Raw genomic sequence first — 144,179 nt, 5'->3', positions numbered from 1 at the left:
GTTTAAATAGTGCATTAAATATAAAGTGTTTTGTTGTAACTTGTGTTTTAGAACTGAGTAGGCCAAAAGCCTTGGCCAAAAGTTTTGAGAATGATACGAGTATTGGTTTTTACAAAGTTTGCTGCTTCAGTGTTTTTAGATCTTTTTGTCTGATGTTAGTATGGTATACTGAAGTATAATTACAAGCATTTCATAAGTGTCAAAGTTTTTTTTTTTTTATTGACAATTACATTAAGTTTATGCAAAGAGTCAATATTTGCAGTGTTGGTAGCGCTCACCTTTTCTTTTTCAAGACCTCTGCCATTCGCCCTGGCATGCTGTCAATTAACTTCTGGGCCACATCCTGACTGATGGCAGCCCATTCTTGCATAATCAATGCTTGGAGTTTGTCAGAATTTGTGGGTTTTTGTTTGTCCGACCGCCTCTTGAGGATTGACCACACATTCTCAATGGGATTAAGGTCTGGGGAGTTTCCTGGCCATGGACCCAAAATTTTGATGTTTTGTTCCCCGAGCCACTTAGTTATCACTTTTGCCTTCTGGCGAGGTGCTCCATCAGGCTGGAAAAGGTATCGTTCATCACCAAACTGTTGTTGGATGGTTGGGAGAAGTTGCTCTCGGAGGATGTTTTGGTACCGCTCTTTATTCATGGCTGTGTTCTCAGGCAAAATTGTGGGTGAGCCCACTCCCTTGGCTGAGAAGCAACCCCACACATGAATGGTCTCAGGATGCTTTACTGTTGGCGTGTAGCGCTCACCTTTTCTTCTCCGGACAAGCTTTTTTCCGGATGCCCCAAACAATCGTAAAGGGGATTGATCAGAGAAAATGACTTTACCCCGGTCCTCAGCAGTCCAATCCCTGCACCTTTTGCAGAATATCAGTCTGTCCCTGATGTTTTTCCTGGAGAGAAGTGGCTTCTTTGCTGCCCTTCTTGACACCAGGCCATCCTCCAAAAGTCTCCTCCTCACTGTGCGTGCAGATGCAGTCACACCTGCCTGCTGCCATTCCCGAGCACTGATGGTGCCCCGATCCCGCAGCTCAATCAACTTTAGGAGACGGTCCTGGCGCTTGCTGGACTTTCTTGGGCGCCCTGAAGCCTTCTCCACAACAATTGAACTTCTCTCCATGAAGTTCTTGATGATCCGATAAATGGTTGATTTAGGTGCAATCTTACTAGCAGCGATATCCTTGCCTGTGAAGCCCTTTTTGTGCAAAGCAATGGTGACTGCAGCGTCCTTGCAGCTATCCATGGTTAAAGAACAAAGATTTCAAGCACCACCCTCCTTTTAAAGCTTCCAGTCTGTTATTGTAACTCAATCAGCATGACAGAGTGATCTCCTCGTCAACACTCACCTCTGTTAACGAGAGAATCGCTGACATGATGTCAGCTGGTCCTTTTGTGGCAGGGCTGAAATGCAGTGGAAATGTTTCAATATATCTTCTTGTGCTCACAACTAAATAGCATATGTAGCCTCATGCTGCTCTTTTAGCAGTTGCTAAAGCTCCACTGTTTGCCAGATGGTGTCACTGTTCCCCTTGTCATGAGCTCCACTGTGCTGCAGCTCCGTAAATGAACGGTGCTGTTCCTTCTATGTTTTGAGAAGTGTGTCTGGTTTGGACTTATCTGTCATGTTCTCCCCCTCACTCTCCAGCACAGGATATCCTCGCCGCCAACTCACAGTAATGAATTAATAACACTCATAGTGAAGAGATAATAAACTCCCATTAGACACAGGAAGCAGCTCTTCTAACAACTTCTTCAGCTATTTTTTTCTCTCCTTTCTAATGTCTAATGTGAGCAGTGCCCACACTTAATAATTAAAAGGTAAGGATGTACATTGGAGTGGGGAAGATTGTTACTGGCACAGGTTGATCCAGATGTAGACATAAACATAGACAGAAAAATCTCAGCAGTGCCCGTGTCCTTCTACTGTTACACCTGTGTCGGCACCACACTCTTCTTCGTTACACTGTCAGAAATAAAAAGCGTTTTCAGCAAAGCGGATGCAAGTTGGATTTACTATGTTGAGCCGGTGGTTCTCCACTCCCCTCTCATTCACCTTCAACAGAAAACACCTGGACATATCTTTTATGAGCGTTTTATAACTTTTGGCAGGTTCCAGTTCCAGCTTGAGAAAACATGGCTCCTTATCTTTGTAATATAGAAAATAAATTCCATGGAGCAAAACCAAAATGTAAGATGAACCTGTTAGAGTTTTAGTGTAGTGTATTTTAGGTTGTCAGAAAATGATACACAGAACAGTTCTTTGGGGTCTGTTAAATGACACGGCACAACCACGTCAGTATTGTAGTGGCTACTCACAGATGGCATCGAACATCTCCCACTGTAAATAAAGTCTGACTTGTTTTGTACATGTTTCCATACAAGAGGAGCAGTATGTCACAGTCCGAGACAGTTTACACTGAGTGTATCTTATGAAAGTCGTATGTGTGCTTGGGGAAGCGGGGAAGGAGTGTCATGGCTTTTATGGAGTGCTAACTACTGGAGCGGGAGCATCTGTTTTCCACAGGAACTGATCTGTCAGACTTTATCTTCACCGCGGCCTCATACGCTGTCCTCAGGAGTACCGGTGTCTGTCTGTGTGTGTCAGACTGAGAGGGAAAGTGTGTGTTTGTAGTGAGAGTGTAATTAGAGGGAGAGAGGCGTGTGGATGGAGAAGTAATGTAGAAGGGGTTGATGTGTTTGTGGTTGAGTTGGTATGATGATCCCAGTCCAGACTCCAGTTCCTGTTGTCTGTGGGACCAGTCTGCCTTGACCTCATTGTGTTTATTCTAACAAAGTAAAAGCTATTGACCAGATTGAATCTGTCATGGTTTTATGTTTATACCAGAGGGCTTGTTCAGAAACACACCCCCCTTTTAGTGCCTCCAGTCATTTCCCATTAAAACCAGTTCAGCAAACAGGTACATTGAGATGAAACAAGAAACTAATCATTTATTGTTTGACCACGTTTGTGGGCTGCTATGTTCTGTAATATCTCGGAAACAAACTACTTTTGAGAAGCAGGCAGTTATTGATACAAAACTCAGATCATAGAAATCTTCTTCTGTTATATTAGCTGACAGGATTTCAGATTCAAGTCATGATTTTAAGATAAAGCATGACTTAAAATAAGTCAGCATCTGTACACATTTCCTGCTGAGGTCTATATTTACTTTTCACAAGATAGAATCTGCCTCACAGTACAAAATGAAGGACCTTGACTCAGTTAAAGCTGAATGCTGCCAGTGATCTTCAGCCAGGACCGCAGTTTCTCTCTCCCTTTGTCAGGACCAGGTGTCTCTCTCTTCCTCCCGACGTCATCGAAGGGGAAAGTTAGTGAGCGAGCTGATGGTGGCAGCTGGCAATAGGACAAGCAGGAAATGGCTCTCGTTTCCTTATTGCTCCAAACAGGATGTGGGCGTGTAAACTGTTGACATGGGATGCCCGGAGAGCTGGAGGGCTTGGCAGGAGCCCAGGAGCTTGTGGTGGAGGGGGGAGAAGAAGAGCTGCAGCACAAGGATGAGGAGGGAAACAGGCAGAGATTCACTTGCTTCGGAGAATGTTCATGTTGGTCTTGTTGAGGGAAAACCAGAGAAAGTGTGTGAGGTCTGATGAGCAGAGACACTCATTCATGTGCCTTCATCAGCAAAGCTGATCTGTTCACAGTCATTTCTTTTGTTTAAAAAAACCAAAACACTCTTTAGTATGTCTCCTGCTTCTTCTGTTCCTTTATAAATATGCACTAGCTAACTGCCAACCATTTAGACTTCACATGCACATCGCATTTTTTTTTTTATAACATCCAAAGCAGTAATGCGATGTTAAAGACTATTGGAGGAGGGAAAGTGATTTCCATTGAGCTGTTGAGATTTGCTTGTTTGGCAGGGGGTGCACGAAAGCAAACATGGCAGCCCATTTGCACAGAGGGGCTGGCAAAAACACATCAACACACTCATGAAATCTGCCTCAATTTGCAACTCATCAGCAACAGAAGCTCAAAGTTGCCACCTCTCCTACTTTGTGTCCAGTCATATTCAGAAAGCAGCATAAAACTGAAAACTGCAATTGAGTCAGTTTCTATAACTCCCATTCTTTTGTCCCTGTTTCTACCTGGAAATGTTTCGAAATGTGTTTTTGTTGCCCACTCAAGCTTTGACAGTCCCCCGTTCTTCTGTCTTCTTTCCGGGCTGCAGGGATGGGAGCTGATCCCGGCCGGCCACCATGCAGGAAGGCCAAAGACTTGCGAAAGGAGCGACGTCTTCAAAAGGAGCAGACGAGACAACCTGCTGATGGGGTCTCTTCCACCGTCACTGCTACCCAGTCCCCTCCCACCCAGACCAGCCAACTCAAAACTCTGGAAGAGTTCATCAGCGAGTCACTGCCTGAAAACTCTCCTCATTGCCTTGAGGTGAGTAAAAATCCTGAGTAGGTACCTTTTCCCCCCCTCTTTTTACATGACTTGGAATAAACATTAGCCTATTGTGACGATTCCAGCCTTCGTTAGGAAATAGTGTCTTTGGTTGAGCTTTCAGCCTCCATAATGTTTGGATTGAGTTAGCATGAAAATTTGGTTTCATAGAGCCCTCTTCCCCAGCCCCAGTGACTTCACCATGTGTTTATGTGTGCGGAGAGGATAGCTGGCCAAAGCAGAGTGGAAAAACCACCTCTTCCTAGTTCAAATTCAACCAAATGACAGGCACACCGCACAAACTGGGTCCCATTACCCTGCTGATGACATTAAAACCACAGCACCCAGCTCAGCCAGTGTGAGAGGACATGGAAATGAACTTTTGGCAGCGAGCAGAACGATGTAGAAAGATCCCTGGCTAAAGCCTCGAGCTGGGGTTGGTAGAGTAACGTCATTCTTGGTCTTGACCAAGATTTGAGCCAGATGCAGCGATGAACCAGGCAGTGTCTGTCTCTTGTCTCTGTTCCCCCTGAGAAAAGACTGACAATAAAACATCTCCCTGTCAGTTCCTTTCAATTGGATTAATTTGTTTGCTTGCACTTATCTTTTAATTTCACTAAGTGGGCATGCTCTCAAGGTTATTCTTTGCAAATGAAGGTTAATTATACGTTTTACAAGTCAAATAATTGAGAGTGGCCTCTTGTTGACCCATTTAGCCGTTTATTAAAGAACATATGGCAAGGCTGCATCAGATTTTTGGCTCAATAACTAATTTGGATTATAAGCAGTTTAGTGGATCTATCGGATGCTGTGACTTTGGCTTCTGTTCTGTGGATTTAGCTGCAGGATTAAAAGGGTTTTAACACCAGTACCAGAAGATTATGATGTTTACAATAGAGCAATTAAATGCAGTCTGGCTCAAATTCATCACAAACACATCTGTTAAAGATGTCACGATACTTGATGAGAATACAGGAATACATATAACAATTTAAAAATAAATATAGACAGGAAGTGGAAAGTTTGTAATTAAGCATATCTGTTCTTTGGTGGTGCCATAGATTGACCTTTAATTTCTGTAAAACTTAGTGAACAATTATTTCTTACCACGATATCTGTAAAGTCTAAAATCGGTGACTTTGGAGGAGCTTTTGAGTATTGTATATCTAAGTGATAAGTTACAATGATAGGGCAGACAGGTTTAGATGTATGAATAGGTCGATGGTTACATCTTGTCCTGGCTGTAAATGCAATTGATGTTCCATCTACCACCACCAGGGGTCAGTGCGAGAACATGATACAGATCCCCTCAGGCACCTCAGGAAAGTGTGGAACAGCTCGCCCCCTGTTCCCTCAAGTGTGTTGTCTACTGTCTCCACACTTTTCTCATATTTTCATACCATTTCTTTCCGAAGTCTCCTTCTGCTAACATGCAGTGTTTTGGCAATCAGTTGGCTTCTTTATTATTTTACTCTCTTTGAGCAGTCGGTAAGGTCTTGAAGATCTAAGTTCAGAGCAACATACCTCTTGATTAAAGCTTTCATAAACCACAATGTTTTATTTTTTATAAGTAGTTCAACACTGTCTGTGTTATGTTTCAAGGCTTTTATGAGAATTATACATTTCATTTCCGGGCTGTCCACTATCTGCTGCAGTGTTGGTTCACCAAACAGATTTCAGACTATCAAAAATATATCTCTAGATCAGGAACAAAATTAAAAAGACTGAACTGGAGCGTTGTCCATTTATGCTAGAGGCCCAACGTCTCTGTTTTACTAAAGGATATAGATGCCAAGTGTTCATATGAGAAAGAGCCACTCGGGTCCAAGTCAAACAAACCCCAAGTTCAAATCCTCTGTCCTGCTCTTCCAGGGGATTCATATGGCACGGCCTCTGTGGCCAACAAAAGCTTCCAAACGAAGAAGCGCTTAATTAAATGGGGCCAGAGGATGAGAAAGTTGAATTCCTCAGTTTGTGTGACATGAACAACACTCGGCCAAATTTTCTTTCCACAAGTCTTTCTATCAAAGGCTTTTCCTGATCCTCCCTGTTCAGTTGGATTTGAGCACTGCACTAACAGTATGAAGAAATAGTGTGTTTAAGCTCGTACAAACTTCTTATCTTATAGGCCCATCTGGTAAAAACCTCCTATATATACTAAATGTGTGTATATATATATATATATATATATATGACAGATGCCTTATAAGTTCATTATTCACCGCCATTAATTCTAAGTAAGGATTCATTCGATAAGTTGCATATGTTCTTGGGGTAGATTAGCTGAACATGGACTCTGGTTTTAATGTTCATCATGCTTGCTCGATAATGTGACACACACTGTACACAAACACAAAAGGTGAGTTGAAGAGCAATACAAACTGTATTATTGCTATACAAATGATTAAAGGAAATCTGTTAAATTGTCTGACCACTACTAATGCTGTGAACCAATATTTTGGTTCCCTTTTGTGTCAGCTGGCTGGCAAGCAATTCATTACCTGCCATAGAATTTCAAAATGGAGAAAAACAATTATTGAGCACCTTTAAGTTACACGTATGTGTGAAACTCATGTACACAAAAAAATCCTTTGCACAAGAGTAAAACTAAAGTCTCCGTTGCCATGGTGAAGCAGTAGAAACTGGCTCATACATATACTTCAGCAAATAGGCTAATGATTATTTTTGTTTTTTCAGAACTACTATGAGTATGTCAAAGACACTTTAACAGCAAATGTATTTTATATATGTTTTTGTGTCACAAGGGAGATGGCCATAACACACCCTAATGTTTTATTGTTCTTGTTTTCCCATCAAGCTATGTTTAAAGTGAACACAAGAACTTCATTAAAATGAAATTACAAAAATAAAATCTACAAAGCAAAACCTCCAAACTAACGCTGCATTTTGTTTGTAAAATGCTTCCACAGGGTGTGTTTATGTCAGTCTCTCTGTCCTTTCACAGTTCTTTCACACATTTTCTCTCTTTGATTTGAGATGTGTTTTTCTTTTGGATATTTTTAATCACCACTTTTTAAAAAATTTTTTTTTTATTCTCAAGTACTTTTTTTCACCCCATTTTGATGTTAACCCTTTGTCTGCACGTATTCTTTTTGAAGGTGAGGCTAGTGCGCTCCAATCCCCCTAGCCCGCAGTTCAAAGCCTCTTTCGACGCCTCCTACCAGGTGTACAAACTCTACCAGATGGCCATTCACAAGGACCCTCCTGACAAACCCTCCGAGAGCCAGGTCAGAGGTTGATAGGCATAGGTCAGCCTTCTCTAGGGGTGCCCAGGGAGGGAGGGAGAGGGTCGACAAACCTGGGTACCTAGAAAGGCATCAAAAGACTTTCATCCTACTCTAATTTAATCTTTTTAAACAAAACAAAATATCCTATATTGGAATGCAGTATTAGATCTATTGTAAGTGCTGGATTTTATTTCATTTTTTTTAGAGATGCATCACAGGTAGCAGTTAATGCTTAATGTTGCTTTTTTTTGGTAACAATTATTTAATAACAGAGTTTCAGTTAACTATATAAAGGGTGTTATTACATTTTTATTGAAGATTTCAGTTATTTTTGTTCATAATAAACAAAATATAGACTATCTTAATCTTGAAGTGAGATTGGAATTGATAAATAATTTGTGCTTCAGCTTTGAAACATGAGTCAGGGGGAAAATCCAAAATGTCTCTTTGAATGGAAAAAAAAAAGTGAATTAACGTGCTGGTGTTAAGGAGAGAGTATGTGTATAAATGTGAGAGTCAAAGGAAGAGGAAATGGAGGGGAAAATGTTTCCGTACGCTATGGTTGAGAGCGGTGTTTCTCCATGTGTCTGAGTTGGCCCTTGGTCGGCCAGCCTGGTCATTAGTCTTGAGCTGTTTCAGTTTGGGGGCGGGCAGTTTGTCAGCTGAACCCTCTCGACCTTCACACATTCACCTCGCCTGTGTCCACCATCATCTCACCCTCACGATAACTCTATGTCTGAACTTGAACCTCATTTTTATTTAGGATAAGTAGTGGTAATGAGATTTTGATTTTCGTTGTGCGAGCAGTCTGTTCGACCTTGTTTACCTTTTTGAGGGGAGTCTGTGGTGTTGGACAAGAGTCTGAATGTGTCTAGCTTAGATGAGCCACACAATTATGGATTTGTATTGCTCTGGGTCTTCCACGCGCTGACAGTGTTGAAACTTGAACTACCAATTCTCTCCGAGTGATTTGTGGTTAAAAGCTGGGTAGTGCATTAGCCTCATCTTCAAGTGTCACATTATCTAACCATTTAAAAACCACACTATCAGTCTCCTAGGATCCCATTGTTTGCTTGCATTTATGTGTCCTTTGTCAGTCTGATTAAATCAAGTCTAACACGCAAAACAGACCTGTTGTGGTACCAGCTTGCTTCGAGGACGACGAGACTGAAGTCAACCCCAAAGCACTTGTATAACCTACTGTTGATTCCTGCACTGTCCGTTGCTCCATCCTCCCTTTTCTCATTTTTAGATTTTTCTTCTAACTACTCACTGTCGTCGTATTCATTGTCAACCCTTATGAAACCTCCCTCCACCTCCTCTCCCTCCACACCCTGTGCTTGAAGGTGAGGCTAGTGCCAGTGAACTTTGAGGACCCTCAATTCAAGGCGTCCTATCAGCAGTCGGTGGCGCTGTACGCCCGCTACCAGATGGCCGTACATGGTGATGACCCCAGCGAGTGTAGTGAGAGTGAGGTACTGCATGATTATTATTTCACACCTGGTAAGGAGCTCCTCTACAGCACATGCTTGTCCCAGCTTCTTGCTGCTTCTCTCTATTTTACAGCAATTTAAAGATGTCACCCTTTGGGTATACTGTAAATGGCATTTGTTAATTCATTTTAGTGGACTTTGACGACTAAATTCATTATTAAGTTATCTTTAAATTATTGACAAATTATGTGGTAATGAAAATAATAACTCACCCTAATTTGAAAATAAATAATTTTACGCCACTTTCCATCATGAGCAATGTGCACACTGTTGAGAAAACTGTTGCATTCAGGGGCCTTTATAATGTTTTCTCTGCATGTTATTTTTTGAATGTGAAGTTGTAACTACTATAAAATACAAAAAGGGTTGACTAGTTTATATGCAGTGAATGAGAGGTACTGTTCACTATTGAATGGAAATGTGAAAGTTTATAATAAGTTCTCGAAGTTTAAAAAGAGTGAATTTATAATACACAGTAACTTATATTATAAATTATGTGTGTACACACCTCTGCTTCTCCACGTAATATATAAATATAAGAGAAAATAAAGTCTAGTCAGGATGCAGAACTGCTGGACAACCTGAGAGGGCCTTTTGTCCCGCCGGGCTGGAAAAACAGCCTCCTCCTCCACCCTCCTGCCAGCAGGCCGCAGTAAATTACTAAATTCTCCAGCTTGTAAAAGTAAGGTAATTAATAAATAATAAAAGCTGTCAGATTGGGCAGACTGTGGCAGATTCTTTCCTAGTGCCATAACACTAGCTCTGTTAACAGGGAGTGTGTGTTTGTATGCACAGCTTCGGCTCAGGGTAATAACTGCGGGGAGTGGATAGTTTGGAGAACTAGTGGAATAACATCTCTAAAATATATATATAAAAATGAAAAGTTGTGGAGCTGCGCTACAACCTCTGCTGTCTGTCGGGTTTCCAGAGAGCAAATCCCTCTTTTTATTGATTGACTTTCCATGTTGGAATCCCACTCAATATAGTGTGGTGTAAAAGTACAGGGTGAATCAAGGTGGGGAATAAGCACGTTGATTGTAATTCACTTTGACATTTCTAACATAAGAGTTATAGAGAATTGACTTGGCAACAACACTCTACACTACATTTGTTTGGACTGTAATTAATATAAAAGTATGATCAATTCATAAGCGCAGCCATTTTCTGTGGTTTATGAAGGTGTTGTAGAGGTTGACACTAGTCAATGTTTAAAAGACCTTTTCAGTTGTTTCACTTTCATACCTGCCCTGGTGAAAATAAAGTCCAGTCAGGATGAGGAGTTGCTGGATGAGGTCTCTAACCTGAGAGAATGAGAATGATTCATCCTGCTGAAGTTCATTTATTCAAGACTGGGCCCTAATTGTTCCCACTCGAACAAACTTGACTTTATTATTTTCCCCTTAGTTGGACTTCTGTGACACACACTCTTTAGCCCACAATACCACAATTTTATTTTCTTGCCCGTCAAGCTCCTGGTTAACTCGCCTATTGTCTTCCCAGAAGCTTTGAGCCCCCCATTGACTTGTGGCATTCATAAAGAAAAGGGGAAACACATTGTTGATGTGGTGATGGCACATTTTGGTGCCATGCCATTCGATTCTTACTGCTGCTACTACTGAGGAAGTTGGGTCATTTGGTATTAGCGCAGGTATTTATTAATCCATTAAAGTATTACCTTGGGACCAAACCTGGATTACTGTCGGCCTGGCTCTGAGCCAAGCGATAGGAGAAATGTTGTATGCGTGCAAGTTGAATTATCCCCCTAAATCATACAATCATTAGACAGTATGATGTCCTGGAGGGGAATGGCTTTGTTTGTTTAAGAATGTATGCATTTCCTGTCATACCATGACTGGAAGGGAGCCAGACTTTATCCGTTCCACGTCCAATCATGGTTTCCTGACAGAGTTGACGCATATACTCGCAATTATTTAGACACATGCACACACACACACACACACACACACACACACACACACACACACACACACACACACACACACACACACACACACACACACACACAAAACACGCGCGCATGCGCACACACGCGCACACACGCGCACGCACTCTCTCACTCTCTCACTCATGCTTATTGGTCTTAACTGTTGTGCTGAGCCGTGACTCTCAGTTCCTGCACATGTGGCATTCATTTTGAGGAAAACAAACTCTGTTAAATCTGTATTTACTCTTCTTGATGGCCAGGACCTTAACTGAGACACTTAAAAAAAAAAAAAAAATCTATGGAAAAAGCTGAGAAATGGCAATAAAATGTATCAGTAAAAATGGAAGGAATGAGAGAAGTAACTTTTGCCACAGATTATCTTTAGGCCATTTGCGACATGGTTTCTCATTTTACAGACATATTCAATACAATCATCGGAGTGGCATTATCTTTGTCAACCCAATTCTTATGTCGGATAAACTGAAAAGTATTTTTAAAATTTTGAGCCTTGATTTGTGTCTCGGTTTCTGGAGCTTCTTTACAAAGCCTGAAATAGACAGTGATCAAGTAAGAAGAAGTTCAGCAAAGAACACATGAGGGTTGTTTTTATTGTATAGAGTGTATACAGGCACCTTGTCGCTCCAATAAGTACAGCAATTTTAGTGAGCAAAGAGCACAATGACGAGAGGTCTAAGTAGCAATTAGGCTTAAGCAGATGTGTGTGTTTATATGTACTGTATGTGCGTGTGTGTTTGAGACGGTTGCTTGCACTCCTAATCGTACGCAGATGAGTGTTTACTATAAGAAAGGGAGAGTTGGAGAGGAAGTGATGGACTCCATGTGTTGGTTCCTGAAAGTACTCTGGATCTGGCTCCGTTCGTGTGTGGTTGTATTAGAGACAGAAGGAGACACAAATGTATGATCATATTCACGTGTGACTGTACCTGCATATTCGACTGTACATCCCTGGCAGCGTCTGGCAGCCTCACAGGGCCGTGTTGTCTGCTGTTTGTCAGCAAGGGGTCAACTCTGCTCGGCTCCTGGAGAGCGACCTCATCCAGCCAAACAGGGCTGACGCGCATCAGAGGAGGTCTGGAGCGGTAAACGAGGAGGAGAGAGGCACACGCTTAAAGCTGACACACATCCAAATATGCATGTGCAGTCATTAAAAAAAAGCTCTAATGCATAAATATTCACACACTTATTTGCCTAATCAAATGAGACAGCACTTTCCAACAAGATCAGTTTGAAAATCTCCTTTCTACACACACAGCAGCCAGTGTTGTAGCACGGCCTCTATAAATGATGTCATCTAATAACTGCAGCTGTTGTTCTGTTGGTAAACCATTTAGGTTTTTTTGTGAGTTTTAAACAAAAGTTTCATTTGTGCCCTTCAGCAGTACTGCACGTTGGGAGGCTTTGCTGTTGGTAGTTTGTTGACTGGCAGAGCAGTAGTCACTGCAGAGGGAAGAGTGGAAAATTACCCTGTACTGGCACGGTTGCACAGGTGGGGGACCTGACAAGCATTTTTTTGCATGAGCAAAGATCATGAAGACTGAAGAGATCTAGTCGCCACAGTTCCCACTTTGGTCATGGAAAGTAAAAATAGTGCAACGTATTCTTCTGTTTAGTAGGTGGATCGAGTTTCAGTAAATCTAAATTCATTCCAATGAGTTGTATTCCTACAAACAGTTTAAAGTTTCTTCCAGGACCTGATGGAGGCTCAAGGATTTGCATAATAATGGCTTTGATGAGGAGAAGTTAAAATGATACTTGAACAGACAATGAGGCTCATCAGTCTTATTTGTTCCATGTTTACAACATTTGGTTGATCCCCTCTTCCTCTCTGTTTCTCTTCATCCTTCTGTGAGTGAGTCAAGGGTAAAGGCAGTGTTAAGCATCTTGTTGTAGTATTCAGCACTGCAGGGAGCACAATTTGTTGAGAGTTTATAGCTCTCAACAACACCTCTCAGCAAGAAGTGTGTGCACTGTTACATGAATTGTTTTTTAGTTCTGTTCTTTCCGTGTTCTCTACACATAGTCGTCCGTTGAACTCCTCATATAAGACTTTCTTTTTTTTATGACTGTAACTTAACAAATATTTTATGGATTTAGTCATTTTTCTGATGATAATCCATCCCAAGTGGGCAGGTTTGAAAAGTGGTGAAAACGGTTGTTTCCTTCAAGGAAAGGTATAATAGAAAAGACAGACGACAGTGCATCATCCTGTCGTCCTCTTCTGCCAAAATCATCCCCCGTGTTGGAGAACGGTGCATTTGTGTCACCAACACACACACGAGCTGTGGCAGGCAAAAGGAGAAACATTAAATCGTTTGGATGCGTTTAGGCTGCTGGCAGGATTTTGAGTTGCAGTTAAGCCAGGACTGCCCCACCTAGTGAACTATGCCTTCAGCAGTCATAACTATTACTAGCTGTATTACTGTGCACAATACTCTCATACTCACTCACAAACAGAGGATGTTGACGTGTTTGTGGGAATTTCCAGTAACTCCTAGAGAATCTAGGTTTTAATTAAAAGAAAAGACAGATTTCCCTCTCAGTATATGCAGTCCAGAGCTACTACATTTACAGCGGTCGTCAATCAATCAGGACTCTGTGAACAAGTCTTATTGTAAATGTCGGCAACTGTGACAGAAATGAAATAGAGTGGCAGATTTTTTTTTTTTTTACCAAAAAATGTCATTGGCTTTAATTGACTGTAGGACGTAATACAGAGTTGGATGAGATTGATAAACTGTATAAGTTTGCCAATATACTGGGCAAATACTGACCTTTCAACACTAAGCAGTTACTGTTAAGAAGTATATTACCATCAGTAAGCCCACATATGTCAAACACTAGTTGGAGTCAGGTTTTGAGTGAGAGAAAACAAATGCAAAACAACAAGAGAAGAAAATATTATTAGCAGAGCTATTGGTTGATAAGGAGTGCCATTAGGTAAAGTCCTTATTTTGTGAGACGTGAAACCCCCTCATTGTTTATTTATCTGTAAACCTCTCTGTCCCTGCTGATGACACTTTGGTGCTATTTTAGATCCATATTTTGCAAATGAATGACACTGGTGGATTAAAGCATTTCTTTGTGAAATATGAACTTGAAACTGCGTTGTGTGCTCATGTGGGGTCGGACAAGACCGAGTAAACTAAATACTGTCCACCACTGCTTCGCTGTGGCCGTTCTGCTTCTCATTATACAAGGTTTTTGGAAGCATGCTACGTTTGTCCTCCAGCCCTCCAGGTCAGCTCGACTGTGAACACACCGCTCTCAATTGTGCTGCTGAAAAAAAGAAGGAGACCCGGAAATAGTAGAGAGTATGGAAGAAAGATTTCATTTTTCCACATAGAAAGTCCCTCAGTACTTGATATCCAGTGTGAATTTTAAAGTGTGTTGGGACTAGGATAGACTATTTTGACTTTGGCAGTGTTGCTTATTTTAGCTGTCACTGCGTCCTCCCTGGACTCTGGGCTTCAGTTGATAGGGTAAATTTTTTCATTTGTGTAAATACAGTCTTTCTTTCTATGCCCTTCAATGAACAGAAGGCTACATTTGATGTGACACCTGATTGAGGAGAAAACAGGGAGGGATAAACTATACAGGACAGCAAAGGAGACGTGTATGGTTTTCATTTATGCCTTTTCAAAAGAGTTGGTGACCCAGAGAACTAACTGTTTTTCTCTCTGTTTCCCCTCCTCTGCTTCCCTCCACAGTTCCGGAGATTTCTCTGTGATTCACCACTAGAGGTATGTATTTCCTTTGGCCTGTTGACAGTTTAATAAAAGCCTATTTAAATGTCTCTCTTCATCTATATGTGTTACCTGGAACGATTTGACCCAAACAGCAGAAGGTCATCCCTGTGAAATTACTGTCATGGAGATGATGATAATGATTTGAAAAATGTCCAGGTTTCCAGTATTTAGTGCTTCATCAGATATAAGAAGGGATAAAGATCCTCGAGTTTCCCTGGTCCAGCACATACCTACCCACCCACCTTTGCTCTGAGAGCCCTCCAGCTGGATTGAGCGGGGTTAAGGGATTCAGGGAGGGGGTTTTGTTTCATATTGGAGGGGCTTTAATTTAGCCCCGTCTAAGTGAAAGGGGGTGTTGTGGGGGAGAAACGGTGAAATGTGGTGTCCAGATTTTATTGCAATCGTGTTGAACACAAGGTCTTCAGAGCAGTGCTTCCCTCTGCTTTTGACAGCAAAGTGCTCTTCCCTTTGTGTGGCGTTGTGAAAATTACGAGTTGATGCGGTGGTTTTGTGGGCATCAGTTTGGGACGTAGCAGATGGTTAACAAAAAAAGTAATTTTTCAGGCAACATGGAAAATTTAATGCCAGCTTCTGATGCAATAATCAATACAATATTGCTGATAATCTGGTTACTTACAAAAGTTTTAGATGGTTTCATATATCAAGTATTGCTGGCTTCTAGAGGAGGATTCATACTTGAGCGGTGGGTTTCTTTGTTGTCACCGAGTGAGATGTCGGTGCAGCCAGGCATCACCGAGCACTTGGCAGGCCTGGTAAGCTGCAGCCCTCAGAAACACCAGTGGACCTGTCAGGTCAGGACAATTACACCAGCAATTAGACCCAGGATGGGTACTTATAACAGCCACTTTAATAGGATTGAGGTCCAGGAGCACACACAAACTGACTGACACAAACACAGTCACTCTGTTTTGCCCCATGGGCCTCCTCAGGTCTTCACTAATGAACATCATTAGTGTTTATAGGAAACAAGCTTTTATCACCTCGTGAAGGCTGGCGGCCAGGCACACTGAATTACACAGCTCTGCACACATACACACACATGTGCACACACCAACTGTGGCACACTGCCTCACATATTTTTCTGCCTTCAGCGTCCCCTCCTCTCAGACTGGTTTAGGGGGCCATCTTCTTTCACTTGGCCTCATCTTGCGCAACTTGTTTTTTCTTTCCTGATCTCTGTCTCTGTCGTCTCCTGTCTCTCTTCAAGTGCTCCCCGTTTCACAATTATTATGCATGGTTTTCTGCTCTACCTCTGCATGTTGGCCTCCATCTGTCTCCAATCAGAGTGCTATTAAAATACACGCATACGGACACTCACCACATGAACCTGCAAACTATGTGGTTCATCTGCTCACATTAGCCTGCATTTATATAAATGTATGCAAACGGCATACTTACAAATTCAACTGCAGCTAATTAGGAGCCAGGTTGTTTGTTGTTTGTTGTTGTTGAGAGGATTCACGCTGAAACTCACTGGCAATTGACATCATCTGTAACTGATTCCTCTTTACACACACAAAAACTAAATACAAACATATTTGTGTTGTCTGAGTAACGGTGCCAGATCAGTGCCTGGAAACATCATAAGCAGCATTCATGCAGGTGTCTGTCACTTCACTTGACTTTGCTGAGGTCTAAGTGCCACGTACTGGAGAAACTCTGGGGTTCATAGGCTGCACGGGGTTCAGCTATCCTTTCACTTTCTCTTTTATATTTTTTTTTACAGTTTCCTATTGTGTCTAATGCAAGGGGTAAACACTCATTAATTGTTGGACAATTCATATTTTATAGACCCCAGTCCTTTGCATCTCCTCTGAAAATCTCTCTATCTTTCTCTCTCTGTTCTGCTTATCTTTGTCTTTTACTTCCAAACACACTCTCAGAGAAGGAGAATGAGCATTTTCATTATGTAAAGAAACAGACATACACTTCAGCAGGGAATGCACCAGCTGACATGCCATAGCAGGAACACACTAACCCCACTGTATGCTGTATCTCGAGCTGTAGGCCAAAAAACAGAAAAGTCCTCCAGCTGTATGTATTGTAAAACACAAAACTGCTGTCAATAAATTGAACTCCTTTACAACCTGAAAGGAATTACATGTTTGCATGCTGACAATAGTAGGTTCAGCCTGCTTGCAGGACTTGTTGTTTTACAGTGTTGTGTTAATGCATGTTTGTGAGTGAAGGAAGGAGAGAGCGTTTAAAATGTGTTTGTTAGACATCTGTTGTTGGTCAGTGCCAGAATCATAACAGCATCACTGCTACAGTAGGTTGAACAACTCAGTGCTGCAGATTTGCACAGAGTTGAAGTTAAAAACTAATCTGTCACTGATTGACTTCCACATAAAAGCCATCAATAGATGTAATAATGTAACTCATATCTATCACACCTTATGCCTTTAAGCAGTAGCCTTTTGTCCATTCTGTTATTGGAGTTTCAAACAAACTGCTTTCATCAGATTCTTTTAATTACATTCAGTTTTATTTTGATTATAAAACCACCATGTAACATGGTCCCACAACACTTTACAATCACAAAATAACACAGCGAGGAAACAAATAACAAAAACCACATTAAAAACATCGATGTGCAATAAAAAAAAAGAAAAGAAAAACCACCCAGGCCTAAACCAACATAACAAAGGGATGGTCCAGAGTCTCCTGAACCTTTTTGTATCAATAAGATTTATCACATAGAAATTACAGTTTAATCACACTGATTGAATTTAGGAAATGTTGTCAGCATTAATGCCTGATTCAGGTGCAACTATATGATCATTTTTATTTTTTATTTTATTCAACATAATCTAAGTGTTTAACATAGTGGAATTGTTCTACTTTAACACTTAATAGAGGCATTTTATGTACATTAGCCATCTTTAGCAACATATTTTATTTTATATAGGTATATATGATCTTACTATACTGTTGCTACATGTCTAACCTCACTGTGCAAGTGAAGCCTGTTCATTTGCTCCCCTTTTATAGATCATTAGTAGAGACACATCAAGGCTAAGATTAACAATACAGTAAATGCAAACTACTTTGATGAATAACAGAGAAGTATTTAGCTTCTTGTGCTTGATATGTTCCCATAATCCCATTGTTCTGATTCAGCAGAAGTATACCCAAATGTCTCTCTAAGCCGGTCGAAATAAACATGCAGTACTCCACCTCCTGGCTTTATTAAGCATGCTGCTCACTCAGGCCAACATTCAGGCCATATGAGAGCGATTTGGGGCTGCTGCTGAAGCTCTGGGGTGGTTTGAAGGGAATGTTTAGATTGTTGTCACAGTGGCAAGGACACATTCATTAAGCTGTCGTTCGAGGTGGTGCACAGGTCAGTCAGACAAGATCAGCCTTGAACACAGCTTACAAACAAACATACAAACTCAAACTGACATTACTTGTCTTGCACCAGCATTAATACTCGGAAAACTGTGCTCCAGCATGTCCACTTGAGGTGGGGTAAGAAAAATCACCTCGTGCTCTTTCCTTTTACTTACAACTTCTAAATGACAGACGGGGGCCTCTGACAAAGCCTCTAGTGTTTCTGGGGGAACTGGTGCCAAGAAATAACAGGCTGCCTGCTTACACAGACTGACAGTTCGTCCAGCCATGGACACACACACACACACACTCGCACACACACTCGCGCACACACACACACACACGCACGCACGCACGCACGCACGCACGCACGCACGCACGCACGCACGCACGCACACACACACACACACACACACACACACACACACACACACACACACACACACACACACACAGAGCCTGATCCAGATGTGGTGTCTGTCACCCTTCAACATCCCCAGCTGCCCTGTAAATAAATTTTTCTCCTGGATTTTTTTTTCGGCCCGTCTTCCAGTTGCAGCTAATACTCAATAAACCCTCATCATCTGTATCTCATATCGTATAGCCTCTGATGTAGAGCAGCATTTAGAGAATTTAATCATCCCTGCCTCCCCAACTATCCACACACAAGTACACACAAGAATACATGGACTGTGGTGTACATTGTGTCAAACAGGTATTTAGACCTTGGTGTCCAAAGGCCCGACCTAGAGGGACATGACTTTATTTTTGTTATCAGCTCTACTTAAGAAAACCGTCAGCCATCTGGGGTCACAGAGCTGCAGGGAGTGTGTGTTCATGTGTGTACGTACCTTGTTTCTATTTGGTCAGGTTTAATTTGGTGGGAGTGTGGCCCCAGTGGTGCTCTGGATTAGTGAGCTAGCTCTCTGTGTTGTGATAACTAGCAGCGTCTGCGCTACTTAACTGTGTCCAGATGAATGTTGCTGAAGGACTGGGATCCTGTTACTCGTGCACTGAAGAAACGCACGCACACACACACACACACACACACACACACACACACACACACACACACACACACACACACACACAAACATAAACCAATACCCTCACTTAATATGACTTTTAACCCCAACCCTGAGCCTCTAGTCTTAATCCTCTGTGATAAAAGCAGTCAAGTGACTTGAGTGAAAAACCCAGCATGCGGATCCTTATGAGAAACACAACGTGTGTCAAAACCCGAACCGTTTTATTAATGCGGTAGACTCAAAACACGCGGGTGCTCACCTACACCCACATTCTTTCATGCCACATGGAGAGAGCAGACGCAGACATATGGGAGAAAGCTTGGCAACTCTCCACCACCGCCTGGTGAAATGGATTTTGCTCATGCAGGGTCTTTTATTAAAAAGTCCTCTCCTGGAGTGTTTCTGCGGCCAGTCTCCCCCTCCCCGTCTCCTCCCTCCCCAACCTCGCAGCCCCAACTCCACCCTGCTCCAGCTTTCACTCCACATTTGGGAGCCATTAGCAGGCTGTACGTGAGGCTACTGTACACCCCCTCACATAATGCGTGAGGCCTGGTGGGGAAAAGCAGGGCTTTTTAATACACCATCATACAGGTGTGTCTGTGTGTGTGTATAAGGCAGAGAAAGAGGATCAGGGAAAGAAAGTAAAAACAGTCCTATTAAATACCACCTTCCCATTCCACTGTGATTTATATATTTTACATGCAGACTATATTGCACACAAAAGTCCTACTATTATTTTGACCAGTGACCACCTCTGACTATTTTCTTTCCCCTTTGCTGTCCTCCCAGGCAGAACATTCTCCAGATGGGCCCGATGTGGGCTACGGTTCTTTCCACCAGCAGTATTGGCTGGACGGGCGCATTGTGGCAGTGGGGGTGATTGACATCTTGCCTACCTGTGTGTCCTCCGTCTACCTGTACTACAACCCAGACTTTGCCTCACTGTCTTTGGGCTCCTACTCTGCTCTCAGGTTAGTTTCCCAACAAGTAACATCATCCCTGATCTATTCTTGTGAAAAACCTGCAAGATAATGGTGGAGGTGATTGATAGGCATATTGATATGGCACATCAGGGACAATTCTCATGTTTTTGTTGCTCCCTGACATCATGATGATGCTGCGATCACCCTGTTTTATATAAAACAATCCTGCAGATTTTCTGTCAAATGTTACTTAATGGGACATAATGCAGACTGTGATGTAGAAGGTGCTAAATCCATAGCCATATCCAGATTATTTATCATAATTTTATTGCAGTATGTGTTAAAAATGACCAGCATAATGATTTGTGAAAATGCAACATGCAGCTCATTTTACTGTCTCTCAATGTTGAATATTTGCCTCTTGTTCTTCTTTGCCAAATGTCTTTGTTCTTTCTTCCATTCTTCTCCCTTTGCCCTCCTCCAGACCTGCTCTCTCCCTCTTTCTTGATCTTTTCGGCTCCTTCCAGGTTTGATCTTTAGAACCGTATACTATCCTATAAGCGCCATAATGCTTTGGATCAGGAAAAATACCTCTTCCTTCACACTTGATTGGTTGAGGCAGCGCTCTGTTTGTGGTTCAGCTGACGACAGTTCTTTCTTTAAGTATGAAATAAGAGAACACACACGTACTCTGCAGGCGCACATATCTGGCGTTTCCTGTAAAATGTAACCCAATAATGTGAGAAAGGCTTTTTAAAATATTCCTGCCCAGATGTGAAAGACTTGAGCGATCTGTGCTTCAAAGTTGGTGTGTACAGGTGTTGGAACGTGAGCTGTGAGTGTTTATTCATGTGTGTATGTGTGCATGTGTAATCACGCGCTAAATCAGGCCAGCAGACAGGCTCTGCTCATACAGAAGGAACACCCCGGCCATCCTAAGCACACAGTCCCCCATCACCTATTATTTCAAGTGTCTGACTCCAAGAGTAACACAGAGGGTTCGGTGTGTGGAGGAGGCCTTGGAGGAGAAAGGAGCCAGCAGGACTAAAATCCTCCCACTTGTTTACAGACACCAGAGCCCAGGGCTTTGATCAGGTCTGGACACTCCCCAGTCTGCTTGGCGGCGCTGACTCTGTCCAAAACTTACTGTATGCAGAGAGAATGCATGTCCCCCCCTCCCCAACCTTCCTATGCAAATATTCAATACATTAGATGGCGTTCTTTCTCCACAGAAAGCCCATTTGCATTTGATTCTTTCTTTTTTGAGCCATGTTCAAGTGCACTCCAGCATTTTTAAAAATCACAGAGGAGTTACATGTGAAGTTTGGAGCAGAACTTTGCTTTTTCTTAGTAAGAAAAAGTCATTAAAAAAGTGTTTGCAATTTTGCACAAGTACCTCAGTGGGAGCAATGATTTGTAGGCCATATTTGACCAATCATTATTTTGAAAAACATAGTTTGGATTGTGTTACAGCTCAGATTTATTATGTTTGTTACAAAAACCCAAGTACAGCACTGCGTATAAACTACTGGATATGTGTGATTCAGCAGTGGAAACAGGAGAGGGGGATGTTGAGAAAAATCTTGCAGAAAGTGTAGCTCCTTTTGCCATAGGCCCAGAGGACAGAAGGAGGAGGAGAAGAAAAGAGGCATATAATGAGGTGCCTGAGGCAACTGTGTGTAGGAAACACAGCTGGTGTCCAACCTGGATCACTTTCTTATATGGAGATGTCCTGATTATGTTGTATTGCCCCTGATCCTGAACCAAAATGAATCAGTATTTACTGATGAGGCATCCAATCCAATATTTTTTGTTATACATGTATATACATTTTCGGTACATAATAAAGTGGTAGAATGCAGATGTAGCCTACTGTAAGCATACATTTAAAATGAGAGAAACTATTTAGACCTTGGTAAACTCTAAATATCAGCTTTTAAAATAAATATATTTCAAATATACATGAATTGTTTCTATAATATTTTGTATAATGTGTTTCAACTTTCAGGAAACTGAAACTGAAAAATGTAGAGTTTTGATTTAAAGGAAGAAACAAACAAGGAATTGGAAATAGATTTACATCGTCAGCACTTAGCCATCAAAAAAAGCCTGTCTTGGCCCCATTCTTGGTCCTGCATACTGTTATGGGAAATACCTAGTTTTTTTTTTTTATATACACCACATACTTATACTGCTTCAGTTAAATAAGCTTCTGTGTGCTTTCCATCACTAGTAGCTCACTCTGCATTTTACATCTGGCCAATCAACGCTATTCTTGTACTGTTCGGTAATGAAATGTTTCCACATGCATGCAAAGCTGCAGTAAGCACCTCGTGGTATGCACTATTATGGGCCCTTTGTGTCTGGGTGTGTGTGTATGCACATCAGTATGAGGGAAGCTGTGCAGGAGCAGAGGGCTTGATAATTGGCTTGTGCTGGAGTGTCAGATGGCTGAAGAGGGGATAATGGCGGACTCAAGCTGCTGCCAGGGGGGTGGAGGTGGGGGTGTGAAGGCCTCAAGTGAAGGAGGGGTGGGGGGTGGCATGGCTTTTTTGTGAATGGGCCCCTCGCCTCTTTTGACCCCCCTTACCCCCAATTCAGGCCTGCCGGGCCCTTTTGTGGTGAGGGGATGGGAACCCAGGAACCTGGCAGCAAGCGGGTGACCTTCTAGCACCTCGCTCTCGCTGCCTCTCTTCTCTGTCCCTTTCTCTTTCTTGACCCTCCTCTTTTATATTCTCCCCCTGCACTCTCTCTCTCCCTGTTTCTCCCCCTCCCTCGCTCGGCTCGCTTTGTCCTGTGTCTTATTTTTCAGTGCATCTATTTTATTTTAAGGCCTCTTTCTCTGTCTCTTAAGTATTTTAAGAAAGGGAATTCTCCCCCTTCATTTAAGTGGGTGAAACACAGAGCAGTGGAAGGAAGAGTGAAACAAAAAAAGGGGGGGAAAAGAGGAGCTGGAATTCAGTTAGGGAATAGCGAAGGAAACAGCAGAAGGAAAGGGGGAAAATAGGCTTTCAGTAAAAGGATGCAATTAAAGAAGAAACTATTGGAGAAAAATAAAGCAGGCAGGACATTTACTGTATTTGAAGACGATGTATAAATCCTCCAAGTTCTAAATCTTTATTTTACACGCTCTCTCCCGCCTCCCTTTTTCAACACCTTCTTTTCTGCTCAAGGCTCAATGCCGATAGAAAGGAGGTAGTTGTTTTTGTGTAATGACATGAGACCAAGAAAAGCTGCCTTTTTGAGTGTGGGTGTTTACTTCCTCAGCCTGGGCACTGCTCTTCTCAGAGCTGCTAGTACCAATTTTATTTCTTAATGTCCTCATTTATATGCTGTTGACAAACTAACCTGTGAAAAAAACACATTTTAAGTTAGTTAGTGCACACTTTGATATTAATGTTCTCAATAACTCTCTAATTTGTCTGGCTGGTTGTTTTCACTGATTAAAACCTACAGACCAATCCTGATGTCCTTATTTGGCTGCCCCTTTTGATGGTGCTCATATAGTCTTCACTGCATGTGCATACATTTACAGATAAAAGACAATGCAAACTACTTAACATCAGCTCTCATAAAGCATCATTTTGTTTGGGTAAATTAATTATACAGCACATTATGTAGTTTATTTAACAGATACCGAAATTGCTGGACAAATTGGAAATGTACAACATGTGAAATTTAAAACACAGGGCACTGCAGTGCAGCATCTCCACCCACAAGTGAGTGAAAAACAGAAAGTGGTGCAGGAGTGTGCCATCAGTTTAAGAAACAGTGACACCAAACCTGTCTCTCTGAAAAGGTGTGTTTGTGTGTTTCCTGCCACAGGGAGATCGCTTTCACCAGGCAGATGCACAAACAGTCCCCCAAGCTGTCCTACTACTACCTGGGCTTTTACATTCACTCCTGCCCCAAGATGCGGTATAAGGTATGCTATGTTACTGTATCTCTTATGGACATGTACAACACATTTCTCATCATTATTACCTGTATATCCTCATACGAATAGCTTGAATGACCCTAATGCTATATTGAACCGAGTTGTGAACCTACATGTTTGATACTTTTAATCGAAAATGGTTTTTTTTAAGGTGAAATTCATTTTGACAATCAATTTCAGTTCTCAGGATTGTAATTAACAACTCTGAAGTTAGGACTGTAGCACCAAAGAAAGCTATTGCAGCACTCGGTGCTCTTAGTTTTTGTCAAAAATATATTCCTGTTAGTGTAAATGCAATATTACACACACTGTGCCAACTATTGCTATCTTGGAATCCACATGTAGCCCTTAGCTCTGCTGTCCTGGCTCTTACGTAACTTTATGGCAACACAGCTATATTTTTGTTGCTCTCAGAAATTCAAATTTTTCTGTAAACTATTCAGCAGCCTCAATGATGTTTTTATTTCTATGTTTGTTGATTATATTTTAGTGAAGCTGCAGGATTTTTGCTGTGCTCCCCAAAGGGTACGAGTGATACATCATTTAAATTTGAATACGGGAGCCCATTTCACACAGGATCTCTGTGTACATGCGAGGTCGTCTGTCCTGTATTGCACCGTTACCACGTGTGTGGTAGAGAGATGTAGTTCATCTATTTTGTGGGCACATCATGATGTGTTAGTTTCATGAAATGTATTGATCTCTTTTATTTATATTCTCCCTTTCTTCCTCAATCTACCATCTTCCTGGTGACCAAAGTGGTTTGTTTGTCTTTACATGTATGAAATAATTTGTTATTTTTCCAAAGGACTTTAAATGTTTCAACTTGTTGCTGTAATGTAGATGCAAAGTCCACAACAGGGGTCTACCTATGACTTTAGCTTTCATTTCCATCTGAATTCTAGCACCAGCTTTTATTTATCAGGTACTAGAGTTTGGAATTTGCTATCCATATGTTTTTCCATGTTAGTAACACATATCAGTGATGCTTTTGAGATAACATTAATATAAGTATGCATTATGTACATAGAGTTATTAAACAGCTGATTCACACACGGTATGCAGATTTGATAGAGGGAATTCCAGCACAGACATAGACAGAGTCTGTGAGAGAGGTCCAGGCAGGCAGGAGAGGACGAGGCTGCTGAAGACATTAAAGGTTGAGAGAAAGGTCGCACTGGTGACAGCTGCTGTAACTCAGCAGCGGGAAGAGTGTGGAGCACATTCTCGATATATGCATTTTTACAGTGCAGGTGATGCACCGTAGAAACTTTTACGCATAATGTAGGTGCGCACACGCACATTGCACACATCACACAGAAGCTGCTACTCACAAACATGTTCACATTCACACCAAACACCATCTAAAGATCTATGGCTTCAGGAGGATGGTGAAAGAAAGCATCTTTTCAAAGTCCAGTAGTTTGGCCAAGATTTACCATCCACTCCCTCTTTCTCGCATTCATCTACTAATTCCTCTATTTCTTTGTCATGTCATTCAGATGTTCCCAGAGATTGTTCTTGCCCATGGGAGACTGATGTCTTGTTGAGGATTATGGCAACGTGCCACATCTTTTAAGCCATTTACATCTTGCTTTGGATAGTGCTTTGCCCAATTTATCAGTTTGGAAGTCTGTGTACAGCATGCATGTGAGTGTGTTTGCTCTGTGTGTGTGTGTGTGTGTGTGTGTGTGTGTGTGTGTGTGTGTGTGTGTGTGTGTGTGTGTGTGTGTGTGTGTGTGTGTGTGTGTGTGTGTGTGTGTGTGTGTGTGTGTGTGTGTGTGTGTGTTGAATCCTGATCACAGTGTTTGTCTGAGACCTCTGTTACCACAGCACCTAACCCCTCCTTGCGCTGGTATTTACTACCCCAACCCCCATATCTGCTCTTGTGTGTTTGCCATTGCTGCGTCTTGTTCACAACCTCCCCACTTCTTCCTATTTTGTCCTAGGGGAGAAACACAGAACAAGGGTGAGAAGGTTGCCCAGTTCCCACCTTTGGGCTCTCACAGTCCCACAGAAACACACTCGCGCTCCAACATACTCTCAGGACATGCACAGCGTCTCGCTCTATTGTCAGATTTGCATATGAGCCCGAGTGATTCATTAATGCACGGACATACTGTGGAACCGTTCAAGTCGCTAAGATGGGGAGCCCCTAAACTCCACTGTTATTGTGTTGAAGGTTTACTGGTTTCTGAATCTCAGTCCTGCTTCTTTAAGGACCAAAACACCAGCCCTTGAACCCTGCTGGACACCAATCAAACCCCTTCAACACCACTCCCTCTCTCCATTTTATCCACCTTACCCCCTCCTTTGTCCTCACTACTTCTAAGAACTCTGTACCGACCACTTTCTGATGGGTACATTTAACATTTCTGCTCCTCCATTTGGGTTATTCTGATAAATAGGAAAGTGAATATTAAATTATATTAACCAGCCGAACACTAACAAATACTACCAACATGTTCACTCGGCAAAATCACTGAGTGGCTATTATAGTTCGGTTGGGTTTTAATTTTAACAGTTCTCCAATACGGGTGTTGTCATTGAAGTATTGTTGTGGTCAGTGAAGGTGTGGTGTATCCAGCAGTCCTTTTTAAATTGCTCTATAATTGTCATTAATGCCACTGTCCTTACCATGTGATGACAACAAGGAACCAACAAGAAGTCAGTTAAAAACTGGGGGAAAAGATGACTTTTTGTTGTTTGTTTCATCATTTTAACCTGGATAGGAAAGGTTTATAGGAAGTCGGACAGTTCTAAGCATGTAAACAGTAAACTTGAGAACTGTGATTCCAATTTCTCTGTTACCAATGACATGGCCTGAATGTCAGTGGAAGCTAGAAGGCCTTACTTTAATGCAACATGCTGAGAAGAATGTTAAAACAATATGAAACCAGTTTCTTCTCTGAAATTTCACACAAGTGTTCATGCAGTACTCTCATTCCCCAAGGTGCAATACAGCTGCATTGTTTATGTAACAGACACGAGCAGCATTGTGCAAGGCTTTTTATTGTGGATGTATATAGAGTTCATAGACATATTGCAGTTTTTAAGACTGGTGGTAAGGTAACACTTCCTGAAGCCTCTACCTGAGCTGTTGTTTCGTCTGTCTGTCCCCTCCTGCTGCATGAGTGTTAAAGATGTGGCTGTAAAGCTACAAACTTCTGTGTTTCCATTTTGGAGTATTTTGGAGTTCTCAGATTGGGTGAAGAGTCCTTTCTGCCAGGTCACATCTCTGCTCACCCAGGGGAAACAGCTCCATGTGAGTTTGGTTGAAAACTTCTTAGCACTGCCAAAGGACTGGGCATGGTCCTGTCGAGCAGCCTTAAAGGGTCCTAGAAGACTTGGAGTCCAGCCAGGAACAGGGGGCTGCCTGGCCGGTGTCAGACCCTCTTCTTTGTTCTCAAAGCTGGGACGGAGCGTCCCACAGAGTATGGCTGGTTTGGCTGGCGGGTTCAGGACTTGACGTGACATCCTGCCCCTGGCTCCTGTCCCTGGATCTTTGGCCCTCCCTAGCCCTCTCCGGCCGTCTGATGTTGAGCTGTGGAGAGCAGAAGGTGAAGCTGTTGGAGGCTAAATGAGACCAAAGGTCTTGGCCCTTCTGCTACTCTTCTCTTTTCATTAAGCCTCTCGTGTTAAAGCTAGCTGTCATCTGAATGATCAGACTCCCGTGACTGAAGACAGACTGACTGAAGACTTTGTGATTCAGAGAGCTGAATTCTTTAGCTTGATGATATTAGCCTGATATGATAGTCAACATATTTCTAGCTTGTTTGGGTGGATTATGGTCAAATGTGAACAAATGTTGACAGTGTACATCTAGTGTTGCACAAGTGTACTGCAGCCTTCCACTTGTGCCCGGTGACAGGAGAGTGGTGCACACACAGTTAGTGGGGCTTCATTAACAAAGAAGCCTTTCTCTGCATACTCAGTAAAACTCTTTCTTTTTGCAGTATTATTGTACCTGGATGCTGCCATAACTTATGGACTTTCATAAATACCAGTGGTTAAGTTGAACTCTGCATTAAAGTGTCTGTCTGTTAGCTGTTAAAGTTTTAAGTGCCTTAACCTGCACACCAACTCTCCGGTTTCTCTTACTGTTTTTATATTCCTTTGTCCTCCCATAACTGCACCATCCAGCTTCAGCATCTTGCAAAATGTACTCAGGATTTCATCAGGTTTTATTTTATAAATTTCCACCTTTTAGAGAACAAAGAGTAGATCCATGCCACGTTGTAGTGTTTTTCCATTTATTTGCAGAGGTGTGTGTATGTCTGAGCACTTGTCTGTGTAAGTTACTTTTGAGTAGTGAATAAGCAGACTTTGATGATAACAAATGAGACGTTCACCCACTTGGCTTTACCAATGCAGTACCTGGTCTTAACATTTCGAGCACTGTTCAAGTGTTACACACACACACACACACACACACACACACACACACACACACACACACACACACACACACACACACACACACACACACACACACACACACACACACACACACACACACACACACACACACACACACACACACACACAGAGTACACATTCAGACAGAAGACCTAGTTCTAGCCGCTTGGTGAGAGAGTTACATGAAGGAGCTCTTACTCTTGTTATTATTGTTCACAGTGAAAGAATGTCTTGCTCTGAGCCCAGGAAACCATTACATTTTCCACAGAGAAAAAGAAAGAATGAGTGAGTTAAAATGAGTGAAAAGAGGAGGAAGAGGACAGATGGAGAGGGAAAAAAGGAGTGACAAAATGGGTGCCAAATGAGAAAAGGAGGTGAGATGAAAAGGATTATTCGTTTCCCGGTGGTACTTCACTGACTTTTAAAGAGCCCTTTTCGCGGCAGCTGCACCTCCGTTCCTTTTCAACCCAACTCCTCCTCACTCACAAACAACAAACAGTGTCAGAGAGCCAGTCAGTTCTCTAGCAACAGCCAGCAGTTTTCCAGTTGGCTAAAGCTTTTGAATTCGGCAGGCCTGAAATGAATCCATCCAGGTGTCAGCCACTGTGTGAAAGAGTGTGTTAGGTTAAGACTGATTAAAGAACTTGATGTTGGACTTGGTCTGTTGCTGCCATGCTAATGTTTTCCTTAATCAGTGTGTGTCTGCCTCAGGGGCTTTTCTGTCACCTGCTGCATGATCTCGGTTCTCATGACATCAATTAGACATGACAAAGTTCCTCCCAACCTAGGAATGTATGCCGGACCTCATTTTGTCAAGACACACACATACACACACCTGCACACAGATGTTTGTTTTTTTAAAGGTAAATAGCGATCCATTTCTTCTAGGCTTAATTCTTTTTCTCACTAATTTAATTTCATTTGAAATTAATCCAGAATACCTTGTCCAAAAAGAAAAACAATACTCTGAATCATTGCAGTGTCACTCATAACCAGAAGTGTATATTAATGTAATAAATCTTCCCTCAAACACACTGCCTCCTCTCCAGCAGTGGCAGGTTATGACATGCTGAAAGCCTCCCAGCCATAGCTATCAGGACTCTGCATGCATGTTATTTTCACTCAAAGGGGCCCAATCAGACAGTATGTTATGTGTACGTGTGTGACCTCACACATTCTGCGTGTCACTTGTTGAACATCTGGGCAGATTAAGAGTGACAGTGAGTGAATTTGAGGTATCTAGAGATGGGTGTTTCCCACAGAGGTACGCAGCTGCAGTTTTTTAGGAAGCACTAGATTTGTTCATGAGGGCATTGCTACTTTTTGTTTGTTATTGTTGTGCTCCTTGTGTAAACCTAATAGAGTTTGACGAATCTTGTTGAAAAAGTTTCCAATGAACGGGAGTGTTTATGGGAAACTGTCGTCTTACGCTTCACAGATGCTACAGGTCCAGGCACAGTTCAGCCACCCCTTTCCCCCCCCTTGTTCTCGCCCTCTCTTTTTTTGTTTTCTGTTCTTCTTTCAGCAACTGTTCAAGAAACCAGCCATCCTGCTGGTTGGGATGAAAGATTGAAAGAGAGTAAAGACTGAAGGAACTGTCAACTGATTCCATTCAGAGATTAAAAAAAACAACCATTGGCAACAAATTTTAGTTCATTTACTCAAATTTTATTACCAGGCTAACATGCAGGGGTGATATCTATTTTTGCAGTAGTGGGGATCCCATGTCTCCAACTGACAACTGCTTGCTTAGATGCAGTAAGTCATAATAGCTAAAATAGTGGTGGTTCGAGCTGGGTACCGAACTTCAATGCTTTTGTCACTGACCAAATTGCTTCATTAGTATCAAAACATACCTTAGCATTTGGTATTAAATTTTAACATCTACCATACTTTTTTCTACATTTACACAGGAATAAATCTCACTAGCGTCAGCATTTACCATACATAGCTTCTAATTTGGATGCCCGCCCACATAGATAAATACCTACATTTCTACTTAAGTAAGTGAATGTAACATTAGTACGCCTTATTTCGCTCTTTTGGAAAAAAAATTTGGCCACACACCTGAGTTTGCTTGTAACTGGGGGACTAGAGGCTTCTCTTAGCCGGCTAGCTAATGTCTACTGATAGCATTTGAGGCGTTTAGGTAACATCGGTAAATTGTAGCTTCAAGCAATAGCTTCCCTGTGATGTGATGAGGAAACATCAGTATATTTTAGTGACGAGTGATAACTTGCATGTAGAGCATTTGGGTGGACATCTGTTAATTGTAGCTACAGAAAACTACCTGGGTTACACTCAGCCCCTCTAAACTGCATGAATACTACAGATTTGTACCTCTATCATAATGTGTTGTTATATTCTTTTCCTTAAAATTGATTTAGTAAAATTGGTAATGAAAAAAATATCATTCAGGAACCGGTACTGAAGTCGAAGTATCAGCACCAGTACTCGGATTGAGAGTTTTTGAACGAGACCCAGTCCAAGTGTTGGTATAAAATTACTGCGGTCAGGCCGTGCAACGTAGACTGGTCTTTCTCATGTCTTTACTGGAATAGTTTTATTTCTTTTGCCCTCCTTTTCTTTCCTGTTTTCTTTTCCTTCACTTGGTTCGCAGAAGATATTTCTACCATGCCAGCAGCACAACCTTCCAGCAATCCTCATGTTAAAAAGCTATGCCCATCAAAATAAGATCAAACCCAACTAGGCCCATTTTCACCCCCTCTGTGAAATTTATAAGTTAAAGCATAGCCCCTTTTGCTGCCTTCCAGCCCCCCCCCCCCCCGTTGTAAATTGGAGCCTTTCTGACAGAAACAGCGTTGTTTGATTTAGCTCGACAGGAGACCACCAACAGTGCACCTCTCAGCAGAAACATTTGTTTAAAGTTTTTGATAATTTCTCTTCTGTTTTAGGCCTCTGTCTTGCCATGGTTGTGTTTTTAACAAATCATTAACAGGTTACAGCATGGTCTTGGACCAGCCGCTGCTTGGCACCCCCTAAGAGGAGCGCTGACAGGGTGAGGGTCTGAGGGAGCAGAGTTCAAAGGGTCGGGTCAGGCAACTCGGTCTTACTGCTGGTGGAAGGACAGAGTTGCGGGGGAAGGCGGGCGGCAGGAGGGTACAAGCAAGGGGGAGGTCTGAGGGTCACAAGGGCAAAAATTTGAGTTTGAAGATGGTGTCATGCTGAGTAGATCCAGGGCCCTCCAGCTGCCAGCCTGAGGTGTTTGCCTTGCCATTAACTTCATCACTATTTATTTTCAAACCTGCTGCAGCTGCACTGCTTTGTCTGAAACGCCTGGTTTCTTTTTGGCAAGGGAATGTGTTCAGATCTTTGATAAGCACTACTGGACAGAATGAGCTGCCCTCAGAAATGCAGTTGTAGACTTAAGAAGTGTGGGTGAAGGTGTTGGGTTTGGTCTTGCCGTTGGAAGTCTGAGGTGGGGTTTTAAGACCAAGATTAGGGGCTGTGGCTCTGACTGTGAGGCAGTAAGCTGTGGTCTGTGTCAGACAGGCATAACAGCTCGGCTGCCCATAAAGACCAGAGGAGATAAAGAGATAAAAGTGCCCAGTTTGTGAGCTGATGCCCATAAAAGCGCTGCCATTGGTTCTCAGGGCTTCGTCGAAATGCGATCCTGTAAAAATATTTTCTCCTCATTAACCTGTCATCCGTGGAGCCGTGATGCATCGCCAGGCGAGGGAGTGCTGGGACAGAGTGGGGAGGGTGGAAGAAATTGTGGGGGCTATCTTGGGGCCCAAGGGGGGAAAGAACTTGCCAGCCTGGATACTTTATTTGAAGGTCGTCCTGTGGTAATGTGTTGAGTAGGGTGAAAAGGCCTTGGTGGGCCCCGAGTGTTTAAACAGCAGCAGTTAGCGTAAATCTCCCCAAACGCGGACCCCAGACGGATTCGGGGCCCTCACACGCAGACCTCAACACATACACACACAATTGCATATATACATATTGTCACAGGCTGTGGTGAAAGTATGTCTGTGTGAGCCACTGTTATGAAACGCAGCTTGTTTGGACTTGTCTTTCAGTGTTGCTATTCGTCCAGTCTGCTCGGTTTTTAGTCTTATTTGCGTAGCTGCATGTGTGTTTCTGTGAGCCGTGCTGTTTACGCGTGTCCGTCAGCAGCCGGAGGCCCCCAGGCCGTGCCCCCTTGTCTGGGCAAGAACGTATGTGTGTCAACAGTCTTGGGATGATAGAGGGGGTGTCTTGTGAAAGCTATATGTTTGGGAGAGAGTATGGATGTAGGGATCAGGGCCTGTGTTTATTGTTTTTTGACTTAGATTGGCTGAGTGTGACCCTGGGTCAGAGTGCTGGCCCGGGCCAGCCTACGTTAGGTCTGCCTGGCTCTGGGTCACACTAGGCTTCTTTGTATACCTTCCAAGCTCAGGCTTGTCCTGGGTGACAGCCAGCTGAATAGCACACACCACAAACGCGACATGTTGACCGTATTTGTCCGTTTGGGTCAAATGTTTGTTTCTGTCTCAGAGTTCATGACCTACTGGTCCTCACATAATATCCCCGCCACTATTGTGTTTATGCTTGACCTACGATATTAAATAAAACAGGCTCCTTTTTGTATTGCCTGTTATTTTTGGATAATGTATCTTTTGCCAGAGCGTGGTCTACCATTAGTGACCTCATCTTTTCTGTGACCACCCTTACATCACACTCCTGGAGCCACTCAGTCTCATACTGAGGTAGGTGTTCAGCTGACCACCACATTACTGTAGAACGTAATGCTCTTTCGTGTGCTGGTTTTAGCTGTACCGATAGCGATAACAAGAACAGACTCATTAACATTGCATTTAGAGATTGTGCACAGTGCCTGATTTGTGCACACACAAACATACAGTGATACCTCAGCAGGGGTAGGGTGCGTGAAAACTCAACGGGAGATATGAGCAGGAAATGAGCAGCAGATGTGGGTGTAAAGTCATACAGTTGGAGGCAGGGAAACCCTCTTACTAGGACACTGAGTCCACCCCCTGTCTTTAGGTCTGGCAAGACTGAAAGAGGATCACTTTGAACCATGACAGTGCTGTGCGGCTGCAAAGCACAGAGTGATCTCATCCTCAAAAAGTCTCTTTGATGCCACGAGATAATATCTTAGCATAAGGTTGCTGCATTTTTATAATATTGAGAGTAATATTCCACACAAACCCACTTTACTGTTTCCAGAAGCATTAAACATGCGATGCTTCGGAGCAGTGGCTCTCAACTGTTGTAGCCTCAGGACCCACATTTTTCTTAGTCATTAAATCAGGACCCAAATTTTTGAAACTTTTTAGCCACATAAATTTATTCCACAAAAAGTAGTGCTGTAATGCATAACAACATGAATTAAGCCCCCAAAAAATACAACTAAAGGGCAAAAAAACCTGATAAAATAAAAAGGCAGACTCACCTTAAACTACAGGCATATACAGTGCATCCGGAAAGTATTCACAGCGCTTCACTTTTTCCACATTTTGTTATATTACAACCTTATTCCAAAATGGATTAAATTAATTTTTTCCCTCAAAATTCTACACACAATGCCCCATAATGACAACATGAAATAAAAAAATTTGAAATTTTTGCAAATCTATTAAAAATCAAAAACAAACAACAACAAAAATCACGTACATAAGTATTCACAGCTTTTGCCATGACACTCAAAATTGAGCTCAGGTGCATCCTGTTTCCACTGATCATCCTTGAGATGTTTCTACATCTTGATTGGAGTCCACCTGGTAAATTCAGTTGATTGGACATGATTTGGAAAGACACACACCGTCTATATAAGGTCCCACAGTTGACAGTGCATGTCAGAGCACAAACCAAGCCATGAAGTCCAAAGAAATGTCTGTAGACCTCCGAGACAGGATTGTATCAAGGCACAGATCTGGGGAAGGGTACAGAAAACTTTCTGCAGCATTGAAGGTCCCAATGAGCACAGTGGCCTCCATCATCCGTAAATGGAAGAAGTTTGGAACCACCAGGACTCTTCCTAGAGTCGGCCGCCCGGCCAAACTGAGCGATCGGGGGAGAAGGGCCTTCGTCAGGGAGGTGACCAAGAACCCGATGGTCACTCTGACAGAGCTCCAACGTTGCTCTGTGAAGAGAGGAGAACCTTCCAGAAGGACAACCATCTCTGCAGCACTCCACCAAGCAGGCCTGTATGGTAGAGTGGCCAGACGGAAGACACTCCTCAGTAAAAGACACATGACAGCCCACCTGGAGTTTACCAAAAGGCACCTGAAGGACTCTCAGACCATGAGAAACTAAATTCTCTGGTCTGATGAAACAAAGATTGAACTCTTTGGCCTGAATGCCAAGCGTCATGTTTGGAGGAAACCAGGCACCGCTCATCACCTGGCCAATACCATCCCTACAGTGAAGCATGGTGGTGGCAGCATCATGCTGTGGGGATGTTTTTCAGTGTCAGGAACTGGGAGACTAGTCAGGATGGAGGGAAAGATGAATGCAGCAATGTACAGAGACATCCTTGATGAAAACCTGCTCCAGAGAGCTCTGGACCTCAGACTGGGGCAAAGGTTCATCTTCCAACAGGACAACGACCCGAAGCACACAGCCAAGATAACAAAGGAATGGCTTTGGGACAACTCTGTGAATGTCCTTGAGTGGCCCAGGCAGAGCCCAGACTTGAATCAGATTGAACATCTCTGGAGAGATCTGAAAATGGCTGTGCACCAACGCTCCCCATCCAACCTGATGGAGCTTGAAAGGTCTTGCAAAGAAGAATGGGAGAAACTGCCCAAGAATAGGTGTGCCAAGCTTATAGCATCATAGTCAAAAAGACTTGAGGCTGTAATTTCTGCCAAAGGTGCTTCAACAAAGTATTGAGCAAAGGCTGTGAATAATTATGTACGTGTATATTTTCTTTATTTATTTTTAATAGATTAGCAAAAATTTGAAACAAACTATTTTCACTTTGTCATTATGGGATATTGCGTGTAGAATTTTGAGGAAAAAAATTAATTTAATCCATTTTGGAATAAGGCTGTAACATAACAAAATGGAAAAAGTGAAGCGCTGTGAATACTTTCCAGATGCACTGTATGCTTTTCAAACAAATTTAAACTGGTTATGCTCATTAAGTTTCAAAAATAAAAATGTAACTGTATGAAATGTAAAATTGAAAAAAACAACCTAATATTAGTCTTGTTCGCAATTGGTCAATTAAGAACTACCTATTGATCTAACGACGTGAGTTTTGGTTTTTCCTTACAGCAAACAGCTGCTGCATGCATACTGCATCATGAGAAATGTATGTCCTTCAAAATATAAGTGCAGCAGCAGAAGTTCTGTGGACTTCACAATAAAAGCTTGACCTTTTTCCCCCTCTGTACTTTGTTTAATGCACACACCAGTTGAGAACTGCTGCTCCACTGTTAAATGTTAAAGTTTTATGAGCTAGAATCAGTCAGAGTGTGATTGCTGTGAATTTGTGCTGCTTCTTTTTTTTCTTTCTTTTTTTTAATAAAAATCAATGCTCTACAATTTTTTTGACAACCTGGGGATGAGAGCAAGACTTTTGGTCTTTTGTTAGATAGAAGTCGTCTCCACTCTACACATACCGTTGTAGAGTTAGACCGGGAGGAAGACAAGAAGCAGAAGGCAAAAAGAGGTGTAGATTTTCATGAGGATTCCTTGGCTGCAGCGAAGCACTCCATTTATGGGTCTGATTAATTGCTTTTCATATAAATCACAGGTATGGGCCTGGGGCATTGCTCCCTATCTCGAGGTGTGTGAGAAACTAAGACAGAAATAGGGAGGAGAGGGTGCATAATGTGGAGGAACAAGGGTACAGTTACTGTTTGAGTCAGTTGGTAATAAAGTGGAGTGTGACAGCAGGGCCTCTGCTATCTGTATGTGTGTGTGTGACCTGAGAAGAATGAGTGATGCTGTGTCACCTACAGGCTTGAAGTGATAGATCTGCAAAGTATTGTGTGACTTTTTGTCAAGCACCGTGGAGATGTGTGTTTGTTTAGTTGAGATGATTGAGGCTGTGTAACAGTTTACACTGTGGCAGCTTGTTATTCAAATGAAGTTGAGTAATTTTCCTCTCTGCCTTGTTAAAATTCAGTTCACTGGAAAACCTGCACTGTAGCAGATTGCTTTCCTATAAACAGTGACCCCCGCACATTCATTAACAAACGTGGCAAAAACAACAAATTAAAATGGCTGAGAGTTTCTCACTTGTAAATGTGAGGTTTTCATTTTATTAAGGCTCTCCTCATTTATGTGGCAACTTGAATGCAGCCCCACTCATCTGTTTTTTCTGTTGTCTCAATCTTCCCCCCCATTTCTATCTCTTTCTTCATCCCTGGCTTTCAACATCCCCTCTCCGTGCTGGGCCCCTTCATCCTGGCACTCAGACGGCTCCTATCACTTCCATCAGCTCGACTCAGCCCATGTCTCGATGACGTTAAATAACATCTCTTTGCTCATCTGCACCTAATTTTCTCTCGCTCCTCCGTGTCTCCGTCCTATCTCCTTCTCATTTCTCACACCTCTGATGGCAGCCAAGTCTCTCAGCTGAAGTTTGGACATGTCTTCCTCTTTCCCTGCTAAGTTTTTTTTTATCCTGCATCTCTCTAAATGAGCCTTTTAGAGCTTGTCAGTCATCTGCAGCACCTCCGTATCCGCCTGAACATGCGAGCATGGGAAGGAGCGAAGGATGGTGGGATGGTGATGGATTGGTTTGTGTGGAAGGATTTTAGGCACCTACAAAGGGAGGGACAGAGCTTCAAGAGAGGAGGACCAAACCAAAAAGATTGTATTTGTCTGGAAAAACCTTATTCTGGGCACTCTGTCAAGCAAAAACACAGAACCAAACACACACCGAAACCGAATCATGTTGCTTTCTGGCCATTTACAGAGTTTCACCAGCACTTCCTGTGGCCTCTTTATGCCACTTGCTGAGCTAACAGCCTCTCAGGAACATGGATTTCAAGCAATAGGCCATCTCACTTCCAGCTATTAGATTGGCTGTTACAATGTGCAGTCTTCTAAGTTTCAGGAAACCATAACTTCATTCTCTGCTGGTTTTAGTAACTGTTAGACAAAGAGATGGATATGTTTGGGGCGAACTGATACACAAGCAGACAGCACAGGGCTGAAGACCAGCCAGATAATCTGCAGGGGGAGCTGTGAATTACAGGGCTTTCAAGTCAACCAGGGAAAGTAAAAAAAAAAAAAAAAAAAAATTGATGGGAAGAAAGTCAGTGGTGAGATTCGTCTTTGGTTTCAGTCCAATGCAGAGAAGAAGCTGAGATATAGGTGGTGGCAAACCAAGCTTTTTCTTTTCCCTCTTTATTCTTCGTTTCTCTCTCCTCTTTCCAGACCACTAATAACTGTGTCCTTCATTTTCTCTCCTCTTCAATTGGGGAGAGTTGAGGAATTGTACTCGTGCCATAACCAGACTCTGTGTCTCATTTTGGTTAGATAAGGCTCTCTGTCTGAAAGGTGACAGCAAAGGGATGGATATATCATTTTAAAACTGTGAACACAAAATATAGGTCTGCAGACATGAGGAATCCACTTTATTTCTGTTACAAATACACACCAATGCAAGGCTTTTACTCATTGGATACTAGCTTATTCATCGGTCTGTCATTTCATGTTTTCGTTCTTCTCCCATCTCTCTCACTCTTTAAAGGCTGAACTCCCTTCACACCTCTGTTTCTGCCCTGTTTCTCCCTCCACATACTCCGGTTGAGCTGAGGTTCAGTGTCAGGGTGCAGAAGCCTATAGCAGGAAGTATGTGCATCTCACAGTGTCACCAGGCAGGTGTGTGTTCTTGCATATAGAGGGGTGTGTCTCAGTGCGGTGTTGAAGGAGTCTATAGAGGTGAGGCAGGGTGTGAGAGTGTCAAGCTAATTGTGCTGACAGCGGTAGAAGGCTGCAGGTTGTTGGGACATGGAGAGCATCCGATGAGTTTGTACTACGGATGCACAGCATTCCTCCACCAGCCATCTGTTAGCAGAAGCACTTAAAGCATGTTAGTGTCTTTTGCTTCGTTCTGAATTCCTCTTTTTTTTTTTCTTCTTTACAGCCTGTACGTTGGTATTTGCTTGTACTTTTTTTTTTTTCACAAATAATAGAATTTAGTGGTTTATTTTTGACCTTTTGCTGCACCTCTTTTTATAATTTTGTGGCATAGAAAAAGGATGATGAGGACCCCACCGTTCAACAAATTATTGTTTTTCCTAACCATGAAGCAGCCTAGTTCATTCTCATGGCATCCTCTCCTGCATGTGAAAACAAGCAGCATATTTTCCATATAGGCCCACTGACAGACGGGTCGTGGTCAGCGCGCTTGTATAACAATATTTTCCAGGGATGGTATTTCCTTTGTCTTGCTTATTTTGAGGTCTTTATGACAACTGTGTTTTTCTGCTCTACGTTTAATCATTCGGTGCTTTTTGACCTCAGTTGTGTATAAAGAGTGCGCTCATGAAATGCTGGAGTCTTTGTCCTACAGTTTAATGTCACATAAACTATAAACATTGCTGTGTGTGTGTGTTGAGGCAGTGCAGCGGCCCGGTTCCAGGCGCCTGCTTGTTTACAGAGCTTCCGCAGCAGTTTGTATTTGTTTGGAGCCGTGTGATAGAACCCAGGTTCCCTGACAATGGAGTCTCTTTCTCCTCCTTTTCGGTTCATTCAACCCCTTACTCATTTTTTTTCTCTATGCCTTACAGCTGTTTTTGTTCAGCTTGGTTTACTCTCCATCCAACATGTTAGGTCAAATACAGTCTTGTACTTATTTCACAAGCACACATTACAATATGCTGATGATTTACATTTCCTGCTCAACACTGCAGACAACGTAACACTCCTGATACGGGAAAGCATAGCTCAAACAAAGAGCCTTAACAGAGGGGAGTCTGATGCCGGTCTCAACCCTCACCTTTATCCTGGAGACAGTTTACAACTTGTCAATCCTTAAACTAAAAAATGATCACTAGCATGGTGTGACAATGGTGTTACTTGCATTGCAACAAGTTCTTATCTGTACTTGTTGTTTCTCACAAACAGTAAAGATCCTGGGATGTTTAATTTATGGCCAAATTAAAAGAAGCAGGACATTTTCACATGAAAGAAGCAGTGATAATTGTTAAAATGTTTGTTATTTTTGCCAGATAAAGATGAGTTGTGCAGCATTGTTAACCTTCTGTCTCTGTCTCGTTTTCATTTCCCAGGGGCAGTACCGGCCTTCAGACCTCCTGTGCCCAGAAACCTATGTCTGGGTATCAATAGAGCGATGCCTACCCGAACTGGAGAACTCCCACTACGCTCGTCTCAACCAGGATCCTGATGCAGGTACGTGTCCTTGGTTATCGTTACTTGTTTGAGGCACTTAATGTCTGGAGAAAACTAAAAAAAACGTTCCCAGATAGTTTTATGCATTTCTGACATTACAAAACATACAGATCTGCTGCTCTGAGTTTGGTCTTCTGGGTTTTTTTTTTTTGTACATGCTTTTCTGGGTGAACCCATGAACTCCGTGTTAACATCTGATCCGGTGTCACTGTCATGGTGTATTGAAAAATATGGGCTTTTTTTTCAAAGCAGTCAAAGCAGTACAGGGATAAACAGGAGGCCAGCAACTCTGATCACACAGTCTTCTCTCCCCATGATGTTTTAGCAGAGGGAAAGCAGAGCCAACACAGTCACTTTGGTAGGACCATGTTGTTATTATGAATCGTGATATCAGCAGTGATAAACCACACACAGAATGTGGACTGGCAGGCGGCTGCGGGGTGAAAGATGAGGGTCAGTCAGAGTGTTGAATAAGAGTCGAAAGGAGTTGGAAATTATTGAAAAAAGAATCTGTCTCCTTAATTCCTAAATGTCTGACTGCTGTCTCTCCTGTGATAATTCTACATGTTTATGAACATTTCGTTCATGGATGTGACACTGCTTAGGTTTGAAAAGATAAATGTACCAATCGAAAATAAGGTTTACTGTACTCTGTATCACAAAAATGATCAAAGGAGATGAATAAAGAGTGTTGGTATGTGTGAGCATTATGCATGGGTCTAAACATGCATACATACATACTTATGAACTTGTAGCCCGGCTGGTTGAGTGCACAGAGGCCAGCCATCTCCTGTTTACTGTTCTTCATTATTCTGCATCACCGAACAGGCACCAGACAGGAAAGAGCCACTGATCAACAGTAACAGGAGATGTGAGAGGACAAGAGTTTGATTTTCAAATAGACTGGGGCTGATACAGCGGGGGTAAGAGAGAGGGAGATATAGAGGAAGAGGGAGAGATGGGGGACAAGTGATAAAAATGTTTTTATACCGAGGGGAAGCGTGCTGGCACCGGAAGAGAGAGAAGTACAATCAAATGGAAGATTGATGGGGAGGTGGAGGAGGAAGGAGGGATATGTCACTGTGGAGACACAGAACAAGACTTTGTTGTAGTGAGGTTATACTTGGACGTGGTGCCATGCAGTGAGGTGGAATTCAACACAATTGAGCTCTCTGGCATTCATGCCCTGTTTTTCTGTCCTCTATTTCAGGAGTCAGATTGTGCTCTGAGGTAAACTTTTTGGGCACGAAGTTCACCATCTGTAAACAATCTAAATCACAGGTCTGAAGGAAATAAGGATTCTACTCTCATTTCTGATTACTGGCTTGCTTTAGTTGTTGACTCAAATAAAGAAAGCACCACACCCAGGAGAAATAAAGGCATTTAAAGGACCATTAGTTGGCTGGTCATTTACATTGGTGCCATTAACAATTTAGCCAGTGGTGGGTCTGACCTTTTCCTGTCAATCTTACCACTAATCCTTGAGTAGGCACAAATTACTGAGGACAAAGTACAGGACTCGGAGTTGGCAATTTTCACTGTGGCCGGTGTGTGTTTGTGTGTCTGTGGTTCTTGTGGTGCCTCCATTCCTGCGTGGACTGTTGACCTTGGACGGGGCCGGGCATTATTTCAGGCCTAGCTGTCCAAACGTGGTGTCATTACATTTCAGTGCGAGCTGTCTCGATGGTTCGCTCTCAGGTCTTTTGCCAAGCGGTGCGGTTGATCTGCGGCTAAAGAGGGCCTCTGCCTGTCTGATGGAGATTTCCGTCTTTCCCAGAAATGCACCCAATGGTCAGTCAGTCACCAGGCCAGTCTGACCAGTGTGTTTCACAGTTTAGCAGCATGGTACTCTGATGGGGCTTGTGGACCTGTCCAATATTGAGGTTTGGTAATATGTGGCTTGTTTTTGCCCAAAATAATAATACAAAAAAAAGGCATTAGTCTTGGGAAACTCCTGACCATATGTGATTGTGTGGGAATCTCCAGTGCATCTTTTGTAAAGTTCAAGCATATGTACTATTTGATAGTCATTGGGAAATAGTCGATTATTAGACTCCCCCTGGATTTTGTTTTCCCACCGCAGATAGTTCCTCCTGAATGAATTGTCTTCACATGGAACTGCCTTAAAATCATCTTCAACCCGCTGAATTGTTTCATCAGCAACCAGACACCTCCTCAACAGACCATGCCTTGGTATTGCAGGTTGCCATTAAGCAAGTTGTCCAATGAATAAATACAAATTGCAGCTGCTGCAGTAGCTTGGCTAGTTAACAATAGCAGGTTTGTACAGTGTGACACATGTGGTGCACACAGTGATTGTGACTATTTACTTTAACCCTAACCCTACTAGCAGTGGAACAGGGGCTTTAAAGTGCTTTATGAAGTAAGTGTCAAACTATGCTCGTCCACTTTCTGATGACTTTGCTGTTTTAGGACATATTTAATGTGGAGGTGTATCAGCTGTCTGTCAACAACAACTGATTCAATGGACAACCTATTAGTGTAGCCACTTAGTTCCGTTGACTAACAACAGAATCATAATTTATATGAAATACTAATCAAGTACAGCTCATCAAACTTTAGTCAGTAACCCTATCAACATGTTTGTATAAACAGCTAAAATAGATGGGTTCAAATGCGATATACAGTGCATCCAGAAAGTATTCACAGTGCTTCACTTTTTCCACATTTTATGTTACAGCCTTATTCCAAAATGGATTAAATTAATTTTTTTCCTCAAAAATTCTACACACAATATCCCATAATGACAAAGTGAAAAAAAGTTTGTTTCAAATTTTTTCAAATCTATTAAAAATAAAGAATGAAAATATAATACGTACATAAGTATTTACAGCCTTTGCTCAATACTTTGTTGAAGCACCTTTGGCAGAAATTACAGCCTCAAGTCTTTTTGAGTATGATGCTATAAGCTTGGCAAACCTATGTTTGGGCAGTTTCTCCCATTCTTCTTTGCAAGACCTTTCAAGCTCCATCAGGTTGGATGGGGAGCGTTGGTGCACAGCCATTTTCAGATCTCTCCAGAGATGTTCAATCTGATTCAAGTCTGGGCTCTGCCTGGGCCACTCAAGGACATTCACAGAGTTGTCCCAAAGCCATTCCTTTGTTATCTTGGCTGTGTGCTTCGGGTCGTTGTCCTGTTGGAAGATGAACCTTTGCCCCAGTCTGAGGTCCAGAGCTCTCTGGAGAAGGTTTTCATCAAGGATGTCTCTGTACATCGCTGCATTCATCTTTCCCTCCATCCTGACTAGTCTCCCAGTTCCTGCTGCTGAAAACATCCCCACAGCATGATGCTGCCACCACCATGCTTCACTGTAGGGATGGTATTGGCCAGGTGATGAGCGGTGCCTGGTTTCCTCCAAACATGACACTTGGCATTCAGGCCAAAGAGTTCAATCTTTGTTTCATCAGACCAGAGAATTTAGTTTCTCATGGTCTGAGAGTCCTTCAGGGGCCTTTTAGTAAACTCCAGGTGGGCTGTCATGTGCCTTTTACTGAGGAGTGGCTTCCGTCTGGCCACTCTACCATACAGGCCTGCTTGGTGGAGTGCTGCAGAGATGGTTGTCCTTCTGGAAGGTTCTCCTCTCTTCACAGAGCAACGTTGGAGCTCTGTCAGAGTGACCATCGGGTTCTTGGTCACCTCCCTGACGAAGGCCCTTCTCCCCCGATCGCTCAGTTTGGCCGGGCGGCCGACTCTAGGAAGAGTCCTGGTGGTTCCAAACTTCTTCCATTTACGGATGATGGAGGCCACTGTGCTCATTGGGACCTTCAATGCTGCAGAAAGTTTTCTGTACCCTTCCCCAGATCTGTGCCTTGATACAATCCTGTCTCGGAGGTCTACAGACAATTCTTTGGACTTCATGTCTTGGTTTGTGCTCTGACATGCACTGTCAACTGTGGGACCTTATATAGACGGTGTGTGTCTTTCCAAATCATGTCCAATCAACTGAATTTACCAGGTGGACTCCAATCAAGTTGTAGAAACATCTCAAGGATGATCAGTGGAAACAGGATGCACTTGAACTCAGTTTTGAGTGTCATGGCAAAGGCTGCGAATACTTATGTACATGTGATTTTTTTCATTTTTTATTTTTAATAGATTTGCAAAAAATTCCCCAAAACTTTTTTACGTCATCGTTATGGGTGTGTGTAGAATTTTGAGGGAAAAAAATGAATGTAATCCATTTTGGAATTACAAAATGTGGAAAAAGTGAAGCGCTGTGAATACTTTCCTGATGCACTGTATGCCACAGAGCTTCGTAAACAAGTCAAAATGATACTTTGTTTGTTCATTTAAATAGGAAGGAAATGCTCCTTCAGATGTGCTAGTCGTTGGTTAAATACATGTTACTAGTGATTTTATGTTCAGCACTTTGAAGAGTGGTGAGCTGTCAAAATCAAGTCTTACCAAAATAACATTTACACTCGCAGCACAACTCTCCAGTCATGTCAGAAGTTGACAATATAGCTTTCCTTTCTTGAGAGTGAGAACTTGGACCTGAGAGCAACGGGTCTGAGTGAGTTGGAAAAACATGAAAAGGAAACTTAAATATATCCGTTTTAACTCAAACCCAGACTCAGGATTGTAGTAAGGCCTTGCTTCAAAGCCTCAAACTCTAAGGGTCACCCGGAGATCACTGAGAAGCTGCGTGCTGGGTGTGCATGTAGACCGTGAGGGTGACCAGGTTCCAGCGCTGTCCTAATGAGGTGTGTAAAGACAGCCAATCTAAAGTTTACACAGCTCTCTCCACAGCAGACTCACACTGATTACATGCCTGCTGCTGACACATCGAGAGCTTCGTTGTGGCCTCTCGCAAACGCACATACAGCCCAGATGTAGTATCTCTCACACACTCATAATCAGTGTTTGCTTGGCAGACAGAGAAGTAGGGGCATTGGCCGCTCAGCAGTATAAACATTTGGAAATAATATGCAACCCAAGTGGTCACCCCAAAGACCTTAAGTGGGTCTGGCAGGCGCCAACCCACATTCATAATATTACATATTACATAAACACACATACTTGTCTGTGACAAGTATAATGCCATCTGACATGCCAAAAAGACGTATTCTTTTGGTTTTATAAATCTCTGACACACATTCACTTAACATCAAACTGATTGACTTTACAGTATCTGAGCCAAAACATCAGGTAGGGGACACAACACTAGCATGATAGCACCCAACCATTACTCCCAAGCCTCTTACCTTCTCCACTATCTGTCTAGCTTTTATACACTTTCATATCTTGTCTGACTGTCAGAGCCACTTTGCTCTGCTCTCCACCAGCCTCTCTGCTCCTTAGCCTGACCTCTGCCAATGTTCCCAGCCAGAGTAGAGGGGAGTTAAAAGTGCTCCTTTCTGTTTCGTGCAGGAGAATCCCCGGATATCATGCTCTTTTAATACTTGGAAGGAAAGTTTCCCGCATTTAAATTAGCATAATAATGATCATATCCTTTATATTTGAAGGAAATTCTCTTCTTGCTTCTTTTACTTTCGAGGTCAAAATTCACGGTCAGCTTCGGAGTCTGGCTTTCAGCTACGAACACAAGGGCTTGAACCCAGGTCCCCCCAGTCAGTCACTCACTACAACACCGTTTTGGCCTTTTTCTTTTCAAGCGTAAGCCCTATTTTGGATTTGCAACATTGGGTCATAGGAAGTGGTCATAACCCGGTGGCCCTACCTTTGAGCAGCATCCGGTGTTAAGCAAGTGTTTAGAAAGTCTGAGATGGATGGGAAGAGAAAGAGGAGCGTGGCGAGGTGTCAAGGCCCGTAGCCTCCCCCCTGACCCTCTCACTCCCTGACCGACCCCCCCCCCCCCCCCTGACCCTCTCACTCCCTGACCGACCCTCACCACTCCTCTCCCCCCTGACCCTTGAACTCCAACCCGGAGGAGCAGCGACCTCGGAGCGGCGTGTCCCTGCACGTCCGGTGGGGCCGACAGCAACGAGGTCTGGAGCCGCTCAGAATGAGAAGAGGCATTGATGGAGGCTGAAGTGAGTGAAGAAGAAAAGGAAAGTTGTTTACGTGAGGGGCGGATGTTTGGATTGCCTTGAGTAAGAGAGAAAGATAGGACCTCTGCTCAGTATTACTGCTGCAGTTAATAGACCGTCTTAAAGCTTCATGCTGCTTCACTTCATATTTTTTACAGAGCGACAGTGTTGGACAAGTGTAACTGTTGTGTAAATGAGCTGTCACCATGATACAGAACATAAGGAGACACACAGCGCCTGACCTGAAGGAAGCTCGAGTTAGGAAGCATCAGGCGTTTAAATATTTTCACTTTGGCCCCATCAGGACACATTAATTCTTCATGTGCCAAAATGTTGGTAGTGTGGAAATTATATAACATGTTTACATCTTTTAAAGTCTATTTCCCCGCACGCTGAGACTCGACATACTGCTGATTTACTTCATTTAAAAGTTTGCATCAACCATTCCTCAATGGTGTGACTCAGCAGTTTTTTGAGAAGGGGAGAAAACACAGTGGTTAGGGCCTTACCGAGCAGGGAAATGGAGCTAATAAATAAAACATGAATCTACAGTGTGGTTTAAAAATTGTAGCTGAAGTATGAAAATATCTTTATGGTGGTGGTGGGGGGGGGGGGGGGGGCTATGGAGCCTCGAGGGTTTTATGCTCATACCCAGCGCTCTTCTTTTTTTTTTTTTTTTTTTTTTTCTTTGGCTTGCTTTTCAGGTCGTATCTGTGCAAGTTAGACTCCATAGTGGTAGATGCATAGTTAGGATTACTGGATATCTTCTGAAACTCATGAATATTTGACCACTGCTGGGATTTCAAAATGTACCTTTGGTTCTGCTCTCCTGATTTACTCATCATGTGTTTCAATGATATTTTAGGCCTGTTTTAACTCATTACAGTGTTACTGCATGTCTGCACAGGAAGTGTAGCCTGTGCAGCAGCAGCAGCATCTGTGTGTCTACACATGAAGCGTTCAGGTACAGTATTTAGCGTCGGTCACTCGTGTTTTGGAGGTGCTCAAAGTCCATTACTCAATGACTGCAGTTAGCTAAACAGAGAAAAATGGACGCAAAGCATAAGAATGTGCTTCGGGTCGTGGCTACACACATGGCCTATGTCATGCAAGCTGTTAAATCAGCGGTTTAGAAAGCTATATTGATTAACATAGAAGCCGATTGGTCAATCAGATGCGTGGGAGACTCAAAAACACAGCTGAATTCTTCTCTTAGTAGTTGACATGTATTGCTCTTAACAAGTTGATCGTATCATCCAAAGTCCAGTCGGAGTGACTTTATGGTCTTGCAAACTGAGGGTTATTTTTTAGAGAAAAGACTTTTGTTTTTGGCAGTACATCACAATTTCTCTCAGTTCTCTTGTTTTTCCAGTTTTTTAGATGACCAGGTTGGATTTGTCAGTACTTTGGTAAATATTTTAGAAAATAGGCAGAAATATGTACACTTGCCTCATTACAACCTCCTGAGTGCTCAGCTGTGAGCCACATGGAAGTGTTCAGGGAGTCTGGTAGAGGCGAATGGGCTCGATTAACACCACATCTAACCTGCTCCCGTTTGACGGGCCTAGCTAGTGAGTCAGTTCCACTCCATCACATGGTCTGAAATTTGTCATCCTCTTCATGTCATGTAGGTCAGACTCTGATTGCTTCAAAAAGGACAGGCAGATGGGATGAAATATTGTGTAGAGGCTTATTCTTCTCAGTAGACAAAATATAAGATGCATGTGTTAGGAACTGGTAAAACTGCTCCGATCCGGTCAGTGATAAAACCTAAAGTAGTCTTCATTGTCTGACTAGAGTTAGAAGGTGATGAGTGCTTACTGTGGATTTTTGAGACCGCCTTGCATGCATACCTGTGTGGAGTAAATGTGGGTGAAGTTGGCTCAGTTGATACTCCTTGCTGCCCCTCACATGTCCTCTCGGCGCCAGCGGTGAGGACTTTGGCTCAGCCTCTCTCTCCTGGAGTCAGCAGTTTTCGTGTCAGAGCGCAGGTCAACATGTTTCACCCTTTTTTTCTTGTTTCCATCTGACTCTCCAGAGGACCATTCGTAGCTTCTGAACACACACTTTAGAGATTAGCAGTATTTTTACTGGTCTGACGGAGGCTGGCAGTGTATGACACAGGACCCTAATGAGGTGCTGAGTTTGGCAAACCAGCGGGGAGCAAGACCCCATGAACAAGGCCAGCTAACTAGCCTGCTTACGCAGCACCGTAACTCCAGGTTTAGGGCACGGAGGAATTAGATCTGCCGGTGTGGGGGACGATGCGGTGCTTTCTGCTCCTCCAACAGCTTCTCGGAATAATGGCGCAATCCTGCCAAGTCACTCAGAGGTTAACTCAAATGAGCGGGGTGGAAAATAAGGACAATGTTTACTGTGTGTCTACACCGGTCCTTAATATGTTCTCGCATGTGCCTGCTTTTGTCTAGGAGACGCTCGACTGCTGAAGGACGTGGGTCGAGCTCTGGTGCTATACAGACGGACCGTCATGCCCTACGCAGTCTACTCCCGCAAGCGCAAGGGCTCCAGTGACGAGACGGAGGTGCAGCAGTACGCCGGCCTGGTCGGCCAGGACTGCGCCGAAAGGATCTTGCTCTACCGCACCTAAAATGAGCATCGTCACACCACCGCACTTTTTAAAATATGTACCCACTCCCCAGCAATGTCTGTGTCTGTTTCTGTACGTCTGCGTGTCTCCTCACTGTCTATGAAAAGTGCTCTCTGCTGCCTCTACCTGTAGTCCCACGATGTTTACCTCTGCACATGCTGGAACAATGCAGTAGCCAGTCACTATCTATGTATGTATGTAACCATTCACCCATTGGCCTGATTCACACTTATTTTATGAGTTAAATTGTATTCGTCACTGAATCCTGCAGCATCCATTTTCTTTATATTTTCTTTTTGCTACAGTGACCAGTCCTCTGAATTTCCATCACATGTATCCATCACTGTTTTTTTTTTTTTTTTTGCACCATCTTTAATCGTGTATGCTTCAGACCTGATGTAGAAGAACGTCCAGCTCCATACGGGCGATGGCTCTCCTAATGACTGACACGGGTTTGGATTTGTCTCAGCATCGCCTCTCAACGATCAGTCTTTAGTTGAATGTCCAGTGATTCATACCACACCTCAACATTGTAAAATGTTTATCACTTGAGTTTCTGTGAACTAAGGAAGCCACTGTTTTCAATGTTTTGGTTTGTTATATTTATAGTTTTATTTGCTTTTCTTTTAATAATTCCACTAATATTTTTGGTTCAGCCAAATAAAGGGGTTGTATAGTCTCCCTGCTCGTCTTTTCACTGTGTGCTAATTATGTCACACAAACCTGATTCCACCAGCAGAGGGATTTTGTATAGACATGGAAATATTGTGTCAGGAGTCCCTTTGCTGGTGTACATTTTCACACACACGGTAGTAAACTTATATATCCCGTAACAGCATTCACACACTGAGATAACTGCTCGAGTCAGGCTCGTTGAATTGTGCCAAGCGACAGGTGTTAGAGTAGATACATGATCTGGCAGAACACGAATGGCTTCTTGCCCCTAAACAGAGTGTCAACAGCAGCCTCACTCACAGCCGGGGCCGAGTTCGGGCTGAGCTCCTGTTAGCAGGCGGGCTGCTGGTCTGAAAGCTCATATACTCCACATGCTTTCAACTACACATGCTTTAACAGTGACTCGGGATCTGAATGCTACCTCTCTGTTAAGTAGATGTTGTAAACTTGATATGCTTTGGATGACTTCAAAAAAATTGAAGTCAGACAGAGTATCAGAAGTCTTAATGCTGTCAGACAACTGAAGATCCCAGTATATCAATACAATCTAGGAATTTTTGTTTTTCTCAGTCAGAAGTAGGTGAAATCTGAACACACACACTTTTATTTTTATTTTTTTTGGCGGAGAAATCCACTCCAAATCTTGTCTTAATAATTGATTGAAAGACTGAAATGAAAGTTTCAAATTGAAGGTTCCATGTGCAGTTTTTGTGTAACCAGTTTGAATTTGTTAGACTACAGAAATTGACTTTTGCAAACAATGAATGACAAAGAATGTATTTTTATTATACTTTATAGAGTTGCACTCAATGTTACAAGAACACAGCACAGGGCTCCTTCAAAACATTTTCCTCTGTCAAAAATAATTTAGTTGACTGTTACCTCGACATCTGTGGTTACAGTGCAGATAGGATCTGTAGGAGTCAGTTAACGACATACACTGTCACAGTATGTGTTGTATTTATTTGTGATGACAGTGTACAATGCATGTGAATAGTAAGTCTTTTGTAAACGGGTATCAGGTTGTGGAGTAAGGTCGGCAACAGTGGTGTAAATGCTCCGTAAAAATGCTTCCTGCACATGTACTGTACATGTATTTCTGAGGTGCTTAACCCAGTTGTGTCTGAAACAGCTGTAGTGATCCTGTTTTTCTAAATGCCCACCGAGAGTCACAATCACACAACCAACTGAGCAAAACTTGTAACCACAGACTTATCAGCTTGACCCTGTGCTGGACTTGTATTCTAGCTGTTCAGTTCGGCCTGACCTGCCGCACATTGAGCCAACCTGCCTGTCTGCACCCAAACCTGAGAAAACAGTTTGGAGAGACAGTCTCTCCAGTTTAAACTCAACCTGGGTTTAAGAGCAGCCTGTGTCCTTGGGAATTAAAACGGACTGACAGGCTAATTCTCCAAGAAGGGAACACTGACGCTGGCTGGTCGCCATGTTGGATTCACTGTTTCTCTCCCACATTAGGCATGCTTCCCCTCGGACTTAATGTGCACACAGACACACACACACACACACACACACTCCTGGCACTGTCACGAGTACTTAGTCTTGGTGGACGCCACGCACAAGGACATGTGCCAGTGCTCCGGTGGACCTCTTTCTGTCAAAACAAGTGGCTTGGACCGCTCGGCTGTTTTATAATGAGTCCATAATGCTTCTACGGCAGGGCTTGGATTTTACTCTGATATATACTGTAATTGTGTCGCTGGTCATAATTCTTATTAAATATGAGGTCTGTACTGACCGCGCTCTGCTGCTGAAATACCGTTCAGCTCGAGGTCAGAATTTAAAGAGTAGAGGGGCTGGAGAGAAGGCTTTATCTTCATGTCAGGCCTGAGTCACAGAGAGGGTTTAAATACTCTCACTGGTTTATTTTAGACTGTGTTGGTGCCAAATAAGTCGGGTCCGTCACACTGGAAAATACAGCGGCTTCCAGCGAGCTGGGAATGGAGAGTATGACCTCGTAGTAAGATAACATTTAAACTAGAAAAGGCCACACTGTGAAGAATATTGAAGTGGACTCGGTGGCATTGAAAATTGCACTCTTTTAAAATGTTAATGGTGTGTGGGTGAGATGACGTGAGGCAGTCCAAGAAGTGGAAAGGTTGAGGCAGTAAAAGGAATAAAAGTGTTGCATTTTAAGCTTTACAGTCGAGGTCTCCAACAAAATGAAAATGTCCGAGAGCTACTCACATTTAGTAACATTTCTTCACAAAGCTGAGCTCCACCCAAACCAGCTGGATAAGCTTCTTTTGTTAAAAAAAAAAGTGTACTCCTTGCACACATTTTGTATCGCAACAGCTTGCATTCAATAACAATTCAATGTGCTGCTTTTTTCAGTATGTATTTCTTTACATTTTAAATTGTATCTACAATTATACAAATGTTCTCTAAATGCATACTGCAGTGCATGCAACTCGTGTGGCCAAACTGGTTTGAAAAGTATCAAATAAAGCGTTGTAATATGTAATTTAACAGGAAAATCCAGTGTTTCCTCTTGGGACCCCCGCCGCCCCTCCTGAAAGAAATACGTCTAGTTTAAAACCTAGTATATGGTTGGACCTTGTGTGAAACTGGAGGACTTTTAATTAGAAAAGTCGCCGATCTGCGGTGTAAATTTAATCTATCACTCACTCAGTAACAGAAAGCTGCGTTCCAGACAAAAATATTACATTTATGTTATTTTACCAAATTTATGACCACCGTTTCATTTCAGAAAGTATCTGCTGTGTGTTGCAATCAAGAGTGTGATGTAAGCAGCTGAAGTTCCACTTGATGTGTCAGCCATGAAAGCAACAGGAGAAGAGAGCTTGAAATTTCAGTGGAGCAAGTTCAATTTCTGCTGAAGTCATTGGGTTAGAATTAGTTGAAGGGTGTTCACTGTTAGTAGTTGAAGTCTCACTTGTGTGAGCAGTGAGCGCAGTTTAAAGGTCAGTTTAAGATTAAATAAATCATTATTTATGACAAGTTTTTGGTATGTCCTCTCTATTCCATCACAAACCTTTCCTCCTCCTCCTCCTCCTCCTCCTCCTCCCCCTCCCTTGCTGCTATCTGCTGCTCCACTGATGAACTAGCCAGATTAAACCGCCACAGAGGAAAGAGGACGTGTCCGTGTGAAACAGTACGAAAAGGAATAGCAGGTCTTAAAATGAGGGAAAAGAGACTCCATCCCTGCCTGGAGGTTCTCCCCTTTTTTCTTTTTTTTTCCAAACATCTCATCCAAACTTGCGTGTGGAATCATGTCAGAGAAATACGGAATAATATCCCTCAGCTGTTTATGTAAAAGCCTCTAAATGTTACATGCTGCCTTTGTGAGGATTATTTGCTTTTGTGGTAAATAAGAGGGAAAATGTGTTTGGGGGAAAAAAGGGCAGATTTGTATCTTTTTTTTTTTATTATTCATTTTCCCCTTACAATAGGAACATGAATGCTGCCAGGGGATGGAGTTGAAGCATATCCGTCATCCACCAGCATCCCCTGATCACATCTCCTGCATGTAGGAGTGAACCGGGACTCCATTTAATATGTGAAGGGGCTATGACATGATGCTGTCTTCCTGTTTGTATATCTGAAACTATCTGAAGGCAGCGTGTTTGATCTTTCCCCTTTGTGTCCTTCACTGAGCTAAATTTTCTACACTGCATGCAAGCTTTGTTTCAATGTACCCGTGGGCAGAATGTAAACACGGCCTCTGCCCACAGTATGTAATACGGGCGTGTGTTTTTTTTATGCGTTTGTTTACTCTTGCTGGCCCTCAGATGCGTGGGTTGCTTGTTTGGATTGGCTCCCCATAAGGACAGTGTGAACTTACAGTTTCTCATATTCCCTCATACTTGCTGCTCTGTCCATCACTGCATGTCAGTGTATGTCTGTTGTTTGTTCAATTGTAATGCAGACATGCAGTATATATATAGGCACATGTTTGCACTGGCACCCATGTTAGGCCCCCCAGACTAACGGAAGCTCCCAGGCCAGAGGAAGTGCCGGGCTCCTTTGTGAACGCGTCCCCCTCCCAGATTAAGCGTATCGCACCCTAAATGCCGGCCCTTTCTCCTGGGGATTATCTAAAGGCCGGGGAGAGGGTGCCCACTCCCACTGGGGCCCTGTCACCCAAATTCAACACACTGTCGCTGGACCGCTCCCTGGCCCCCTCGCTAGGATACAGGACATGAGGGGAGACATTGTGCCCCCAGAGACAAAGCTAAAGTGATTAGGCACCATATTAAGGGAGCATAGAAAATGCATTTTGACATGGGGCTTCGAGTTGGTCCAACTCTCTGTTGGACACGGTGAAAATATTCACAAGCATCAGGTTGTTGTGTACATACTGTATGTTTAGGCATCATGTAGCAGAAGCAGGCGTGTAGTCACCAGAAAACTATCTAAGCCTGTTTGATTTATCTGCAAAGTAGTTTAGATTCGTTCCATGTGTAGGAATGCAAGGATGTAAAGGACATACAGAAGAATAAATGAAGCCTACTTAATAGATTTGATATATTAATGGTTGCTTGTTTTGTGAGGATCAGTGACGCCCTTGTTTTCCACTACATGGATGAATACGAGCCTCAAACAGGAAATCAGATGTTTATTTTATTAGATGTTTACTTTATCCCACATGTATTTATCATTGCTTCTATGCTGGAAAGTACTTTACATCAGTAAAATTTTGAGGTACTTGTACCTTATTTGGGTATTTCCATTTCATGCTACTGTATAGTTTAATTCAAAGGTAAATTTATTTGATTTTTTTTAAACATTGAGTACTTTTGAATCATTTTTGATACTTCAAGTACATTTAGCTGAAGGTACTCAAGTAAGGTTTTGAATGCAGGACTTTTACCTGTAGTGGCGTATTGTCTCAGTTTAGTATTGGCACAAATGACCTGACTCCTTCTTCCAGTACTGCAAATTTGTCGGACTTTGTTTCTTCTTCTGTCCTACTCCATTATTCTCATGACTCCATTATTTCTTGTGACCTTTTGGATGGAGCCTGACCCCTAAATTGGGAACCACCAGACTGATTACGGAAACTAAATACACCTCTAACAGCAACAGCAGTTTTCTACAGAATTGAACTTTTTACTTTTAAAACTTCAAGTACATTTTGCTGATGGGATATTTTTATCCTATATTTTTTATTTATAATGTGGTATTTTTGCAGTTTGAGTACAGGATGTGAGCAGATCAGGATAACCTCCAAAATATAATATGGTGTAGAACAAAAAAGTTACCCGCTAATTCATCATTATGAAATCACGAGTGACTTTAAAAGTTGCACTGGCATGAGAAGAGAGGCCCTTTTTTTTTTTTTTTTTTTTCCTAAAGTGCTACTGTGTTGCCATGGAGACGCAGATAATGACTGCAGGGAGATAAATGTTGTCATCATATAAAGCCCCCGTGATGTGTTAGTGTTTCACTCTCCCCTCTCTCTCCCTGCAGCTCTGCTCCACATTAATGTCTCTCTTCTGTTTACCCTCGCTGTCTTGTTTCTCCTCTTCCTCTGGCACAGACCCGTAGCATGTCTTCCTCTGGAAAGCAGTCATACATATTGTCACTGGCATTAGAATACTAATGTGTCAGTGTGAATGGAGTGGAGCTGTCGGGTGGGAGTCGACCCACCTCTCAATATGTGCGCTGTCTCTTCTAGAGAATCTAAATCTTCTTTCTCCTGCTCTCCCTGCTGCTTTTTTTCTTCCTCAGTCTCTGCAGAAATGTCCCTCTCTACAGCTCTCCTCCCCTTCTCTTTTTTAATTGGATGCGGGTTATGTATTTTCCAGAAGTTTACTGCAGGTAGAGGTGAGGGTCACAACCAACACGACGCCCCTTTTTTTTTTAACCTCAATCCTGCGCCCCTTTTCTTGCCCCATGAAAGCCAGCGCAGCAAATATTTGCAGAGCTCCAAATCTTCGCCCGTTGAATGCTGCTGTTGTTGTGGAGGAGGAGGAGGGAGTGCTTGGCATCGTCACAGCAACCTGCTGGGTCTGTGGGGGAGCTGGCCCATGAAGGAGAACAGAAAAATGTCTGTATAATTAAGATTATAAAAACGTAGATATTTATGGCCGACACAGGCAGCACAACTCCAGCGGGGCTGGAGAAGTCGTGGCAGCAAGACTGAATCCTTTTTGACGCTGTTTGTCCTCACTGTGTCGCAGAAGCCAGTAGAGGGTACACGCAACCACGTCAAGTTTCTATGATTACTGTAATAGCAAGAAGCATCTAAACTTCCTTTGTCTGCACCTCATCCCGAGCCTCTCACTTACCTTATTTACTCACTCCTCATTTTATGTTCTAAATGGAGTTGGCACTCCAGTAGGACCAATAAAGAGTACAGTCTTTACCCCTAATAGCCTATAATATCTGAATAAGCTATTTTTTCCACTAATGACAATTGTTTTTATGAGAACAAAGTATTTACAATGTTGGTTCTTAATCGTCAAAATGACTGAAAGAGGTTTTGTTACACCATGTCCCTAGAAATAACACATGATATGGGGTTTTATGTTCTCACAGCATGGTCGACCCATACGCTAATGATTTCATGAACTGATATTGACAAGGACAGCCTACAAACCTATCAAAGCGTATCAATCAGTGGCAGATTATTTGCATGTTCTACACCTAAAGCATTATACATCTGCACAGCATCACCTCGCCCCTTTTTTTTCTCCCCATCACCTCCACTTAGAGAATCCTCCACACATGAGCAGCCATTCTTGATTCGAGAAGCCATTCGAGAAATGTCAGAAATGTTTCACGGGCCTCGTTTCCCCTCGACTGGTGCAGCCCAGCGTCCACACAGGGCTGATAAAGGCGTGCAATCCGGGCCACGGTTTGGTTTGGAGGATGACCCCCTCTACCAGCTTCTGCTCTACCCTCCGCGTATCCGTCCCAATGGAGCAAATTATGTCTTTCTCCGAGAAATCAGACCATCATTAAAGGCCAGACCACCTGAACTCCAGTCGCCCGACAGACCACGAGACTGTTGACGTTTGCAGAAACACTTAACTGAACAAATATTTGTATTTCTGTCAAAAAAAAAAAGGTGGACACAGGTCGTGAAACTGCCTGGCTCGGGACAAGAGTGGGAGAGGGTGCGGCTGCTATGTGTGGATAGATGAGGAAAAGGAGAAGGGAGCACAATGCTTTTCTCAAACGTAGTCTGGGAAAGACTTCATTCGGGTCAAATTTGTACAGAAGAAGCATTTTTCATGGACCGCTTAAACTATTTTCTGACCACCTTTATGGTGTTATTTAGTATAAGGAATGGTGTCTTCATAGCTGTCAAAGGTAGGATTTAAAAAAGGAAAAATGGAACCATCAAAGTAATTTTTTAAATATTTGTAATTACGTTTCTGCAAAATACATGCAATAAATAACTTTGTAAATTCAAGTGCTCCCTCAAAGCCATCAGGAAAATGATGTGAAACTATGAATATTTTTGTAAATGTCCAGTACTGTGAGTTCATTTGACAGCCAATACATCACAACAAACCACAATTGTATTAGATACTTTGGTTGATGTGGTTTGCTTGGACGGCGTGTGCAGAGAGAGCGGATTCATGTCTGGGTTTTGACTTTGCGGTCGTTACATGGCGCCCGTAAATCGAACTAAATAAGGACCGTGGCCAGAAATCATGCTGCCTCCAAAAGCCGGAGCCTCTTAGCCATACAAAGATAGAAGGAGAGATTCACTGATCCCAGAAATCCCCTGTGGCATGCAGCCTGGCCCGGTCTCATACAGCCACAGTGGCCCGCTGGATCGGGGCCCATCAGTGGCTCGGAGAACCGCTCCACACTGCCGGGGTTGTTGAGTGTGCGTGAGTGTGCAGGCTTAAAGTGTTCTCTGCAGGTTTATTGCTGACTTCGCTGATGCATGATTGCAGAATCACAGTCTATTCCTTCATACCAGCCCTCATCCAAGTCAAAATAAAGCATTAAGCAGAAATATTTCACGACCACCAACTTAAGCTTCCATGTTCAAGTCCAGGTCACTGCTAAACAAAGACAGCATGGGCCAAAGTCTCCTCAAGCAGTGTTTCCAAAGATGCTTGCTCAGGTCAGCATATGAGGCCGCGGCGAAGAAAGTTGTTGGCAGAGGGAATTTCTCAGAAAATATCCCCTCGACTGGATAGCAAGCCACAAATCCCTGCTTTGGCCGGAGGACTTAGCTGACTGTGCAAAAAAAAAAAAAAAAGGGGGGGGGTAGCAGATGAGAAAAAGGGGAAGAAAACAGTGGGCTGCAATTCAAATTAAATGCAGATTTGGTACTGTATATATGATTTTTATGTCGCAAATGAAAAAAAGGAAAAAATGAAAAATGGAGAGAAATAAACATCATCGGGCTGGCTGGGCCTCTTGTTTCGTTTGGCGGATTGAGGCTCAGCACCACTACAGCCCAGTCATTATCCAGGAATCCAGAGTTAGGAAAAAGAAAACCAGGCCTTCCTCTTTTTCTCCCTCTCGTCATTTTCATTCAATTTCTCACACCCTCTGCATCCTATCGTTCTCCGTGCTCTCTTTCTGTTTCTCAATTGTCTCCTGTCTCTGTCCTCTTACTTATTTCTCTCTGGTTTGTCTCGTAGATTGTCTGTTTTTTGAGGGTAGTCTCAGAGCCGTCCTAACTTACTTACAATCCACTAAAGCACTTCAACATGCTGCACAGAGGTTTTTTTCAGGGAGCCAGTTATAACTCCAAAGCATGTAATACAACCGTCAGTCCACTTGAAGATACCGTGTCAGTGTCACACCAAGGTCATGTGACACAGTACAAAGTATTGGAGTTGATCATGTGCCAATTATAGACTGTATATAAAAGTGGATGTAGCTTCTGGGTCTGAAAAATGTGGCTGATTTGGAAGTGCCTTAAACTGCAATACCACCAAGGGGCACTAGAGGTTGACTCCCATTTAACTTCTCTCATGAAATTCAAAGTCAATAAAAAAAATTCCACAAGTTATTTCAGTTTTGTTACATAAAGTTACTGCTTCTTATTTGTTTCGTTGCTGTCAATCTGAAAACAATCCCTAAATTGATTAAAAAAATAAGCCTAAAAAAATCTGTATGTTTTGGGGAATGTGTCGATTTGATTGACAGGCCTGTGGTGCAGTCAGGTTACGGCTATCAGTGGGCGGGACGTAGTACCGTTGGGTTTCCAATAAGATGGAGTCAGATTCACTGCTTCAACACAAAAAGTGCCAAAGCCTGTGTAAGGAGGATGTTGGGGTTGTTGGATGGATCAAACACTGTGCTTACACCTGGGAGATAAGTGTTCAAGTCTGTGAGATGGCAAAAACTTATGTGGACCTTAATGGAATAACATATTCAGCCAACATAATATATGATAGGGTAACTTACTTAATATTACTTACATAAAATTACTTATTTTAACCGAAGCCATGATCTTTTCCTAATCCTAACCAAGTTGTTTTTAGGGCCTGACCCTAACCAAATTGTGATCCTCTCATATTTAACCCAAACCAAGATCTTTTCCTAAACCTAGCCTCATTGTTTTTGGTACCGTTCTAACACCCAGGCGAGGTAAAACTTGACACTGACATGGTATCCTCTAGTGGACTGATGGGCACATTACACGCTTTGGCATGACACCACCAGTTCCAGCCTGTTTGGGGTTGAAATAAACTCTCCCGTTGGTATGATACTGGATAGAGTTTAAGTGCACCACTTTGTAAAGCTCTACATAATTTTGGGTTTGTGTTTTCTGTGGCACTCCGGTGGCCAATGCTGTAATATGAGGAATAATATAACAAAAAACGGATCTGCAGTGCTGGAGGAAAGGAAGTGTTTTGGGCTCTGGTCACATTACTACTATTATTCTTCATTAAATGGGTTCCTCTCTGGTGGGAATGAGGAGCCTCTGAGCGAGCCCACGTCGGTCTGCGGCCTTTGGGTTTTACTGTTCGGTAAACAGAGCAGAGACGAAGATGGTCTACGCCACACATGTAGGGAACCAAGAAACTTCAGAGTTTGAATCAAAAACGTCTGTGCAGAGAAGCTGTCAGCGCCTGGTGCCAGCTTCACCACACAGAGTAGAGCAGCGAGAAGTGAGGAGGGAGGAGAGGAGTGTCAGGTTGGGTTTATGGTTGGGCTACAGCTGAAATGTGGATGATGGACTTGGAAAAAAAAAAAAGCCGCAATGCAAATTAGATTAAAGATTTGTATGTTTTCCCTTACAAAACACACTAATGATAATAGTAATTGGTGTCATTGGATCTGGACAGACAGATGGAGTGAAATATGGAGAGACAAAGAGAGAAAAAGACAGAGACAGTCATGCATGACCTACATTATCCCTGGTCACCGCACTGGAACCAGGTTGTCGTTATTGTGGAAATTACCATCACAAACCAGACACTGAAACTCTCCCTCACTCACAGGGGAAGACATATTCATTATCCTTTTAAGATAACACTCCGTGGCTCTTCCAAAATACATTTTTCCTGCCATGTTTCCACTGCATTGACCTGTGAGTTTGTGTGTGTGTGTGTGTGTGTGTGTGTGTGTGTGTGTGTGTGTGTGTGTGTGTGTGTGTGTGTGTGTGTGTGTGTGTGTGTGTGTGTGTGTGTGTGTGTGTGTGTGTCCGAGGCTGCCCTTTCAGATTATCTCATCCTCAGACAGAGAGCGCCCTCCCTCCTTCCCTCCCTCCCTCTCTCCCTCCTACAAGTTTCCTCTTAATTCTCATTCGGTTCTTAACAGCAGCTGGCTTCAGACAGGGTGAGCTTTTCATCACGCTGATTTGTGTCTCAAGACAGAGCTGGCCTCCTCACCCCGTGTCCTCAATCTCAGGGTGAGATACGGGACTGTGGTCGGGTAGTTGGACTGTGTCGGGTGCAGCCCCGGACAGATGGAGAGAGAGAAGATTTCTAATGGCTGTCTCCTTTTAGGAAGAAGTTCAAATGGAAGTGTCACACAGTTGTGACACGGTTGTAAATAAAAAACAGTTGAACCACTCTGGAAATTATAATGAGGTAATCTAACCATAATATTAACAGAAAAAACATCATTTCCAGAAAGATGTTGGCATTGTACGCTGAAACAATAAATCTGTCTTGGAAATGTGAGCCAATCAAATTTCCATTGTAAACTCGACACATCACTGATGAAAACACACACAGACAATAGTAAGGACGATCTTAGTCTTGTCGGTAGTTTTATCTGTAGAAGTATGGAGTACTCATATCCACTGTTAAACTCTTTTTACCTGAAATTTACAAGTATTTGAATTACCTACAATCCTTCCATATCACAAGCTGGTGTTGTTTACAGGACCAAATGATAGGACGTATCAGGTGATTCTCTGAGTACGATTAAGTATGTTTTATTAGGTACAGTATGATTGGCTGTTTCAAAAAAGTCCTCAAAGTAAACAGACAGATAAAAAACAAAAGACAATGTATATTAATCCCTGTTTCTCCAAAGAATTCTTAAATTCTACAAATTTAAAACACCAGTAGCATCATTAAACACTCCTTGCCTGGAAAATGGCCAAAGCTTCTAATAATATCAAGTATGTAAGGGTTGCTGGGAACATATAGATGGTTTAATATGACTGGAAAAAAATGGTAAATGGTTCAGAAGTGGCTTTGAGATAGTGATGGCTCTGTTTAAAAATCTAGACAGGTAGAGAAAAAAGACAAATCTGGGTTTGCTAAAATACTGCACTCGCTGATTATCAAGTCACCAAATCTCCTCCAGGAACGTGTGGTAAACAATACAGTCTATGGCGGGATTGGACAACTTTCCTCTATCCCTGTGCTGAGTACTGAAAAATAAGAACAGCTTTTCATCCAACTAACTAACTAATTGCACAAACAAATCAGAGCCTAATAGTCGGAAGCCAAATTGCCACCAAATCCTCAAAATCCTGTGATGTTGTGGGACATGTTGCAGGCTCCAAGCCTCCTGCCAGGAGCATCTGTGTCATTGTGCCGAGGGAGGGTGGCATCAGTGTCAGCCTTTTCACACCACCCACCATCCAGTGTGGGCAGATTTAGCATGGTGCATTCTTGCTTTTCAAAGTGTCTGGAGGGCCCGAGGAAAAGACAGAGAGAGACCCTGTTCATGATTGGATGAGGTGGAGTCACAGGGCACTGTGCCCACGCTCTCTCCTCGCCTCGTCCCCCCCTGGTAAACTGACAATGAGCTGAGGCTTTTGTCAGTCATATTAATGAGTGGCAGGCCAGACCAAATGATCTTTAATGTGCGCGTTATCTTGGGAGGAGGGGGGTGGATGTAGTTGGAGTGGGCTGGAGCGTCAAGCGGTAGGGTGACAGGGCTTGTCAGTCAGAGGGCCTGACAGACAGGCGGGCTGTGGGAACGGGTGACAGAGGCCTTCATGGGCTAACATGGGGGCCTTTTATGGGTTTATCAAACTGCTGACCCCCCATCACCCCGTGCACAGGAAACGCTCTGGCACATGAATGGAGAGATCATGTCAATGAGAAGGATGGGGCACGGGACAAGAGGCAGGGTGGGGGGGTGAGTCATGTGGGCGGAGGGAAGAGGGGGCGGTGGGGGGAGGGGGGTTGTGAGTGAACTTGGTAGTTTTAGATGTACACTCAGATAAAGGGGACAAATCTCACCTCTGTCATTTCTACTTCAAAACGTAGAAACTCAAACACTAAAACATCTGAACAGCTTCAACCAACACTATTTGCTTTCTTTCCAAGAGTTGGATGAGTGGGTCAGAACCACTCACATGTCTGTACGATAAATATGAAGCTACAGCCAGCAGACTCGAAGTTTCCAAGACTGGAAACTGTGGCGTTTGCAGTTATTTGATAAGCCTTTAATGAGACAGAAACATCATATATCATGTTTTTGGTCGCCAGTAAGAGGAGCTGCACTGCTGAAATGACTGGTTTGGTCAGTAACACTGTTTCAGTCATTGACTGTATATACAAATGGTTGTCGTCTCCCAGTGCAGAAAAAGTGCAGAGTAAAGTGCAATACCACTGATGGCCACTAGGGGGGCTGGCTCTAAAAACAACTCTGGCTCCAATAGACTCTCATCCAAAAAGCACAAATTCTCTCATGAAATACTCAGTGCATAATATTTTTCCACTTGTCCTTTTTGTGTATTAGCTAAATTACCCCATTTTGATCAGTGATTCCTTAATGAATTAGATATTAGCCATCAAAGAGAAGTATGTTTCGGGCTGTAACTGATTTGTTTGACATACTGGAGGTGCAGTCAGGTTGCTGGTATACATTAGGTGGGTGGTGGGTAGTGTCTCCGTGTTCTCGGTCAGATCTGCCCCTCGTTCCTCCCCAATTCATCTAAATATGGTCACTTCTGGCTCCAAAAAACTAAGATGGCGAAGGACAAAAATCACTTTGATTGTTCCCTGTTTCCAGTCTTTGTGCCAACACTGAAGCTCCGTTAGTTAATCTTTAGCTACTGTATAAAAAGGGTTTTGTAGAGTTAATATGCAAGTCTATATCTTGGCCACATTGTAACTCACTGAAGCCCTGATGTCACCATGAGGTTGCCAGGCAACCAGGCAAGACTCCAAGAAATGACTATACTTTAATACTAAGATAGACTATATGCTGCACTATTAGTAATAGTCTAATTTAGTAATCGTGCATAACCTCCTTAAAACACATTGTTGTTACACGTTGGTTAAAACAGGAGAGACATAACTTGCTTATTAGTGTGGCTAATGAAAATAACTTTTCAGATTAAAATTATTTTTATCAATACAGATCAAAAATTCATTGTCACTTTCCATTAAAGTATCATGGCTCAGCTGACGACGGTGCTTTCTGTCACTGGTGAGAGGAGCTGCTCTGCTAAAAGCTACAGCCGTGGTAATTCAGTGTACAGTGAGAATATTCGATGTTGGAGATTTGATTGTACTGAACTCCTCCATTTTGTTACATTTGAAAAGAGCCTGGTTCCCTGTTTCTAGTCTTTGTGCCAAGCGAAGCTAACGAGCTGCTTATTATTTAGGCTGCTGTACAGACATAAGGCAACAACCCACTGACTTGAATTACCCTCCTGTATTTCCCAAATATCAAACTTACCCTTCAAACTACGCCTGCAAATTATACGAAACAAATAAATACACTGCAGTGCTCAAGTATTCCTTCTCCTGAGAGTCCCCTTTGTGTTGCACTCAGACACTGCGCTTCAAGTTCATTGTGTGAGTCGATTCCAATTCCTTTAAACCAGCCTTTAGTTATTTTTCTCCCTCTACCCGGCAGCTAAATACAGTGTTGGTAAACAGATCATGTACCATTGCAGCAGTGAAGCGAGCAATCGCAGGGAGATCAGTGAGATGATAGAGAAGGATGGCAAAAGTTAGCAAGGAGGAGTTTTGACAAGAGAAGAGGAGAGAAAAGGAGTTTTTTTCTTTTAAGTTTCAGAAAAGTATGTGACACTTATTGTATGATTTAAGAGAGATAATAATGTTACACTTAATGCAGGGTATCATGTGTGGAGCTTATGCTTGACAGATGAAAATATCTGCAGTATGGGGCAGAGATCTTAATCTGCATTTATGGTTTCATTCCTTCAAAGGTTTATACACTGTAAATCCACTATTTACACAAAACTCCCTTTTATCAGCCTTTCATGTGGGAGTTACACAAAGCATATCTCACCCTTAGACATATATGTGAAAGAATGCTGAACATCAATCTCCCTTTCGAAGCATGTGGAGCTGAACACATTTATATGAAGTTGACCTGTGACCTCGAGACTAAGTTTAAGGGCAGTGAAAGTAAGCCGCCCCGGTTCTCTCTCTCTGCATGTGTGTGTGTGTGTGTGTGTGTGTGTGTGTGTGTGTGTGTGTGTGTGTGTGTGTGTGTGTGTGTGTGTGTGTGTGTGTGTGTGTGTGTCTGTGTGTGTGTTGTTGGTTTGGTCCAAAGTGGTCTGTCTGCGTGGATTCAAGGCCAGGTCCGCCGTACGCTGGGTCCGCTTGTCTGGGTTCGGGCGTCCTCCTCTATCCAGGCCGACTTATTTATGACCTGAGACGGGCGCGTTCCAACAGCACAGAGACAAAGCCGAGTGGACGGACAGAGCGCTGCACAGCCCCCGGTGCATTCCTCCGCACAGAAGACCTGACTGACACACATCGTATAAAACAACACAGACACGCTACGGATAAGAAGATGGAAAGATCTCCCATGATCTCATATCAGAAACTACGAGTGCCGGGCTGCTGAGTGAGCCACTTTCCCCCCCTAGTACTTCTTCTCACACATTTTTACAGCCCAGTGGAAAAGAAGGAGTGTTGTAGGGTCACACAGTATCTCCAAAATCACCAATCTTCAGCTTTAACTGCATGCATTTTACATTGACTGTAGATGAAGGGTTAAATAGCTCAATTAGGAATATTTCAGCAGGTCTGGCTGCAGAATGAATCCTGTGCCGTCTGGTTGGAGTGAAACTTCATTAACAGTTTGAACAGCATGACGTCCAATTGCTGTCATTTTCTGCCCAGTTTCAGTTGACCTTCAATATATTCAGATGGAGCCTTCGTGCCCTATGTTATGGGAGCAGAGAGACATTTATATATATTTTTTAATTTGTTCTGAAGTTTCAAGCTTAAATGTTTACGATAGTACGTATAGGGGACTCATTTTAGTAAGTGTGATATGTGTGATATGTATGAGAAGACGGTTCAAAAACTGTAGATCCACATGGAGAGCCTTGCTGCTCCAGTGCATTCTTGATTTCTTCCCTTCCTGCTGTCTTTTCACATTAAAGGCGCAGCACTGTCTTGCATCAGTGCTCCGTCGTCTCAGTGAACAAAGAGGTTGTATATGGTCAGGCAGAGTCAGGGCCACCAAAACATCTCAGCAGCAAAAGACGAGCCTGTCGCTGCTGACTTTCTGTGGTGGACATGTAAAAGAGAGGGGATGGGTAAGGGAGTCCTTTACTGCGCCTCTCTCGCTTTCTTTTTTGTTTTCAAATTTGCTCTTCCTTTTTTTGTGGTTAAATGCCGTGGAAAATTGGACAGCCTGGCAAAGCAGAGGTGGATGTTTTCTCCAAAGCGGAGTGCGGATGGAGCACATTCCAGGGGAAAGCTGTGTAAATCCCTCCATTGATTTGGTGCGAAACCCTCCTGACCTCTGGAATACATTAGCAGATTAGCCATGGAGGCCGTTTGCACACAGCTCTCTTAGCTCAACCGTCAGCCTATTCAGACTGCACACCAGCAGCGGTCTACCCGCGGCCCCCCAAACACAGAGCCCGGACACCAGGGGCAGATGGGTCCACAGCCGCTCTAATACTCTCAAAGCCCAATTACAACAATATGTGTACGTACTTAATGTTTTCACTCCATGCTATGTGCATGTGATTTGCTTCATATATGTCTTGGAGTGGAGGTTTTTAACTTTCTTTAGCAACTTTAAATACTCCTTAACCTTCACTTTTCATTGATTTGCAAATTGATTGTTGCTGAATGACATCATGCAGTCTGACAAAAAGAAAAAAAAAACAGACATGGAGTAAGTTATTAAAAGCCGGGCTAGTGCTCCCTCGACTGTGTACAACTGGTTTCTTATTAAAAACCAATACAAACAGAAAACACAGTGAGATTTTCTTTTAAAGTGTAACTGCATCAAATCTAGCTGCATCCAGTCTTAACTGCTGCAGCATGCATTGTGTACATGTGTCTGGGAAGGTGCTGTCTTCCAGTGAATATGGGTTTCTGTGTCTGAAGTTTGGACCGACATAATGCAGGTGGGGAGCATCATGTTTTAACAAAGATTCACAGGAAAACTGACAACCTTCAACTAAGGCTATAAATTAAGAGAGGGAGCCCTGATGAGCGGAGGGGGCGCTGCTAATTTATCCCTGTTTCGTGGACCAACAGAATATTGGCATCACTAACTGATACCAGACCCTCAGTGTGAATCTGGACGCCAGCTTTTCCATTGTACTGCAACCTTTGGACATGTGCTTTTCATAACATTGTAAGCTCGTATAAAAGCTAACAGAGTGTTAATGGATTGAGCAAGTGGCCATTGACCTGGTATTGTGCATATAGTGTGTTTGGATGCGTGCGTCTTGTTTGGGGTGAGGGGTGGCACTCTAGGTCAGGGGAAAAGGCATCTTGGTCACAGGCTACAAGTCCCACCAGGACCCCTGGACCCCCCTCAGGGGGGACACATGGCCACCATCCCCAACCCCCTCCCACCCTCCCAAGACAGACAGACAGTTCACCCACCAGCTGAGCAGCCTGACACCCAGATGGCGGCTGCTCGCTCACTGTCCATCTTCCAGCATGAGGCAGACGAAATTAAATCAACTCATCTGTCATCTTCTGTTCGTCTTCAGTGATGACACGACCCCCCCCTCCACCTCACCTTTCTCTACGGCCTAACCCACAGATGTGATTTGAAAAATCTTGGTCTTAAAAGAAAATTGTTAGTACATGTTCCACATAGTGAGTAGCTGATAGCCACTAAAACCAGAGAAAGTATTTTCAGATAGGAGATTTTGCTTTTATGCACCTCAGTGCTGTTGCAGTCAAGTAAACAAGTTTGCTTTCTAGACTGGCCGGGGGCTCTGATGGTCAAATACAGAAGACGTCCAATGAGATACACATGTCACCACCACATAGACAACTGGGAGGAAGGAAGTTTACCGATTAAAGAGTTCACGCCACTGAAAATATATGTTCTGCACAGCCACATATTTGACGAAACACATTTCTTTGATACTAATTTATCAAACTAAATTAAATTTCACTTTTCAGAGATCTTGTGAAAGCATGTTTGAATTGAAGTAAAACAATCTAACTGGAATAATAATAAAATAACACTTTTGATTCAGTTAGACGTTTTGAAGTTTAAAAATATCACATAACAATGCTTTATTTGTTTAAACAAAATAGTTTTTAAATGTTGTCATTTTTGCAAAGTGAACATGTTATTGTCAAATGACATGGTCAAAAAAAGAGACATAATAAATACAAAGAGACGCAATAAATATTTAGTCAGTTCCTCATATTCTGGGCACTCCTTTTAAACTAATCTAAAAGTTAAAGACACCTTTCCCCGCTCACTGTTTGCACTGTTTGACTTTGGTGGAGAAGGTACCCTGTTTGTCCTGTTTCGTGTGTGAGTGAATTCCTTCATTTTCCCTGAAAGAGGTTTCCCGCCCTTCAACCTGCGGTTAATGTTTACACTGTGATTGATTTGGCTCCTCTTTGTAATGCTAGATAAACAACAACTGATACTATTAGCACATCAAGCCTTAGAAGTGACTGCTCTCTGCATGAGAACAATTTGGCTCCTCTGCTGGAGAGCGAAGCGCGAAAAAGAGCCCAATGCTGGGTTTTCACGCCATCTTTGATTTATGCCTTGACTTCGACTGAACTTTGGGTCATGATCCTTTTTCACTCTTTTTTTTTTTTTTTTCTCACAGCCTTCCCTCCTCCCTCCTGTTTCCATTTCATCTCTATTTCCTTGCCTGCTGGTATTTTTATTTTTCCCGTTGCTCCCTGGACTTTGTTGTCTACTCTTTCAGTGCTTACGGTCTCAGGGGGAAAAAACCCGTTCCTCACACTTGTATAAAACCTCAAACTGAGTGCTGCAAGGGGAGTGAAACTTAAACTGCCCACCCCTAACTCCACCTCTGTCTTTTTTTTCTTTGCCTTGGAGTCAAAGGTTACCAACCCGCTATTCCTTAACCTATCAACCCCTCTGACAGGACCGTATTGATTGTCAGCCTCTTTATGGCCTTCCAGAACAACAACAGCCAGACATCCAAATATTAATCGAGGGTTTTTCCCGCTGCGGGACGTCACAGCAGGACTTTATAGAATGGAAAGAAATATTCAAATGGCTTTTGAACACATATGACAGATAATGGGTTTTTATTAATGACGAGAGGCTCCACTCTCTACCCTGTGCCCTCTTTCTCTCCTCTTTGCTGTGAGGCATCACGGGTAAAGTGTGGCATGGCCAGTTGTTTGTTGTCACTGTGAATTATGGTGATATGCTAAGGGAGTAACAGCTCATGGCAGGGTGGAGTTAAGATTAGTGTTTGAGTGTTTTGTTTTTTTTGGGGTGGGAGGGGCTTCGTTGTGACACTTTACCCAAGTTTAACTGTGCAGTGGGGGAGGAGACACGGGAGGAGAATTGAATGTGAACATCAGGGTTCTCAGGATCAGTTTACAAGGTGTACCTCCTTGACTTTCACTGTTACAGTAATTACAAGCTGAGGTTTTCCCACACTGCAGTGGTTGTACATTTAAGCAAACACTCTGATCCACAGGATGATGGATTATTTGTGGCTTTCAGGCTGACAAGTCATATCATCTTGTTACAAGAATCTATACAAGTTTTTATTTTTTATTTTTTTACAGCTTATTTATATTTACAGTTTCCCTGTCAACCATTGCAGGTATAGTACATACATTAGGTAATAATAACAAGTATATGAACTATTTTGTTAAAAAAAAAAGAAAAAAAAAGGGATTCTCTCATCGGATCAAGTTTGTCTCTAACTATGTGTAATATATGTGACCAAACTAAAGGTTTTCCACTTTCTAATGAGACACTTTTTTTTTTTTTGCAGTCTGTTTTTCATATTAAGGGTTTATAATTTTTGACTAATGGCATTACCAGTTCTAAATTTGTTTAATAAATACCTGTGCCTAAGGCGGCACGGTGGTGTAGTGGTTCACACTGTCAGCTCACATTGAGGAGGTTCTGTGTTTTTTCTGTGTTGCCCCTTTGATGGACTGGTGACCTGTCCTGAGTGTACCCTGCCTTCACCCAACATCAGCTCGGATAGGCTCCAGCTGATGGAATCAGGTCTGTTATGTAGGATTAGATCTTAATATCCCTTATTGCTTCCCTGATAAATACTGCCTATACTCTGCGGGTTAGTCAAGCAAGTGGTGGCTTCTACTAGGTTAACTATAACTATAGGTAGCTATTGCTATAGCTGTAGGTAACTCTTTAAATGTGCATTCAACCAATTCTTTTCTTGGAAGCATCTCCAAAGCATCTGCAAACCTGATGAATCATTGGAGAGTGAAACACCATTAAACCTTTATTAATGACTTACACATATCTATAAATGCAACAAAACTAATAGCTTAAAACTTTGCTATTCATGAATGAAGGATTGCTCCAAAACTTTTTTTTAAGTCTGCACTTCTAAGATATAACTTCTAATTTAATTCATAAATTCATACAATTAATTTATTGCTTCAGTTATGACTTTTAACCACAGTTATGTGTTTTACATTTTTTTAGAGAGCTTGAATAATTAAATAAATGGCTAAAAAGACAAAGAAAATGATGATTGAAGAGGACATACAACAGCTAATAACCTTTTTTTTTTTTTTACAAACTATAAACTAAACTAAACTAAACTAAACTGAATCAAATCAAATCAAATCAAATCAAATTAAATTAAATTAAATTAAATTAAATTAAATTAAATTAAATTAAATTAAATTAAATTAAATTAAATTAAATTAAATTAAATTAAAAGCCTTCACTGAAAACATTTCAATACACATACAGTATGTTCCTTTGCTGCTCTTTTTAACTGTACTCTACTTTTCAACACAAACCACATTTACAATTCCATCTTTCTTTGCTGAAATGCTGCTCTGCTGGAGCAGCTCTCCATTTTGGCCATGTCCCATTTTTCCAGAGTGATTTGATCATGATTGATGGAGTACACACCAACAGGGCACCCAAACTGCTAAGTGCTTTGAAAGGAATGAGATTGAATGAAGTGTACATTAGCCGCCACATGTTCAGGCACACACGTCTGTTTACATGAAGAAAGACTTTTCCTGGCAAGTTCCCGAGGTTGGTGTAGGCATAATCTTTTCTGTAAATGAATAAGTCAAAAGCTCTTTTGTCTTGAGGTGCGCTCACCTCTGTAGAGAAGTCTATCCATGTGCCTTCATAAGCACTTGGTTGTTTTATAGGCCCAGTAGGGGTTTTTAATCTGCCCTGCTTTGCACAGCTCAGTGTTCTGTTGCTGTGGGCGAGAGGGCGGAAGAAAAAGAAACTTGGAGATGCTGAGAGATGGGTTTTTCAGGGGATGCCATTGCTCAACAGCATGAGTAGGACTTGCAAGTGCAGAACGATGTGGTAGACAACAATATAAATCTGTCAGTGCGCTCTGGAGGTGGGCATGCTTCAACCTGAAGCCATTGTGTCAACCTAGCTTGCTCATAGTCGTTCCTCTGTTACCAAGCACAGGAAAGCAGTGGGTAAAATAGTATGCGGCAAAGCTGACACCGAAAAAATAGTGGAAGTTACTCTTGGCTCGTGTGTAGTTTGTGATTTGAGAATTGTGGTACCGCCGTGTGTGCAGGGCTATTTGTCAGGATACTGGGTAGAGATGTTTAATAGGGCATATATCTCTGTCACTCTCCCTCTTCTCCTCGATCTGTTTCTCTGGATATTGTGCAGAAGCAGCCAGAAGGGGTCAAAGGTCAGGGCCCTGGTGAGGAGGTTACTCCTCAGGAGACCGCTCAGCTCAAATTAGGTCTCAGATTGGCGTTCACGGTCAAAATAGTTAACCTCAGCTCACCTCATCGTCCCTTAAGAAAACATATGCTTTGCCTCAATGCCTTAGTCGCGTTTTAACAAACTCTATCACCCACACAAGGGCAAACATGCTGCGCTGTGAAAGACCACTGACACATGCCCAAACATCCCCTGGGTCAGTTGTTTCTTTCAAATGCCCGTATTAGCAAACAGATCAGAGCCAGTAAGGAATGCAGACATATTACCAGAATAATTAGGAACTCTAATAAGGCAACAACAACAGGGCCAAATAAAACATGTTGGAGCAATATAGTTTAATGCTTCCTTAACTTACCATATCTTGTGCCCCTGCCACTGAACAGAGCAGTGAGAAGGGACACAGAGAAACAATAAACATGGTTAAATGTGAGAGCGGGGAATGGAAAACAGCACCGAGCCAAGGTCAAGTCTATAACTGCTGCCCTACACAGTGATTTAGGTGCTGTGGCCAGGGGGCTAGACCAATAGCAGCTCAGCACATTGCATTGGGGTGGGATGGTAGAGGTGTTGAGAGCCTTGGTGGTAATGACTTGCTGATGACATCAGGACATAGCGCAGAGTCTTTTCTCAACCCTGCTCGTCAAAGGTCAGACAACCCATTCAATGACCTTGTGATTTATTCCCTGGGCCTCCCTCGATCTATAAACACAATGGAAGCTATGTCTATGCTGGGAATTCATGACTCTCTCTGAGGTAGACACTCCAGAGAGACCCTAAATACTTTAGGTTTGTTTCTTCAGCCCTCTTTAGTGCTTACTTTATCACTGTCTGTGACAACCAGCATTTTCAAAAAAATCAGCCGGACAGCCTGTGCTCATCTTTGAATGGTGTAAAGACAAACAATAGGAAACACCTGCTTTCAAAATGCAGTGAAAGTCTTTCAGAAGCCCCACTGCTTTAGAAGAGAGTCCTTGAAGACATCTTCAAAGATAGCATCAGTTCTCTTCATAGCACCGGTTAGTGCTGCTGGTAAGAGCAGTAGATTATAGGCGACATCCTGTGAGTTGTCACTCAGAGCTGCTGCTGGTTCGGGGAACAGTTCGTACACCGTGTAATGTTTAACCTGACTTCCTGCTGCGCTGGCCGGAGGAACTGCAGGGATTGCTGCCATCAGCGATAATGTCTAACTCCCTCCAACAATGGAGCAGTACCAGTTTGCAAATGATATAGGCCACGTTATGGAGCCTATATACAAGTCCCACTCGGCATTTAAATCGTTCTTTATATTGTAAAACAAATGAGAAAATGCATTTGAATGGTGAGACATGTCTTTCTAACTTTTTAATACTTGACTTTAAGACTTTTACACTTGGTAAATAGGCTTTTTACTTTCTGGTGTTGAATTATTTGATAGAATGGATGAGAATTTTTCAAGTCTGTATGTTCAGTATGAAGCAGCCATCAGCTGGTTAGCGTAGCAGAAAGACTGCAGGTCTATTTTACACATGTTTATCTCAGGCTAAGTTTAGGCGTTTTTAAAGTAGGCTATTTGGAGACATAACAAGTGTGGTGGAAAATGTTATTTATATAAAAGACAACAGCTATTTGAAAAAACAGATGAGCACCATAAAGTTGGTAAGATATCCAAGAGACATTGCTTTCATGTAAAAAACAAAACAAAACAAAACCAGCAAACCAAACCCAGAGTCATACTGACCAAACCGATATTTGCATGACAGCTAAGGTCTTGATTGGCTGGCATATCGCCCTCTTCAGATTCTAAAGCGTCAATCATCCGTAATGTTGCTTCTGACTGGCTGGATTTGTAAACAACACTGGGGGTTCAGCCACTTCGTTCAACAGGTACTCTGGTTGGCTATTATATACTGTGGACAGGATATGGAAGCTCCCATTGGCTCAAGTGAGGTGTCAATCAAACGGGCGGAGATGCCATGTTTGTACCCCTGACTGAAGTTGAAAATGAATCGTACCTGCTGTGATCATTGTATCTTGAAATGGTTTATATGAATCGAATCACAAGAATCTTAGCTCTGCAAACACATCTCACATGAGTACACACCTGCACTATAGAGCTGTGTATAAAAGACAATAAAAAAAAATCCTCACGACCGCAGGCGGGACGTCCCGGTGTTAACAATTTTTGAGATATTAAGTCATCTTTTACTACTCCAGACTTCCAATAGCAACACAGTAATGGTAAATAATTTCCCCTGTTATAGAAGCTATATCGATTAGACTTATTTTTACTAGTGAGACAGAGAAACTGTTTCATTTGTAATCATAACTTGTAATTATTTAAATATATTTTGGCCAGATATATAAAAGTGGATGTAGTGGATTAGATATTTGGCCTGAAAAAGCAGTATGTTTGGGGGGGGGGGGTGTCTGTTTGATTGATAGGCCTGTGGTGCAGTCAGGTTTCCATTAAAAGTTGGTGGGTGTAGTGTCCTCGGGTTCCCAATCAGATCGAGTGAGAAGACGGCGACGGTCAAAATGCTGAACTCAAGGCTTCAGAAGGGCAGTTCCCAAACCAATGGGTGACGTCACTGTTGGTTGCCGCTTGCTGCCCCCTAAAGTTATCCAACTTTTGTTGTCATGAAAATAGTAGATAAAAAAAAAAAGGTCCCAGCTTGTAGTTGGAAACAATATCGAGCAATGGCCTTTTGTTTCCATGTCCGCCGTTAAGCAGAGCCATCAACAGCCTCCTCGAAGCAGGGAAAAAACGAATATCATAGAGACATCATTTGAACTGGTGTGGGTCTTTTTTTTGGCTCGTTTGGCTCGTCCTTTCTGGGCTAACACAGCAGGCCTTGATGTAAATAAGAAGGACTGATTCTAGGCTAACGAAAACACAAATATTTTTTTATTTCAGGGGATAATACACTAATGAAAACATAATCATGAATGTTATGTTCCATTTCTGCAGATAGATCGCCATAAATCCTGCACACTAGGCCTTTTATGTTACAGGCTCTTCACTACTTGTAGTAACATTTAGCCCCCAATCTCTGAGCTAATAGGTAGGTAGGTAGGTAGGTATTTACTTTATTAATCCCCGAGGGGAATTTTTTTTTCGCTACAGCAGCATACAGAAGCAATAAGATAATAATAGAAATAATAGAATAAAATAATAGAATAGAATAGAATAATAGAAAAGCAATAAAATAGCAGTAAATAGCAGTAAAAAATATAAAATATAAAATATAGAATGCACAGTATATACAGTACATTATATATCTATATATATTATATACAAACAAACCAAGAAACACATCTCTAATGCATCTCTGGCTTTGCAGTGAAGTAAGTCTTAAATCTCAGAGTCAGGATGTAGTTTTACGGAGGAGCAACACTGAGCGCTGTAGTTAACTCCGAAAAGATTGTCAGCTTGAGGTGAAAAAAACAAGCCAAACTTCAACAGTGTCAGCACAGACCGAAGTCCTGACTTGCAAAGCATGAGTCATACCCAGAATGACTGAATTGACCTGTTCTCTGTACCAAATGAGCTGTGTAATGTGTTTGTGTTTATGTGTGTGTGTGAGCATAATGCTAATGTTCATGTGTTGTGCAACTATTGAACTGCGGGTAAAATGGAGAAAGGAAGGGTGAAAATAAAAAGAGAGACGAAGACAAAGACAGGGAGTGAAAAAGTGAGAGAAATCCTTGTCACTATTGAAAAGCCAGGAACAAAAGAACTCTATTCATTCTTCATTTTATATAGAGGTATAAAGTTGTCGGTTCCACTCAGCATTTCTCTGTGTCTCTCGCTGAGAAAGTATTATTTTTATTAGGCCTAATGGTGCCAGTCAGGTGGGAGGGAAAGCAGACATTTTGATCAGGAGTGAAGCTGCAATAGTTCAGGAGACCTGTGTTTCTGCTTCGTGTGCTGCTGTTTGCTGTTTCCCAGAGCAGCTTTAGGGGGTGGGGGGAATTACCAAACTCCCAGTTTCCAACTGGAACCATCATCTTTCCCCCCCCTCTCCTTATGTTTCCCTTTCAGCCGAGCTCCACTGCGAGCTCAATCTGCAGGCATCCCAGCTATTTCAAACACTCTGGAGTACCTTGGTGGAAACATGTGAGGAATCTGGATGATTGATCCTCCACTCCCCCTCCCTCCACTCCCTCCACCCCGGCTCTCTGTTACCTGCGGAGGGGGAGGAGAGGACGGCAGAGGCCCGGCTGTCCAGACGAGGTTATTACAGTGTATCAGTGACAGCGAGGAGGAGGACCCGCTGACTTATGGGGGCGATGCCTCCTGAGGTAAAAAGCAGAGGGATTCTGATAGTGTGTGATGGCTCATGTCAGGCAGAGTGGGAGAGTTCAGCAGTAAGAGCCGGTCTCTCAGGTGGAGAAAATGCCTGGAGTGTCCACATGAAGGGAATAAAAGGTTTCTGTCAGAATACTTTGGCACTTTCAAGCACATTTCTTCCACTCCTGCTACTGATTTCTGTTTCCCTCTCTCCCAAACACCTAAACTTTCCTTTCACACGCTCCATCAGGGTCCCCTTTCATGGCCACATGGCTGCAGAGAAGCTACATGGTTCAAATTAGAGCCTGAGGCGTTCTTCTACTTCTTACGTCTGTCACCATCCCCCCAACACACACACACACACACACACACACACACACACACACACACACACACACACACACACACACACACACACACACACACACACACACACACACACACACACACACACACACACACACACACACACACACACACACAGAGAGCTTTACGCATTTGTTTCATATTTTGCACAGGATGTGACTCACCCACGTTTGATGTTTGATTTTTTAATTATGCAGTGTCAGTGATACATTGGGAGGAAAAACGAGGGCTCTCTGTAGGATTTGGCTGTGAGAAGTTACAATAACATATCGCTGCCATTCGTGATTAACTGCAGCACCCTCAAGGAAGGAGAAAGAGGGATTTTATAAAGGAGAACAAGTCCGTTTTATACTCTGTGATTCTTAACAGTGCATCTATAACATTCAGAGGGGCAGAGGGAGGGGTGTGCTGCTCTGTTCACTGTAAAGGAGTGGAATACTTTGTGTGGATTGTGTATGTGCCACTGCAGTAAATAAAAGCACTGTATAATGGCTGATTGACTCCAATAGAGGCGCACACTATAATCAGGGCCTATTTTATCACTAATATAGCACTGTTAGGATTTGCGAAGACACGCTGTGATGACTGCGACTGCTTAAAATTGACTCGTGTGATACTCAACAGTTCATGAACTGCAATAGAAAAGAGAAAAACAGCAGATTAAGTAATACAAAAAACAGCCATGCTAACACCTCTGTGAGGATGCACTTTTATATACTGTAGAGCGATGCTAGATGGTGATCATGTTTACATGACATTGCTAACATACGCTGATGTTTAGCATTAGAAAGTGTCTTCCATGTTGGCCATTGCAATTTAGCATGTTAGCATTATAATGTTTGTTAATAAGGCTGAAAAACAAAGCAAACTTGAGGCTGATGGGGTGTCATTAGTTTCACAGCTTAGTAGTCATGAACTGAAGTACTGTACAAATTTACCTTTTGTCCTAATTATACCTCTTTAGGAAAAGTCAGGGGATCAGCAGTCCGTCATCGGGATTCATCCTCTGGGCACAATGAATGTCTGTACATTTCATAGCTATACATCAGAGAGTTATTTTAGTCTGCATCAAAATGGTCAGCTGACAGACTGTGATCCATGTTACCATGTTAGTCATCAAATAAAATATTATTACTCTTACACAGCGGGGATGTGACCAATAAACAACACGAATGACAATGAATTTGCAACAGTTGTTCAAAATAAGGTTTACATAGATTCATGTCATCTCATTCTTCAGAAAAATGACAGATTCAACAGCTTCCAGTGATGAAGATTTTGTCCTGCTTCTCTACTCAACAAAAGAAGACAAGATTTGGGTTGGTTAGACAAACCTGCTGTATTACCAACTCTACTACAACCAAAAGTAAAATACATAAACGACTTACTCTCCTGATAGACTAGTTGTTCGGCGATGCCGCTCCATACAGTACGTTGTCCTTGAAATTGTTGTGTTTGTAATTTGTGTGCCATTTGTCATATAATACAGGGTGGCTGGAGACACAATCAACATTATCATCATCATAGGCCTCATGATATGATGTCCGTTGTACTGTCACACAATGTGATTCGTTGATGCTTTTGTTCTTGATGCGAAAGCTCCGAAAAATCAACCTCCCCTCACATAAAAAAAGTTGCTATTTTGCTGACATGTCCTCAGTGAATGTTTTTCAACTTCCCACATTAAACTAGTTTAAGTTTCATATTCGGGCTGGATTTACTTCTAATCTAATCGCCGCAAAATTGTGTTTACACGTCTCAAATTTAGATTTAAGCACGTACAAATATTCCTCCCTCAGGACATGAATGTGAAAGCAGCCCTCTAGTGTCAAACTCTACTGTATAAACAACACTTTAGTCAAACATCTGAGTATAGTAACAATAAGAAAAACACATTTAGGACTCTATAATGTCAACCAGTTAGCCGTTAGGGGACAAGTAACAGCTAGTTGTTGATGAATTCACTTGTTTGGCGCCTAAACTTTGCATATCAGCAGGAGGTTTACTTTATGACTGGTGGGTGGCTCGGCCCCAAACAACACTCTGCTTCAATCGTCACAGCAATAAGAGCTCTGCTCTCATTAACACATCATTGGAGAAGCCTTCCAATTAGCTACCCTCCTCATGAGTTCTATCAGCAGTGACAAGAAATCAATATCCTCATCTGAGATGTTGATCGTGAGTTAGTAGCCTGTCACCTTCTTTTCCTCTCACTCAGTTCCCTCAATCCAAACACCGAGGCTGCTGGCACAGGAGGGATTAAGAAAGAAAATGGACCGAAGAAAAGAGTGGAGATGAAGAGAGACGATGACAGGTTGACGGATACCACAGCGCAAGGGCATTGAGTCCATCCAGTCCTCAGTCAAAGGCCCATGAGCCTCTGCTTGATGAGGTTTCTTTCAAATGTAGGGATGCCCGAGCGGTGGAAAATAAATTGGGAGATTGTAAACAGACTTATGTAGAGGGAGGAAAGAGACACACAGAGAGGGAGAAACAGCGGGGGGTGCTTTGTGCCACTTTTTGAAAAATGAGTCAAACTTTCCCTTCTCACTTCTCACTCCCTCTTTAATTCTAGCCAACCTGTCAGCTCCACTGTTATCTGATGGCTCTACTGGTGGAGGCAGAGATGGGAGAGGAAAGAAAAAGCAGACGTAGGACTTGCCATTCACAGGCCCAACCTTTGCCTCAGAAAAAAAAAAAGCCTTGTTAGTGCCTCTTTTCACATTGAATGGAAGCGTTTTCCCTCCAGTGTTTAAAAAAAAAAAAAAGGGGGCTTCAGCGGTGAAAACGAGACAAAAATAAAAAGTCTGTGGAGATTAGAGTCTTCCACCCTCCCCCGTGTCTCTTTCAGAGCACTTGAACGCCTGAACCAATGCAGAAGACAGCTTGAAGCAGTGGGGGACAAGCTACAGGGGGCCAGCCTTCACTCTCTCTCCGGGGAGCTGCAGACACATTTGTAGGATAGTTATGAACTGAAGTTATTTCAAACTCTGCAACAATGCACAAGATCGTTAATTAACTTGGATTCTTTGCTTTGTTTTTGGTCTTTCCTTTCATGTAAGTTCTGCTGTTCTGACGGATCCTCTTATTTGTGATGAATCCTAAACTGGAAAACGTCAGACAGCAGAATGAAAAAAATTGTAGTGAAATGTAGTTAAAGTATTAAAAGTAAATAGTACTTATATTACTAAAAACAAAAAACATTATTGGAGATTATTTATGTGATATATCTGATATGAACAGCCTTACATGCAAGAAACAATGCTAATGGTGTAACTGCCAATTTCAACCATTTCATCTTTTTTTAATCATAAAAATGAGTTGTACTTTATAAACTGGCTATGTTATGTAGTAAATAAAATATTAATTTGGAAAGCATCAACAGTAGTGCAGCGAATCCCAAACTGTGATACATGGACCGCTGGTGGTACAGAACAGCCTTGCTTGAAGACCTAACAATTGCAAAATTGTCATTTAATTTGAGTAGAGACAAAACTTACAATATATTCACATCCTATTAAGACATTATGAAGCTATTCATCATTTAAATATTTCAGAAATAAATACTGCAAGTGCTTAGATATGTAGGCTGACATCACATCATATCTGACATAGCGTAATGCAAGCTTTAGCTTGATACAGTCAGATGCGGACTCCTCAGTCGGGGCAGTTGTGGGTCAGATGGTAGAGCAGGTTGTCCACTAATCGCAGGGTTCAATCCAGTTCACATTTCTTCCTTATCCTTGAGCACGACGCTGAATTTGAAATTGCTCGTGATGGCAGGCAAGGACCTCAGGTCAAATGAACCTTTGAGAGGAGTCGACAGTTGAGCTGACAAATGGTACCACTTCTAGCAAGAAATGGAAATGTATGAATTGAAACAGCAGCCTCATGTTGTTGTTATTTAGCCTTTCTGAGGCTACTGCATTGAAAAAACAGTGAATTTTAATTTCATGAAAAATAAACTGTTTATAGGAGCACCGGGGAAATGTACACAGTGGTACATGGACTGGAAAGATTGGGAACCTTATAATATGGTGTCGGATAAATGTAGTGGAGTATAAAGTAACATCAAAAGGAGATTTATACATTTCACCGCTGTGTAAATAATCTCTTAATCCAAATTTGTGTAATCCAAAGGCATTATTGCAAATGATATACAAATAATAGAAAAGACTATGTTGGCATTTTATTTTCACTGTGCCTCAAAACCATTATTTCATATTACAGCATATTCAGATACACTGCTACTATGTTCATTATATAATTTAGGCACATAGATTAAATTATTTCCCTCTTTCAATTTTTTCCCTTTTAAAAGTTGTATAGGAGATGGCAAGTTTACCGAAGTGTCCTTGAGCAAAAAACAAGCCTGACTTGTCTGTGCAGGCTGACTAATTGTATTGTTTTTTTTTGTCTCAACCCTCATTTGACCACCTTCTCAGTGGTGGATAATCACAAACTACAGTGATGCACTTTACTATTTCCAATCTGCTACTTTAATCCTACATTTCAAAGCAAAGATTGTACTTTTCCTCATGTTTTCTCGACGTCTGTTTCGTTTCTCTTGATATAGATGATATATTATATTGGGGGTATTTGTTAGAAAAAAATGATCTGAATGCGTTCCCCCTGCAGCATAAATAGAAACACACTGTTTGGAGGCTTTGTGCGTCTGTTTCCAGTTTGTTTGCGTCTCCTCCCGCAGATGTCGCGCCTTGGCCACTGAGCGGCGTGGTTACCGCGGGCTGACAGCTGAGAACAGGGGCCCTCTGCCTTGGACTCAGTTTGAGCAAGTTGAGCGCAGGACAGGCAGGCAGGCAGCTCTGCAGTTTGATGGGCGGAGGAAGGCAGGGCCCAAAGGCACTGCGGCCAGGAAGCGGCTCGAATTGCACTGGGGTACATGGGTGGGAGGAGGGGGAATGACACCCACTAGAGTGAAGGAGGAGGGCGGTGTGTGTGGAGACGTAAGGAGGAGGGAAAAAAATCGAGTAAACCTGACAAAGCGTCTGAGAAACAGTGTGAAGACAGTCGGAGGAAGAAGAACGAGAAGGAGCCGCTAAAGACGCTCTTTTCCACCGGGGGAGAACGCGCATGGATGGATTTTATGACACTTTTGCTTCGGACAACTACCCTCTTCTACCTTTCCAACATCGTCCCGCGTCCGTAGTCTCTGCGAACTTTCTATTTAGTTGACAAGTGCGCTGCTCCGGGAACACTGGGCATGTTCTGCGCCCTGGAAGAAACTTGGTGACGGGGAGGAAAGTTTTCGGAGGGGGACAGCGATATGGTTTTCAGAGCTGTTTTCGAAGGATAAGGCGTGTAAACTCGGATTGCTTTGCATGGCACTGGACTACGCGGCCAGTCGGGGTTGGAATATATCCTCTGATCTGAGTTGATGCCGGTTGATTGTGGAATAGTAAACTGAAAATAAGGCAGCGCCTCTCAGATTTTCTTTCTTTTTCTTTTTTTTTCTTTTTTTTTGCTGCATTGTGGTGTTGGAGACATTCCTCCCTCTGGATTCAGCTCATGCTCTCTCCTCCCTTATCTGTGCATGCCAAAACACAGATCTCCACGATTTTAGTCCTCACTGGTAAATATTTTTTTCTGTTTACGATAAAGCTCAGCTGGGAAAAAGTCTAGAGCTCCCTCAGTCTCATCTGTCAAGTTTTCTGCGGCGTTAGTAGAAATGTTTTCTGCGTTTGTTATTTTCTTACGGCTGCATGAAAACAATAATGATTTAACTTCTTACAGTTAGAGTTAAAGACTTTTCAGAAGTCAGAGAAATCCATAAAGTGTGCCATTTGTGTCTTTCTGTAATTTACATCTAAAATGCTGCTTTGCGCTTTTTTTTTTTCTCCATCTTCTTTATATGTAAAAGTTACTTTAGTGAAATGTCCCCTTGTTTGCTTTAGAAGGCGAAGAACCACACAGCACCTTGCACCATCTCTTTAGGGACCCATTAACAAGTGTCCTGGTAATTTATTACTTTGCTTGATTTTCTACATCGCATTTATGGTACCAATTACCCCGTGACCGCACTTGTTTTTTCACCGCTTGGTGCCGGAGCCCTAAATCACTGAGCGGCTCCAAATGAGCCCCATTGTGGAAAAAAAAAAAAAAAGCCAACTGATTTGAATTTCAATAGGAGTTCAATCAGTGCCAAGAAATTTCATTCAAAGCCCGCAGTTTAAATGAAGGCTGCGGTCATGTATGGAGCAAAGTTCCTCGCGTGCCCAAATGTCATGTCATCAGCAACTTTAAAAGTTTTGTAATGAACAGCGCTTCATATCAAATTCTTTAAACCTTTTTCTCTTTAGGTTTTTTTGTTTTAGACTTTTAACAAAGAAAACCTCAATATATAGGCTATATATATATATATATATATGTCTCCCCCCCGCTCTCCCCCGTTTATTACTGTTTATATTTAATAGCTAGAGAACACTATTTCTTATTGTGCTCCAGAGACCTCAAATGATGTAAAAGAAATGGAGGTTTCTTGGTAATTCTGCTCCCTATTCGACCTGCAGAAGTTTTTTAGACAGTGGTTGATTGATGCGCTGATTGGCTGCATTCATTATTCATGTGTGTGAGCTGTCACTGTGCGGAATTTGGTGCCTTAATTGCAAAAAAAAATATCCAGCCGGTGCATTTCTCTATAAAGTTAATACGTCTGAATAAATTCAGGGACGCACCTCGGCATGTCATGTGCGCAGCTCCGTGTGGCCCCCGAGGGGTGAATTAAAGATAAATCAGCATGTGGGCTCTTTCAGCGTGGCCCTCTAAAAGTCAAATTACAAGTGTCTTTGCGGGTGAAACCAATCGATACGTCCAGCTGGAGGAGAAAGGAGCGCGGGGAAGCGTGACTTCAGCAAACCTCCAGAGACTTCAACCGCAGATGTCTGGCTAAACAGACTGACGTGTGTGTCCCAATATTTGCAATATCGCATTTCAATTAAAGCTGTGCTGGTCGCATAATCAAGTCACGGGACTGCGATAAAAGCCATTTATGTATACAAATAACAGATGCGGCAACAGGTTTGGTGCATCTGTTGCGCACCAGAATAAACGATAATTTGTTGCCTATCCTGAGCCATGCACTTTTCAAAACATGTTAAAACTCATCAGTAAAGGAAAGATTGTAAGATTAATGTGTGGAAGAGATAAAAATGGTGCAAGTAATGAGCAATTTTCCACATCACATCTGCATGAAATCAAACTGATCTTTGAGCTATTTGACAGTTTTGTGACTTGTAAGAGACACAAACTGGTTTGACTGTGAACACAATACTTCCACAGCTAACATGTGTGTTGATTGGTTTCTCTGTAATATATTTTAATGCATATAATTATCTGAAGAAAAGGTAGATGCAGGGCGGTTGTGTGTCACCTGCTGCTGCCTCACAGCTTTGGTATGTCTGTGGCATGGCTTGTTTGACAGCATTTTGAAACACTGTTGGAAAAAAAATAACGTAAGGGGGAAATGGTGCTGAAACAACTTCTTTGACTTCAGATTAATTATCTTAATTTATATATTTTCTTTTTTTCGCCGCCTCAATTCACACTTCTGTCTACCTCTTCAATCGTCACTCTGCCTCTACCTTCCCTCCACTCTTTTCTCCTCTCTTCACCTCTCAGCCCAGGTGATTGGGTGAATTCCAGTGAGTGACAGGCCGACCCGGCAGCAGTTGATGGTTGGGCGGACCCCCTCAGATGGGATCAGTGTCCAGGGGGAGGTGGAGAAGGGGGATATGGGGAGCGCTGTGCCCCACTAACGGGATGGCCTCTTGGGCCTGGCTGCTGGCCGCCGTCCTGCTGTCCCTTCTGACCGTCAGCGTGGCCCGGCCGCCCCTCACCGCCACCAAGGAGGAGGATGCCACTCTGGAACCTGAAGGTAAGCAGCAGTAGGGGTGCAAGAGGGGTCGGAGGAGGGGAAAAAAACATTTGTTGGTTTTGTTTTTGGAGAACAGGTGAAGGTCTGCCAAAGTTGTGAGAGTTGTGGTTGAGTTTTGTGTCATTAACTAACACTTAAGTGGATAAAAATCCACAACTGGCCTACAAAACAATTAGAAATTTACACCATTTCAAATATATTTTATATATGTAAATATTTCAAATAACTTGGGAATGAATTCTCTGTTCGGAAGTTTTACTGTTTCTACTATTGTACATGTTTTTGAGTTTGAGCCCTTTAAGTCCATTTAAACTGAACTAAAATCTTACATGTAGAATGAATTGAGTTCACATACATTTTTGAACTAACTTTGGTATGGCGAGCCTCTTGTTTTCCTCCCTACGAGGTGTGTGAATCACACTTTTTCGTTTTATTTCTCTTGCTGATGTCTGTGCCAGTTACTTGAGTGTTAAAGCCAGATTTGTGACCCTGTGTGGGAGGACAAGGGAGGGCTGTGAAGGAGGGTGGGACAGTGTTTATGCTGGCATCTCTCACTCGTGCCCTTTTTGCCTGGAAGGAAGCACAGAGAGTGAAGGAGAAAGGGAAAGAGTCCGATTTGCAGTTCTAGTCTTTGCTAAAAAAGATTGTGTCGCGCCTTCATCCCTTTTTCTGCAAAGTTTGTGCAACAAAAAAAAATCAACCTTTTATGAGAGGCCATCTTTTATTGCAGAAACAGCTTTTTAATTTTGGTTTTATGTTAAGCTTTTCTATTTTCTTTGTTTCCAGTCTTGAATTCTGGTCAGAGACAAGCTGATTAGTTGTTGTGATGGATGGTAACTCACATTCCAAAGCCCTTTTGTTCTCAGGCTTTAATCAGCATGCTAATTCTAAGTTAGGCCAACAACAGAGCATCACTTTTTAAGCCACCAACCCCCACCTTCTTGTCTACACACACACACACACACACACACACACACACACACACACACACACACACACACACACACACACACACACACACACACACACACACACACACACACACACACACACACACACACACACACACACACACACACACATATGCTGTACCTTGCCTTGCCCTTCGCCCTGGATGTCAAGTATCGTTCTTACATACCTTGATGAGAGGCTGCCGGAGCCCTCCTCCCCTGTTGTTTTTGTTGTTCGGTCTCAGGCTGTTTGGCTCCAAACCGGCGTGTTCGAGACTCCACATGGCCGGGATGCCACGCTGCACGGCCACAGAGAGTTTTCCAGAGTTATACAATCCTCCAGGAAAATTCTTAGAGGATTTGTGCATATTTGACTTCTCCTTTAGATGGAGAGATTACAGAGTGCCGGGCAGCGGTGAAGTCATGTGACTACAGATTAAGTGGCTAGACCTGGAAAGGGGGGGGTCACATGATGAGGGATAGACAGTGCACAAAGAACCTGGGCTGCTTATGTGATTCTGAATCAGTTTCCCTGTTGCATATGGACAGCACAGATTTATTTTCCTGCAGCTGAATCAGTGTGTCCTCAGCTCCGGTTGTCTCCTTCCGCTCACAACTCCTGACTGACCTCACTGGTGTCACCTGTAGGACACGGATGTTAGGGAGACAGATTGGCTGGTCCTGCCCTCTCTGTCCTAATAACACCCCCTGCAGAGATGTAGCGACTTAGCACCACCCCCGCCCCTCTAAATGCCCTGCAGCCCTGGTCACACCGCTGCCTTCAGCAGTGGGAGCAGTAATTGCTGTCGATTCGTCAGATTGCATATCAGTGTTGTCTCTGTAGAGCCCACGCCTGCACCCCTGGTGGCCCTGGTAGTTTGTTTACCTGTGGCTGCTGTAACAGAAGAAGCGGAGTGACCGCGCTGGTTAAGGCCTTCACAACCACCCTATTGTTGTCGCTGTAGCCACTTCAGTATCTATGGGAGTGTTTACCTTGTCCAGGCGCTCTCCGTTTGCGCAGTGATTAAAATAGTCTGACAGAGCTGAATAACAATGCTACTAAACATAGGTGTGTGTGTGTGTGTGTATCTATGTGTCTTTAACATTGGTCTTTTCTGCTCTGTGGTCTTTTTAGGCCCCTTTTTTTGCATATGATGTAGAATAAATGTGGCACCAGGCTGAATGGGAGTGCACCTCATGGTTTGGCTGTATTTTCCTCTAGTTCCTGCCAAACTCTGCTCTTCAAAAAAAAAAATGCTCTCATCAGCATGGAGGCAGCACTTCAAAATCGTTTTGTGGTTAAAAAAAATAAAGGCTCCATTATGGGTCAAGGATGAGTCTTTCATGTTTAGACGGACGGATGCTTCTCAACAGCAGACAGGTTTTACTCCTTGAAGAGTCTCCGGCCACAGTTGGATTATAATCACAATCTTGGCACACTGATTTATTTGCTCCTCCACTTGTGCCCTTGTTATGTCAGATATATAGGCAGCTTTTATTAAACAGAAGAGAGATTGTTAAAATCAGCATTCTGTGGGTTGTTAGTGTGTGTTTGTGTGCGAGGTGAGAATGTGAAGGGGCTGCAGGCTTATTAGCTATCTGCAACACTGTGCTATCTACACAGTGGGAGTACAGTTGTAAAAGTATAAAAGCGTCAGCTGGCAGCTTAATGACCTGGAGTGTGTGTGTGTGTGTGTGTGTGTGTGTGTGTGTGTGTGTGTGTGTGTGTGTGTGTGTGTGTGTGTGTGTGTGTGTGTGTGTGTGTGTGTGTGTGTGTGTGTGTGTGTGTGTGTGTGTGTGTGTGTGTGTGGCGATGGCAATGGAACTGAGCTCCAAACAAACCCAGTGTGACAGTGGAGGGGGCAGTTACGGCTTTCACACAATTACTTTTATTAGCCTGCCGTTAGCTGGTTTTAATCTTGAACTTCTGAGCGTGTTGTTTGCCTTGGCCGAGGTGCCAGAAAATACCTCGTCGCTCCGGTGCTCACGCTCATCCGATAAGAGACCTGTGAAGAGCTGATACCTGTGCCAGCTTGTGCTGCAGGTCTCAGTGGACTGTCCGGTTTGCAGCAGGAGGCGGGCGGGAATCTGAGCCAGGACGGGTGGGGTGGAGGATGATGGAGGGAAAAGGAGGGAAAACACTGAAGAAAACTACTGAATAAAACAAAATGTAGATGAAGAAGCTACAAAACAAAACCAGAGGGATTGTCCTCCATGGAGTTGACATTTTCAAACTCATACAGATCCTCAAATTCTGCGATATTGCAGATTTGTTTTCATTTTTAGAAAAGAAACATTTTAACTTGATGCTGTTGCACCTACTGTACATAAACTTTTAGAGTCGTGAAGTGTTTAGGATAATAGATCTGAAAGGTCACTGATTTGATTCCTGCATTAGCCCTCAGTGTGTTATTGTCCATGACAGTTAGCACACTGCTGCTCTCTTTTCTGGAAAAAGATGCCACCTATAAGATAAATATAAATACAGTAAAGCCTAAACAATTAGGGAATTATTTTATAAGGTTATCAAAACAAAGATAATAAACAGCTCTTATGATAATCTATTGATCAATTCAGCCAGTGAGAGTAGAAAGTAGAAATTTTGGTTTTATGGCAGATTAACTGATGATTATAGTAATCAGTAGTTTGCAGTATTAGCAATACAGAAGAGAGGATAGTCTTCTGACTTAGTAGTACAATCTCAGGATTTGTAAAGAAGCGAAAACAAAGTAGCACTTCTGAGGGTCAACTTAAGAATATAAGGGGTATCCAGTGGGTTAAAGGGGTCGGGTGGGGTTCAGGGAATGACCCGATGAGGGGTAAAGGGGGCTGTTGCCATGGACGCCAACAGGAGCCAGTTCATGGAGCTGCTCCTTTGTCACAATAAAAAAAAAAAGCTAAGGAGGGATTTGAATGTGAAAGGACATCAGAGACAAAAAAAGCGGAGAAAAGTCCTGGGATTTGACTACGTGAGGAGGTTACAGAGGAAAGAGGAGAGGGGGAGAAAAAGGAAGGATAAGGAGGACAGATAATGTGATTTGGCAATGTGTGTGTGTGTGTGTGGTGGTGGTGGGGGGGGGGGGGTAGTGCCTGTTGGTCTGCATGCATGCATGCTGAGTGTGTGCCTCCGAAATGGCAGTCATTTCATTTAGCACGGAGAAGTTTCTGACGATAGACTTGCAGACAAGTGTCCCTCTCTGTGAAAGTAAATATATAAAATCAATAAAAGAAAACTTCAGGGCTGTCATAAACTTTCATGCTTGGCTTCCTCTAACGTTGCTGATGCTTGGCTCTTGCCAGTGTGACAGACAGAAAGACAGACGGCCGAGCAGACATGAAGGGGACTCTGGTGAGAATCGCTGGGTGCATTTTGCTGCAGGCACTCGGGCTGCGAGACTAATTATTGCCAGTCAAGATGGTGCGAATGAGGACGAAGAGATTGCGAGGAGAGGACGGGCTGAATCTATCACACCTGATAGACACTTGTAATAGCCGTCAGAGATGGAGAGAGAGATGGATTTTGAAATGGAGATGTGTTCTAGGACAAGAGAGGGAAAATGATAGTAATGATAGAGGGTGGGGAAGAGGAGAAAGCTGTTTGATAGAAACTGAGAAAAGGTGTGTGTGTGTGTGTGTGTGTGTGTGTGTGTGTGTGTGTGTGTGTGTGTGTGTGTGTGTGTGTGTGTGTGTGTGTGTGTGTGTGTGTGTGTGTGTGTGTGTGTGTGTGTGTGTGTGTGTGTGTGGATGATTGAAAAGCCCTCCCCATCCCCCATCCCTGTTGTGTAGAGGGGATGAAACTCTGCAGAGATGAAAAATCTGTATTTCAACTCCGCATGCGTCCATGGACTCTTGTAAAGTCTCTTCACGTGGAACACAGTATGTGTGCCGCTGGTTACGACACTCCTGGTGTGCATGTGTACGACAAATGCCTTTTCTCAGTGTGGACAAGACTCCTTTATGTGCTTAGGTGTTTGTGTGCGTGCATGTGCTTGTACGACACAGGTTCCCATGAACAATTGGGCATGCTGGAGGTGTCAACAGGTTTGGTGAAGGGTCAGGGTCAGGTCAGCAGGGTCAGGGGGAGGGGGATGGAGAGGGCCAAGTGGAAGGGGAGGTGAAAGAAGACAGAAATGACGGAGCAGCAGCAGGAGGAGGAGGAGAAGGAGGAGGAGGAGGAGGAGGAGGAGGAGTTGATGGAGAGGGACAGATGGACACAGCAGAGATAAGAAAATGATGAGGACAGAGCTAACACCTGCATGCTATCTTTTAATCAGACACACCATTTGGAAAAATCCCCCCATCCCTTCCTTTCCTTTCCTTTTGTACTTATTTTCCCTCCTTCCATCTCTCCTACTTTACTGGAGCTCTCCTTGCCCACTCATGCATGTGTATGAATATCATCTTTCTACGAAGCATTTCAGTACCCCTCCCCCCCTTTCTCTTCGGTGTGCTGACAGATGCTACAGTCTCTGTGTGTGTGCGGTCAGGTGTTGTGTCGTTACGTCAGCCTCATCGAACATCCCTCTGTCTTGAAGTTGTCCATACCCACACTGCTTTGTATCCTGGTAGCTACAACATCTCTGAATCACTGAATATATGCCAACTTAAAGAATACGAGGGGAAACTAAAGCCAGTAATAATGTCAAAGCGAAGGCCTCCGGTGCGGAAAACCACGTCGTAAAAAGGTATCGGAGACAGTACGCCCATCAATCAACACATGAGCTCCACCTCTCATCAGACCACACACTCAGTCCTGGGTGGCGAGGGAGGGGTTAATTATTTCCGGTTCGAAGCAGAGAGAGAGGGAAAAAAAAACAATGCATAAACTGTACCTATGTGTGTCTACTTGCCCAGGGGGAATGTTTAAAGGTCTGCACACATGCCTCAACCGCTGGCTTGTGGCGGAATGACTTTCCCTTCCTGTCGAGGTTGGAGTGTGTGTGCAGGTATACTTTACATTTAACACACATAGGGAACACAGTGGCTTATAATGGGGGCGGGATGTTGTTGAACTGGTGCATAAAGGTAGAAGAACATCTGGGAGTGCCGCGGCCTCTATAATTAAACCTATCAGACTTCAGCTCTACATGCAGTCCCATCATCACTGGATTTTTTGTATGCTTTACCATTGTTGCTACTTTCCTCCCTCAAATCTTTTTAATCCCTCTTTTTTTACGTCGTTCCCTCCCGAAGAAAACGGACACACACACACACACACGCACACGCACACAAACACAAACAAAACACATACACATACACAAACACACACAGAGTTTTGGACATTTTTGTACTGCTGTAAAGAGGCAAACTTTCTTTTTATCTCAGAGAATGGTTGCAAAGAGTTTTACGAACTATCTCTGTTTGAGCTGAGTGAATGTACACGTGTGTGTGAATGTGTGTGTGAAGTCTGCAGAAGCCTCAGGCTGACTGGAATTGGCCTCGGTATTCACGGCAGAACCCAGCTTGTATTTCAGGCAGGTTTTCCCCCTCTTGCTCAGCATTCAGTCTCAGTCTTGGGTTTTCATGTATATGGATAAAATCCATCCTCACGTAGAAGTGCAGTCTCAGCTATAGTTATTCAGAGTTGCCTTTTATATATTGTACAGTCACCTCAGTCTGTCTGTGCAGTTGTACAAGTCAGAGGACACGGCGTACACACACTCACAGGCAGACTTGGTCTTCCTCCCAGAAGTGAAGGTTTTATGCACTTTGGGAGCAGAGCGCTGAGTTTCTTGCTCTCTGCCTTGGCAGGCAGATCCTGTGCAGTGGTTGTAGATCCTCCATGGCTGTTTTGTGAAAGAGAACACAAGAGATGGAAAAATAGAAGTGTCCGGCTACCTTCAGTTCAAGGTTTTAGGTGCAGTCAAAACCAGAGAAATACCCCCCACCTCCATCCCGCCCCCTCTCACTTTGCCTGCCTGACAACCGTTTCCATCCTGGACCTTTCTGGCTGCTTTCCTTTCTGATGGGCAGACATGGAGTTGTATTACCTTTTTTTTTTTTTTTTTTTTCGGGCTGCAGAGATCTTTCTGCACTGCTCATGTACTCACCCACACACACTGGCTGCCTGGCATCTACACCAAGAGGGGATGGGTGGTTGGGGAGTGATGTCCAATTCTCAACTGCTCGCAAAGCATACATTTTAGATATATTTTTTCTACACATACTGCTCTGGCCGTAACTGCATGCACTGAATCTATAAATGCCAATTCCACTGCACACTTCGTAACGGAACGGGGTTTCCAAGGTTTCCACTTAAATCGACTGACTGGGAGTTTGTGGTAATGACATGATGGTGTGACGGTGTAAAAAATGGGCCTCCTCTCTTCTGTATTGCTACTACTGCATAAATTGATTTAAGTGCATCCATTTGGGGGTTATGTGGTGTTTTGTTTCTTACACTCTGGCTTGTTTCTTCCTCTCCCACCTCTCTTTCCTCCTCCCTGTGCACCCTCTTCCTACTTTCAATTCACCCCAACCCTCCCTGCCCCTCCTTCAACTTCACCCGACTCCCACCTCCTCCCCATTTGCTCTGCAGAGGCATCGAACAAATACCAAATTTCTAAGCCCACGGTGTGCTCAGTGCACCCGGGGGAGGTGCTGAAGCTGAGCTGCCCTCTGCCGCCGACTGGGACCATCACCTGGACCAAAGACGGCAGTTCTCTGGGCACCAACAACCGCACGCTGATAGTGCAGGAGGTGCTGCAGATCCGTGATGCCACGGCCAAGGATTCGGGCCTGTACGCCTGCACCAGCGTGGGCAAAGACACGGTCTGCTTCATAGTCAATGTCACAGGTGAGTCAGGGAGCAGGCAGGACAGGACAGGAAGTTTGGACATTTAGGGTTGGACTGTGTCAGGAGTCCAGGAGGAGGCCATGGAGCAGATATGGTCAGGGATGAACAGCCTGAAATTTGTTCTTTCTGGTGTCTTCTGAGAGTGTGCGTGTTAAATTACAGTAGTATACCACCAGAGTAATACAAAAAATGGCCCAGAGTGTGCCAGCATGCAAATGTCTAAATACAATACGGACTGTGTGTGTATGGGTTGCGAAAAAGGGTGGCAGTAACTGTGGTTACTCTGTGCAGATGCCATCTCGTCGGGGGATGATGAGGACGATACAGAGCGGTCGGAGGACACTGGGGCGGATGGAGAGCAGATAAGTGAGTATGGGAGGAACAAAAGAGGGGATGAATGAGTTAGAGATGTGCTTGGCTCCCTCACCAACTCCCACAGATTAGGTGCACTGGAGCCAGACACGTTAAACAGAAACCTGTAGGTGAACGGATCTGACATTGTCCACTCTACAATCACTTTCTCTGACTGCTGAATGTTTCTATCATGAACTCAAACCTCCAATTCCGAGCAGCCACTGCAATATACAGCAGCATTTGGGAGATAAAGGGAAATATAATGAAAATTTGGAAATTAAAGCAAAGAAATGCACAGCCAATCATTGTGTATGTCTCCATTTTGATACACATTTTTTCATTTCAAAATAAACCATGATCATTTTAAAGTAGTGTATCTCCTAACATTCAAAGCTTGAAAAAGTCCTAATCAGGGGCTTTAAAAGCTCGGATGTGCAGTGCTTTGAACAGCGGTCTCATAAATAATGAACCCTCCCTAACTGCTTGTCAGAACATAAGTCTGGAAAGCTGATTGTGATAGCCAAACACTCACAAAGGCTCAATCCCAAAGCAATATAATCTACTTAGCTTTGTCAGTGTTTATTAGTGCAGTTCAGACTGTGCGATTACGATGGAGGAAGGACACAAAGCGGATGGTCTCTATTCTTTCGGGATCAGGAGGAGACAGCTGTTAGCAACACCAAAACTAAAACATCAAACCTGCCCTTCACCCACATCTCTGCTAGTCAGTGCCTTACTATTCCTGTCTAGGCCTATACTGTGAGATTTCACAGTTTGTGTGTGTTTGTGTGTGCCTCCCAGGCTAGGTGCTCCAGGGAATACAGGGATTCCTGACATTCCTGTAGCTAGTGTCTCCCAGGTAGTCCGGCCTCATGGAGCCAGCCAGCCAGTCAATCAGCTGGGCTCATCCATTATGAAAGACGCCCATCTGGACCTAGTTACCCACCTGATGGGCCTGTGTGTGTTTATGTGTGTGTGTGTGTGTGTGTGTGTGTGTGTGTGTGTGTGTGTGTGTGTGTGTGTGTGTGTGTGTGTGTGTGCGTGCGTGCGTGCGTGCGTGCGTGCGTGCGTGCGTGCGTGCGTGCGTGCGTGCGTGCGTGCGTGCGTGCGTGCGTGCGTGAGTGAGTGAGTGAGTGAGTGAGAGAAAGAGAAAGAGAAAGTTTTTACCCAAGTTTGTCTATGCATTGGTGAGCATATGGGGGAGGAACGTGTTTATGCAGCCACATGCTTTCACATACACACTCACAAAAAAAAAGGGGCTGAAGCAAAGATGAGGACTTCCACATCTTGTTAAAATTCTCCACACGCATTGCGTCTCACTGTGACTTCTCCTCCTCCACTTTTGGGCTGACTGTAATTGCCTGAAATCCATTAAATATGGGGGAGAAAGAGGAACTCAGCAAGAGAAAAAAAAAAAACGGGGGAGAGGGAAAAGATCCAGCCATTCTGGTGGTAATAAGCTGTTTGAAAACAAAGGCAAAGCTGTTCTGGCAGTACAGTTGCATTTTCTCTCCGTGTGTGTTTTTGAAAATTCAAAACCGAGATTATTATTAAAAGAAACAGGGAAGAAGAGGAGGAGAGGGGAAAAAAAAAAAAGAGGCAGGGGGGGAGTGGGGTGTGTTGGATTGGTACCAACGCTTCTCGGAGCATGGCGTGGAGCCTTGGCCTCGGGCCGAGGCCTGGAGCGAGGAGGGGGAGGAGGGTCCGTGTGGGCGTGGGAGGGAATGGGAGTGGAGAGTGTGGGGTGTCGTTTTATTTTTTTTCTGGAGCACTCACAATGGTTTGGGCATCAGGCCACTGCAAAACAGAGCATTTTGATTTAACGTTGTGCCGGAGATTGAACGACATAAGCCATGGAAGAAGTTGAAAACGGGTCCAGAGTGTTTGTCTATCGTCAGCAGTGGGTGGTGTTATTGAAGGAGACATGGAAAAGCCTCGACCAGGGTTTGTGAGCAGAGCTGTGTTCAGGGTGGGGGGGAGCGGGTGGCACTAATGTCATGATGAATTTAAAAAGCCACGCGGAGCTTTGATTTTTGTGTTCAGTTATTGATTCTCTGTCCTGTTGACAGTTTTACTCATAAATATTTTGATCTTATCGTCATTGTGCCTCCAATTTTATCAAAGCTGCACATATTAGGATTTTTACAGAAGCACTGACCCATCACACCAGCAAAATTAAAGATATGACTAAAAGATAAGACTCACAGCTAACACACAGTTTATAGAAAACTGTTCAGTCTGTGACTCTTGACTGTTTAACTTGAAGTGCGATTTATAGAATAAAGCTTTAATATTATAAAAAAAACCAAAAAAACAAAACGATAAAGACTGTCATGTTATGAGAAAAATGTAGCATAGGGAGTACATTTTTTGAAAACCCAACCAATTTTGTGGAATATTGAGGTGCGAGGTAGCAAAGTTGTTATTAAAAAAGTAAAATTGTTTCCAAAAACCTTTCAAAGGCTGTGAAAACCCATGTTCAATCTTCTTATAGTTTTACAACAGTAATTAGGGCCCGAGCACGGAAGTTGCGAAAGCCCTGTTGTTGTTTTAATATTTCATTTAGTCTGAGATCAGATCACTTATTTAAGCTGGGTGGGACAGGATTGGAAAAAGGTGACCAATCAGGATTCAGCAATGCCTGAATCAAAATGAGTTGACAATTAATAGGTTGACACCTAATGTTTCTTTGACTGTTGACATTTATTAATCAACATTTACTGTTTTTTCGTATGACAAAACCCTGCCATAATAAAAGGTGGGACTAGTCTTAAAGTCTGAAGTTCAAGATTTCCTCAAGAAAAACTTCATCATAGATTGCTGTCCTGTGAAAACCATGTCTCCTGACAATTAGGCAACATTAATTTGTCTGAAAAAGTGTTTGTGTATTCAGATAATACAAATAATAAATTAAGTTGCCATGCCAAAGATGCATGTTTTTTTTACAGGACAGACACGGTTTAAACTATATAAAACCCAGCACTAGTTCATCCACACATGAACAAAGCTGCCTTGTTCAGCTTGCATAGATGACCAGTAAATAGAAGGATATCCCAGCTTAACAAGAAACCATTTCAAGAATGAAATACTACTTTGGGACACGGATGAATTTTTCCTCTCCGGAGGAACTTAGAGAGAAAAAATCTTGACTCATAGCGCCAGGGTTAGATAACCTCAGCTCACCCCAGGCCAGCTTAGGATAAACAGCCGTGAGTGGGGATCCGGATGCACGGGGCTTTGGGGGCAGTGGGGGCTCCTGGAGGCCACAGCAGTGGGCCCTGCGAGAGTTTGGCTTCATCTGGAGAGAGGTCTGAGGGTCGTCTCGTTTGAAGTGCTGCCCCTCCGGACAGAGAGCATGGGAAACAGCTCCGTTCACCTTTCATGCCCCCAAATCATCCTCCAAACCCCGGATGCCATTGTGGGGTTATAGGTCATTTCAGGAGAGACGGCCTCGCGATGGGCAGGTCTCCACCTAATCTGTCTCTGTCTGAACGAACGGAGCGATGACAGGGAGAGTGGACGGAGAGAAATGGAGCGGACTGAGAGGTGAAGATGGAGGAAGAGAGGTACAGATAGTGAGAGTGAGGAGGCAGGAGAAAAGGGGGAGTGACTAATTATAGTTTGAGCACTTACTGCATGCATCCATTCAGGAAGGAAGAGCGATGTTTACTTACTTTACTATCCAAGTATGCTCAACTCGTCCGGTCGTGCATGCCAGAGAAAGTGATGGGAGGTGTCTGACAGCATGCAGATTGGACAGGCGCGAAAGAAGACGCTCGAATAAAAACACTCTCCCGGGACATAAACTTATGTTTGAAGCTGACACTAGAGTCAGCAGTGGTCTTATCTGTGGGTATTCCCTCCGCTTCTTCGCCTACATGAAGAGGAAGTGATGGAGTGGAAGACCGTTTGGGTTGTTGTTTGACTTTGAGTTTCTCTTCCCCTCTGAGTCCCATCTGCTTAGGCAATCATACTCCCAGGTGCAGAGAGAAAGGACGGGTGGGGGTGGGGGTGTGGGGGTGTGTGTGTGTGGAGGTGGAGGAACATCCAGCTGACTGAGAGGGAGAAATTTGGGGGGAAAAGAAGAAGCTGGGGGAATGGACAAAACACAAGGAAGGTGACAGATTTCAGTGGGATAAATGTTTGGTAGTTGAGCTTTGATTTTAAAAAAAGAAAAGAAAAAAAATTCCGGGCAAAAGTGTGCGACGGGAACTCGAAAATCCTTCGTTAAACGTGACATTCATTTTCTCCCCCTGACGGCACATAATGATTTTCCGAAGGAGCGATAAGCATCCGTGGCCCTGCCGTCCATATCTAGCCAAGTGACGGGGCAGATAAACAGGGTAGCTATGGTAATTGGAGGAAGTGGAGGGAGAAAAAAAAGCTGCTAAGTGGAATGAAATGAAATTGAATGTGATGGTCTAGTTACCCTCTTGGCAACGCCCAGGCACATTTTCTCCTCAGAGCTGATGTTTTTTTTTTTTTTTTTTTTATCCCTTTGCAACACCCCGTCGAGCCTACGAGGGAAAGTGTGTGTTTTTGTTTAACTGTGTGAGTATGGAGCTCTGGGTTGTGTTATGCAGACTGTTGGGTCAGCCAGTGTTGCGATGGGGGGTGGGGTGGGGGAAGGGGAGGGGTGTCTGGGAGTGTTAGGACTGGTTCAGGTTTGGCTCTCCTGCAGTCACGCTTCTACATACAGTATATCTGCCTCAGCCAGCCTCAATGCCCTGCAGCCAAACTGTTAATGCTGAGGACATGATTAGGAAATCTCACCCTGACTGAACACCAACTGCTCTCCGGTTGCAGGCGCTCCGTATTGGACCTCATCAGCGAAGATGGAGAAGAAGCTGCATGCGGTGCCAGCTGCCAACACAGTCAAGTTCCGCTGTGCTGCGGGAGGCAACCCCCGGCCCAAGCTGCGCTGGCTTAAAAACAGCAGGCCTTTCCGCCAAGAGGACCGCATGGGAGGGTATAAGGTAGGATAAACAGTAATACATCGCACTTTTTTTTTTTTATTACAAATGTCAACTTCTCTTGCAATTGTTTTGACTGCTTTCTGTGCGACAGTGCATTTTGTGAATGTTTTTACGAGGGGACGTCAAGCCTCGCTCCTTCCAACCACTCTCCGGCTATCCTTTCACCCCTTTTCCACCCTTGGCTGGACAGACGGGAGGAGAGTAGACAGAGGAAACGAGAGCAGGGTTTCTTGCTGTGAAATTGGAATTGCTCATCCGTGTGCCTCTTCTCACCAGGATACTTTGCAGAGCCTCTCACTGTAACTTGAAATGGTTCTTTACTCCCCCAACAATTAGGAAACGTAAGCCGGGGACTGGCGGGTTAAACGCCCTCAGACAGTAACGTATGGCGAAAGTAGGTACCGTCAGGGTGGAAATGAGTTCAGAATGTTGCGGTAACTCAATCAGGGAGAACAGGTCGCACTGGCTTCGGTCAGAGACGAGTGTGTGTTTCCAGCTTATGATTCTATTGTCATGACATGTGATTTACAAACACTAGTGCTGAGCTGGCTGACGTTTCAACTTGGTGTCTCTGTTAACACATTCCTGCTTAAAGAAACTGACTAAAAATTAAAACTAGAAATTAACCCTCTGATTCTGGTTTCGTGTTTAATGATTATCATTTTAATTCTATGTTAGTTTTAGAGCTTTCTAGGTTATTTGTGCCCAGTTCTGCTTTGTCATGGGAGGATTAAAACCGCTGTGATTTGTGTGGAAAAGCCTGTAAACAGTTACAACTATCTGCATGTGAATTCCCCACCTGTGACAAGCTAGTATTTGCATTACATTTAGTTATTTTGTTCATAAATTCCTCTCTTCGTCTCTCCAGACAAGCAGCATTTACTGTATATGCTAGAACCGCACTGACAGAGTGGAATAACAGCTTAAACAGACAGTTATGAAATTCATTTATGAAAAAAGCCAGGGATGCTGAACGAGTCCGAGACTCCTGGTTAATGACTGATGTTTTTTTTGAGGAAACGCATCTCCCTGCCAGGAAAGTTTAGGAGCAGATTATGTTGATGTAGCTGCTAATGTCGCTTCCCTTTGGCTTTCAGCGGGCTCGGACACAAAACAGCCCGCAACGAGACGGAAACGATACAGTCAGATACACTGCAGACAGTTCGTTTTTCTCCTTTTTGTCAACAAGCGTGGGACAAAAGCCGTACCTGAGCCCAGCCCTGTGCCATAATGTCTCCTTTGTGTGAAATGTAGGCCTGTACAAGCAGTAGCTACAGTCTGCAGACGGAAACTCTATTGTTAGCTCACACCTGTGGATTCCACACACAGGTGAAACTATCCCTGCAAATAATTATGAAAAACTGCGTGTTTGAAGCTACAGGTGTGGTTTACGACATGACATGGCAGGGACTGACAGAGGACCCAGGACCCAGGATTTTTCGATTTTACTTTTCAGAACTCTCAAAACGACCCCAAACTAATGATGTATTCATCATTAATCTGCAGGAAAAAAGAGAATATTCTGGTGTTAGGAGTCGTTCTGGTGGGATCAGCCTATCATCAGCCTCTATATTGTTTACCAGCACCTCTCCTCTTTCACACCTCCGACCAAATCCCCTCTGTCATTTTCTTATTTCATCGTTCTCATTTAACACCAGCTCTTTATGTCAATTTACTGTCCCTCTATATTTATTGATTTGTGTATTATATGAATGTTTCCCTCCACTTATAATAAGAAACCCCACTTGTACCCAGGTCCGCAGCCAGCACTGGACCCTGATCATGGAGAGCGTGGTGCCATCAGACAAGGGCAACTACACCTGCTTGGTGGAGAACGAGTTTGGGTCCATCAACCACACCTACACCCTGGACGTAGTGGGTCAGTGCTACGCACAAAACACACACTCGGACTGTACAGTACACCTGTGAGGCTAACAAAGAAAGAGTACAGGGATGGAGGAAGGGGAGACCAGCAGAAAGAGTTCTCACACTGTGTGTGTGTGTGTGTGTGTGTGTGTGTGTGTGTGTGTGTGTGTGTGTGTGTGTGTGTGTGTGTGTGTGTGTGTGTGTGTGTGTGTGTGCGTGCGTGTGTGTGTGTGTGTGTGTGTGTGTGTGTGTGTGTGTCCTTTTTGATTGCGCAGGTGCACTGTGGATGCAGGTGGAGGTCAAGGAGAGCTGCCAAGTGTGTGAAAGCTTAAGATGAATATGTCATCAGTTTTAATGTCATTTTCATTAATTTAGGTTAGAATATTACATTTTCATGGAGTCCTGCTTCATTGTGTTCAGTCAAATAATCGGAGTGTTTTAAACTACTTAAAACACCATCGGGGTGGAGGCTTGTCACACGAGGCTCTGACAGCTTTGCAAACTTCTTTTATTTTCTCCTCACAGCTCCTCACAGCTTAATTTCAGACAGTCTGTCTATTTAAAGTATAATGTCACCCAAATCACAGAAAAAAAAATCGTAATTATCTTAATTGAACTACTTTTACGAAAGAAATATTTCTCAAGCCCAACTGATACTGGATTTTTGGGGCTCAAATCAATACTACTGAGTAATAAATTCTAATATCAAATACATCGGCCAATATTCTTCTGACTTATACCGTATATACATTATGTATAAACACAGTTTTTGCAATGATCCCCAAGTGGTTTTAACAGAAACCTTTGACACTTGTTTCAAAAGTGGGGCAAGGTATTTGACAGTTAATTCTCCACACTGACATTAGTGCATCGAAAGAGTGAACAAAGCATCTTTTTCTATATTGTGTTCTGTTAAAAAAAAAAAAAAAAAAAAAAAAAAAGGGTTTGTTTTGGCACATTTCGCCCAACATATGTGCCGATACAGATATATCTCCGATAGGCCAATATCAGCCAAAATTAGTAGGTTGGTATATCGTTTGCGCTCTCTTCATCAGAAAATTGCTGACAATTATGTCAGGAAATATCTATATATATTTGATAGAGGTTATTATTTATGTGAAAATAAAACAGAGTTCTTAAATGCAACTATAATCCTAGCTAATACAGCAGAATCTATCTGTTTGGTTCGGTACCACATAAAGTGGAAAAATCTGGGGTGTGATTTGGATTAACTGACCCTTTAAGGCTGATTCATTGAGGTATGACGAAGACTTAAACCGGCAGTGGATGGTCATTTGATGTCACTCTCTGAGGACACAGAGTGCTGACCTCAGCACTCTCTCAGCGAGTTCAGAGTCTACTCAGTCAACCCCCTCTTTCTGACCTTTGGAGTGCAGAGAGAAAAGAGTGTTTTTCTGCTCGGCGTGCAGAATCAATAGACAGCGGGGACAACAAGGAGAGTGTGATAAAGATAGTAGATCGATGTGTGCTTGTGTGAGAGCGTACACCAACTTTGCTCTCGATTTTGATGCGGACCCACTGTCCTTTGGCCTCTCTTGAACCACACTATAAGCAATTGGTACACATCAAAGTTAATCTGACACAGTTATACCTCCAAAGCCTGGTCAATAAACCACAGATAAGTAGGACAGACATGGAGCTCACAGAAGGATATTCAGGGGCTACCGGTCATCCATGCATCTTTAGTGTGTCTGTATGTAGAGTAATTCCAGCTTTGAGCAGACTTACTGTTATTACATTCCTACACTGTTTTGTGTGTTTCCATGGCAATAAGGAGTATTATTTTGATAGTATCAGATGGAGATTGAATATCTGGCAGTTTCTGCACAAAATAAACATATAGCCACATGCACACAAACACATGTAGGCCGCCACATGCTCCCCAACTCAGGCCCCTTGCTCACCTCCCTCTGCAGTTCGCTAAAGCTCGCCTTCAGACTGCATATTTCTGTTTTTGTTCTGTTTTATTGCAGAGTAGTAAACCCCCTCCACGTCTGGCTCCGCCGCTACTGCCCCCTGCAACCTCTTACTTCATTTTGCTCCTTTTTAGTGGGGTGGACAGAAGGAGGGGGGGAGACAGAGAAAAGGAGAAGAAACAAGAGACAGAAAAGGCTACTCTTATCAGTTTTTTTTTTTGCCCAAATGACCTACAGGATCAGCCATTAAAACCAAAAGAACCAGACTGTTCTGGTTCAAACTGGCCTCAGGAGAAAGAGGCCACAGCCGGACATCCACGAGTGGACAAATGAGGAGTTAAAACAGAACTCTTTTCAATCAGAGACGTGGCACTTTTGTGGGTAGCCCCACGCCGTCCTGTACCATACTGCGTACTTCCAGTGCCTCCACCCCTCACTGACCCTCAGGTCTCTGTGTGCCAAGCCGCCAGGTTACCCAGAGTTCACCGGTCTTGCATGGGACACCACGGAACGCCCCCGTTGTGTCTCCTGACGCTTCTTTCTGCCTCCGTCCCACTACCGCTGCCATCAAATTACTCCACTAATGACTTAATTGATAAATGGATTTAGTTTTGAAACAGGTCACTACATGTTGGTCACAGCAAAAAACACCCCAGGGTCTGCTATTTAATTTCAAATTATTTATGTTTTGGGGACTTTCCAAAAGTGATGCAGGATCCCACTGTGTGAGCAGATTTATGTCCCCATAACATGAGAAATGCATGTAAACACACACACACACACACACACACACACACACACACACACACACACACACACACACACACACACACACACACACACACACACACACACACACACACACACACACACACACACACAATGTTCCTTTTTCTAATTTAAGAAAGAATTGCTCCACTAACTTTTATTGTGTTGGGTTCTCTCCATAATCATGATGTGGCCCATTTTCTCACACCACACACACACACACACACACACACACACACACACACACACACACACACACACACACACACACACACACACACACACACACACACACACACACACACACACACACACACACACACACACACACACACACACACACACACACACACACACACACATTCTGTCATTTGGTCAGCTCTGCAGCTCTGAACGCTGTACCGAAGGTTTGAATACATTTTCTATAAAGCGGCAGCTCCAACAGTCCTCTAAGTTGCCAACATGTCTTTCTGTTTACGATTGTTTCAGTTTTTGAAACCGTTTCAAGGTTGACTACTTTTTTCCTTTCGCTTGTTTCAGGAAATTATGTTTTGGTAGGTTTTACTAAGAGAGCACCGGGCGGATGATTGTTAGATTCGAGTCGATCACCTCTCTCTGTAAAGATTTGAAAGGGTGACATGTCTTGTGAAAGATAGAGGAGGAAGAGGAGAGAAAAAAAAAGGGGGGTAAATAAAGAGAGACAATAAACAAGGCAAACCCTAGGAATGTGCAGAAAGGAGGAGGGAGAGAGGAAGGAGGGATGGGAATCATCTGATGTGACAAATTTCAGAAAGATGGAGGAGGAGGACAGACAGAAAGATGTAAGGAAGAAGTCTCTGCCTTCTAGGTTCTGCACTCTCCATCTGTTGGTCCCTTTTCTTCCCTTCAGTCACCCTTCTATTTTGTATTATTTATTCTATTTTTCCCTTTTTTCGTCGTCCTCCTTAAACCCTTCCTGTACTCTTCATCACACAGCCTCACCCTCTGACCCTCACCCATGACGCAACTCTAGCCCTACACACACACACACACACACACACACACACACACACACACACACACACACACACACACACACACACACACACACACACACACATATGCACAAATCAATTCACTGCACCTACCTTAAGGCTTTGTTTTGGAAAGGCACTGCAGCGCTCCAGGCTGAGTGATGTCATTCTGTGTGTGTGTGTGTGTGTGTGTGTGTGTGTGTGTGTGTGTGTGTGTGTGTGTGTGTGTGTGTGTGTGTGTGTGCCAGCGGGTGGTGGCTGTCAGTGTGGGGGTTGTGAAGGCCGGGTGGTGTTTGAAAGGGGGCATTGTTCCACAGGTCTCACTCTGTTTCGATACACAGCCAAATGTTTGCTTGTAAAAGAATGCAGATAGTTGGAGATGTTCGGGGGTACAATGAAGGTGTTTCACTTTTCCAAGACTGGTGCAGAGTTTAGCTTTTGTCTTTACTCTCTGTTGATGCATGCACCCCACTTTATGGAAGTCCTCCTCCACCTGAGCTCTTTGTCTTGTAGAGATAGATGCTGCTGCCACTTTGTTTCACCTTTTAAAAGCCTCTCATAGGAACAAGGCAGCGCAGTCCTGATTTCACCTGTCAGAGCTGCTGGGAAACCTTCACACTCTCAGCACATGAAGTTCTGCTTCAGCAAAAATAAACCGTCACATCCTAAAATATCAGATTTGACGAAATTATTTTTAAAGGGAACATTTTTGAGACGCTTCCTGAACTTTTCCCTCCTTCTCAACAGAACGCTCCCCTCACCGGCCCATTCTCCAGGCAGGTCTCCCGGCCAACACCACCGTACACGTTGGGGAGGACGCCCGCTTCGTCTGCAAAGTCTACAGCGATGCCCAGCCTCACATCCAGTGGCTGAAACACATCATGCAGAATGGCAGTCGCTACGGCGCCGATGGACACCCCTACGTCAGAGTGTTAAAGGTACATTTGTTTTATCCTAAAACAAATCCTTTTTTTTTTCTCTCCAATATTGCAGCTTTTTCAGGTGAATTTCTAAATGAACTAATAAAATTCCCTACTCTTATGAACTGAATGTTGTTGTTTTTTTTTATCCACGCTGGCTCTTGGTGGTAATTCCTGCTCCTCCCTCTCTCCAACAGATCCACAGCTGTAGTCATGATGTGTCTTATGAACACTTTTACCTGATGTTGATCTCTAAGTGTGTGTATGTGTGGATTGCAGCGTTCAGGCATTAACAGCTCCGATGTGGAGATGCTCACCCTCACCAATGTGACCGAGGAGGACGCTGGAGAGTATATCTGTAAAGTCTCCAATTATATAGGCGAGGCCAACCAGTCGGGCTGGCTCACTGTCAATCCAGGTAACCCTTGAGACCCGACCCACCTACCCTCCCTCCCTCTCGGTGTGGTTTCCTGGGCTGCTGCGCTGTGGTGGTCCTGCTGGTGGTCCTGGGGCTCACAGACTTTATTTCTCCCTGATGTTACATCTTTGTGTTTCAGCTGCAGAGACCGGTGCCGCCATGGAAGCACTGGTCAGACCTGCACACCCAGACACTGAAATTGTCACAGCTTTGCTTTGTCTTCCATTTTTACACCTCTTTCTGTCTTGCAAGCTGTGTCAAGGTGGTGTGTAGTGCTGCAGTGCTCTCCATGCTCTGTGTTTGTTCATGCATGTGTCCAATCCAATGTGTGGATTAACCTCTTTTAGCAGGTTCTTATGGTGATGGGAACCTTTTTGGGTTTTTGTTTTTGGTGTACTGGTTCTATTCTCTCATGTTTTGGTGGCATTTGGGCCCTCCTCCCTCTCACCCCTGGGAACTCCCAGCATCCTTTCCTCTAGATGGGACCTCAACGATGGACGCCATCCAGCTCCTCTGATTACTATCTTGGTGTTGTGGGTCTCATTTTTATTTCCTTTTCTCTCTCTGTTCTCCCCCATCTTTCTCTGTGGCTTGTCCTACTCCCTGTTTCTTCTGTTCTTTTCCACTTTTACCTCCCCCTTTTTCTCTTCCTTCTCTTCCTCCTCTTCTCCTCTCCCAGACCGCAGGTGTTAACACCACAGATAAGGAGATAGAAGTTCTCTACTTGCCCAATGTAACATTTGAAGATGCTGGGGAGTATACGTGCTTGGCGGGTAATTCTATTGGGATCTCCTATCACACTGCTTGGTTGACGGTGCTTCCAGGTATATACACTCGTATACTTTCCTCTCTTTTCCTTTTTTCCTTTATTATTCTTGTTTAGAAAGGCATTTCAATGACCTCTGTGGAAGGCAAGTCCTCCCCTGGAGTCCAATTCACACAGCTCCAATATTAGATTACTGCGATGAGCCTGCTCGGTCAACATCCAAGACAATGTGATGCAAGCCGGGAGCATATATTCTACAATATTATCTGGATTGGGGAGCTGTTGAAAGCTCAGAGCAGATAACGGGGTAGTTTACCAACGACTTATTATAACTTTGAGACGGTAGTGGAGCTCCCAGAGCAGCTCAGGTGTCTCCAGACTCCAAAAGGTGGGCAGGGTTTGTCTCCCGCCTTCTCTTTTCTTTCTTCCTGTTCTCTCTTTCCCGCTCCTTGGGGAAAGTCTTTCAGTGCCACACTTAAGTTCTGCATGTCAAAGAAATCTGTATTTTACTCTCCACCTCCTCTCTGGCTCTGATAAGTGGCTTCTTTTAAGATCTTTATTTCTCCTTGAAATAGAGATCGAAAGGTAAAGCTCAACACTCGCTTCACGTTGGCTTGACTTTCTCAGTTATCAGGGCCAAACCTCTCTGCCTCTACACAGTGAATGACTGATGCATGTGGATGTTTGTCCATTTGTGCGTGTCCTCATTTATTGACTCGTTTTATCCTATTTCTGTCTGTTGCTGTACGTCTGCTCTGTAATTATGCATAGCAAAGGATCAAATACATAAAACTTTGTGTCAGTGTCTGCACAAGTTCATTTCAGGTTAAACAAGCAATTGTTTCTCTTCAGGTTCTGGCCAAAAGTACATTGGGCTTTAAATAAGATTGATGTGAGAAGTTGACTGCCTGCTGCCCTCAGCAGATAGCCAATATCAAACCAACCCTTAACGTTGTAACACGATAATGGCTTTGCTTTGTCTGTAAACAATACAGAATAATGATCACAGGCAGGCCACTTCCTCTGGGAGTAATATGCAATATGTATTGCCCTCGATGAGCTTTATCTGCAATGCTGGCGCCTCCGAGGCTATGACTTCTGTGTGTGCGCTGTGGTTTTTGGACCAGTAGAATCGAGGCACACAGGAGAAAGGTTCCTACATGTTAGCTTCACCTCCAGCTGGCAGACGTGCCGTTTGGTTGGCCGTGCTGTACAAGAGCCTTGTTTGTGGTCTCGAGGGCTATTGCATTATGGAACAGTTCGTTTCTATAGCACACACAAAAACTCAGCCCATTTCCTCGACAGGAAGTTCAGGCCATATGCAACCACGAAGGACACCGCTCTCCCTTGTTTGCAATCTAAAGTGAAGCGCGTATTGTTCCATCGTCCGTGGGTGTGTGTTTGTGCTTGTGCTCGCGTGTCTCCAACATTAGCACAGCATGCAGACATACGCAGGCCTGGTTGTTCTGGCTGAGTCAAGATTTTAAATCTGTTTAGACTCTTGAGCCCTGTTAGAGTGAAAAAGAAGCAGGTGTGTTGGTGCCCTGGGAAACAGAGAGAGACGAGGATGCTACAAAATAATTTCTTTTAGTTTGCCTGCCGACGGTGATTACATTTACACGAGTCACCTCCAGAGCATCTGTCTCTGTGTTTGTCTGTCTAACACCCATGTGTGTGTGTTTAAATGGTGTGTATGTGTGTGTGATCACTGACAGCCTTCCTTTACCTCTCTTCGCCTGACCTCCATCTCACTGATGTTCCTTTATTTTCTCTCAGCCCTTGAGAAATCCCTGGGGCCCATTTCCCCAGACTATGTGGAGATCGCAATATACTGCACGGGCGTCTTCCTCATCGCCTGCATGGTGGGCATCGTGGTGGTGTGCCGCATGAGGAACACCGCCAAGAAACCAGACTTTGGCGGCCAACCGGCAGTCCACAAACTGAGCAAGCAGATCCCCCTCCGCCGCCAGGTAACAGAAAGTAGATAAAGAGTTCTAATGGCATCTAACACCCCTAGAGGAGAAAACCACACACTGCAGACATGCAATGAGACAGCAAACTCCAGATAATATGAGAGTATCATCAGGAACAAATATAATAAAGATTGCATGTTTTATACATTTTTAAAAACAATGATTACTTGGATTTTTTTTTGCAGACAAGATAATTCCACACACTGTAGCATGGACCATTGTGGTATTTTAAAGAATCTACCTCCAGCCTCATTTAGTTGTACATTTTTGTGCATGTTAGCACTGCTGCCTGATACTGCAGCCAGATTTCTTTTTTTCCTGTATGCGAGCCATGGTTTTCCCTCAAGGGAAACCAGAAGGTACAAAAAGTGTTGGATTACATTCTGCGGCGAGACTGATTCCTGTGTGAAGGTAAGGTTAGGGTGGAGAGCAGAGAGATGAGCCCCGGGGACAGCGGCGAAGCTGAGCGATTAACACATGACCGTTGTTGCTCATCTCTTAATCATCACTGAAATGTAATCTCTGGCCTCGAGACAGACTCTTATAATAATGTTGAATCATTATCTATGGAAATTAAGGATATATAAAAAGGTGCTGTACTTACCAGCAGTGGTGTTAATTTCAATAAAAGTAGTTAATTACACATCCTGACTCCTCTAGTGATGCCTTGGAGCTCTAAGTGACCTATGAACCCAGGCCGCGGTGATCAGCCAATCCTTTTCATCCTGTAGGTGTCGGCAGACTCGAGCTCCTCCATGAACTCTAGTACGCCGCTGGTACGCATCACAACGCGGCGGAGCTCGGCCCAAGATGAGCCGATCCCCGAGTACGACCTTCCCGAGGATCCACGGTGGGAGTTTTCTCGCGACAGGTGAGAGCTGTCAGTTCTCCATGATCAATTTCTGCCTTGTCCTGTGACGTTGACCATCTTTTCCTGCTGGGTATTGCCTGCTCACCATCGTAATGTCCTCATAACATAATTTATTTAGCATCAAAAATGTTTGAAACTTCATGGCAGATTTTTAGTTGTTTTGATTTGTATGTGAAAAAAGATTTAGCGACTCTGCTTTCAGTGACTCATGCAGATGTTTTGCATTGAAAATAGTAATTATGACCAATAATTGCAAGTTTTATCATTTTACAAAATGCTAAATACACAATTATGTAAATCTGATTCAGCTACTGCAGAAAACATATAACAGCTGAAAATGCAGATTTGCAATCCAATTCCACTTTCATCAGAAAGAGGTGTTCATAATAATGCAAGCAGGATCCAGAGCCTGCATACTGTACCTGTTTTAACGGTATGCACGACTGCTTCCAGCACTACACCCTCAGACCTCGTCCTCAATCCCAGTACAGCTCTGTTTGGCTAACGGGATGCATTTCAGTAGCCGATAGCACCAGCATCCCAACTCAAAGAGCATCACTGTGATTGTATCTGAGCTGCTAAATGATCAGATAACTACTGTTGCAGGTGGAGAGTGCCAGCAATAATGACTAACTGGTGAATAATGGCTGCGGTGGCTGAGATAAACACTTCTGATTCATCTGTTGGTGCTGTAGTAAAATGACCTGAAGTTGGCACCGTGCCTCATCACTACAACTGCTGCTACGTCACACACACACACACACACACGCACACACACACACACACACACACACACACACACACACACACACACACACACACACACACACACACACACGCACGCGCGCTTCTGTCTGTTAGTAAGGAGTGAAGCTGTGCTAATTAGTGGTTCGCGCTCGCAGCTTTCATCTGCGTGTTTGAGCTAGGAGTGTTTGCTCGGTTTCATACCAGAGGAATTAGCACAGCTGAGGTTTCGGTTAGTCACAGTTCCAGCGGCCAGTGATAAGCTTTAGGGTGGATTTAATAGGACAGAAAAGGTTAGAGTATTTTAATACCCACTCGAGGCCTCAAGTTTTGAAATAAAAGGGAAAATCCCAAACCGTAAACGTGATGGCCTGTGTTCTGTTAAAATGGTTGTAAAAAAGAGCTCCATCATAAATTTTACCATCACTCATCAGTGAGAAAACATATCTGATGTAATGCTAGACTCTCTGTGTGCCTGCTGAATGGCACTGTGATGAAAAGTTTTGATTTTAATTGATGAACTAACCAAAGGGGATGTTTAGTCTGGGCTGAATAAATCTCTATATGCCTCTCTGTTTGGATCTTTATTCCCCGCCTGTCATCCCAGCGCCTGAGGGATCATGTCGGGATTGCAGAACGCAGAGGAATGCTAACGTTTGCGGTTTGTGTGGAGGAAAAACAACATCGATTATGTGTGGCTGGACGGACAGAATGGTTACCATTGAGCGTGGCGAGTGTGTGTGTGTGGACAGATAGGGGATTGTGTTCCTTGGGCAGGGCGCCGGCCTCAGGGCCTCGGGGCCTCGGGGCCTCGGCTTTGCTTTGTGCAGTGAGGGTTTATATAGCCAGGACACTGGGCCTCAAGGGGTGGGGCCAACACCTGTCAATCAAATGAAAAAGCACCGGGCTACAATCCTAGTTCAGGGGTAAGGTGGGCACTGCAGCTCTGATGAAGAGCTGTGAAAGAACATGTGTGAGGAAAACTTCTTCACTATATCAATCAGTGTAAAAGAGTTTGAACATAACGTTTAACAGCAGCTATCGTGACATGGCTTACAATAAAATCATACTTAAATTTCCATCTGGTATTGCATTCAGGCAGAAATCTATCTGTCACAGGCTAATGTGTCAGAGCTAAGGTAAGCCCCGGTGTAATGACTTGTAAAGAGTGTATACTGGAACATGCCAAGACAGGGTAAACAGTTTAGAAATGAGTGCTTCTCCCCAGCTTTATCAGGTGATTATCGTTGCCATGTCTGCTTTCCACCTACTGCCCTGGCACAGGCTGCAGTCACTGCGCCAATAAAGCACTCACACAGACACAATCTCATTGAAACAGAGAGAGGGATCTAGTAAAAAAAAAAAGAAAAAAGAAGAAAGATAGCGTGAGGTTGAGAAACTGGCTCAGAGCCTGGTTTCATTAACTCTGTCTCTCACATTCGATCTAACCTGTATATTTCTACGCAGGCGGTGAGACGGTGCAGCAGTCAGATCAGTTTTAGTCTGTGTTTCAGCAACTAATCGACTTTCTGTCTGTTTTTCTTGTTTCCCCTTTGTGCTGGCTGCAGGTTGACCCTGGGCAAACCCCTCGGTGAGGGCTGCTTTGGCCAAGTTGTAATGGCAGAGGCCCTGGGCATTGATAAGGACAAACCTAAGGAGGCTGTAACGGTTGCAGTCAAGATGCTGAAAGGTAAGTGAGTCTCCTGCTGCTGCTCAATCACAGCGATGTTGTATTGTCAAGCGTGTGACTTCGACCGCTGGGATGAGATGCACACTACTTCATTGTGTCTTTTTGTGCGAGCTGAGAACATTTCATCGGTGATTTATGCTCCAGTGAGGGTTCAGCGAAGGTACAAGGTGGAACCTGGGGCTGTCGTTATTATTTATTATTGGTGGTTGCTGAGTGACGGCCAGAGGGAGGCAGGTTGGGTAGGTAAGGGTTAGGGGCGGTCACATACCTGACCCCAGAGCAGCAGCTGGCTGGAGCTCAGTCAGCACCCATACAAAGAGGCAAGTCACACTAGCAGCACTGCTGTGATTAATGAAAGCAAGGGGGGGGGGGGGGGTGTTCTGGGTTGCCGGGGGTTCGGTTAGATCAGGTACAGCAGCAGGGTATTGGACCTACCTTGACAATGGGAATCTGCTCTTTAGAATGACTCCAGATACGGTAATGGTGCAGAGGAATGCAGGCAATGCCAATCGGACTATCTGGATACCTCAGCTGGCTCAATCAGCTCCATGACAAAAGGAGCCTGTGCGGCAGATAATGAATCCAGATCGAGCATCTTTAATTCCTTCTCCTCCCTCTCCCTGGCACTGAAAGGATGCCTCTGTAGTCTGTTTAAGGAGCTTCGCTCGCTGCTGTAACTTTAGCCCACATTGTCTGTCAGCCGCACTTAATCAGAAGCACCTACAAAACAAGGTGTTGTCTGACAGAGCAAGCCCTCAGTCCTGAGTCCAAGGGTTAAAAGGAAGACAGGACTGGGGTGTGTTTGTTTTGCTGACCTTTTCCCAACAACCTTCAATGTAACTTCTTCTGTTGTTAGATGATGCCACTGAGAAAGACCTGTCTGACCTGGTGTCAGAGATGGAAATGATGAAGATGATTGGCAAACATAAGAACATCATTAACCTTTTGGGGGCCTGCACACAAGACGGTGAGTTGGAAGCGACATCATAAGATCCCACTTTTAGAAGGAAAACCAGCAATACACACACACACAAGATTGTATCATTTGTAGGTTTAGTATTTCATGTCGTGTGGTGCTTTTAAGACGCTCTAGAGCAGGGGTCTCCAACCAGTAGATCGCAGATCTCTGAGGAGAAAAGGTTGGAGACTCCTGCTGTAGAGGCAGCTTGATTTGCCCTGTTAAGTTTCTGTATACTGCTGTACTAATGGTGGCTGCATTGTTCAACAATTTCATAAAATATGTCATCAGGCCACACTAGACAGCCAGTAGAAGACATGTTCTGCCTTTTGGGAGCCATTTGTACATCTCAGAAAAGTTTTAACTTAAATTTGGCAAGAGTCGGTTGTTCTTAGAAAGTCTTATTTTTCCTTTTTCAGGAAGATTAATGAAACTATGATTGATTAAAAAATAAAAATAAATAACATGCACTCTACCTGTAATTATAGATAGATAGATAGATAGATAGATAGATAGATAGATAGATAGATAGATAGATAGATAGATAGATAGATAGATAGATAGATAGATAGATAGATAGATAGATAGATAGATAGATAGATAGATAGATAGATAGATAGATAGATAGATAGATGCTATATTAATCCCTTAGAGGGAAATTTTTACGTTACAGCAGCATACACAGGGCAAAGCAATACAAATGACAATAAAAAATAGAGGTCGTAAAAATGCCTGTTTTCACACTGAAGCACACCTGTTGTTCAAAGGAAAACCTTTATGTATCAGTTCAAGCACTAATTCGGCTCTCGTCTCTTGTGCAGGCCCCCTCTATGTGATAGTAGAGTACGCCTCCAAAGGCAACCTTCGGGAGTACCTCCGAGCCCGCAGGCCACCCGGCATGGAGTACTCCTACGATATCGCCCGCGTTTCAGACGAACAGCTCACTTTCAAAGACCTGGTCTCCTGCACCTACCAGGTGGCACGGGGCATGGAGTACCTCGCATCACAGAAGGTAAGAAGAGGACACACACGCATACACATTTTGCCGTTCTCCCATCAACCTCCCACCTGCTGGCTGCCCAGACAGACCTCTGTGCCAACACACGGAGGATCCGATGAACTGTATCCAGGAAGGTTTTACACAGGAAGCTTGTTTGTGCGTCACTGTGGGAATATTGTCTCCTAAAAAAAACACAACTCTGACCCCCTGCCCAATCCCCGCATTGTCTCTCATTCCATGACAAAAGCCCCTCTGTGTAGAGGAATTGTGAAAACTTCACAATGGGGGTACAGCCATGTTGGCCAAACGCAGCCCTCACGCTCCCTCTCACTGTTGGAATGTGACAGAGCACACTGTCTCACAAGCACACACGCTGCAGTGCGTACGCACGCACAGGCTCGCACATGCGCGCTGATGCACAGACATGACTCCCACCATATATGTGGCAAAAATATGTGAGGAATCTTTACTTATCCAGGCATGTTGGTGTTTGTGTAGTCAATGTAGCGTCATGTTATTCAGTCGAGCGCTGCCTTCTGCACTGGAGATTTCTGGATGATTACATGCACCACAAACATTTTAACACCCGTCCAAATTAAGTAGACACCTGCTTCAGAGTTCATTTATTTATGGAGTGAGTGAACTTGTCTTATTTTTCTCTTACCCTTTACTTTTTTCCACTCTGTGACCTCCCACTTTTTCTCCTTCCCCTTCATTTCTCACTCTCTCCATCCTAGTGTATACACCGAGACCTGGCAGCCAGGAACGTCCTGGTCACAGAGAGCAACGTCATGAAGATCGCCGACTTCGGGCTGGCCAGGGACGTCCACAACATCGACTACTATAAAAAGACGACTAATGTAAGTTCTCGACCTGCTCGCCTCACGATCAGGGATGTGTGCTTTTAGGGAGTGGAATATTTTCACGAGTTTTTCAGTGTGAGATTAGCCCACCTTTCCCTCTGCTCTTCTCTAATTCCCTCATCTTTCTGCTTCACTCTGTTCCTCTGCTGGTGTCTTGGCAGAAGCAGCAGGTTCCCAGGCAGCCTGTGAATGTAGTTCTTCTGGAGACTCTGCCTTGTTTACCCCTCAGCCTCTTGTCCTTTTTTGTTTCATCGACACTTATACAATTAGCCCAAAAAGAGAGGCGGAGTGTGGGGAGGGATGGGGGGAGCGAGAGAGAGAGAGAGAGAGAGAGATGGGGGTGGGGGCGGGGGCGGGGGGCTTAAACATAATTGACATCTCCATGGTGGGCCAGTGGCGTCTCTCTTTCCCACCGCGGAGCAGCATTGCTCCGCACATCCTCATTTAATATGCATGATTGCCTTTTCATCACATGCACAATCATGCTGAGAACTAGCTGACAACAAAAACAATAACAACAATATTAGATGATGATTAGTACAATGACAGCAGCGACTATGATGATGACTTATATTAAACCAATGTAGACAGAGCTATCGTTGTTGTGTTTCTTTTTTTACTTGATCGGAATGGAACCATTTACAGCAGCTGTTTTTATTGTTAAATAATCATAAGTCTTTATGTAATAAAAACATTTTTTTCAAGTATTACGATAGTTTTGTGTCATGCATTTAACTTGTTGCTCTTTTGTATTTACAGCAGCCGAAACATTTGTTGTTACTTATTTACTTTGCTTATTGACCACTCTATTTACTAATTCACTGTTTGATGAGATTATTTTTGCCATTAGGCTACCTCACAAGGTCGCCTTGTCAGCTCTGTTTAGCTTCCCGGCCAGTGTTTAGCGATACATAGAGATAAACTCTCCTTTATCTGTGACCCTGTTTATCAGCTCTATTGCTTTGACAATGTAAATGTTCCTCTGGGAAATCCTCCTCCCAGACAGTCACTTCTCCAGCATCTTATTCCCCAGACTACTTTCATGTATCGGCATCTTTCCAGGGGCAATGAGATCTCCCAAATTTTAAACATGCTGATGAAGCCAGAAATGAACGAGCTCAGGGGTTGCTTTATGAGTGGGTTTTATTTGACCTCTCACCTTTTGTGTGTGCGTGTGTGTCTTCAGGGTCGTCTCCCGGTAAAATGGATGGCTCCAGAGGCCCTCTTTGACCGGGTCTACACACACCAGAGTGATGTGTAAGTATTTAACAACGTGTGTCTGTGTCCCGCAACTAAATAACACAACATCCATTCACACACATCAGAGATACAAATTCTCTTGAAGTCAAACACACAATCACTGCTGTTTCCCGCAGTTCACATTCAAAGGGCTGTTTTTCAGGAGGAGCAGGAGGTGGGTGGGTGAGGTTTTTTTCTTTTTGGTGCGGTGTTGGTGAGTGTTAGGTGGGGGATGACTGGCTGTTGGGGGGCCAGTGCTGGCCGGTCTGTGGCAAAAGTGAGGATTTCACGCTAGACTTGGGGCCAATGCCGTGTTACTAATCTGACCGGCTTCAAAGGGCCTAGAAGGAGCCCGGAGCCCACCAGCACCTCCCTGCCCCCCTTTCGATTCACCCCCTCGTTCCTCTGGCTCTGGCTCGGAAGTCTCCCCCTCCTTTTTTCGGGCCTCCACACACTTGTCTGAATGGCAACAGTCCTGCAGGCCCCTCCACCAGGGCCGGCCTCATCCTCCACCACTCCTGCCATCCCCTCTGCGCTCTCCTCTCCTCGTCCAGTAGCACTTTGAACATGTGGCTCATTGTTTTGGAGCAGGTCCATGATCAAAATAAGCACACCCCTCCTGCCCTCACCCCACCGCTCTTATTTTCATTCATCTGGTATGTGAATTGCTGACCCGTCGCTGTCTCTGTCTCTCTTTTTAAGATCAAGAGTACTCATTCTAAAAACAGAACAAAGGCAGAGCGTCCCTCTCTTTTTGGTGTTTGAGTCTTATGCGTTCTGACAGCGTTGTTTGAAGTTTCTGCTCCAGACACTAGCGGCATAAAGTGTATGTGGCAATTAGATAAATGCCTTGCATGCTGACCCTTGGGAAAGGAGGTTTTGTGTATGTTTTTTTTTTTTACTCATACACCAGTAGCACACTAAATATAGCACTCATCCAGTTAAGCACTTGGATGGAGAACTTCTCTTCTGTCCATGTCTCTGTGTGCATAAATAATATGTATACGTACACATGATGCCCTTCATGTTCCAAAGCGCGGCTCCGATCAATAACCTGGGGGAGTACAGGGAGGGTGCATGCATGAAGTGCCCGCTGTAATCCTCTCTATCAGCTCTGCTAATTACAATTCATCACTCACGGTTAGTAATTGGTTTTTTCGCATAGCGTATGGAGGAAGAGAGGTGGAGGGTGTAGCAGGGCTTACTCTCAAACATCCCCAGTAGAACGGGCACAGATCCATACATGACATCAGATTAAATGAATACATGAATTCCAATGAAACTCGCCCACTGCTGTTTTGACAAATGGGCCCGGGGGGCTCAGCTCTGGGTGGTGTACAGTTGGTAAGAGGAAAGAGTTGTAGCTCAGTCCCGGAGACAGAACCGTGGCCAGGACTCGGGCTAGAGCTCTCATGCTAATCTTTGAATCTTTGTATTGTAATCTTGTATTTATTGACTGGTTTTCTGACATTTATATTCATGTTGCTTTCAGTCAATCGTCATAAGATTCAGCAACAGAAAACGTACCACATGACTGCACGAGATATGAATGTAGCGAGATACAAATGACTCCAGGATCTTGTTCATCTACAGTCATTTACTGATTGGTTGCTTTGCTTAAGTATAGTAGCTGTATCTAGTTGGCTGGAGTCCATGAGTACTCTTTTGTTTGGCGGAGCATAAGGTCCGTTAAAGTGACCCTCATGCCTGGTTGGTTTGCGTGTTTATTTGGTAAGTCACGGCTGGTTGCAGGTGGACACGAACCTGCGCAGCCCGACGTGTTGACAGGCGCTGAGAGATGGTTACAAAGTGACACAGAAAGGAGAGATGAGTGTATCAACAAGTGCCAAGATACAACGCAGCGATAGAGGGGAGAACAAATCTGGCTGGCTGGTTGTGTAAACAGATGGAAGAAGTGATAAAAGCCCAACCTGCCTGTCGTCCCACACTCGCCTCGTCAGGCCACTCACATGGCCTGTGGCTGCCTGAGAGTGTACACACATATTGTGTTATTAAATGTGTCTGCATGTTATAATGCAGCCTTTGTATGTACATGAATTAACCATGCCGTCACTATGGGAATGATTCATTTGAGACACTTGTTAATATAAACATGCAGTGTGACAGCGATGAAATCAGCAGCATGGAATCAGATATTTGACAAGCGGAGGCCGTGATGAGGAAGTAGTTAATGATTAATAGTCACTGGCCGTCTCTAGACTTCTCCCCTTTTGTGTGCTGTAGGTGGTCCTGTGTTTGTTTTGGTGTGGTGTGACCAAACAATTGCCAGCCTGTGTGACCGGCCAGCCCGGCACAAAAGCCATCATTGAGATCAGGGCCAAAGTAGCACTGGCAGTGGGTTCGCACCACAAGTCACTGGATGGCAGAAAGAGGGCATTGACACCACCGCTGTCACACTGTGGTAATTTTTTTCTAACCCGCAGCCAAGTGACTCAATGTAAATGATCTGTAGAGTGAAGGAAAGTCACACTTATCGGGCCTCATGTAGGCTGGGAGTTCCTGAACACTATTTACAGATAAATCCTGCTGTTTGCCTTTATTATTAATACTTATGTCTTTTTTTGTCTCACCAGCTGGTCATTTGGGGTGCTGATGTGGGAAATCTTCACCCTGGGGGGCTCACCCTACCCTGGCATTCCTGTTGAAGAGCTCTTCAAGTTGCTCAAAGAGGGCCATCGCATGGACAAGCCCGGCAACTGCACCAACGAGCTGTACGTTTTTGCATCTTTCTCCACCGAGCTGCCACCCAAACACACATTAGCTCGTCCAGCGAGGCTCCACGCCAGCCCAGTCTCCATCAGATCCATGACTCCAAGTGCTCAGAGTCCACTCTGTTGGGCCTCTGCACAGCTGTGACTGTCTGCTATCAGTGTCATCATTCACAATACGACCTCTGCAGACAGAGGACAATGGCACTGCTCTGCCACAATGAGGAAGACGTAGAGGCAGACAAAGAGGCAGTGCATGACACACACATTACAGTATTAAAAATAGCACCAAGAGGCATGTTTTTGATCAGCAGCAAGGCCATCAAAATGCAGGAAAATGAGACGGTGTCAGAGAACCCCTGCTTTTTTTGTATTTATTCTTTTGATATGGAAATCAATACGGAAGTCCAGAGGCAAAAATCTCTCAGCTTGCAAACTTGAAGACAAGGTAGATGAGGAGTGACATGGCATGACATGGTTTGGACAGATGCCCCTAAATTATTCCGTTCGCCCCCCCTTCATCCACTCGTTCACTTTGAGTATACTGATTGTAAATTTCTCTCTCTCAGGTACATGATGATGAAAGACTGCTGGCATGCCATCTCATCCCAGAGACCCACCTTCAAGCAGCTAGTAGAGGATCTGGATCGTATCCTCACCCTGAACACCAACGAGGTGAGGGTCATTCTTAACACAAACTCTCATTCCTTGATTGAGGGTGGTCAGATTGATGCTTCACAAACCCTCCAGCATCTCATAACACAATGATATGATACATACATGTTTCTAAATCCAGCTGCTAAAAGCTTTTGGAGAATTAACAACCACGTTCCTGACTCAATGCCTAAATGGTGACCAAGAAAAAAAAAAGATGGCTGGATGATTCGATCCAGGCCCAGCGTAGCCGCTACGGCCCAAGTTGCCCAATCATCACATCCATGGCTCACTCGCTATTATGGCCCACGTTTTTTTTCCATTCCCCTTTCTGTCTTGTACGATATCCGTGTGCCGGCCTGAAAAGAGGCCATCAATGGAAAGCTGTCAAGGCTCGTCTGCTCTGGAGCTGGAACTTCATAAATTTATGCCAAAAAAAAAGCCCAACTTTGAGTTTGAACTTTTGAAATGTAATAAAGCGCCTTGTTTCTTTCTTTCTTGCATTTCTCTGCCCCTCCTTTTCCCTCTACCCCAAACCGCTGGCAGATGTGTAGATCTTAAGTAATACGAGCCTTTTCGTGTTGAACTGGGAAAATGGAAGCCAGTGCTCATTTTCTACAAAACCCCAAGAACTCTTCCTTCTCACAACTAGTCTTAATAACAGCCATGAAAGACAAGAAGAAGGAGGGGGGAAAAAAGGGGGACATGAAAAGAGCAAAACAACACCGGACTGAGTCAAAAATTAATAACAGGATTTCTTGAGGTTTTCATCTTCATTTTTGGGGGGAAGGTCAGCTGTGTTCTGCCAGCTTCTTTATTTATTTTTTCTTCTTCTTAGTGTTTATGTGAGGAGTTTTGTGTCAGATACGAGATATTTAGACTGAACTGAGACTGATGTGGTAAGATGCTGTGAAGGCCAGCATGCCACATCTCTGACACAGTTCTCTTCTATCCTATTTTCCCAAACCATCCTATAGTGGACCAAAACCACAACCAGGTCAACTCTGCTGTCCTTGAGCTCTGCTGGATCAGACAGCAGTCCAACATTCAATTTATTACCTGTTATTACTCCAAATATTTTCATACAGTATCCAGTTAAAGATGATTTTTTTTTCTGTTCCATTTCTTAAATCCTCTCAGGGTGATTTGGTTCAGATGAATATCATAATAAAGGTGATACTCTTCTCTGGAAAGTCCCCTGTTCTTGTTGACTGGGTTTCAGCACTAAATTTATGTTCTTCTGTTTGTTCTTGGTCTTTTTTCTTTCTTCAATATGTCCTTCTCTTTTGTCTGAGTGTAAATGATCTCACCCAAGCTTCTCTCTTCCTCCGTCTGGGTCTGCAGGAGTATCTGGACCTGTGCGCACCAGCAGAGCAGTATTCCCCCAGCTTCCCCGACACTCGCAGCTCCTGCTCCTCCGGCGACGACTCCGTGTTTTCCCACGACCCCTTACCGGACGAGCCCTGCCTCCCCAAGTACCAGCACATCAATGGAAATGTCAAAACATGAGCCCTTGACGTCGCCCTCTCTGCACCCTGATTGACGATCTTACCCCTTCAACGTCCCCAAAACACTCGTGGCGCGGACGCCTTCTCTGAAATCCTCCCTCCCCTCCCCCCCATCACCCTCTGGGGCTCCCGGTGGACTAATGGACCCAGGCGGGACTGGGCTGGTGGCGGCGCTGCTGTCACACACTGCCATGCACTCACACCTTCATACATGCTCACATGAGGTCTTAAAGGAAAGGACCCTACAGAAGCTATTTTATACTGACTGAATGAATTGACGTTCCCGGGGGACCCTCTTTATCCTCCTCCTCCTCCTCCTCCTCCTTCTCTTCCTCTCTCATATAAACACAGATTTTTCCTTTTGGTTCTCATGTTTGTACCCAGACGTTTTGTTTTTTTCCAACGACGTTACTTGTTTAGCGATCCAAATTCCAGCGGCTGGCATTCAAAGACTGTTCTTTGCTCCTGGAGGAATGTATGGACTGACGTGAACTTCACAAACAAGGGACAAGGAGACGAGGACAAATAGGAGACGGATTGAGAGACAGAGCTTCGACTAACAACACAGAGGAACAGGAGGAGAGCAAATATATCTATATATATAGATATATAGATATCTATATATATAGATATAAATAAAAACTCTTCTCCTGTTTATTTTGTAATATTGATGCATTTCTTTTTTTTTTTAGCTCTCTTGATAAACCTTCCCAATTATTCTGGAGAAACATACACAGTATAATGTATAGTGCTGGGTATATTTGTAAATATATTCAAATATGTATAAAAATATATTATATATTTACAATGAATTATTTTTTGTATGGACTCAGAAATAACCCCAACCCCCCCACACCCTACTTTGAGTTTGAGGCAGGTACGCTAACAGGTTATGTGTCCTATATTTCTCCTCACACACACACTCACACATACAGAAATGGATACACACTTTTAATCCACACAACCACCTGTCTTACTCTAACTCAGTAACACAGTTGGGTATTGGCTTTCAGGGACTGAGGTAGCATGTTAATTTATTGACTTACGTTTTTTTTTTTTTTTTTTAATGAATCAAAAAAGTATAAAAACAATATGGCAGAAATGACATTAATGATGCTGATAATACATAAATAATCCATTAAATGTATGGTAATTTAAAATGATCTTTCAGCATTAACAGAAAAGAACTATTTTTAGTGGGTTTGAAAGATCCAGGTTTTGTAAGTTTTATATATGAATGTGAATATTAAGTTAAATTTTAAAAAGTGTACATTTTATAGTCAGCTAATCCTTTCTTATGTAGATGTTGATGCCATTCCTATTCAGTCTTTCTTATCTTTGCTTTAGGAAATGAGATTTCTGGATATTTATATATGATTGAAAGAAATAAGAATTTGGAAACACCTACTAGCAATCCGCACCCTCATTTCGACGAAATATAGACTCCAAATTTACTTGACAGAATTGAAAGCTGAAAAACAAAGTATTAAATCATTCAAGTGTTTTTTTTTTCTTTGTTTTTTTTTTTTTTTTTTACTGGACCAATTTTAAGATGTTGTTTTGCAAATGCTCATGTCACATTTGCAAAATAAATGATGGAAAAATATATTCCTGTCCGGATCTTTGGCTTTGTTGGATGTTTGAGTTGCACTCTATGGGAAGTTGGTGCATTTTTGCAGTGCAGTGGCAGAGATAACTGGCTGAGTTTGTTTTACTTTTCCAAGATAGAAGAATGTGTTATCATTAAACTGCACATTCCTCTGAGCTACATTTCTTGTGCTTTGTATCTGATATGGGCGGAGATGATTTAGCTGCCATTACTGGTGGGCTTTGATTCTTTCCTTACAATGCAACAGGAGGGATTTTCCACCGTAGCTGCAGTTCATTCAGAGAGACAAATCTGTTGGGGCTCGACAAGCAGGCGGATGATCGTTTGTGACAGAAGTGGTGTAATTTTATATACAATCTTACCATCAGCTGTCCAGATACAAAACTGCTCAGCTCAGGACAAACCCAGAGTAAACTTGATCAGATTAGATACTTACTTCATGCCAGCGGTCCAAGCAATTTGGTTAATGAACAGGGAACTCGTCATTGTCATGATAGTACGTCTCGATCAGTCTGACTGTGATCAGCCAAACAGTCTTTGCTAGCCTCCTAATAGGGGCTCTGATCATCTGATTGATTTCCCTTTTTTCTCTTATCAGAACAGATTTAATTCAACAGAGTGAGTCGTTGATTCTCCTGATTTGATGTAAGTTAATCAAAGCTGATCTATTAGCCAGTGTGACTGATAGCGGATGTGGTTGTATTTAGCTGGAGTGGCAGCTTATCAACCTCATACAACAAAGTGCATCAATGAGAGACCAGGTCTTGACGTTAGGCAGAGCAGTTGGATTGACAAAATTCACTGAAATATTCCTTATAAACATTTCTCTATGGCAGGTTTATGCAGTGAAAGGCGTAGATTTAACAATGTTAGCATGCTAACATGCTACACAAAGTGCAAATGTCAATCTTCACCTTAAAGGTCAAAGTTCTTCACAAGTTGAAGTGTTGACCTGGTAGTTTTATTAAACATTAAGACATCAATGTTACTGCACTTAATTTTGTGGCAAACATCAACATGTGTATAACATTCCATTGGAATCCCTTCAATAATTTTTTACAATATCTCCGTCCAAACCTCAAATGTCTGGAGGAAAAGTCAGAAGATCTCGGTTGTTTAGGAATAAAGAATGTCAATACTAAATGTTTTTGGCAGGCGATCTAATAATATATGTCGAGATCACTGGATAAATGAGTTTGACCTGCTGGTAGGACAGATCAAAATTCAGTGCATCATAGCAGGGTTCATGCTCTGGGCACAATGAATGTCACTTAAATATTAATCTGCAATACATATTTGGTATATTAAGTTAAAAATAAGTGTTCTTGGACATAAACTTCTCCTTAGAATAGCAAGCTTCAACTTGTTATGAATAAACATCCACACACAAGTTCCGAGTCTTCCTCCGACGGACGTGTCGTCTCATGTCTCCGGAACCTGAAAAGGGCTTGGAGGGAAAAGTCAGTCAGAAAACATTCCTCTTTTTCCATAGAATAAGGGGGGAAACAAGCACTGGAGGGGGATTGGAAAGAAAGAGTGGCAGGATAAACCACAGCGACATACACCCTCATTAAAGGGGTAGAGCGGAGAGAAAGGCAGCCGGATATCCACACGGGCTTTTGCAGACTTTTATCAGAATGACTGCCTATTGTGCTGTAGGCTGATGGCACACACAGGCAGGCGGGGAAGCAGGGAGGGGTGAGCTCCATGGAGACCAAATAGAGGATTAGATTGTTCCATCTTGACAACATGCCCACTGAGATGTCTCTGCATTTTATGTGAAACAAATACACCTCATCTGATCATTTATAGAGTAAGTTTTATTATCAGTTCTGCTTACATAGTGATAATAGTGAAGGTCAAAATACATGTTTGGGTTACCAAATAACCAAATAACAACAAATTGTAGGCAGAAAACTCACCAAAAAATAAATTTATGACATCAATTATATGATGTGATTTACAATGTATTTAGATTGTAAACATTGAAAGTTATAGCTATAGAAGGTGACTGTACAAATATGTGTATTTTGTTTAGACTGCTCTATATGCTGCAGAGTTTTCACAGTCAAATGCACCATGCACTGATGGAGCAGCGATACTTTCTTGCCTTTGGCTGATAAACACGGCTTGCCACACTCAACCAAAGCCCTAAATGAGTTTTTCATTTGGAGGGCTTTTGGTTGCCTAATGCCCTGAAGATTAACCCGGTGACCCTCAAATATTAGCTTTGGATGACTATAGGCTGACCCGGCAGTAGTTGGGGGGAAACAAAGGGACCATGTTCAGTATAATGAAAGTATGAAATTGTAAGTGAGGGACAAATCCTTCCTTATTTTTTTTTTGCTTAAGAAAAGTTTGACAGGACACTTCATTTGTTATAGGGCACAAATTTAGGCCATCTGGCAGCGTGACAGCCTGATGAATTGCTAGTGTTGCCTGACATTTTGGTGGTAAAAGTAGTTTTCATTCTGATCCTTCTTTTTTTTTCACCCCCTGGTCTTCATCTGCGTCCTTCGTCCTGGCCCTGCTCTCCCTTGCCCGGCCATCTGGTGGGCCCTGGTGTGTTTGCGCAAGGCTCGGTCCTCTGGAATGTCAACATGAGGCTTTGTGTGAAGCCAGAGGAGCCCACATCTACAAGAGATAAGACCCCACCAAGCCCAGGGGAGGAGGAGAGGCCTGGGAGGTTGGTGGGTGTTGTTGGAAGGTGACTTAAAGTTTAAGTCTGCAGCATAAGACACTAACCCAACACCAGAGTCCAGCTTTGCCGAATAATAGAACAAAGGAACTCAATTCTCATTTCCAGGGCGAAGACATCTGCACTCCACCACCACTCTAATCTTATTTTATTCACTGCATTTGAAGCTGATATCTAACTAAAGTCTTACCCATTGACCAATGAGGTGAGAGAATGTATCTGTCAAGGCTGTCCCCCTCAACCTACCATTTGACTTGAGCAGCAGATAATGAATGGTTCATTGCTAGGTCAGTGCTCACCAGAGGGAGGGGTCTACTTGTGTTTGATTAAGGGCTTGAAAGGCACCGTGTCTAGTTCTGCATGGAAGGATAAACAAGTCGAGTGTGTGTTTGTGTGCGTGCATATGGATGTAGGACGTGTGCAGTTTGTTCCCCCGTGGGATCTTCTAAACATTTGCTAATGGCACAATTGTGTCTGAGCAATTGCAATTCATAGATTCCACTTCCAGTCAGTTTATACGCTGACTCTTCGATGTGTAAAGGTCTGAGGTAACAGCTCTTGGAGTGTAATCAGTGGAAAAAGAAGAGCTGAAACTAAATTGTTTAGAGGAAGATAATGGGGTAGAATTGGCAGAAGTCAAGGACAAACATCTTTGAACAGAGTTTAGACTGCTTTTGTTTGTCAACTGATTGTCAGGGGAATTAAGTGTTTGGTCAGATTTAAGAGGGTTGATTATATACAATAGAAAATAGAGCTGAAGTTCTTATAAACACAGAATTTCACATTGCAAAATTATGTTGAACTCTTAAAGTGTTGAAGTTTGCTACACCGGGCTAACATGGCATGTTTTACAGCTCTGGGTGTGTTCAGTAAATGAGCTTAGTCATAATGTTCCCTGCCCAGTATTGCCAGTCTCAACACTCGCCCCATCGGTCAGACATATTCCCCCGTGTCTTGTCTTGCAGTAATGATGTCAGTGGTGACATCAAACCTATAAACCCTGACGTGTGTTGATGATGTCCAGCCAAGGTGTCAAACGTGGGTTTTCCAATGACTTTGTAAATTCTCTTTACAAACAAAATGCTTAATGTTGTAAAAAAAAAAAAAGGAAAAACACCCCATTGGTCTTTTGTGAAAGCAGCAGTTATGTTTCAAAGTTAAGCCACCTCAAGTGATCATATAAATAATGACTATCTGGTGATTCATCATCAAATGACTTTTGACTTTATATTTATCTGTCAACATCGCATCACTGGAGATGTGATGTCATCTATATAATGTGAGTTCTTCCTTGTGAAGAGAAGGCTGGTTTAGCGGATGGTTAAATACAACAATGGATTCAGGTCTAGAAGACTGGTGCTTGCTTACAGTTTCCAACCTCAAGTCAGGACAATGTTTTAAAATCACATTTACCATTGCCATGACGATGATGGTTGTATAATTTTAAGGAAGTAGAGACTTTAACACACAACATGGTTAAAGACATCATTTTAACTCACCTTAAACATAACCAAGTGTTTTTTGTACCAAACCTAACCAGGGAAAATACTTTAGGAAGCAAACAATGTATGTGGTCATATTGGAGAACTTGTTCTTACTTCACAGAAGCTGAGCTGAATAGAAAAAGCAGTATATTACTGACAGGAGGTACAGAAAGGTAGACAGTAGGCAATCTGTTGCCTCCTCTGGCCTTCGTGACAGGAGACAGGCTGGATGGGGATATATGGCAGTGTGTACGCAGGACAGTTAACCACTCCAGCAGTGTTACTGTCATGAGTAAACACAGGCCAGGCCAATGAAAAACGCTTGTATAAAAAAAGAAAAGAAAAAAGAAGTGCCCATAAATGATGTTTAATTGAAAGTGTGCAGGAGGGTAGTTTGTCAAAGCTATGGCTCCCACGAGTCCACACACGCACATGCGCGCGCGCGCGCGCACACACACACACACACACACACACACACACACACACACACACACACACACACACACACACACACACACACACACACACACACACACACACACACACACACTGATGCTGGGGAAAGGGAAGCACAAGACGGAAGAAGCAAAAGGGGAGGAAGAGCAGGAAGTGGAAGAAGGGAGGTTAGGATTGTTTTGGTCTCTGAAAGTAAGGCTAGAAGAGTAAATTGACAAATGCATGATTCAGAGCCAAAACTGCTTCCTCAGGAGGATTTACTGTTTCAACGTTTATCTCCTAGTCATCCTGAATGAGATGGATGGTTTCCTGGTTACATACTATACGCAATAGATCGAAGCCATGTTGTGTACTGAATAAAATTTCCCACCAGAGTTCAGGAATTAAGTGTGCTCATACTCAGCTGCAAACGCTGGCGCCTACCTTTGTCAGGTGGACTGTTTTCACAACCCTAAATGACAAATGATCACCATGACAATGCCATGGTGACAGACGTGGGAAATAAATCACATGGGAAATAAGTCACCGCAAGACCCTCCTCCTCCTTTCACCTGCATCACTCTTTCCAGCGAACAAGAAGTCCACTGTTTCTCTGAATGGCAGCAGTTAATTTCCTTTCACCCCCCTCAACTCAATTTGTCAATTTCAGATATGCTTTCAATGTTTTGTTGGTTCTTTTTCCCTCTCTGTGTTTGTGTCTCCCTATTCCTAACCCCTTTTTATTCTCTCCCGCCTCTCCTCCTGCCTCCATCCCTCTCTGACTTTCTGACTTATACGGCTGGCTTGGGTGATTGCGTGCTGCTGAAAGTTTGGGGGCAGGTACAGGGAAACTTCTCTCTCTCTTTCTCATTCTTTACAGTAAGGAGGTCATTAAATAAAAGTGTGCAGTGAGTGATGTGCCTCTCTACCTGCCTGTCTGCTCAGAAACAACAAGGGCCTACTCTATCCTGCCCAGGCACGACGAGATAATTATAGCCCCTGACTTAATCACTTACCTCAAAGCCCTTTAGTTCTACAGCTTCTTGCCTTTCGGCCTCTCCGTGTTTCTCTTTTTAGGTTTACTGCCACCTGCCAATTGTGAAGTGTTGCAACATTATGGGTTACTGCTTTTTTTTCTTCATATAGAGACAATGATGGGCGTCGGCACGGTGTTTCCATTGAAAAGATGTTAAATGCACACAGAAGGGCAAACAGTTCAAGGTGTGCTGCTGGCTTGAACTCAGACACACTGTGAGTTCACTTGCCGGTTAGCATCCATCTCCTCCAGGCTCGACACGATCCGTCCATTTCTCACATTTTCCAGTAAATCTACAACACTAAATCTCACTCTGCGTCATGGATCAATGTAATGCTGATCAATAATGTATTGCTCTTGTGCCTCTGGCTCCCCTACACACTGAACTTGTCTATAAACTGATTGGAGTCTCAGTCCGTCTGTTCCAGTTGAGAACATACGAATCCAAAGGTTGAACCTCAGCCCATTTCTGCGGTGAATACATTCCCTCCCAGGCTCCATGAGGTGGCTGGACCCTGGCTGAGCACTGAGAGAGGAGAGGGGGAGAAAAAGGAGAGAGGGCCCCTGAAAAAGGGCTTTGTGCTGGTTTCGAAGGGCCTTCGGCTTTTGCCTGTCAAAGGTTGTGGTTGTAGGCCAGCAGCCAGGCCTTCAGACCCTCTCGCTGGCACACACTGAACTACCATCTGGAGTGACGGGGCCCTTCCTGAACTGCTCCGTGAGCTGCACAGAGCCAGGCCGGGCTGAACTGGTTAGGCCAGGCTGTGACACACCACAGAGGGCTGCAAAAATAAACCATTGGTGCTTTGGTGAAATTCCTTGGCTCCGGAGCCTTAACTCTGAAGAGCATCCCCATGGGAGAGTAGGCGAGTGGCCTCACACTTAGCTGCAGTGCACAGCACTAAACTACTTTAGAAAAGCTCACTGCATCTACTTCTGAAACTAATCCATGAATGTGATCTGGCTTGTCTTGGATGATTATGATGATGGTAATGATGTTTGTATTGCACTCAGAAATCTGCTCAGGCTGCATTTGGCTGATGTAGAATTTCTTGACAAATAATGAAAAGAAAGAAAGAAAGAGAAAATGGTGTGAGATGAGTCACTGTGATCAAAAGTGATTTATTATGTTTATGGAAGTCTGTGCCCTGGCTGTCATCAGCAGTGGCAGGTGGGAACAATGTGCAGACTACGTCTTGTTGCAAACACATTTAAGTAAAGCTTCAGAGACAAAGGGACTCCTGACTTATTCATTTAGTGGGTTTGTTTACCTTTTGGATCCAGACCTATATAATGTAGGGAAAGTAGGTCTGTCAAAGGAGCGTGAAGCATAGAGTGCACGATCGACAGAATCTGTGTGGTTGGCAGCCAAGACTCATAAGGGCTCAGATTTGGTCTGTAGAGTGCACATACTAGAACTCACTGCTGTATTTCAGCCACACTACTACACAAGAGATGAAATCAAAGTTCTCCCCTTCAACTGAAAAACAATATAATTCATGGTACATTTAGTATGAGGGAGAAAAATGAGAACCATATTGTGTCGGGTGTTTTAGTGGGGCGGGTTTCTGTACCTCCCCCCTCATCCCCCAACTCCTGCAACAGAATAAAATTCCTCGGCCCTTCTGGAGCAGGCCCAAGCCAAGCAAATTATGGACCAAAATCTTTTTATATGAACCTCTGTCACGCAAAAACATCAGTAAGCCCCATGTCTAGCTCTCCCATCTCCTGGAATGGGTACTGTTTTATCCCATTCCTCCAAGCGAGGCCATTATGTTGAATCCTCGAGGCCTCCCTAATCGAAAGACAGAGAAAACAAACAAAAGAGCAAAAGCCCTGCAGAGACCACTTCAGAGAATTTCATGAAAAACAAAAAACAAGCAAGTTCATTGATGGGCCTGGACCCAATAATTGATCAATATATCAAAAAAGTCTTTGGCGTCAGAAACCTCACAGCAATCACAGCTGCAACCCTCATGACATCCAAAATTGATCTTTTTCTCTTAAACCGTTACCGCTACCAATATGTTGGATTTAGGGGCTCATCTGGAAGAAATGGAATGTAATATATGAATGATTTTGTTTTTATTAGTGTATAATCACTTTAATCTTCGTGTTTTCGTAAATTTAAAATGAGCACTTCACGTCTACAATGGGAGTCCTCTCTTCCGTGGAGTGCGCTATGTTGCGCCGCCATGTTTCTACAGTAGCTCACAGAGGACGAACCAAACACTGGCTCTACAGAGGGCCTTTTGCATTTTTACCACTAGATGCCACTAAATCCTGCACACTGATCCGATCGAGATCATGTCATTGCCGTCATTTGTACAAATGATAATGACTTTGTACTCCCTCAAGTAAACTTGAGGTGCCAGCTGTTGTGTCATCTTGTATCCTCTCTATAGACTCCTGGTGGTCGTTTTTAATTGATTTCATTAACGTTACAGATATATTCCGGTGACTTTTTTTATTTCTTTTATTTAAACTATAATATTATAGCATTTTCCTGCCCGACATTATGAACAGAGCTAGAAGTATTTTACTTGTGAATAACTCAAAATCTTCGTGTACAGGCATAATACAGAAAGGTTGTCAAAATTGTATGAACTGGAAGTTATATTGACATGAATAGTGTCTAATCTTTCATCATAATTATTTTTGCAATAGATTACATTTTCCTTCCACAATACAACCAGACAAACCAGCAAAGCTAACAAATCCTAGCCTACTGATGGTCACATGACCTTCGCTCTGCAGGTCGTAGCAGTCACAGCTTTCACCTCTAAAGTTCAGCTCAGTGTGAACCACTCAAATGGCCCTGTTGTTTACAGTAGTGTTAAGTGCGTGCCCCTCCAGGATCAGTCAGAGCCATAATCCCCTCTTCATTCCCACTGAGGTCCAGAGAGTGTGTAAGTGGACATGGGTGATGGCAGACAGGGAACGGCTCACCAGCCCACCCATTCAAGCCAGCCACGAGGCTTCAAACACACATGCAAAAACACATGCAGTGAAATCACATATTCATTCTTGGACACACAAACAAAGTAAAAGCACTAGTGCAAACAATATGGAAAGAACAAGAGCAACTGAGAAAGGTTTTCATCTTTTTTCTTAGATACTGGGCAGTACTTTTTCTGCTCTCCCTGTGCTTTTATGTCATGTCACCTTGTAAAATGACTTTATGGTCTTCCCAGGCCTCATGGCTATGAGTGCCGTGAGGTGGATTGTGGGAGCTTTAGAAATCCTCCAGGACCAATACTTAGTGTGAGTGACAAGAGAGCATCTCCAGAGTGCTGCTGGGAAACTGTTTTATCTAACTTCCTCTACTTTTCTTAATTTGTACTTTTACAAGCATAGGATTACAGCCAAGCAAAGACAAAGAAGCAGTTTACTGGAAATGTAAAGCAGAGCCATGGGAGTATAGAGGGCACACATTATACACCAAGTATTTTGTATTTAGGGGATACATTTGATAAAAGGTAGATGTTAGAAATGACTGTCTCACTATTTATTTTGATAATATAAATCAAAGTCAAACCAAAGGCAATGTGACCCTGCCGACCTTTTTTAATTTCTGACAAGTCTCCGTCATTAACATTCAAATAAAACTGACACGATTTCCCAAAACAACCTCTCAAAACTACCTCAAGTGTCTTGTTGTACACTTGCCAGGACAGACCACAGGCAAGTCAACAGTACCATTAGTTTTATTATATATTGAATTCACCTGTGGCCCTAAACTTGTTCCCACTTGCTCCGCTGGTCACACAACGCAGTACAGCATTTGCTACTGCAGCCATTTATAAGATGTGCAATATAATATAACTGTCGAAAGAATTCGACATGAGGGACTGAATGGGAAATCCACACGACAGACAAGAGAGACAGGAGGGGTTTTGGTTGTATGTTAATCTAATCAGGTGGGTGTTACCCATAAAGCACTGAGGTCTTGTATCAGCAACTGTACAGTGACTTCTTTATACCCCCACCTTCACCCCCCTCCTTCCTCTTCCCCTCCTCTTTCTATTTTCCGGTGCCTGTGCAGGTCTGCCTGTATAATGTCCACACAAAGTGTGGGGCCTCTTCGAGGTGTTCAACAGCTATGCTTTAAATCATGCAATTAGTGCTCAGCTGGGGATTTATACTTTCTGGCAACAGCACTTCTTTAGTTTATATACGGCCGTGGGGAGACGACCCTGTAAAAGGAATGTAACAATAAAAACACCCGGAGAATCAGATTTTATATTACATCGCACACATTACTGAAAACAATTTAGTGTATGTATTTTCGAATGCATTTATAACTGGACATATGCACGCATATGGACAGCAAACATTGTAGCTGCCAGACTAAAACTGACCATATCAGTTTAGTCCGCTCTCTACAGTCTCAGGCGTCAGTCTGACCAGCTCTATGTATTTTCCCGGGACAAGCAAACAAGCTAAAATGAACATATCGAACATTGAATATGACTCCACTGCTTTAAACTGCTGTTCCCGACATGAATGTCGTCACAAAAGCAAATAGTGTGTTACTCAACTTTGGACAGAAATTTAGGCCGTCCGCATTTTAATCACGGATATCTGCAGTATATACACACACACTCAAAACAGAAACCAAATAAACAGTGGATAATACAAACACACACTGCCCTGGCTTTTCACCAATGCCCTGGTGTGAGAAAGCTCCAGAAACAAGTGTGTAATAAAAGAGCCGACGACAAATTCCTGAGTGTCCAGTCGTCTGCTGAGGCCTTGAGTCTAAAATCAAAACCACAAAACATGCGAGACCACAGAAAATGCTGCAAAGGAGTCCACAAGACACATGATACTGCACACGTACACACTACCTACAACTGAAAACTAATGGGACTTCTCTTTGTCTTCACTCACACACAGACAGACATATCTATTAATTTACAGTGCAGAGCCACAGAGGAAGAGACAGAGTCCTTTTGTGGAGGCAAAGACAGCTGTCACACGAACACATTCGGACCAAATTGAATCATCATAATGATCGTCATCAATCACAGTTGAGATAAATAGGAATTTGTGCAGGGGATGAATCATGTCTGATAAATTGAATCCATTTAATTGGGCAGGCGTCCCAAAGATGAGAAATGAGTTAAAGACATTCCCCAAATTTGATTTCCCATTAGCCCGGCAAAGTGAAGAGGGGCAGTCACAAACACCACGTCATCTTTGATTGATGTGAAGTTGATTCAGATGAGGAGCAACATAAACGCTGCCCGGAAAAATTAAGCAAATATAATCAACTAAGTTTGTGTTTAAATGTTAAAGTGGTAAATGGTAAATATATGTTGTTGTAGAGGGTAAACATAGATAGTAAATATAAATGGTAAAATTATAAATATTCTCTGTTGAAATGAAAATCTTAATCTTTGCTTCTGATATACGACTCTCTCACTCCCCTCCATTTCCATCCAACCGTATGTGTGTGTCAGTGAGTGTGTGTGTGTGCGTATGGTTTCCTGTGTGGCATATTCTCCAGGTTGTGCTCTGGGAGAAAATTTACGATGGAGGATGTTTGGTCTTCCTCTCGCTCCGGGGCAGGAAAAATTGTGAAATATGTATAAGCAGTAAAAGAAACCAGCGTGTTGTGTTAAAACAGCGCAAATAGAAACATACGCAGGCACCGTATGCACACAGACACACGCAATATGATTGTCAGTTAAAGAATTATTGATCCGGACGTGTGATGAAGTAGAACGAGGATATGCAGAGAGAAGTGAGGGTGAGAAAGAGGCATTGGGAGATTAGAGTTTGTGCATTTCTTGGCGCTGCGTTCGCACCCTGTTACATTCCTTCCATGAAAGAATGCAGAGTATAAAAGCCATTAACTGTAGAGGTTGTCCAACAACAGGCTAGCCCATTTACGACGCTATAATTTACCGCCTTGTTAATTATCTGGCTGCATTAAAATGCACCATTTTGACCAAAATTGGGACTGGAGTGTTCGGCTGTGGTTTCAGCTCTGTATGAAAGAATTATGGCGCAAAATAGCTATTAAAGGAGTGTTTTTTTTTTCATTGGTCAGAAACACATTCCTATTTTAGGTGTGAGGTTTTGGGTTCTTTGCTTGTCATCCATATTTTTACAGAATGAGAAAAATTTGAAAAAATAAATTAATGTGTAACACTGATTTGGTTTGACAAAAAGTCAGTCCTGTGTACCAACACACACACACACACACAACACACACACACACACACACACACACACACACACACACACACACACACACACACACACACACACACACACACACACACACACACACACACACACACACACACACACACACACACACACACACACACACACACACACACACACGTACGTACGTTTCAACTTCAAATGTGATCTGACATCAGCATGATATTGCCTCGTGAAAGCTTGAAAAGTATATGCATGCCCGAACATTTATCTCCCTGCTGCCCGACGTTGACGAGGTAATGCTAACACACTGGACCCATTTTTTATTTCAGTAATTGCCCAACTGGATGAGCTCCAGTGAAAACAGAACGAAGGACGAGATGGTAATCTATTCACATTTTGGAGTTGTAGGGCTCACCTCAGAGCACTTCTGTGGGGGAAGCCATTAAGCACTTTCTCCAGCCTAATGGCAAAACCATATTTTCAGTTGAAGAGTTTCAGCTGCTTTTCGAAAGGTTATTGATCCAAAGCCACTGATCATATCGAGGAATGTTGACCTGCACTGAAACTTAACATTTGTGGGTGAATGAATGACAGCGTGAACTCAGTAACGCAGCTGAAATCCTGTAATGGGACTTTTGGAACCACTGTTAATCCCCTGTTCACCCCCACCTCTCTCTCCCCACATGGCTGATGTCTCCACATTGTGGTATACAGTAAAATTATGGCCCAATTAAGTCGGGGTTGAGAGGAGGAAGGAGGGTGCTGGTGGTTAAGTTTCAGGGTCTAACTGCTGCTGCTGCTTTTGGAATGATGCTATCTACCAGACTCAGGGGACCAAGATCTAACCTTCATCCCCCCAACACACACACACACACACACACACACACACACACACACACACACACACACACACACACACACACACACACACACACACACACACACACACACACACACACACACACACACACACACACACACACACACTCCCCTTTAGAAGGAATGGGTGCAGACAGTTTGGTGCCACGAGGTCCGGAACCAGTAATGGACCGAGCAGTGGCTAATGAGCTCCCTAACACACAAATGAGAACAAGTGGTGTGTGGCACATCCCCCTGCCTCTGCATCAGAGCTCACTGAGGTATACTTATACACATAAGGGGCTCGGACAGCCGCTGAAGATCAGACTGCGATGCAGGGATTGGTGCTCGAACTTGCCAAGATGCCAAGTCCGTTTGTAAAAATAAAAAGACTGAATTATTAGTTGCTACGCTGGAATTTCTGCAGTACGACGGTCGACCTAAAAGTTCCAAGACTGTTCCTGTTGCACACAAACTGAGTGCAACAGAGTAATCTACATGGAGCAGGAGGAAGCAATGCCTTTCATGAGTAGATGTTTCTAGTTTTATTGCTTTAAATTTGCAACAGACACTCTTGAAATGCTTCAAAAAGCCAACAACATTGAAGCCACGAGCAGGGCAAGGAGTTTAAAAGGTCATTTGCATTTCAAGCATGACTGTCCAAGACCAAAGGTCAGGAGTGCAACCCGGTTGGTTTTCCTTAGCTGCGTTCCATACGTTTTCTTTTTAATTTTAGAACGTATTATAGCTCCTTTTACAAAGTATGGACTGTTGCATGTAGTATGTATGCACATATACCAATGGTAACAAAAACACACGCAACACAGGTGCTCATGCTGATCAAGCAACCAAATCACCACAGTGATTGTGTTATCCTGCTCGCACATCACTATGTTGCGCTCCGTTCCTGCGCAACAGGAACAGTCTTAACACATGATTTCTGCCTCTTCCTTGGATTTTCTATCAAATTTGTCTCGTTATTGCTGCACAAACCAGCCATTCACTGTAGAACCAAAATGTACAATGTCCACCTCTCATGAGGAGAGTATAGCTTGAACCACAGCTGTGTTGCATAAATTGGTCACAGAGTTGCAAAATGGACATTTATTTATATGGAAATGTTGCGCATCATTAGAAGACAGAATTCATTTGCTTGCCAAATACAAAGAAGAAAGTCCTCGATTGTCTGCTCCACCACTTCTTGGCAGCCCTCGGGTGTGTGGTTGTTAGTCCTCAGATAAACAAAGAGTTACAAAGGGATGTGGACGTCATGTAAACGTGTGTGAGCCATTTGTTGTATCACTGACACCCACAACAAACTAGTTCCTTCATCATCCCCCTCCTCGATGGATGTTTTCCACAACCCCAAACACATCAGTTCGTTTCTAACACAGTTGTGATAAATTACAAACCGTTCCAGTGTTTGGGGGTTCAGCCCGGTCGCGTTGGTGGGAGCGCCACATGCAGTGTGTTTGGAGATGAAGGGCCAACGAGAGCCAAGCTGTTGTCAGAAACAGACATCACGCAGCTAACAATGGAGTTGAGAAGCACTATTGTCCATATGGTGACAGTTGAACTCATTGACAGAATTACATTGTTTAATTTCATACATGCCTGCTTAAGAAAGAAATATGTTTACTTATCTAATGGAATTTGGATTTGTGCAACGGATAAATATTTGCAGCCTAGATGAAAAGTCATTTATCAAGTTTATGATGGGATGAGGGGAGTTGGATCGGAATAGCCGGTGGGATTTCTTAAACAGAATGACTTATGAAATATAGTGTATTCAGGCTTCATCTTCCCTGTTCATGTCACTGTCTTCATCACTTGTGTGAGTGTGATCACCCTAAAGTACTGTCATACACCTGTGAATTCGAGACATGCATCAATGCAATTAAAATGATTTCAGCAATTGCATTTATTTGCAGCTGAACCTGATCCACATCAAATTATATACAGATGCTGTATGAAGCAGGAGCACACTGACAGGTGGAGGTTTGCAGCAGCAATATATTAGGTTAGTTTTAGGTTACCAAGTAGATGATTCTCCGCTCAACTAACAGAGAGTTGATTCATTCCAGGGGTAAAAGGTGATCAATGGTCCATTGCATCAGATAAGCACCTGACTGGGTGGCTGGATGGATCCCCTCTCAGGAACTGAAGGCAAACAATGCGGCCCTAGAGTCACCTAAAGGCCCTCGAACATTAAAGGACAATTACAGCTTTTCACAGCAGGCAGCGAGGTGAATAGGCCGGTTGGTCGGGGGTGGGGAGGGCAGCAGAGGCAATAAAGGCTCTGTGATTAACATGAAAATAACTTCGCTGATGGATTCGGTGACAGCGATCAAGCGTGTGGGCAGTTAAGATGTCGGAGCAGTAGTATCGCTGGTTTTGCATTAAGAGGGGAAAGACAGATACTGTTTGGCGTTATTGTTGATGGATGATGTGATAATGGATAGAAGATGGGTTACAGATTGAACTCCAGATGGAGAAAGTGAGGGATGCAGCATGAAGAGGAGGAGTGTGGAAGACAGACACCGTCTTTGCTACTCGATGCTGTAATGTCTCCCTCACGAGTCATGATATCATACGGCTGAGCAGGAACACCTGTTCGGAGCTGGCCGCCTCTGTGGCACATTGATATGTGGCTGCAGAAAGAGAAGACAAGGATACTTGTAATAAACATCTGTGAAGCTGCAATGCTGTTGAAAAATAAAATGCAGTGATGTAAAGTCACATTAAAATGGCATCAATTAAACACATGAATGTGAATCAGCTGACATGGCATGATAAAAGCCTATGCAAAATTAATTCAACATTTCTAGTTCGGTTAGTGAAGTGAAAGGAAGAGGAGGGGAGTGTTATGATGACGAGTATCAAATAGAAATGTATCAGGTTTTAATCAACGTGATGCATTTTCCATTATTGTAATTACTGTGACTCTATGGGTCACACTTTGTATTCTCCACCTTTGTTGTAGTGGTTTGAGGAAACATTTTGTCAAAGTAGTGTGTGAACGGCGCATATCAAGACGACTGACGAACTCCCTGCAGCTTTCCATGAATTATTTTAAACATTTCTTTCAGAGTTTGACCAAACATAAACACAGAAATTTGCCTTGTCACCCCTGTGCAGAGGACAAAAGCTTAGTTAGCATGTAGCTATTTCTGAGTCTTTGGACAAGCACAGGGTTAACGTTAGCCTGCTAACATGCTTCCAATGATGGTGCTGATAATAGTGATATATTGTAAGGGTGTATGACTTATTGTCTTGAGATCGGAAATGTCTGTGCAGAATTCATAAAATACTTTACTTAGTATATTATATACTTAAGTTCCAAATATTGCTTCCCCAATACTTGTTTAAATATGCTTCTTCAGAAGCAAAAAGGTTCTGGGTTCGAATCCGGTCCTGGGCCTTTCTGTGCGGAGTTTGCATGTTCTCCCTGTGCTTGCGTGGGTTCTCTCCGGGTTCTCCGGCTTCCTCCCAACACCCAAAACATGCACCTCAGGTTAGTTGGCGCCGCGGTCGTGGCAGCCTGTTGCAGCAGCTCCCCCTCGGGATGCTGCTGTAGCAAAAGAATTTCCCCTCGGGGATTAATAGAGTACAATAAAATAAAAAAATATAAAAAAATATAGAGAAACAATTTGGTGCTTAATCGATTTTCTCAAATATTTGTATTTACTCAAATGATTTTTATTGGTTTGCTCCTTTATTCATATATGTTTGCATACGTGTGTACAAAGACATTTGTCCCTTGTTTAAGTGTCATTGTAATGTTTACATTTTTATTCCTGTCTTTGTATGTGGGTAAGGAAACGTATAATATAATTTTGAAGTTATTCATTCCACTTTTTCTTGTTTCATTTTTGACTATAACCTCTCTTTTCCCATTATCTCATACTGTGAGGTCACACAAACCTTTAAAATACTAACACCTGCAATGTAGCCACTGCCACACATCTACATAAAATGTGTGTTTCTCACTTTAGCTAAGCATAATCACAATAAATTCATGATTTAAAAAAATCATACGTCTCCTGTTTCTGTTGTGTTTGGATGTGCCGAGAGCTCTGCTTCTTTTTTCATTGCAAGGTGTTGGCAGGGTGTGTGAAGACCACCATGGGCTAGTGGGAAGACAGTAATGTGTGTCACAGTGTGGCCTCAACTTGCATTCCTTTGTATTAAGTCCTTTCTGGCCTACGGCAAACATCTCTACCCTTGGTAACACACAAAAGAAGAATAATACATCTCAGAGTGTCCCACATTGTGTTTTCAAGTATCCTTGAAATGTTGGGCTTCATGTGAGAGTAAAATCACAGAAACCAGGCTTATGGCCATATCAGAGTGGTCAGATTAGGGCGACGTTCTTGAGATGAAGGACAAGAGGTCAAGCTGCCTGTAAACATGGGAACTTGGTCTTTAATCTTGATTACGGAGTGACGACCAGATGGAGTTCAGTTAAACCAACAACCGGCTGATTGGTGGGAAGCTTTATTGACTTCCCAGTTTCAGCGCCTTCAGACGTCACTGCAAATCCTGCATGTATTTCTCCTGTGCTTCTTCAATGATTACCATTTCACTCTCAGGACATGTTTTTGTTTTGTCTCCCAGAAAGCAGCCTCTTCGTGCCTCTTGACCAGAGCCCTGATGTTTCCAGTTAACCCACAGTGGAAGTCTCTCATTTGAACAACAGCAGTTTTGCTGCGGGAGCTTTGGTACATCGGGAGGAGAGCTGATCCACATGAAGGCTGACGCTGGCAAATTAAACTTTTACTGATCCCACAAAATACATGCAGTCTCCCCGACTTGATTTACACCCGTGCCTGTTGTCAAGATGCAACAAACCAGCTGCACTAATTGATAACAGTGTCGTTTATGAATGTGGATCATCACTCATACTTCTTGTAAGTGGTTTAGCAACTTTCAGCAGGGTAATGTGCTTGAGTGTGCAGGCCTGCGTGTTCCCCATTGTTTGATATTATTATTTGTGTGGTTTCAGAAAGGTGATTGAGGTCAGAAATCACCATTCCTGGCAATGAGTCTGTTAAAATTCACAATGACTATAAATCTCCACATCTGGCGACAATGAGAAAGTCTCAGCAGAATGCTGTTGTGTGAGATCAGAAAGCCGATGATGTGATGAGGTGATGGGTAGCTTATGAAGACTGTCGTTTGTTTAACTTGCAGTAGTAATGTGCAATGCCACTGATTTCTGACGTGATCCAATACCAAGTAAAATGTGGCCGGATATTGCCGATACTGATCTGACACTTTGTACAAAAGCTTTATGTGTTCAGAAAAGAGAAATCATAAACTATGTACGAAGCCTCTCAAACTCAGGCAGCATTGGAGCCGGTGACAACAACAGACTTAACAAACTGGTTAAGAAGGCCGGCTCCATCATCGGCTACAAACTGAACAGTCTGGAAAAGGTGGTGGAGAGGAGGACGCTGAACAAACTATTATCCATATTGGATAATCCTGACCACTCTCTCCACCACCTGCTGCAGGGACAGCGGCGCACTTTCTCCAAAAGACTCCTCCAGCTCCGCTGTCACAAGGACCAATGCAGGAAATCATTCCTGCCGACCGCAATAAGACTACAATAACTCACCTCTGGCAAAATCCATCACATAACAATAACACTGTTGTCTGTGTTTCTTGGTTGTTTGTATATAACATATATAGATATATACTGTACTGTATATACTGTGCATTTTATATTTTATATTTTTTACTGCTATTTTACTGCTATTTATTGCTTTTCTATTATTCTATTGTTATCTTATTGCTTCCTGTATGCTGCTGTAGCGAAAAAAAATTCCCCTCGGGGATTAATAAAGTAACTACCGAACCTAACCTAACCTAAACTAGCTACTGTAGAGGAAGACGAGAGGAACTGACAGGTTACTGAGACTTGCTGTTATTTATAGAATACTATGTTGAAATAAAATAAATAAATGCCAAAATAAATATATAGATCAGTCAATATATTTTGAAAAAAAGATGTCAGCTGTCAGTCAGAACCATTGACTGTATGTAAAAGTTGCCATCACTTCCACATTTTTTTTAAACAGGCCATGCAGAAGTGCCTGAAACTGCAATACCACGGTGGGCCACTAGGGGTTGGCAACAAAAAGCCCCCAGCTCTATAGACTCCCATTCAACTTCAGTCACAAAATTCGAGGCCAATCATTTTTTCCCCAAGTTATTTTGTTTTTGCTTGCTAAAGTCACCTTATTCGTTTTCTGGCAGTTCATCTGAAAATAATCCCGTCATTAATCATAAAATAAGGCTCACTGTACAGCACTGTCTTTAACTGCTGTGGTGGATAACTGTGGATATATCCTGTGTTGATACTCTGATACTCAACTGTTGTATCATAACAGTAACAGGATTAGTCTTGAACATGCTTAGAAGACAGGTTGTGTACAGTAGCCAAATGATGCTTACAGCCAGGCAGTGTCTGGATGCAGACATGCCACATCTACACACCGCTCACACCAGCATCAGGTTAAAATGCAGCACATATAAGTTCTACACTTGTGCCAAGTGCTCTTGATGGAAATCATATCCCTCAGTGTGAGCCAAAGGTACCTGGCTGATGAAAATAGCAGACAAGGGGAGGCGAGGGATGGAGTGGGAGAAAAGTACAGTGTGAGAGGGACAGAAAAACATTTTTAATAGCCTACACAGTAGATCACTCTCACCCGGGGGTGCAGTCAGGAAAGGTTCGGCTGCTTTATTGATTGCTTGGCAGCTGGCTGTGTAAGGAAGGGAGGGATGGAAGATCAGATCATCCTCATTTGAAACCGTTATAATCCAGCAGGAGTTACAGCCCCTGCTGGCCTTAGACACAAAAGTGGCAGGTGAATTTCAAGTTGAGTGATTGATTACTGAGTCAGCGATTGGACCTCACAGCACCAGATATGGTCAGTATTCATAAAAAAATTAACCTGTTGAGACTTAAAACCATCTCCCTGACACCCCCCCCCCCACACACACACCTTTACTTATTGGAGTATTCCAACATTTGAAATAAGGGATTTGTGGTCACATTAATGAGCAAAAAACAGACATAATAAAAAACATTTTAAAATAGACTTTTCAATACATTGATTCATCCATTTTCTTCCACTTATCCAGGGGCAGGTTGTGGTGATATAAGGGCTTAGATGAGGTTTGGGGAGAATTAATGGGTTTTTATAAGTTCATATGTATCCTGAGGCATGAATGTAACTGACATGCCATGCCAATTTGTTGAACACAAGAAATACAATTTAAAAAAAATGCATTATAAAGAAAGTTTTTTGCATAAATGATATTACCAAGGGGTAATAACCTGAACTTTGACAAAAATTCTTTACATCAAGTCTCAAATCCAGCCAAGAGAAATTTTGCAACATGCGGCCATTAAGTCTTGTTGACTCCAAGATGGCTTGCCTTTCTGAGCTAACCTAAGTATCTCTGAACGAAGCGATACCGGGATCACTATTTGAGACACAGTCAACTTAGCACCTTCCCCCATGTCACGTGGTTGCCATTTTCTCATCAAAACCTTACCTCTCTTAATTCAACAAACCCCTCTGACGTAAAGGGCTTAGATTCATCTGGCACCTCCTCTTTCACAATCTGTGACCAGAAGTCTACCAGTCAGGGGACTTCTACTACGATTTCAGAATTCTAATTTTTCTTCATTAGAAATGTGCCCTTTTGTGTGGCACTAGTGACATTTTACTTGACTTGCAGGGGCCATTTTCAGAGTTGGAGAGGACCCTAGTTTAGAGATTATTGAGGGTTTTATTGAAACACTTTTGACATTGGTGCTTTGTGATTTTGATGGAAAGGTGGACTTGTTAGTCAGGGCAAACTCTTCGGCCAGAATTGCAGCTTTTACCAGATTTAGATTCTTGTGCTTGTTCAAGTATGAGGTAACTCTCATGTACACAATGCTTCAACAGAATTATATTTTTCAGGTCATTCAGATCTTTGACTGCGTGACCTACACCAACGCTCAAAAAGATTCTGATGTTCTCTTGCAAACTCCACGCGAGTCTAAAATTCAACTGCCGCAGAGACAAAGTAGGGCTCTTTTGGGTACTTGAAAGGATGCTGTGGGAGTATAACTCCCGCAGTCGGCCACTTAATCTGTTGAAATGATAGAAAACAAAGGAATTCGACCCAAACAAAAAACTAAATTGGGAGTCCCCTGGAAAGGGGAACAGAAATTAGGCTGGCTAGAGGTAGCAACCTTGTACACTGTTTGCAATAAAGAAAAAAAAAGAAAAAAAATCCTTTCACACTTCACCCCCCCCATAACCAAACACACCTCCAACCAGAGAGCCACCTAAAGGTGTTGACCCTCCAGAGACACACACACACACACACACACACACACACACACACACACACACACACACACACACACACACACACACACACACACACACACACACACACACACACACACACAACTGAGCACCAAAGCTCTCAAACCAGGCTGATTGCCACCAGGTGAGGGAGAACATCACAGGTGCAGCAAGTTGTTCCTGACATATTTTGTTGTTAGCAGTGAGTGAGCCTGTAACCTTGATCTGAGGTTCCCTCTGACCATAACAGCTACAACAACCATCTTAAATGGGTCTGAAGTGTCTGCAATTTGACTTTGGAACCAATAATGTGCACAAAAACCTAAACTAATGGCTGCAAGATGGTTTCCAGTAAAGTAAAGAATAACAGCAATGTCTTCAGCAGTTTAAAACCACCATCACAGTATTATGGCTGCTCTTGAAAGTGCAGTTCTTGCATATTTTGTCAGATGTTCACCATGAAAGCAAACACTGAGATAATCTGCCTCTTACAAAGTGTGATACTCTTCCCCCAACTACAGCCTATATATGCTTTCAAAGTCACTTCATAACAGATGTATTTGTTACACTGACTTTGATGTGATTTTATTGCATTACCCCTTTACATTTCCCAACCCCTTTATTATTTCTCAACAAGTAAGCACATGACGGCTCACCTTCCCATCAAAAAATAAAATGCCACTAAACACAAATGTAGCAGAGGTTACATATTCTTCATTCTAAATGCTGAAAAACTAATAAAAAGGTGCAACCTATGGTCCCGTTTTAGGAGGAGTCAAGATGTTTTTACCATCTTCAGTTCAAACATGGTGGTGAAACTAGAGGATTTATTTGTTACAATAAAATTGCTTCTCTACCCCCTGGGTAGAGGAGAGGATTAGACAAGGAGTCGGTGTGAAGTATTCAACTTCCCACCTGCTCATTGTTACATCAAATTCAGTTACTCAACTCTTGGAACAACCCTTTTTAGCACCCAGAAGACAGACAGACACACACACACACACACACACACACACACACACACACACACACACACACACACACACACACACACACACACACACACACACACACACACACACACCACAAACCGCACTATGGTGTTTCAACTTGTTGGAGGACAAACAGAAAAGATTAACAATGAATAGTTGCTCCACACATCCACTGCAGGGAGGGATAATAACCTTGCCAGGCTGGGACAATGCTAAAAAAAGAACAACTTGAGTGAAGCTCCTCCAAGTGGTTTATTTATTGTCTCTAATTCTGCCCTGCAGCGAGTGTGTTTCCCTGAGAGCGGAGATCTGTCTCTCTCTTTCACTCTTGGCTCTTTGGGACCTGCCAACAAGTCCCAAAAACCGACGATATGAAAAGCCCGCCAGGCTCACGAGCACCCAGGCATCGTGAAAACACCCGGTGATGGCATGAAGTCATCCTGCAAGACTACACATGCAGGTGCACCAACAAACACTCACCTGGACAGGAGCAAGGCTTTCTCTTTCCCACTGATTAGATGTGCTTGAGGGGAAGAGGGAAACTTGGAAGAGCGGGTGGGAAAACTGTTGCTGCGTTGAATTGTCACTGAATTGTTGTGTTTGTAATAGTAAAGGGTCCCTTCAGGGTCCCTAAATCATGGAAATATATTTTCCACCTAATTGTTCTCTTAACTTAAGGCTTTAACATAGCTCTTTAACATAGCTCTTTAACTCTCTGTCAAGCAGCAACCAACAGTGACCTTAGCCATTGGTTTGTGAACATCTGTTATGAAGTCTTAAGATCGGATATTGGCTGTCTCGATGTTGCTAGTTCGGAGCCAGAAGTGACCATATTTGGATGAGCTGGGGGGGATCTGACTCGATCTGATTGGAAACCCAACAATACTAAGCTCCGTCCACCAATAGCTGTAACCTGACTGTCAATCAAACAGACACGCCACCAAAAACACAGCGTTTGATGCCTATTTTCCAAATAATGACAGGATTATTTTTAGATAGACCGCCAGAAAACTAATAAGAAGGAGTGACTTGAGCTAGCAAAACTGAAATAACTGGTGGAACAAATTTATTGACTTTGAATTTCATGAGAAAACTTAAATGGGAGTCTATGGAGCCACCAGCTGGTTATATTAACTTTGGTTAAAGAGTTTTTGTGTGTTCTATTACAGAGTGTACGGATAATCTACAGAGCTCACTTTTATATTCAATCAAAGAGGCAGGCACAAATGTTGGTCCTTATGTGGTAAATCCAGGTCTATTCGATCCTTTAACCCAGATAATATTATTGTATACTACGCTATGTGTGCATACCATACAGTTATCCACTGCATTCAACCTCTGACATGCATGTGCTAATTTTTAGTGGCATTTAGTGGTTAATTGCAGATAATGGCGTGTCAGAGATGTTGTTCTCTCCAGCAAACTTGACACAATATCAGAATATTTCTCCAACACTACATCAAATAAGACACTCTGTCACAATAACCTGCGTGATGCAAAGCTATTACCACTTCAAAGAGAGGTTTTCTTTCCATCTTTCATCACAGACACTTATTGTGGCGTGAAATGAGCCGACAATTATTAGCAGGAATTGAATACAAGGTAAATTAATCTGGCAAAACATAAAAGCAATATGCTAGTCATATGTTTGCCAAAACAGGGGAAGGAGACGATTTTAAGAAAATTCTGGTTGTGATGTCGATGTGTGTGACACTGTGTTGATCTGTGTGGATGGAGACCGGAGTTAATCGCTTCTGTAGAACCTGTTTGGGTTACATGGGGGTAGCAGGTGTCTCCTTTATGACCAGGGTATGACAGTTATTCAAGACTTGTGAAGCCTCAAGGGAAAACCACTCAAAGCACGGGGATACACACACACACACAAACACACATTTGTATATGAGTGCACACGCATCGACACAAACAAACAGTGAGTTTACAGAAAGAAGAAAGAAACACATTTCACACCAATCTAGCACCCTGAGATTGTGAGAGACGGTGACGACGAGTTTCAGACAGCACAAAGAGGTAAAGAGGGTGAGTGCAAAAGAGAGAGTGGCAGACACTTTAAATTTTCAGTGTCCTTACTAACTATTGAGTTCACCTAAAATACAATACAAACTCCACACATATATGCATGTACACCACTCTTGCATTCACCTAACGGCAGCCACTCGCTGCAATAACAGAAGAGGAGAGGAGTCCCAGCAGGCCCAGTCTGCAGACATAACAGTAATGGTATATCAATACATAAGCATAATAATATAACGGACCCACCAGTGGAAGTCTGATGCAGTTTAAGGCCAACATGAAGCTGAGGGATTTTGAATTGCTGCAGAT

The 144,179-nt window shown here is 43.2% G+C and overlaps 2 protein-coding genes across 6 annotated transcripts in view; both read left to right on the top strand.

Moving 5' to 3' along the window:
* Positions 1–49,164, top strand: part of LOC138616043 (arginyl-tRNA--protein transferase 1) — a 55,791-nt gene extending 6,627 nt beyond the window's left edge. The window contains exons 6-13 of one of the 4 annotated variants that reach the window (XM_069690046.1): positions 4,197–4,411; positions 7,531–7,659; positions 9,006–9,134; positions 14,826–14,858; positions 20,036–20,217; positions 23,995–24,094; positions 39,745–39,865; positions 48,307–49,164. In XM_069690046.1, the coding sequence (XP_069546147.1) occupies positions 4,197–4,411; positions 7,531–7,659; positions 9,006–9,134; positions 14,826–14,858; positions 20,036–20,217; positions 23,995–24,094; positions 39,745–39,865; positions 48,307–48,485 (1,088 nt within the window). In that variant the 3' untranslated portion in view covers positions 48,486–49,164. The remainder of the gene's footprint in view (positions 1–4,196; positions 4,412–7,530; positions 7,660–9,005; positions 9,135–14,825; positions 14,859–20,035; positions 20,218–23,994; positions 24,095–39,744; positions 39,866–48,306) is intronic. The other 3 variants (XM_069690044.1, XM_069690043.1, XM_069690045.1) reach the window with 3 other exon arrangements.
* Positions 49,165–80,113: 30,949 nt separating this feature from the next.
* On the top strand, positions 80,114–119,781 carry fgfr2 (fibroblast growth factor receptor 2). Of its 2 annotated transcripts, none has more exons than XM_069690026.1 (18): positions 80,114–80,881; positions 82,927–83,182; positions 90,671–90,928; positions 91,220–91,294; positions 96,089–96,258; positions 98,014–98,137; positions 102,590–102,780; positions 103,042–103,180; positions 105,723–105,916; positions 106,651–106,790; positions 109,103–109,224; positions 110,081–110,191; positions 111,004–111,194; positions 111,920–112,042; positions 113,232–113,302; positions 115,879–116,016; positions 116,583–116,688; positions 118,012–119,781. In XM_069690026.1, the coding sequence occupies exons 2-18, from the start codon at positions 83,002–83,004 to the stop codon at positions 118,174–118,176; spliced, it is 2,499 nt and encodes an 832-aa protein (XP_069546127.1). In that variant the 5' UTR covers positions 80,114–80,881; positions 82,927–83,001; the 3' UTR covers positions 118,177–119,781. The 2 variants fall into 2 exon arrangements, with proteins under 2 accessions (XP_069546127.1, XP_069546126.1); XM_069690025.1 differs by lacking the exon at positions 103,042–103,180 and adding an exon at positions 103,860–104,004 and having other exon boundaries at positions 80,116–80,881.
* The last annotated feature ends 24,398 nt before the right edge of the window (positions 119,782–144,179 follow it).

The sequence above is a fragment of the Brachyistius frenatus genome, unplaced genomic scaffold (assembly GCF_029030835.1).
Source record: "Brachyistius frenatus isolate BFR_SWC_R1_liver_20210118 unplaced genomic scaffold, ASM2903083v1 Contig_8, whole genome shotgun sequence".
Classification (NCBI taxonomy): Eukaryota; Metazoa; Chordata; class Actinopteri; family Embiotocidae; genus Brachyistius; species Brachyistius frenatus.
Note: the sequence above shows the minus strand (reverse complement) of the source record. Positions and strands in the feature narration are given on the sequence as shown.

Bases quoted from the DNA above. Each gene is read 5' to 3' on its own strand.
- fgfr2 (XM_069690025.1), top strand. From the start codon at position 83,002: ATGGGATCAGTGTCCAGGGGGAGGTGGAGAAGGGGGATATGGGGAGCG. The intron at 96,259-98,013 runs GTAGGATAAACA...ACTTGTACCCAG, and splicing joins ACCGCATGGGAGGGTATAAG to GTCCGCAGCCAGCACTGGAC. The intron at 106,791-109,102 runs GTGAGAGCTGTC...TGCTGGCTGCAG, and splicing joins TGGGAGTTTTCTCGCGACAG to GTTGACCCTGGGCAAACCCC.